The 144,179-nt window shown below is 48.1% G+C and overlaps 2 protein-coding genes across 3 annotated transcripts; both read right to left on the bottom strand.

The window, feature by feature from the left end:
- Positions 1-26,143: 26,143 nt before the first annotated feature.
- MTFR1L (mitochondrial fission regulator 1 like) lies at positions 26,144-50,238 on the bottom strand. 2 transcript variants are annotated; one of them, XM_061568997.1, is made up of 6 exons: positions 50,118-50,238; positions 43,447-43,545; positions 37,811-37,935; positions 35,739-35,968; positions 32,916-33,039; positions 26,144-28,141 (listed from the first exon to the last, which is right to left on the bottom strand). In XM_061568997.1, exons 1-6 carry the CDS (start codon positions 50,133-50,135, stop codon positions 28,132-28,134), a joined length of 606 nt encoding a protein of 201 aa, XP_061424981.1. In that variant the 5' UTR covers positions 50,136-50,238; the 3' UTR covers positions 26,144-28,131. The 2 variants fall into 2 exon arrangements, with proteins under 2 accessions (XP_061424981.1, XP_061424980.1); XM_061568996.1 differs by having other exon boundaries at positions 26,144-28,086.
- A 5,238-nt stretch (positions 50,239-55,476) lies between these two features.
- LOC133352992 (R-spondin-2-like) lies at positions 55,477-86,690 on the bottom strand. The gene is made up of 5 exons (XM_061569050.1): positions 85,992-86,690; positions 77,661-77,870; positions 61,830-61,979; positions 58,723-58,929; positions 55,477-57,784 (listed from the first exon to the last, which is right to left on the bottom strand). The coding sequence occupies exons 1-5, from the start codon at positions 86,119-86,121 to the stop codon at positions 57,651-57,653; spliced, it is 831 nt and encodes a 276-aa protein (XP_061425034.1). The 5' UTR covers positions 86,122-86,690; the 3' UTR covers positions 55,477-57,650.
- Positions 86,691-144,179: the final 57,489 nt, after the last annotated feature.

Below are 144,179 nucleotides of genomic sequence, written 5' to 3'. Positions count from 1 at the left end.
TATTCGTGAACGGTCCATTGAATCGGGTATCAGAACTACTTCAGAGATTTCAAGTGATTGTTTATCCACACCAGGGGGGGGGGGAGGTGGAGGGGGGTTGGGGGACAGCCCTTTCACATAGATCCTGATACAGAGTAATGTTTGCCGCTTAAAATGAAAACTGCAATTTTTTGTTTCTTTGAGATGGAATTTAGCCTAGTGAAGTGCAAATACAACTTTAATATAATGGTCTTTGGTGACCAGCCTGAGACCATCAGCTCCCTTGTGAGCCCGGTTTATCCAAACAGAATCTCAGGAGTGCCAACTCCGCACTGACCTCTGACCTCTGAGCCACCTGGACAGCTCCGAGACCTACATTATTATATTTTGGGTGAACTGCAAATTACTCAGCTTCGAATTATGTAGCAGAAACATTTTAACCATAGCTATTTGTTTATTATCCCAGACTGACTGGAGTTTTAAATTTCAATGTTTAAACAAAAACGACATTTTAAAATGGAAAAGCTATTTATAAACTGATTTAGTTTGGTTCAAGTTTTTCAGTGCAATGTCACTAAAGGTGTTAACAAAAATGGTTAAATAAATCCCCTGTTTAAGTGATGAAGATGCGTTTGTCGTTCGTGTGCACGCCTTTTGTTCATGTGTCGCTAAACCTGCCACCAGCCGACGCAGCCAACTAGTAAGGTTTGTCACCTGTACAGCACGCCGGTGTGTTGGAAAGCAAACCACAAAATTTACAATTCGAGTATTAGTGGTTAATTTTATGCAAATACTGCAGTATGAATGTTTTAGGAGACGTAATTTTGATCTGAGGGAAACTTTTTTTTTATTTTAGTTTATCCTTTAAACATGTTTCTGCACCGTTATTTTTAGAGTCAACATTTCTCTGGTTGTATAAGCCAAGAGACATTTAACCCGTCCAAAACTCCCAATGCATCTGTGCCACAATTTACTGTTGCACGTTTTTAAGGCCTAATGGACATCAGGCTTCGCAGAAGAATCGGACATTTGTTTGCATCACTAACAGCAGCCTTGGTTTTATTATCCCGATATTTAGTTAACTGTTACCCAGAGTAACTGCCAACGTTAGAACAACATTGCCACACGCATTTTTTTAAGTCACATAAGTTGTGGTTGCCGGCCACACAAAAGGGCGAAATGGTGTGCTAAACAGATCCTCCGTGGAACGTCGGATGGCCCAAAAAAATGCAACCCTTGGAATTCTTAGCTCAAAGCAAACCGAGGCATCTTGCCAATTCGCACGCCTGTGGTACATCAAACAACATGAGTTCAATACGTGCACCAGTTTGTTTCAGTGCGTGAAGATGGCGGCGCGTATACATGCAGCGGCTCCTCTCTCTCCCATCAGATCGGTGTTTTTATGTTTTTTGGTGTTTTTATGTTTTTTGTGTTATCCATCTACGTGCATTTGTTCGTCATCAAATATCTTATTTCTTTAAATACTTTATTTAAATAATATTTTACATTTTAAAAATGCTTGACTGTTGTTTATTTTAAGTTTATTACATTTTTGATTATTTATCTTGTGTTGATCGCCGATTGTTTATTGTTTATTTATGTCTGTTAATTGTGATACATTTTTTAATTGCTTGGTTGCACCGTGGGACCAAGAGAGAGGACTGTATTTCATCTGTGTTGTATGTCATGCATGTAACACACTTGACAATAAAGTGACTTTAAGAACTTTTTTTTTGCGCCAGGGAAAGTTGAGAGAGGGGAAATTAGCCCACGTTCATCTTTCTCGAGAATCAAAATAACGTCTCATTTTTTCGGTGAAATGTCACGCCACAGAACAGGCGTGAATGCCACGTTGTTGTGTTGGCTTCCCAGCAAGGCAACCGTTTTAAACTCTCTCACCAAATTACCTCCATCTGAGTGTCTGCTCAACGTTAGTGGCCGTTCACGTGCGCGTCTCCGTAACGCAACAACAGCCTTGCCACAGGTGATGGTGGCGGCGGAGGGGGTTGGCCTCGTTTCGCTTGAGGCTGCGGTTGCCGCGTCGAGAGCAGTCTCTGGAGTAACCCTCTAGAGCTGGCAGGACAGAAGAACGGTCAAAGTGCTTTCCAGTGGCCACTCAGCGTCACCAGCGAGCCACAAGACGCAGGAACATCATTAACCGTTGCTCGCAGTGAATTGGATACAAATGTGTCTGTGGTTATACAGAGGATGCCGTGGTGGCGAGATGTTAACTACCTCGCCTGGTTTGCAGGAGGTCGTGAGTTCGATCCTGACCCTGACGCCTGCTGTATAAGTGGAATTTGCAATGTGCTCCCCTTGGTTGTGTTCGTTTTTGTTTCTCCAGGTCTTCCCGTGTTTCCCTCCACTTTTAGAATCAACATCACTCGTTCAGAGCATTTGCCTGCAATAAATTCCCACATGATGATAAGACACTTCGTTGAGTTATCATTTGTGGCCAGGTCGCTTCTGCAAAAAAGAGAAACCCAGCGGAATGCTCACGCAGCACAAGCAATGAGCGAAACGTACAAACTCTACACGCAGAGATGCGCGCTCCAGTTGGGGGATCGAACCCAGGTCCTTCTCGGCGCGAGACACGAAGCGTTCGGTAGCTACCACTTGCCCTCCACACAGCCGCGTGACTTTAACCAGCTCGACTAAGTAACGAACACGCTGGCACGTGACAGTGTCGTGGGACGCATTTGAGGATTTTTGCTTTCCATGACCGTATCACCTCCCCCTACTATTATGAAAAGCCAAACTCTGTGCATTGCGAGTCTGCGTGCCATTCGCCAGCGCCATATCGCTGGCTAATGGGAAAGGCACATTGTATCGACCTTGTGTGAAGTTAACGGGCATTGATATGTATTTGTGTTAGTATATCACGTCGGCTTTCACGACTAATATTATCCATTATATCGGTCTTTTTTTGGTTAGATCGTGTACATATATAAAACCCGCCACCACCCGACACAGCCAACTAGTAAGGGTTGTCACGTAAACAGAACGTGGCCAATTCGTCACTAGTACAGTACACCGGTGTGTTGGAAAGCCAAGCCACAACATTTACAATCTGAGTTCGACGTTTTGCCAGTAATTACAACCAGCTTCATCAGGCGACAGCCAGATTTGTGGAGAAGTCCACCTGTTTCGTTCCTTATAAGAGGCGTAGATGTGGTGACTACATTTCTGCACTCTTTCGCATGTTTTGGCATGTTCTGTTTACGTGACAACCCTTACTAGTTGGTCGTGGCGGGTTTTAACGACACATTTATATACTTACGCGATCTAACCCAAAACAACTCTATTATGGATGTATTTGTGTTGTTTGAAAATTAAGGTCCCGTGCCTTTATCTTTTTGAGGCCCTTGTGTACATATATTTCAGAGTGCTATTTGTTCTCTGAAAATGCATCATACATGAATAGTTATCATAACTCATGGGACCTCCTTTGCCAGTACCAAAATATGAGAATGTTTTCCCTTTTTTTCTGGCAACAAAACAGGTGTTAAGATGTTAAAACACCAAACTGAAACCTTTTACAAGGAATCATGTCTGCATTAACCACAATACTTGTGGTCAGAATGCAAACCAAAAACACACTGATAATATATGCATTGTCTTTGAAACTGATTGGTCCACACCAGAGACAGCTTTCTTTTGAGCCGAGTCTCAAACGGTGTTAGACCAGCGGACACGTCTTTTGGCGTTCTCTGGTCAGAGTATGTTTTATGTTTGCATTCTGACCACAAGTATTGTGGTTAATGCAGACGTGATTCCTTGTAAAAGGTTGCAGTTTGGTGTTTTAACATCTTAACACCTGTTTTGTTGCCAGAAAAAAGGGGAAAACCTATTCTCAGTTATCATACCTGTCAACCCATACTGTTTACCCGTATTCTTGTGCAGGGAAATTGAGTTTTCAGGTCCATACCATGTACAGCCGTTTCAATACGGGCACATTGAGGCCTGCATTGGTCTGTAATAAGGTAGGCCCTGATAAGGGGTTGACAGCAGCACGTAGTGGTGGTGACAAAGTAGACCACGTGTGAGGAAATTACCCAACTGCTGAATGAGCGCATGAACAACATCGTCATGGGTGACTCCAGTGCAACCTCCCCTTTTAACATGTTTTGTTGAAATCAACGCATTACTTTAAGAGATAAACTTTCCAACTGAGATTTAACGAGGCATAATTGTTCTGCAGTATATCGTTTATCTCTCTCACATGCGAACTACGTAACTCAGAGTATTGACACTGCGTAAAGTTTGCTCCGTTCAAAATAATTGCAAATATCTCATCCACCGCTCTGTGTTCTGTTTCGTTTCTATATATATGTAATGCGAGCGTAAATGGGGTTGTTGCTGGGCTCGGGTCCAATCACACAGCCCGGGGTATTGGGGGGCGGAGCCTGGTCTGCGGGGCGTGTGGGAGGGGCCACCGTTCACCTCGGCTCCAATGGGAGGCGAGGTGAATGGGGGCGGAGCCAGCGGGGTAGTATGGGAAGGCCGAATCTGACGATCCGGAAGGGGAGGAGTGAGGGTCACGTGGGGGGAATGGATATAAGTGGGAGCCCGGAAGAGATCGGGGCAGTCGGGGAAGTTAAGAGGCTGAGCCACGTTGGGTGGTGAGGAAAGAGCCGCGCCATCGGCCACATGGCCGAAGGACCTCTGCACGCCGTCGGCCAGCGGTGTGCGGAGTGCGGGAATAGAGGAGCTAACGGAGGAGCGTGCGTGGCACGCGCGAGAGAGCGTGCGTGGCACGCGCGAGAGAGAGAGAGTGTGCGTGGCACGCGAGAGGGAGCGTGCGCGGCGCGCGCGAGACGACACTGGTCCGAGAGGAGGCCAGTGGGGGGTGCGGAGAAGAACCTAAATAAAAGACAAACGGAGACCAGCATCGCCTGTTGGAGTCTTTTATTACATATATAACACATTCCTGCGGAGGGAGCTGGCAGGAACATTGGGTTGCTCGGTCAATGGCCAGGGTCAACGGAGGCGTGGTGTATTCCGCAAATATGCCCGACTGTGAGGGCGGGTACAAGCCGGCGTGAGTAGGTTAAACGTTGAGTTTTATAAGGGCACCACGGGGGTGACCAGCCCCTCACCACCCAGCCCCACCACTCCTACCCCCCACCCAACCCCTCCCCACCCAGCCCCTCCCCACCCTCCGCACCCAGCCCCTCCCCACCCAGCCCCACCCTCCCCACCCAGCCCCACCCTCCCCACCCAGCCCCTCCCTACCCTCCCCTCCCCACCGAGCCCCTCCCTCCCCACCCAGTCCCTCCCTGCAAGACGGACGGACACAATAATCCCCTGTGGGCTGGTGGAACCAGTGGGTTCCTACCAGCATAAAAACATGTTATAAAAAAATAATTATCTCGGACACTTTTGCAGCCAATATCATGAGTAATAATTGGACTGTTGGGTTAGATAACCTGTCCCAGGCACGTTAGAATGAGGCACGTATAATTAATCAATTAATTGGTCATGGCCAATATTGAATTTAAACCTCGTGTTTCTGTGGTGCCGGTGATGTTGTGATGCCGACGTAAGAAGTCTCCGTGTCACGCGATATGCGGCTGCTCTTTCTGCATCTGGATGTCACCGAGGCAGTGTGAATATCTCATGGCCACATCTGGTTCTCAGATTAATTATTCAATTTACCGAAGAGCCGAAACAATCAATCGACCATTAGTAGCAATAATACCGCAAAACGGGTGCGCTAAACGCCTGTACGTACACGTGGCAATTTGTTGGGTTTTTGTTTTTGCTGTGTCGGGTCGTGGAGGGTCTTGACGACACACATTTTGTGTCAGATCGTTATCACGTGGCCTTAACACAAACGGTCCAGCAAACACAGCAAAGTGTTGCACCACCGCCCACTCGCGAAGCTCACCTCCGATTAGCACCCGTTGGTTACCTAATGTTGCGAAAGAAGTCCAGCATACACACACCACGCCGCAAAGCCCGTAGAGCACCCCGAGGGTGGTGAAGCCTTTGTCTATCTCTCTCTCGCTGTGCCCTTGGGCCCCCGGCTGTGCGGAGGTGGCGCTTGGCACGGAACGGCGAGCCCCGTTCCTTTTTCGTCCTCCCCCCGCACCGGTGGGCCACGTCACGGTGCGAGAGAAGTTGGTCCATATGTCCTGTGATCCCCCCCCCTTCCAAATTAATTGACCCCTGTTTAACACGTAGGCTTTCACGACCAATATCATCCATAATACAGGTGTTTTTTTGGGCTAGATCGTGATCTAACCCAAAAAAAACACCTGTATTATTGGGTTGTATCGCGATATAACCCAAACAAATCTGTATTATCGATAATTCCTAGCGTTTCCCATGCCCGGTGCAAACCCCACACCGTCTGAGCCCCCACCCCGCCGCCATCGCCTTCAAACTAAACCATCTGACACCGTAACGCGCAACCCCCCCCCCCCCCACACACACAAAGTGCGGGGCCCGGGGCAGTCTCTACCGGCTGCTGTTGATATCTTTATGGGCTGTACCATAAAGACGACACGGTCGGCTACAACATACATACGCAACTGCTATCATAGGATCTTGGGTTGTCTTGTATTATATTCCCGAGCGGGGTAATCGTATTGCCAGTGCCGGATGAAGCTTGTGCAGGGCTTGTAGTAGATGTGATAAAGGGGCCCTAAATTATAAATAAAAACACAGAAATATGAAAACACAACTTTGCAACTTGCATAGTAAAGTAATTGTATTTTTTCATTTGCTATGCAGCCAGATAATACAACACATGGCTAACCTTAAACACCCAGTCGTTCATAAAAGTTTAAGGCAGTATAGTACTCTAGTAATAGAGCAAGTGCAGAATCACTGAACCGGAATTGATAGCTTGAAAGGATTTAGCGCGGGGCCCCTGAAAGTGCGGGGCCCGTAGCATATGTCGCTACTTTTACTACTACTACGATCATCCGGCGCTGCTTATTGCGCGTGGTTAATAAATATGTCGGACACGGAATCCTGTATCTTTGGAGAGATCCTAGATGGGAGTATGGCGGTGGCTGTAGTTGAAATCTAGATCTGTACACATTCCCATCTGTGAGCTCCTCCAGCAGGCAAGACAGCGTTGGCTGGGTCATGTAGCCCGCATGCCCAGCTACTGCATGCCCAAGCAGATTCTGTTTGGCCGGATAGAGGGGGCTAAACGGGCATGACACGAGCTGGAGAAGAGATGGACCAGAGGATGTGGAGCTGAGTGGACTTGCCGAAGACTGGTACGAGCAGTGTCAAGAGCGGCCTCTGTGAAGGAAGCTTGTGAAGTCGCCCTCCAACAAGAACGGAGGGCGGAGGAGCGACGCTCACACCAACGGGTGGAACACCGGGCGGCTAAAATACAGCAAGTTGGCACAGTAGGGGACACAGCTGTTGCATCTGCCAGCCATCTCAGTCAGTCAACCCAAGGCACCTAGGCCTGTTCCGTGACCTCCTGTCACCAGCGAGTCTTCGTTACGCTTCACGTGGCCTCAAAGTGCGCCTGGCCTGGCACAGTCGCCGTGGTCACGTCCCTGCCGCTGAGTGGCGGATGGATGCTGTTTTTGTTGTTGATATGCCCATTGCGTGCGGTCACAGCCACGCTGCACCACCAAGCACTTGTAAAGCAGCTCAGTCTGAGATGACGTCACTGTTGTCTGACAATTGTGCTGCTCCGTAAAAAAACCGCGACAAGTTATTTTTTTTATATCAATAATACTCCCATAATGTATTATCTCTAAGACTTAAACCCATAAAAAGGTACCGCATGGACCCGCATGGAACTTAACCCGTGTTTAGGGTTTAAATTTTATAGAGGTCAAGAGTTCATCAAAGCGCATTCCATTGATGCCATGACGCACCTGCGCATAGCTTCTGCAGGGTCCCACGAATTGTTACAGTCGGCATAGAACCGTCAAGGTCAGCTCGTGAGTGCGAGTGTCTCTGTGACCTTTGATGTCCAATCTTGCTGACGGATCAGCTGTGTTCTGTAAACAAACGCGGGCTCCAATAGGGGCTGCACCCTTGGCAATAGGACGAATCCTACGAAAACAGGTACAGGTGGCATCCCCTCAGGTGACCTCAAAAACACCTTGAGCGAGCCGTCGTCGGTGTCTGGGAGGTCGCCACGGTGCCCGTGCCAGGCTGGGTGGCCACGGGGTGGGCTTCGAGCGTTGTTCCGGAGAACCGACGACGTCTGCAATGTCGTCGTCTTCTGCTTTGTAGGACTGTTGACGTGCTGAGCGTTGTGTTACTTGTCGTGGGGCTATCGTGGACAGAGTGACCTTGTCCAACCAAACTGACTACACAGAGTGGCCTTGTCAACCCAAACTGACTACACAGAGTGGCCTTGTCCAACCAAACTGACTACACAGAGTGAGTGACCTTGTCCACCCAAACTGACTACACAGAGTGGCCTTGTCCACCCAAACTGACTACACAGAGTGGCCTTGTCCACCCAAACTGACTGCACAGAGTGGCCTTGTCCATCCAAACTGACTACACAGATTGGCCTTGTCCACCCAAACTGACTACACAGAGTGGCCTTGTCCAACCAAACTGACTACACAGAGTGGCCTTGTCCACCCAAACTGACTACACAGAGTGGCCTTGTCCAACCAAACTGACTACACAGAGTGGCCTTGTCCACCCAAACTGGCTACACAGAGTGGCCTTGTCCAACCCAACTGACTACACAGAGTGGCATTGTCCAACCAAACTGACTACACAGAGTGGCCTTGTCCAACCAAACTGACTACACAGAGTGGCATTGTCCAACCCAACTGACTACACAGAGTGGCCTTGTCCAACCCAACTGACTACACAGAGTGGCATTGTCCAACCAAACTGGCTACACAGAGTGGCCTTGTCCAACCAAACTGACTACACAGAGTGGCATTGTCCAACCAAACTGACTGCACAGAGTGGCCTTGTCCACCCAAACTGGCTACACAGAGTGGCCTTGTCCAACCAAACTGACTACACAGAGTGGCCTTGTCCAACCAAACTGACTACACAGAGTGGCCTTGTCCACCCAAACTGACTACACAGAGTGGCCTTGTTCAACCAAACTGACTACACAGAGTGGCCTTGTCCACCCAAACTGACTACACAGAGTGGCCTTGTCCACCCAAACTGACTACACAGAGTGGCCTCCCCCCCATTTCCCCAGACCCACCCCATGAGCTCCACGAATGTGCATGACTTCAGGGACGCACAATTCAAATCACGTATGGCAAGCGGAGTCCATTATCTATATATATAAAATCGTTCATGTCTGTCTGTCTGTGTGTGTGTGTGTGGACTTTGGCCCATACGCACTTTCATTGGACGGCGGTTGCCCCTGGCAACGGCTAGCCACGCCTTCGCCGCTTTCATTGGACCTGGCAACGGCTAGCCACGCCTTCGCCAAGGGCTGCAGTTTCATTGGACGGCGGTTGCCCCTGCCAACGGCTAGCCACGCCTTCGCCACTTTCATAAGCTCCGTATTTAATTAAATAATAGCCATTACACAGTATTGTTGGAGCGCTAGGGGGGGGGAAGGAACGCCACCCGTACCCTGCCTCTTCCAAGCCGACAATTTTAGGCGAGGCCGCAGGCTTTGCACGCTACTAGGCCTCGACACCCACCACGCCACTCTGAGGTAAATTCATCAAAGTTTTTCCTACTCTTCACTACACCCCCACCACAATGTGTGCTATTAATATTACTTTTAAACCCAACGCGCCAACAATCGATTACTTTAATGTTCACTGTACAAATACTCATTAAGCTGGGTGAGCGTACTGCCAGTCTATCATGTACACTGTAGCCTGCTTATTAAGCTCGGTGAGCGTACTGCCACTCTATCATGTACACTCTAGCCTGCTTATGAAGCTGAGTGCGTGTACTGGCAGTCTATAATGTGGACTCTTGCCTGGTTATTATAATCGATTCTTTATATGTTCTTTGTACAAACAGTCATTAAGCTGCTTGAGCGACCCCAGTTCGATTCCAACTCACGCCCACCACCGCTGACGATTCTTTGAAACGGACCTGGCCCTCCCCTAGGTCCACTCAGCCTCAAAAGCGTAACTGCTGTCGTGTGTGAACATCGTCACTGGGAAGACAAAGGCGGCGGGGCATCGTGGATCCAAGTCCCGGGCGAAGCCGGGTCATGTGTATGTGTGTTTGTGTTTATGTGTATGTCTGTGTGTCTCTATGTATGTGTGTATGTATGTGTATGTATGTTTGTGTGTATGTGTGTGTGTATGTATGTGGTTTTTTATGTCTTTATGTGTATGTCTGCGTGTCTCTATGTATGTGTGTATGTACGTGTGTGCATGTGTTTGTGTGTATGTATGTGTGTGTCTATGTATGTGTGTGTCTATGTATGTGTGTGTATGTGTGTGTATGTATGTGTGTTATGTGTCTGTCTGTGTCTGCATGTATGTGTGTGTGTATTGTGTATGTGTTTGTGTGCATGTGTAATGCGGGCGTAAATGGGCGGGGCGGATATGACGATCCGAGAGGGAGGAGTCAGGGTGACGTGGGGGAGAAGTTATAGCGGGGAGACAGGAAGCTATCTGGGGCAGTCGGGGGAGTGAAGGGTGGTGAACACGTTGGGTGGTCGCCGTGCCTCAGCCTGGTGGCTGAGGGGCTCATGACGGCGCCAGCCAGCGGGGTGGAAGAGAGAGTGGAGGATTGAGGTAGGAAGTGGCGAGATAGCCACAGAGGCCACGAAGGGCTGAGGTAGGAAATGGCGAGATAGCCACAGAGGCCACGAAGGGCTGAGGTAGGAAATGGCGAGATAGCCATAGAGGCCACGAAGGGCTGACATTGGGAGGTGGCGAGATCGCCACGCACGGAGGAACAGGGAGCAGAGATGGAGCTGCTGGGGGAGCAGCCAGAGGGCTGTACCAAGAGCCTGCAGCAGAGCTGCAGGAGCGTGGAAGGCTACGGGAGCGAAGGCAGATGTGGGGCTGCCAGGGAGAGAGTCTCAGGAGGAGTGCCGTGTGGGAAGGAGAACGCGAACCCCAAATAAAGGACACGGAGTCAGCAAGAAGTGTCTGAGTCCTTTTATTACACTGGAGTCAGAAGTGAAACGGCATCTCAAAACAACTGAGAGAAAGAAGAAAAAAAATATTCCTGCTACATCATCCGACGACGACGACCTTCCTCAGACAGTGGACCTGCCTGCGATGGAAGAGGAGATCCGTTCTGGAACGAGTACGGGTCCGGGTGAGCAAGGTGTCGCCGCGTCGGTGGACCTGTCTGTGCCGGAGGATGCCAACTTACGATGGAGACAGATGGTGATGCAGATGGGGACCTTGAAAATCGTGCTGGCGCGACTGTGTGAGTTCACCACGCCGAGGACGACGTCGGGGAGGCCCGGTGGTGATCCGCAGGCCTCTGCCTTTCCTGCGCTGCCAGCGCCATTGCCACGTGGCACGAAGACGTCATCTTGGGCGTGGCAGGGGAGAAACGGCGGGAAGCCGCCATCTTGTCTTCACCGCGGCGGGAGGACGCCGCCATCTTCAACATCGCGGCGGAGAGGCAGCCTTGCGCTGCCATCTGGAGGTGCCGCGGGGTGAGCAGCCTGCTGTGAGCTGCTGTTTTTCGAGGGGGTGCTGCGAGGAGAAGACGCCGATGCTGCAGCTGCTGGGGCGGGAGCTTCCCGTCCTGGTTCGGGTGCGTGACAACGGAGCCGTCAAGTCGCCGAACGAGTTCTGCGAGGCGTCTCAAGTTGCCACCCTGCCGTCCTCTTCTTGCTGCAGCCCCGGGCGAGTCATAACGATACGCACCCGGCCTTAACACACACCTCACTCATCTTTCGAGGGCCGGGGGGGGGCTATTTTGGTTTTCTCTTATGACTCGATTGTGCGGAGCGCGGTTCGGACTGTCTGTATGTGTGTGTAATAACGATGAACGCGCTATCTGCTTGTTGCTTGGTGTCAATATAAGTGTGTGCGTGTGTTGAGAATGGACGGAGAGTCTGCTGTATTTGCTGAGTGTCAAATTGTGTGTGTGCGCTGCTGCGTGGAGTTGTTATCTTGATGGTGAAGTTAATTATTAACTTGGGAGCGTCGGGTATCTTGCGCTGTATTATTTGTGGGTTACCTTGTGTGATGGGCTTAATTGGAAAAAAATATATATATTTTTTGGTGTATTGTGCTGCGAGGTGCTGTGTGCGATGCGATTGTTGCAAGAGAGAGAATAATTGTGTTGTTGCTGCAAAGTTACGACAGGATTAATGGTGTGTTGGTTGCCTGCAGATCTGCTTGCTATTGTGCTTAAATGTGCGCGTGTGATCTCGATATGCTGATTGCATGTGCTGTTATACCGTTCTGTATGGTTATGGGGTGCGATGCAGTGGTTGATTATTGGAATTGGGATTGTTATTATATTGTGCGTACCTGTTGGAAATTGGTAACAAATTCGAGGGGGACCCTAAAATTCGGTTGTATTGGTGTTGTGCACACGAGATTGCGTGTATATTATAGAGGGGGACCCTAAAATTCGGTTGTATTGGTGTTGTGCACACGAGATTTCGTGTATATTATGGGTAATTGCGCTTTTTGAGAGAGAGAGCGCGCTTTGAGGGTGCGTGATGACGCCGTTGTGGGTGTCTCAAAGGTTAATGCTAATGGGACCGTAAATTGGCGCAAAGTGGCGTCGCGTATTCGGTTGATCGCATGCAACCACGAGTTGCTTGGCGAGTTGGGTTGTGTAACTAATGTGGTTGGTAAAATATTGGTTAAAAATTCCACGATATGACAGCTGTGCGCAGCAAGCTGGGGCTGTGCGTCTATCGTTGGTGGGGTTGTTATAATGTGACGGGAGATGCGTCTTGTGACCCCCAGCTAAGGGAAGCTGGGGTGCACGAATGGAGAAAACTGGCCACGTGTTCGCACGTTGGGCCGCCATTTTGCGCGCACGCGGGGTATGGCGACGATGCGCTTTGCGGGAAGGGCCGCCATTTTGAGTGCGCGCGAGATATTGCGCGAACGCGCTGGGCGAAGGGGGACGCCATTTTGAGCGCGCGGGAAAAACCGGGGTGGGGCAAATATTCCATCTGTTATGCCTGCCATTGTTGATTGGGTGATGCACGAGTTGTGGTCACATCGGGCTATGGCTGATGGCTGACCTGACAGCCCGGAGGCGAAACCTCCGTGGTATGTCTTAAAGTAATGGGCCATGTGCTCATATGGCTCGGGGAGTCATGGTTCAGTTGTGCGGTGGCAGACTGAACCTGGTGTGCCGGGGGCTCACGGGATCTGGGTTAGGGTGTTATTGTCTCTATAAGAGAACATTGCCCCGTGGGGGGAGTACAGGGGGTCTGGCATTGCTGGGGGATGAACCTTCCCTGGGCTATAAAGCATCGGACTATACGAGGCTGGTGTGTGTCCATCTCTGATGGGATAGTAAGGGAGGAGCGTGGCCGAGTTGCTGCTCATCCCCGAAATTGCACTAGCTGAGAGTATGGTCAGTGGATGTTGCTGTGGGTTGACGACCACGGTGGGGGTTAGGGCGAGTTAAACATTACCGCTGGGGAGCGTGGCTCTCTCCACGCGAGGGTGTGCGATTAGGCGTTTTGTTGGGTTGCTGAGAGTGACCGTGGGTACATGCTGTGTACGTGCGATGTCTGTGCTGGTCCTCAAGGGAGGACTGCTGGTGGGTAGGAGCAGAAAATTTTGTTGTTGTTGTTGTCACGTGTAAATAATATTGTTGTTAAAATGTAAATACTGGGGCATCCATTGCGTTATTTTGGGTATTTATGGGGAGTTTTTTTTTTAAGCGGGCTGGATTTACATCATCTCCACTACCCTGAGGCCGGGTGGCTGTCGTGTACGACATGCGGATGTGCGTTGTTGTGCTGTGCCTCAGGGGATTGGATTCTCCTTCTCGTCACAGATTCTTCAGCTCCCGTCGCACTGGGTGTTACCTGGTGTGCTAGCTGGATGAGGACTTGAAGGAGCAATTGAGCGCCGTTCGTCGTTCTGCTCTACCACTTGCTCTTTGACGTTGGACTTAGAGCCGAGCGGATGGAACTGCAACATGGACACGCACTAAAACATCACATTTCTGGGTTGTGCGCGTTGGCCGTTCTTGCGTGTCAGTTGCCTGTTTTTGTTCATTGTGCCATTCTTATTCTTGTTGTTGTTGCGCGGAGGACAGGCCGGTGTTCTGTTCCAGTTCCTGATACCTCCCCTTTCGTTGCTTGTGTTGTTGTTGTTATAATCTCCGTTGTGTCTGGGGGACTCCTGATTGTGATGCCTTCGCCCGCATTATTTTGTTCTGTTTCAGCCGAGGACGGCTGGGATTTTCTCTACGGGGGAGGGTAGTGTAATGCGGGCGTAAATGGGCGGGGCGGATATGACGATCCGAGAGGGAGGAGTCAGGGTGACGTGGGGGAGAAGTTATAGCGGGGAGACAGGAAGCTATCTGGGGCAGTCGGGGGAGTGAAGGGTGGTGAACACGTTGGGTGATCGCCGTGCCTCAGCCTGGTGGCTGAGGGGCTCATGACGGCGCCAGCCAGCGGGGTGGAAGAGAGAGTGGAGGATTGAGGTAGGAAGTGGCGAGATAGCCACAGAGGCCACGAAGGGCTGAGGTAGGAAATGGCGAGATAGCCACAGAGGCCACGAAGGGCTGAGGTAGGAAATGGCGAGATAGCCATAGAGGCCACGAAGGGCTGACATTGGGAGGTGGCGAGATCGCCACGCACGGAGGAACAGGGAGCAGAGATGGAGCTGCTGGGGGAGCAGCCAGAGGGCTGTACCAAGAGCCTGCAGCAGAGCTGCAGGAGCGTGGAAGGCTACGGGAGCGAAGGCAGATGTGGGGCTGCCAGGGAGAGAGTCTCAGGAGGAGTGCCGTGTGGGAAGGAGAACGCGAACCCCAAATAAAGGACACGGAGTCAGCAAGAAGTGTCTGAGTCCTTTTATTACACATGTATGTGTGTGTTTGTGTGTATGTGTATGTCTGTGTGTATGTGTTTGTGTGTATGTGTGTGTATGTATGTGTGTGTATGTGTTTGTATGTGTTTGTGTGTTTACGCTCGCATTACACAAATGTGTTGCTGGTCTAAGGCGTTCCTCGCACAGCATTGCCGCTTTATTATTTCAGTCGTTTACTGCCTTACGCACCCTGAAAGTCGTGTGTGTCTGCAGCAAGCGCGTGTATGTGTACCTATGGATGCGCGCGTGTGTTGTGTAGGGGGAACGGTAGTGTAGTGCTTAGCGTGCTGTCTGTGTCTGTGTGTGTGTGTGTCTGTCTGTGTCTGTCTGTGTGTGTCTGCGTGTGTCTGTGTGTGTGTCTGTGTGTGTGCGTGTGTGGTGTGTGGGGAGCGGTAGTGTAGTGCTTAGCGTGCTGTCTGTGTGTCTGTGTGTGTGTGTGTCTGTCTGTGTCTGTCTGTGTGTCCGGCAAAACAACCTCCTACCTCCTCGCGGTGCCGGACGGGCAACACTGTCGTGGGCAGTGCTGTGGGGGGAGGGCCAATGCCCATTGGCCTCTCCCCTCATGGCGTCTGTGACCACCACAGTGGCTAAACGGGGGCTCTGGACGGGTGCGAGGGGCTGGTAACCCCTCCACCTTCAATTAACCACCACTAAACTACGAATTAAACATAAACCTGAAACAAATAAGCTTGTGCCGGAGGCCCCGGGGGGTCAGGCTTTTATGACGTCTCCTGGCCAAACCCCATTTGGCGGAGCCAGGAGATTGAATTTTCACCCTCGGGGCTCCTCCAGAAACAACAAAAAACCATTGCGGATGGCCACGTGGAATGTTCGAACGCTCACTGCGGAGGAGAGGCTGCCACTTCTCTGTCGGGAGCTGGACCGGTACCGCCTGGATCTCTGTGGCATTCAGGAGGTCCGGTGGACCGGTTCTGGCTCCTGCCACCATGAGGGGTGGACAGTCCTCTACTCGGGGCAGGAGACTGCCAAACAACAGGGTGTGGCTCTTCTTCTGAACAAAAGAATGAAGGGGGCGTGGGAGCGTGGCGGTGAGGTGTGGGAAGCTGTAAGCCCCAGGATACTTTGGGCTCGCCTTCCCATCAACCAGAGGCGAGGAGTGGTGGTCGTGGTTACTTATGCCCCCACCGAAGATGAACATCCGTGGAGGGATGCAGGCAAAGCCGATGAGTCAGACGCTTTTTATGACCTCCTGTCACAGGTGCTGGCTAAAGTGGCCACTCGGGACAGAGTCATCTTGTTGGGTGACTTCAATGCCCGAGTTGGTCATGATGCTGGCACCTGGTCTGGAGTGATTGGAAGGCATGGGCCAGATCAGCTCAATAATAACGGTAGGAGGCTGCTAGATTTTTGTGCAGCCCATGGGCTTGTAATTACCAACACGCTCTTCCGGCATCGGCGCATCCACACAACATCATGGATACATGCCGGGTCCAAGCAAGAACATCTGCTGGACTACATAGTGACGGACCAGCGGATGCGAGCCCATGTCCTTGACACCAGGACCTACCGTGGAGCTGATCTGTCCTCTGACCATCGACTAGTCATCTGTAAGATGCGCCTGCCTTTCTTCCACTCCGGTGGTGGGTGTACACCCAGGATCCCATTCCAACCAAAAGTGGCCTGGTCTCAGTTAGCTGATAAAAGTTGCAAGCGAGAATTTCATCATCGCTTGCAGCTGGGGTTGGCATCGTCCCCCACTCCACCTGATGTCGAGGGGAAATGGGCGAGGTTTAAGACTGTGACTCATGCAGCTGCAATGGCTGCTTTGGGTACGCGGTCCAGACCTCCCCAGAAACCCTGGCTGACAGAGGAGGTGTTCAGGTTAATTGAGAAAAAGCGACAGGCCCACTCTCATCGCCTACAGGATCCCACGTCAGAGAATGAGGAGGTTTACCGCAGCCTTCGCTCGGAAGTTCGGAGAGCCGTAAGGCGCTGTAAGGATGGGTGGTGGTCGCGGGTTGCTGAGGAGATGGAGTCTGCCTCAGTGGCCCGTGATCACAAATCACTATTTAACTCCATCAAAAAAGTAACCTGCAGCGCCACACCTATTACCATCATTAGAGGAAAAAACGGTGATCCAATCTCCGACCCCCAGGAACAGGTTTGCAGATTTGCTGAGCATTTCTGTGAGGTCCTGGGGGAGGGAAATTCTCTCAGCCAGGAAAACATCATGGCAAAAAGTGGTGATAACCCTGCTGAGGCTGCGGTGCCTCAAATATTGGAAGAGGTCACCCCCTGTGAGTGGCTGGCTGAGGTGCCAGCTGTTGAGGAAGTACTGAGGGCGATCCAGAGTCTGAGACCAGGGAAGGCACCGGGCAGAGATGATCTCCCAAGCGAAATGCTGAGGGAGGGTGGCGTTTGTGCACAGACTGCCCTATATGACATCATAACAACAGTCTGGACCACTGGACGGGTTCCGCAGGACTGGAAGGATGCCCTGGTGGTCCCCCTCTTTAAGAAGGGGGACCGTACCGACTGTAACAACTACAGGGGCATCTCACTCCTCAGTGTGCCGGGTAAGGTCCTGGCAAGGATTATTCAACATCGCCTTGCTAGGCACGCTGAGGAGGGGCTTGCGGAGCCCCAATGCGGTTTCAGGAAAGGGCGGTCCTGCACAGATGCCATATTTTCTGTCCGTCTGCTACAGCAGAGGTGTAGGGAATTCCAAAAAGACCTACATCTCTGCTTTATTGACCTGGTCAAGGCCTATGATACCATCAGTAGGACTGGGCTCTGGGTTGTTCTTCGTGCTTTCGGAGTCCCTGACCCTCTGCTCACGATCATTAAGGACCTTCATGATGGTGAGCGGGCCCGGGTAAAACTACGTGGCCGGGAGTTGGAGCCTTTCCCTGTACACCTTGGGGTGCGACAGGGATGTCCTCTGGCTCCCACATTATTTAACATCTATTTTGACCGCGTAGTTCGTGAAGCCTTCAATAGCTGTACCGGGGGAATTTCCATTTGGTACAGATATAATGGGAGGCTGATCGATGCCCGGGTGCAATCAAGGGATGGCTCCCTATTGGTCAACCACGTTATGTATGCCGATGATTTGGTAATAGCTGCTCATTCAGAAGAGGAGTTGGAGACGCTGCTGCTGAGACTGGAGCGTGCCACTAAGAGGTGGGGCCTTACCATCAGCCCCACCAAAACTAAGCACCTGCCTGGGTATTTTGTACCATCGGACACTCCACCCCCACAACTCCCAATTGGTGATGGGGCAGTTGTGGAGAGAGTGGAGAGTTTCCCATACCTGGGCAGTGTGCTTATGACCGGCTCCAGTTTATCAGCAGAGGTCTCACTTCGAATCAGTCGAGCGGCAATATCTTTTCATCGGTTGCGTAACGCTGTGTGGAAGCTACCTGGTCTGTCGCTCCGCACGAAGCTTCAGGTCTTCTCGGCCACGGTCATTCCCTCCCTTCTCTACGCTTGCGAGACGTGGACCCCCCTGGTGGAGCATCTTCGCCGGTTGGAAACATTTAGGCTGGCCTGCCTACGATCCATCCTGGGTTTAACCAGGCTGGATTGTGTGAGGAGCTCACAAATCCTTGAAAGATCTGGGCAAAGTCCCATCAGTGAGCTCCTCCGGCAGGCAAGGCTGCGTTGGCTGGGTCATGTAGCCCGCATGCCCAGCCACCGCATGCCTAAACAGCTTTTGTTCGGCCGGATCGAGGGGGCTAGACGGGCGCGGCACGGGCTGGAGAAGAGATGGAGTGATGTGGTACAGGAGGACGTGGAGCTGAGTGGACTTGCCGATGACTGGTACCAGCGGTGTCAAGATCGGCCTCAGTGGAGGAGGCTCGTGAAGGTCGCTACTGGGCAATTGGAGGCAGTCGCCCTCCAACAACAACGGAGGGCGGAGGAGCGACGCTCACAACAACGAGCGGAGCGCCGGGTGGCTAAAGCACAGCAAGTTGGCACAGTAGGGGGCACAGGTAGTGCATCAGCCAGTCATCTCGGTCATCTCGGTCAGTCGACCCGTGGCACCTGGGTCTGCCCCGTGACCTCCTGCCAGCGGGCGTTCGACACTTCACGTGGCCTCAAGGTGCACTTGGCCTGGCACAAGCATCGTGGTGACGTCACCGCCACTTAGTGGCGAATGGCGGTTGTTGTTGTCTGTGTGTGTCTGCGTGTGTCTGTGCGTGTGTCTGTGCGTGTGTGGTGTGTGAGGAGCGGTGGGTGTAGTGCTTAACGCTACGCTGCGCTACCAACCCGGCGAACCCAGTTCCATTCCCGCTCACGGCCACCACCGGTGACGATTATTTGAACCTCCCCTAGGTCCACTCAGCCTCAAACGAGTAACTGGTGTGGCGTATTAACATCGGCACTTGGGAGACAAAGGCGGCTGGGCGTGGTAGATCCAAGTCCCGGGCGAAGCCGGGTCATGTGTATGTGTTTATGTGTATGTCTGTGTGTCTGTATGCATGTGTGTATGTATGTGTGTGTATGTGTTTGTGTGTATGTCTGTGTGTGTATGTATGTCGGTTTTGCCGCCGTGGTGGATCCAAGTCCCGGGCGAAGCCGGGTCATGTGTATGTGTTTATGTGTATGTCTGTGTGTCTGTATGCATGTGTGTATGTATGTGTGTGTATGTGTTTGTGTGTATGTCTGTGTGTGTATGTATGTCGGTTTTGCCGCCGTGGTGGATCCAAGTCCCGGGCGAAGCCGGGTCATGTGTATGTGTGTATGTGTTTATGTGTATGTCTGTGTGTCTGTATGCATGTGTGTATGTATGTGTGTGCATGTGTTTGTGTGTATGTATGTGTGTGTGTATGTATGTGGGTTTTTTTGTATGTGTTTATGTGTATGTCTGCGTGCCTGTATGTATGTGTGTATGTACGTCTGTGGATGTGTTTGTGTGTATGTATGTGTGTGTCTATGTATGTGTGTGTATGTGTTTCTGTGTTTGTATGTGTGTGTATGTATGTGTGTTATGTGTCTGTCTGTGTGTCTGCATGTATGTGTGTGTGTATTGTGTATGTGTTTGTGTGTGTTTGTGTGTTTACGCTCGCATTACACAAATGTATAATGCGGGTCTAAGGCGTTCCTTACACAGCATTGCCGCTTTATTATTTCAGTCGTTTACTGCCGTATGCACCCTGAAAGTCGTGTGTGTCTGCAGCAAGCGCGTGTATGTGTACCTATGGACGCGCGCGCGTGTGTTGTGTAGGGGGAACGGTAGTGTAGTGCTTAGCGTGCTGCCTGTGTCTGTGTGTGTGTGTCTGTGTGTGTGTGTCTGTGTGTGTGTCTGTGTGTGTGTCTGTGTGTGTGCGTGTGTGGTGTGTGGGGAGCGGTAGTGTAGTGGTTAGCGTGCTGTCTGTGTGTGTGTTTCTGTCTGTGTGTGTCTGCGTGTGTCTGTGTGTGTGTCTGTGTGTGTGTCTGTGCGTGTGTGGTGTGTGAGGAGCGATGGGTGTAGTGCTTAACGCTACGCTGCGCTACCAACCCGGCAAATCCAGTTCGATTCCCGCTCACGGCCACCACCGGTGACGATTATTTGAACCTCCCCTAGGTCGACTCTGCCTCAAACGAGTAACTTAACTACTGTAGCGTATTAACATCGCCACTGGGGAGACAAAGGCGGCCGGCCGTGGTAGATACAAGTCCCGGGCGAAGCCGGGTAGTACAGCTAGTAAATACAGATATATGAATACATCGGATCATCACAAGTTCCATCCTATGATATTCGATGTCAATACATAACGTATTGTGTTGAGGGGCAGCCCTGCAATTTCTCATTCATGCCACTGCTGGCAGAAGGGTCTCTTGTAAGACGTCTTGTAAGAGTTGGAAGTACTCACACCTCAACCCCACCATACGCGACTCGCCAATCAACTGTAGTAACGCATACCCATTCATAGTCCTGGGTGGACAATGACTGGCCATGGGGTTTTAAGAAACTGTGTCCATTGCTGGAGACCTCAGGTGTCATATATTTGACGTAAAACACTAGTTATATATTAACTCCGACCTTTGAAGCAGAATGAATCAATGATGTAAATATACACAAACACTCAATGCATTCTTGAATCATGCACGTCTTACAAAATGTGATCTCTTCCCACGTGACGAGCCATCGTAAATCAGGGCTCGTGTTGACAAAACTGGCACTCACCCACTGGCATGTCGTGGAAATAGAACCAGATGTTCAGGGCGACTCGATGCCTGCGCTCCAGCGAAGGTCGGCTCGTGCTCGAGATGATTGATGTCGTGTTGCCGCAGACTCACAAATGGTCAACATCACCTCTCCATGCTGCACGTGACTCCCGCCCCTCAAGTGCAAACTGCAAAGCCTGCTGCTGCTCCCCTCTGTCCGTGACTGATCGGTCACTCTGCCTGAACTTCGTTTAGTCTGCACACCCCCTCTCCCCCTGCTTGCAATTGCACAGACTTTTTCCATTTGCCAAATAACCTACAAACTTTTGTTTTATTTACCAGGTAAGGCCCAATGCGCTAAATCGCTTTTTTTCTGAAGTGATCCGGCGGCAAACAACGTGTTTTTTTCGTGGAAAACACCTGTTGATTCTAAATGTGGAGTATAAGCCGTGTACAAGATGTGGACATCACCATCCTTTGACCATGGCTCCAAGATGATTTCATGAACACAGCTACATGCAAATACAATTGACAATCAGTGCAACCCAAGAGGTATCTGAAATGGCAAAATACCTCGAAACGCGAAATGTTGATTATAAATGTGGAGGGAAACCCCCGGAGGACCCGGAGAAAACCCCACGCGACCACGGGGAGACAGAGAGACGGAAACGCAAAAAAATACAGGCATCGTCAGGGTCGGGATTGGGATCGAACCAACGACCTCCTGCACACAAGGCGAGGTAATTAACATCTCGCCACCTAAAAACTCTCCCACACTGCTTCCATAATTCAAATGTCCCCTCCTCTTCCAAAGTATCTTAATATACAGTAAATTAATATTGCATTGGACATCTTATACACATAAATCATACATATCATGTCGTGGTTTATAATTAATGTTTGGATTAGGCCAAGGTAATAATCTCGCCAAATAATGAGGCATGCACGCTTCCATGTCCTCAAATCCATGGAAGAAAAAAAAACCTACGCCTCACGTCATGGTCATCATCCCACGTGTGTGGGAATTGATCTTGCGAGCGAGCTGCAGGCATGGATGGGGTTGCAGCTTGCCGGCGTTGCCCGACATAACAAGTGGAACAAGTCAACATAACACCAAGGGGCCACCACTTTGACACGGACAGTTTTACTCCGACACGATAGGGGAGTATTCTTGGTTCTTTCGGTAAAGTCACGTAGAAGGGAAATAATAAAATAAAAAAGGCGCTCTCCTCCTGCCACCCAGCTTAAAATACGCTGCCAAGCTGAGCAGTGTCCATTAGGACGCTGTCTTTCCGACAACTCTGTTTCTTCAACTGAGGACGGCTGCTTGCGTTGTGGCCGAAACGTCGTGAGAATTTTATTTGATTATGTTTATTTTTTATTGTTTTATTAATTCCCTTCTACGTGACTTCACCGAAAGAACCAAGAATATGAATCCCCGCAGTCACGAAAGCTTCAAATCGAAAGATAGGGGAGTAGTTTCCTGGGAGCACGGACAGTTGCACAATACCAACGGTTTAATTCACCGGCCTCTTTAAGTTGTAATTGCTGTAGCAAAAACGTGCATTTGTGGCGTAAGCGCGCACACAACATAACACGCGAGACGCACACACACATTACACATGCGCACACCCACTCTGAACTGTGAATCACAGTTCCTATGATCACTGTTACACATTGTTTTTGTGGCTTTATTTTGGTGATTTTGAGGACGGTTTGGTCTGGCCATGTTTGTTTGTTATGGGACAGACTTGGCCTGATAACTTTAATCTACATTGTCTTATGGTTGATATTGTTTGACTTGCATCCCACTGGGATTTTTGCACACAGCGTTGAAATTCGGTGTTTTTTCTGGAAGACTTTTGCTGTTTTTTCCAGGATTTTTTTTCTGTTGCGTGTAGTCACTTTAAGATGTTTCTTGTTCATGTTTTTGTTTTGTTGCGGTTGCACCCGAGTCAAGAGCCGCATGGCTCACAGGGTTATACCTCATACAGTGAGGGAAAAAAGTATTTGATCCCCTGCTGATTTTGTACGTTTGCCCACTGACAAAGAAATTCTCAGTCTATAATTTTAATGGTAAGTTTATTTAAACAGTGAGAGACAGAATGACAACAACAACATCCAGAAAAACGCATGTCAAAAATGTTATAAATTGATTTGCATTTTAATGAGGGAAAAAAGTATTTGACCCCCTCTCAATCAGAAAGATGTCTGGCTCCCAGGTGTCTTTTATACAGGTAACGAGCTGAGATTAGGAGCACACTCTTAAAGGGAGTGCTCCTAATCTCAGCTCGTTACCTGTATAAAAGACACCTGTTCACAGACGCAATCAATCAATCAATCAGATTTCAAACTCTCCACCATGGCCAAGACCAAAGAGCTCTCCAAGGATGTCAGGGACAAGATTATAGACCTACACAAGGCTCGAATGGGCTACAAGACCATCGCCAAGCAGCTTGGTAAGAAGGTGACAACAGTTGGTGCGATTATTCACAAATGGAAGAAACAATCTCCCTCGGCCTGGGGATCCATGCAAGATCTCACCTCGTGGAGTTGCAATGATCATGAGAACGGTGAGGAATCAGTCCAGAACTACACGGGAGGATCTTGTCAATGATCTCAAGGCAGCTGGGACCATAGTCACCAAGAAAACAGTTGGTAACACACTACACCGTGAAGGACTGAAATCCTACAGCGCCCGCAAGGTCCCCCTGCTCAAGAAAGCACATATACATGCCCGTTGGAAGTTTGCCAATGAACATCTGAATGATTCAGAGGACAACTGGGTGAAAGTGTTGTGGTCAGATGAGACCAAAATGGCGCTCTTTGGCATCAACTCAACTCGCCGTGTTTGGAGGAGGAATGCTGCCTATGACCCCAAGAACACCATCTCCACCGTCAAACATGGAGGTGGAAACATTATGCTTTGGGGGTGTTTTTCTGCTAAGGGGACAGGACAACTTCACCGCATCAAAGGGACGATGGACGGGGCCATGTACCGTCACATCTTGGGTGAGAACCTCCTTCCCTCAGCCAGGGCATTGAAAATGGGTCGTGGATGGGTATTCCAGCATGACAATGACCCAAAACACACGGCCAAGGCAACAAAGGAGTGGCTCAAGAAGAAGCACATTAAGGTCCCTTGAGTGGCCTAGCCAGTCTCCAGACCTTAATCCCATAGAAAATCTGTGGAGGGAGCTGAAGGTTCGAGTTGCCAAACATCAGCCTCGAAACCTTAATGACTTGGAGAAAATTTGCAAAGAGGAGTGGGACAAAATCCCTCCTGAGATGTGTGCAAACCTGGTGGCCAACTACAAGAAACGTCTGACCTCTGTGATTGCCAACAAGGGTTTTGCCACCAAGTACTAAGTCATGTTTTGCAGAGGGGTCAAATACTTATTTCCCTCCTTAAAATGCAAATCAATTCATAACATTTTTGACATGCGTTTTTCTGGATTTTGTTGTTGCTATTCTGTCTCTCACTATTCAAATACACCTACCATTAAAATTATAGACTGATCATTTCTTTGTCAGTGGGCAAACGTACAAAATCAGCAGGGGATCAAATACTTTTTTCCCTCACTATACATGAAACTGAAACATACAAGGACTCATGACACAGACAGCGGTCCCTCATTTGCTGTGACACGTTCGTGCGTCCACCTCTTAAGGTCCTCCGTATGGCAAAGACAGAGATCCCCCGTATAGCCTTAACAGACTGTTGGGGCAAGTGATGTTCGTGAGCACCTTATGAAGGCCGGTGCTGTGACACACGAGGGGGTGGGGTGGCCAGAACCACGCCCGGCCGCCTTTGTTTCCCCAGTGTCGATGTTAACTACACACTGCACACCGATTATTTGAACCGTGTATCAATCATCGCAGTGAGATAATCGCTACACTACCGCTCCCCACACACACGTGAATGTCTACCATGGCTAGGGGCTGTTGGTCTGCGTGTGGTGGCACAAGGGGTAGCTTATGGCTTTAGAGGCAGTTGTTGGTGGATTACACCCATGTCACAGACTCCACAGGTAGCAACGCAGCAAGTGGGTTATTGAACCCATCTATGTGCAGCTTTGATATCTTCCTGTTATTGCATGGGTTTGCCCGGAGTCGTTCAATGTCTTTACCACACGGTGGCGAGATGTGAAATACTTCGCTAGGTATACAGGAGCACACGGGTTCGATCCCGACCCAGACGCCCGTTGTATATTTGGAGTATGCGTGTTCTCCCCGTTGTCGTTGGGATTTTTCTCCAGGTCCTCTGGTGCTTCCCTCCACATTTAGACACATGCGTTTGCAGTATTTGGCTGCTATAAATGTCCACATGATAAGCCACTTCGTTGAGCTATCATTTGTCGTCAGGTCGCTTCTGAAAAAAAGCTAAAAGTTGATAGTTGAGTTGTTAATTACTTCAATAATTGATTACTCTACCGATTATCAGTTTGATCTTGCAACTGTTCAGATAACGCCAAAACAGCTGGGGGAAAAAAAACACATCTCAATTGTTTCCAAGCGTGTCGCTGGACAGGAGGTGAAGGGTGCAGCTTGCTGACATGAGCACCATCATCCGCATGGCGAGTATGTGGAACTTCTTTCGCACGGTACGTAGCCAACCGCGTTCATCGCTGGTGCGACTTGCCGATCCTGTCAGTATTGGTCTCATTTGGCCCACCTGTCATTAATTCTAATTTCATCGTACACCTCATTCAATCCATTCACCTAAATGTACACTTGCATACAACTTACATACATTTTTTACATACATCCTAGGTTATGAACTCTCACGGAATTTTTTTTCATAACGTCTCATTACATGATGAATAATCCTGGCACACTCCCTTGCCACACAACATACATCAGAAACAGGGCTTACATTAGCAGGGATTGTTTATTAATAACATTAAACATCTTGGCAAAATGTTCAATGAAATAAAACACGAGTGATTATTCCCTCGTATGCGTAACTTTCCTCCCACGTTAACTCGTGTTTACAATTGGGTTGGAAGACCCAACCTCAATAAGGCCGAGAGAAACTACATTGCTACTATAATATTGCAAACTTTTCAAATAGTTATGTTATTAACCCGACCTTTATATCGAGATGCCCTTGATGATGTGACGTGAGCTTTTAAACTCGCTTTATTCACACGTTCACCAATAACATAAAACGATCTAAGGATAGTTTTAAAATCACAGCAAGCGAACAAGATATGACAATGCACTATTTTGATTACAATTAATACTGAACATCACACGCGCACAGAGAGGTCCACGAGGCTTAAAAGACACGAGACTGCACGGGTGAACGCGTCACAGTGCAGGTGTTGTGTTCACGAGTGAAAAGCAAACAAGGCAGTCATTGAAGTTCTCACTTGTGACCAATGTACACACGTATAAATTAAATATACTGCGATCTTTTTTGGTAACAAATTAGAAGATAATCTATCTTTTTTATAAACTGTACGTTTGACGAAAATATTAGCTTCACGATTGAACATTTCGGCCATCACAACTTGCCTCGTAGCTGTTGACGGGTGATCTTTGCGATTATATGTGTACGCGCGCACAGCATACACGCCGCCAGCGGTAGACGTATTAATAATAAAAATGCTTGATTTACATGCTTGCAAATCATGGCGCAAGAGAATTCGGCTTATCTGTGACTGTGTCACCTAAGCCCGCTGCTTTCTGCAGAGGTCAGCAGGTCCACCATTCGCCACATTATTGAGGATCCGCTAAGATGCATGAGATAGCAGTGTATCATACATTGTATGACACATCATCATCATCACGCGTGCTAGTGATCATAGATGGAAGTGCAGCCTTGCCCTTGGCTCATGCTGCTGCGGAACCCAGCAGGTGTTAGTCTCCTTCTATTCCGCTCACATATATACCTTGAAGAAATTAGATGAATGATTAACACTATCTGGGTGACAGCAGCCAAGCAAGTGTGGACTTCCTCGACGCTTCAGTTACATGAATGCAGGGATGCCTCTAAGCCACACTATGTGAATCAGACACAGAGGCGCTGGGAAGTCATTCAAACAAACACCTTCCACCATTCACCTGATATAACCTGCCAGGCGACTCGTTTAACATACGAGTTATCTTATGTTATTTACAACATTTTCCATGTACACCGTCACAAACAAGAGTTTTCCCGAGGCTATGTATATGTTTAGCTAGTGCGCTCAATCATAGGTACATTTTGCGAAAGATTCGATAATATTGTTCTCTTATCACCTGTTAGTTTTTATAAACCTGGATAACAATTCACAACTTTCAAATACGTTAAATATAAAACAATGGATGCTTGTTGAAATTAAAGGCCTGCATTGAGCCAGAAAAGGGAAGGCTTCCTCAAGAAAAAACTTAAAAAAGTAAGTTAAAAAGCGAGTATGGTGTATGAATGATGAAAACAGAGATGCCAATGCTTCTTGCTTTCCATCTTCCTCGATTTACCGTGAGGCTTTTTAATAAACATGCCACCCGCCCGAATTAACTGATTTTGTACATTGAAGCCGCATGAAGGCAAGACCCATATTACCAGGACTTTGAACTCCGTTATTTTATAAAGAAGCTTGTGTACACACATTGTAATCTGGTAACTTTCCACAAGTGATTAATAACTGGCACGTAACACGTGGCCGTCTAAAAATAACTTTTTGACGCTATGAGTTCACTCAATTCATGGTGTGAACTGAATCCATCCGAGTGTGCGATACAGATTGGCCATTTTAGGGTTGAGGTCAGAGCGTATGGTGCAGCAGAGGGCAATAAAACACAGGCAAGTAAATGTGCGTTCACGTTGGCAATGCTCAAAGGTGCATGGAGGGGGAAAGGCAACGGGATTATACGCCACGCGGCTCACGTACGCGAATCTCACTCACACTCTCAGTTGGAAAACACTTCCCCACGTGGGCAGTGCCACCTCTTGCCACTCGGGGGGGGAGAGGAAGACGAGAGGCCTCCTCAGGAAGGACTCGAAAACTTGAGCTTGACGGCCTCCGTGATGACGGACGCCGGGTCGGCTGGGTGGCGCCCGTTGTCCGTCAGTGCGGTGCCACTGGAATCAGAATGTTCATTGAGACTGCAGGAGGGATCCGATGGGCTATGAAGCTCTTTGTTTCACAGAGCAAGCAGGGGGCAGGTCAGAACGTTACAACAACAAATACAAAGTAAGCAACAGACAAACCGCGCCGTTAAGCGAGAACTTCTTACGCTCAAGCACCTTTGCAACTCCACGGTTCACTTTGAATGCTTCTAAATCGATGCGTGCCAAAGTATGATCAAACACTCTTTGGTTCTTTCGGTAAAGTCACGTAGAAAATCAAATCAAATAATAACAGAATACGACGTTTCGATTGCAATACAAGCAACCATCATCAGGTAAGACACAGAAACAACATAGGCAGACACACATGCAGAGAGCGACACACACAAAGACACACCGAGCGAGACACACACCGAGACAAACAGAAGGACAACTAATCTGTGTCGAGGCGTTAGATAGAGAGAGGGGGGGGGGAGGGCTCAGGCAAAGAGAGGACTGGGGAGGCGGACAGACGAGAGGGGACCAGTGGACAGACAAGGGGACAAGGAGGGAGCAGTGTGGAATTCCGGACCACAGTGGCCGGAGGAGAGTCAATGGTTTAGAGCAAGAAAATCGAAAGTTTGAGAAAGCAAATTTAGTAAAATTAAGAAGTGTAATGCAATGCAACAGAGGGTCAGTTAACACACAGTTAACGCAGAGCCTGGTTGATTAACGTTCTCCCAAAGATTGCTGAATTAGATTGCTGAAAGCTTTGAATCTAGTTTGAACCACCTCTATGGGGAGGGTTTACTCACAACTCACACTTTACTTATAATTTTGAAATCTTTGGGAGAACGTTAATCAACCAGGCTATGCGTTAACTGTGTTAGCCAACACTCTGCGTTGCATTACATGACTCTCTAATTTTACTAAATTTGTTGTCAAACTTCCAATTTATCTCTCTAAATGTCTCCTTGCTTGTCTGTTCCACACTTAACTTCTAATTTAGCAATCTTTGGAAGAACATCAATCTTGGTGTATCTCACTCAGTGTGTCTTTGTGTGCGTCTCTCTCTACATGTGTGTCTGCCTATGCTGTTCCCGTGTCTGTGTTTTATCATTCATTCTGATCTGACGATGGCTGCTTGTGTTGCAATCGAAACGTCGTATTCTATTATTTTATTTTCTACGTGACTTTACCGAAAGAACCAAAGAGCAATTCTTGCAGTCAGGGAAGCTTCGAATCTAGTCTATAATCAAACGCCTTTCGGAAAACGTATGAAAATGAGACGAACGACTGCGGGATGGCTCTCGGACAGTGGCTCTAACCTGGGTGCACACACCTCCTGGCGGCGCGTGGTGCCCTTCCTGTGAACCAAAGGGCTGGAGAGGCTGCAGTCAAGGCTAAGAACCACTGCCCTAGGATTTGAGATTTAAAACTATGCAACGCTGGCATGAACTTTTATTAAGTGATGGTGTATCAGTTTTTTGTAAGAGCAATATTTATTGGTTTCAAATATAGGTGTGCATGTAATACATGCACAAACATAATCACCTATCATGGCCTCGTTAAAACTGTTGGGACTCAAGCTAGATGCAAAACATCATGAGGATGTTCGTATATGTGCATCCACACACACAAAGACAAAGAACCTCCATTAATCTTCTTGGTTCTTTCGGTAAAGTCACGTAGAAGGGAAATAATAAATAATAAAAATAAAACATAATAAAATACAATTCTCACGACGTTTCGGCCACAACGCAAGCAGCCAGTCCTCAGGTGAAGAAACAGAGCCTGTCGGAAAGACAGCGTATTGAATGAACACCACCAAGCTTGGCAGCGTATATTTAAGCTGGGTTAGAGGAGGAGGGCGCCTTGACAAAGGAATTTGCATATCAACAGACTTTACCGAAAGAACCAAGAAGATGAATCCCTGCAGTCACGAAAGCTTTAAATCGAAACCTCCATTAAGCCTAAAGATAATGTTGGGGCAAGCGTATGAGAGAAGCAGACATGTCCAGCTTCCTGTACCGATGCTGACAAACAGCATCTGCTATCACTCGTGCAGGTTCATGCCAGGTGTAAGACACCAATTACACTGGTGTAAGACACCAATTACACTTTTGTGCACGGTGAACAATTGAAACCTGAGTCACTATAATTATAGCTTAACTACTAAACTGCATCTAGCTAGTGTGTGTGTGTGCTCAGTGGGCCAGCGTTTGTGCACAAACAAGAGCTGTCCTGCCACCTCCAAGTGTAAGAGATGTCAACATGGTGCATGTGTTGTCAGGCGACGGGCACTCTGAATGTATGTTGAACTTCGTTCACACCGTACATCGCCAACCGTGGCTAATACATTACATAAACCAAATCGTTATGGACTTTAAGGGCTGTAAGAAGGTGAATTACGGTAATTGTGGGTTCATCAGGTACCGACTGACGAACACAGGCTCATGCATAGTGCAATCAATTCAACGGTGCAAGTCCCAGCTGATTAATCAAGTCTTGCCGATAAAAGCGGCCACTTTGTATGCAGCATCAGCTGATTGTAATGAGGGACAACTGGTGTGACAACTGGATGGGGGGGGGGGGGAGAACTCAATTGTGTAATCATGCAATCAGAATAACGAGCAGCAGCCTGTAAATCTATCTGGGCAGTAGCAATCTGATAAAAGGTGGCAGTCCGCGTAGACACGTGGGTAGTTTTGTCGGCATGCTCTATTCTGACGCTGCTCACTCGTACAGGCACTGATGTTTGCTGCAGTCCAAGCAAAGAGCTCATGTGGTGTGTGTGTTGCCTTTGTTTAATTGTACGACTTGTTGATTACAGCTCTTGTTTTAATTGAGATTAAAATTTGGATCAGTATTACACAAGATGTGTCGTAGCTTCCTGGCTGTATAGTACAGTCGACAGCAAGAGCAGGCAGGAGCACGTATGGGTGTGTGTGTATATACAATTGCGCAAAAAAATGAGCTTCAAAGAGACCGCAATTTTAAGGGGATGCGTGTAAATAATTCTCAACGCAACCCTGACAATCACTTCATGTGGCTTGTGAGCCATTGCATTGAGCAATCCTGCCCGAGTAACGCTCCGAAGGGGGTCACACAAGCGCATGGACTTGCGTGTGCGAAGAGGAAAACCGAGTGTCCATCTCGGCTTGACCGAACAATTGCACTGGCTTCCTATATTCCATCTGCTGGAGGTGACGGCGAGCCCAGGGGAGCAGAGCTTCACCAGCCTCGCCCCGAAAACGTGATGCTCACTCCACTGCGAACGAACGGTCCCTGCTACATTGTTACACACTTCCATGAGTGAAAAAAAAAGTCTGTACACGTTCCTTGAATTCTTGCCTCATTTTATGGGCTCCCCGCTCGCTGTTTTGTTGACCATTTGGACGTTCTGATTTTTTAACGAGGCATTGAAATGATCTTGGTTGCTTCACTGAGCTCGCATGTTTCTCTTCATTCACAAAACTCTTTAATTATTAGGACATCCCTCGGCTCACAATCTACACTCGGGCTAAGGGAATCAGTTCATGTAATGCTCCTAACCTAGCCTGGGTCAGATCTGCCCATTCATGTCCATTTTTTTTTATCACGCCTGAAGACCTGCACACGTTAAAAAAGGCCTTCACTAACACTTAATTTTGTCAACGATGAAAATGTGTTACTTGATTGTATTTGTCCTGTTCTGTAGCTACTTTACATTGTACTGAGCTGCACTTATATAAATGCAGTGCTGTAACGCAGACTGCCTCTCGGCCTTCATTGAACAAGAGCTGCGACACAGGACATGTATCCATTACGATCAAGCGTAGCTCGGCATGGAGGATGCCCTCAATTGCACAAACATGAATATTACGATGAAGTAAATTCAGATCTCTGTAGTTAAGTGTATCGGTACTTGTTTAAATAAATAAAGCTTTCACTAACACTTGTTTTCATTAAATTGTCATGTTTTAAACGTGGCTAGGTGGGTGCAGGTACCTATTGTCTTATGAGCGATGTGAAATTGCTGTGACAAACGTGACTCCCAACCGCCACCAGTTGTGTTTGGACTGGACAATGTTGCCTCATCGCAGTTGCTATGCCTCCTATTGTTAGACCGTGGCCACTGCAGCTACCGGTTGGTCAACAGCGATACAAGTTTTTGCACGTTCTTAGTGCACCTCAGAGCCGTGGTGAGGAAGATCATGCTGGAATTTTAATGTCTACGAGTTGTGAGTTATTTGCGAAAGTGTGCCATTGGTTTCCGTGAAAATTGGACAAAAGAGCTTTGTGGCATGCCAGCTTCTACACAGCTTAACGCACTCAACGCTCATTGACACCCGAGGTAAGACATCTTCACACAACACAAAGGTGGCCACGGAGACTTCTCGGTTAGTAACCTACCGATGTGAGAACCACATTCACACTGGCAGAGGGCCCCCTCCGCGCCCCCCAAATAAACCACAGGTTAAGGTGTTGGCATCCGTGATGTACCCAGGCAAATTAGTTTGTGGGCGATTTTTGATAAGGACCCACCAGCCCCCCACGTCTGCAGAATATTCTAGAAGTACTTAAAACGAGCCATTTACCAGGTCGTTAGACGGGTGGGCGCACACTGCGAGCAATCACCTAATGAAGGCCGGCACTGCACACGAGGGGGGTGGGTGGCCAGCACCACCTGGTCACCTTCATCTCCCTCGTTGTGATATTTAAAATCTTACCAGATACTCATTTAAGGCCGAGTTGACCTAGGTGAGGGCCAGAACCGGTGCAGATATGTCACCGGTGTTAACCATGAGCGGGAATCGAACTCGGGTCACCGGTTTCATAGCACAGTGTGCTAACCGCTGCACTACCGCTCACACACACACCTGTAAGGCTGAGCGTTGCTCAGGGGACCGAAGTGTTCGTTTGGCGTCTCGTCTTCGTCGTCACTGTGCTCCTCAGAGCCCAGAACCCACGCCAGGCTGGCCGGCACGCTGCACGACTGGTCCTCTGTACAATCACGCACGCACGCACACACACCATCCAGCGAGGGATGGAAAGGCATCCACGCTACAGTTAAGCTTTCGTGTGCATGTACAGTGCTTTTTCCACTGCTGGATGAGGGCCTCCCAGTGTCGTGCACACTACACAGGCACCTATCCTGCTTGACTTCTGATATCTGAGACTGGGAGCTTTCCGGGCGAATTGGTCACAGGCGTTCACACAAGACTTTAGAATTGCAACGGGAAAACGACAGCAGCTTCTCTTGCCTGCGCCTCGGAAATTTTGATGTACATTGAAGATGTCTTGGTGGTTAATACATTGATTGGCTTCCTGGAGTAATAACAAAGTATTGTGGGAATTAACCTTGTTTAAAATGTATTTCAGTCAGTCCATAATGGGCGTAATGTAATTGAGAAATCTTGGTGCAATGCACTTGATTAGCTGTACACCATGGCACCTTTCATCGATGAAATAACACAAAACACAACTAAATAATACATTGTCAGATGCCAAAGTTGGTGTTCGAAGTTTTTTTGTTGAGCCTTGGGGGTGTATACCTCCTTGGAATTTGTTTGTTTTTCGAGGCGAGATTGAGAGATCAACGAGGTGCCATGGTGTAGTCGATGCCCAGCCTGTTTGTTGAACTTAAATCCAGTCGCCAGGAGATGGCAGTAAAGTCAAGTTCGCACATTTGTCAGGGTGCATTTTAAGTGTTCTACACACGGTTTCTCTGGGTACCATAGTTGCCTCCCACATTCCTTCTTTTCAAATGATTCTCGGCGAGGCTTTTATGGATAAAGCATTTGTTTGAAATAGTAGAGTGACACGCAACATTCAAGCAGGAATCCTTTAACATCGCACGTCTTTCCAAGGAGACCTTCACGTGTGATCGGTGGCGATTTCACGTTTTAAGACATTGCTAGGGCTATGATCGACTTAGTCTGAAGGTAGAATAGTGGCTAGCACACATCGTCAGGAAACCCAGCGAGACCAGGGTTTGATTCCTGGCCACGACCAACATCATCAGCAAGTGGTATGGGAACCAGTCCCGCCCCTCCCTTCACCAACCCACAATGACCAGTGTGGTGAAGTAAGGCCAAATTAGCCACGTAATCCACATGCTGTGGGGGGCCTTCATCCAGCAGTGGATTTAAAAAATAACCGTTCTTTTTAATTATAGATTCTGTCTGCATGGAGCTTTGCTTAGGCTGCTTCTATGAGCACTAACACAAGGTTGAGAGTTATCACTGGGGAACAACAGTGCTCACTCTCTCTCGTACACAACAGGTACTAGAACTCACGCATGGTCTGTATAAATGTAAGGCGACTGATACGCAATATGTGGGTTTGTGATATAAACAATGCCAGCAGGCAAGGAGGCACCATACCGATTGGCACGTAGCTGCAAGCTTGCAGATGGGGTGCATCGCCATGGGTATTGGTTAATAATAATATAGTGTGGTGCAAGGGGCAGTGTTTCACTCAGTTTGAACTCCACGTAAAAATATGTTAAATCAGATTAAGAGCTTTGAATGAGGAAAACTGCCCAAAACATGTCATTGCGGTGTCATTTTAGAAGCCGCAATACTGGGGGAATGTTTACCAGTTGCCCAAACTTAGGAATTAACTCTCGCACGAAGTCCTGTTTATGAATTATATGCTGGGATTTAACGCCACTTGGACTGCTTCTGCGGGCAACTGTAATCATGTATTCAATGAGATACTTTATGTATATCTGACAGTGCGTAAATGAGGTTGGCAAATCTGAAATGATTCCTGCCGAGTTTGAAAAAATGTAACAACTCTATGGCCTACATTTAATGAAGAGGCAAGTGGCCTTTTTCAAAGATTCCCCTGATAAGAAATATTGTCTCGAGATTGTCAAAACAGTACGACGGATAACTTGGTAAATTTTTCCAGCAGAAATTGAGGTGGTCAGAAATCATAACCGGAAATGTGAGAAATGGATTCATGGCAAATGTATGGAGCACGAGGCTTCACGATAAAGTGGTCAGGAAACAGGCACTCCTCTACTTACGAACAAGTTATGTTCCATGTCCGTTCGTAAGTCGATTTATTCGTAAGTCCAACTTTACTCCTCTCGATTCCAAACACGTTGTACGGCGTGTACACTAAACATGCCGGAATGGCTTTAAGAGTTGTATAATCCCCTGTAGATGAAGATTCCACTGGTTCTCCATGTTCTGCGGATGTAGATGCCACCACCACCATCTATTGCGCAGGGGTTAAACTTACGATTCTCGATTCGAACAGGCAACTGCACATACGGACGGGTCTGTTGGCATCTCTGAAAGTTCGTGAGTCGAATGTTCGTAAGTAAAGGAGTGCCTGTATCATGGAAACGCCCGATTTCATAACGTGGGCTTTGACTATAATCTGAAGGGTGCATGAAAATAACGTTATCATATTTAAAATGAATCGCCCACATTTCAAGTAACCAGCGGAATGTTAGGAAACTTCAATGGACCTGTTTGTACTCCTGCGCAGGATTGCGTGGTTTTGCTGTGTCTAGCTCTCCGATGTGCCTTGGGCTTGTGCCGTATACTGCCAAACAACACGCAGTACAAGCTAGAAAAGTCAGCTCCATTTTTACGATATCAAGCGCGAGCACGCACGCGCACACAAAGCGGAACCTAGCACCAGAGGCCTCTCAGTGCAAACCCCGGCCCGAGCACGCGACGGACCGGCGCCTGACGAGGCTTGCAGGGTCGGCTTGCAGGCGAGCAGCAGCGCAATCTGCGCGCGCAGGTGGCTCAGCTCTTCCTCCAGACGGGGGTGAGAGGGCGCGTCCTCCTCTGCGAGAGGGGGCTGGGCGCCCGTGGGACGCCCACGCATGCACGGGGAAGAGAAAACCTTGCGCAGCGACGCCAGGGAGTTGGTGCGGCGATTCTGCTTGCCCGGCCTGAGCTCTGACCTGGCAGCAAGAGAAGGTAAATATGATTGTAAATTGTTTTGAGAATAATTATGAATTGCTTATTACCCGGGAAAGTGTGTCGAACTTTGTTATTTTTTTCACGAGGGTCTTTGCGTTGGGATATTTTTGAGCAAGGCACCAATGACCGTGCGTGTGTTTTTGTAGCTATCGAGGAAATGGAGAATAATATAAAAACCCGACACATAAAGGTGTCAGAGTTTGGAATCGACGAACCCAGGCCCTTGGCGTGTGGCACAAGTGTTACCACGGCACCCCCCCCCCCCGTACTGCTCTATCAAATGGTAGAATGTGCTTCAGTTAACACGGTGATCAACCTTTCACATGGGATATATTAATTATTGAATTATGCACACAGAGTAAGTTTACAATTCATTTCGAAATCATTTATGCCACATACTGGCTACTGAATTGCCTCGTGGCCTGCACAGATGTATGTGGAAAATATAATATAGGGGACTGTTTGCTACGCCTGGGGTAATCGATGAATTGTGCAATACTGTATTCTAAGATGCTGTAAAAATGTATTCACATGAGCTCATGGTGTACCAACAACATCCATATCTCAAATGTGAAAGTTGATGACGAGACTTTAATTGCTTGTTCTTAATGGAACTGCGGCGGATCAAAAAATAGTTGACCTCTTCCAACAATTTAGGAGTGAGGGCCTGATTTTAGGCCTTGACATAAGTAACAATCTAACACGTAGGAGGCTTTCGCGACCAATATCATCCATAATAGAGGTTTATGGGTTAGATCGCGTAAATATATAAATGTGTCGTTAAAACCCGCTACCACCCGACACAGCCAACTAGTAATGGTTGTCATGTTAACAGAACATGCCAATTCGTCACTAGTACAGCACACCGGTGTGTTGGAGAGCCAAGCCACAACATTTACAATGTGTGTGCTGTACTAGTGACGAATTGGCACGTTCTGTTTACAGTGACAACCCTTACTAACTGGCTGTGTCGGGTGGTGGCGGGTTTTAACGACACATTTATATTTACGCGATCTAACCAAAAAAACCTCTTATGGATAAGTAACAACCGTAAGAATTGACGAAGAATTGAAATTATCAACTTAGAGTCACGAGCAAAAATAGTAATTTTTTGTGGATTATTATCCATGCCGCTGGCATGCCAACATGAACTTTTCATCACAACAAGGATGGACACTGCCCCATAGCTCGATTAAGATTGATTTATCGAACGCTTTAACACGTTACTTTTACTCAGTTAAGAGCACTGGTGATTTAAAGAAGGGTGACCATGGTATTGGACTTTGTTATATACTGTAACGCAGGTGAAAACTATCGCCATCTCAAAAACCCGCTCCTAAAACGATTGGTCCAAGTAGAACAAAATATACCGGGGGCTATGGTGCAAGATAATCTCAATGGGCACGCTCATTTTCCATACAACCTATTTATAATCTACAAACGCATAGCAGTGCAAATACATGAAATAATAAAAATGCTATACAATATGCTACTTTTATTTTCCGAATAAGGTAGATCATTCTTTAAAGGCAATACATTGGTGTCAAGTTGTTCTCTTATTTGCTTCAAAAGGTGTTTCCATGGCAAACTGTGAAGGATCTCAATGCTCTCATTTTCGTCAAAATTGCAGTTACGTGGAAAACCTACCAGTGGCAAAAAATGCCACGGGGGAAAATTACCGTTCTTCGCTACCAAGAACTTAACTGCCAATGCCGTACAATGCGCCAGATGCGTACACAAGCTGTACAAGGTGGGACAATTTCCACAATGCAAAGGGTTTTCCGATTTGTACCCAAAACCAGATGTTGAACTTAGAGCCTCACCGGAGTCTGCTGAAGGTCTCGCCCTCATCGTCCATTATCCACATGATATCTGCCAGTGAAGGCACGTCCTGGTCTTCCTCTGGGCTGGCATTTAACTGCTGGATGTCTTGATCCTTCCCAGCGGTCTGTGACAGGCATAACAGGCAACAGTTCAACGTGTTATTAAGCAAGGTGGGTTGAACGTTGATGATATTGTTGAGAAACTATAACCTGGGAAATAATAAAGTTTACAATGGCATTTAAATAACGAAAAAAAATAAGTATAGAAATGTCTAATTATTCTGTAGCCTACATCAGTGAAATTTTGTGAAACAATATGAAGTGAATAAATTATAACCCAGATACTTCCACGAGATGATAGACTTATTATTATGAGATATAAAAAAAGATATCCTTGCTACACTAGTTCTGGGCGAGTCTATATTTTTTACCTTAACTCACGAAAGATGGAACAAATTCAGTGTTTGGGTGCTATTTTATTCTCGCAGCGTGAAAGCACTAACTTTTAAATTTCGATTTAAAGCTTTCGTGACTGCAGGGATTCATCTTCTTGGTTCTTTCGGTAAAGTCACGTAGAAGGGAAGTAATAAAATAATAATAATAAAACAATTCTCACGACGTTTCGGCCACAACGCAAGCAGCCGTCCTCAGGTGAAAACCAGGTCCGTCGAGGCGACAGAATCTGAATGTTCAGACTCTGTCGCCTCGACGGACCGTGGCCGAAACGTCGTGAGAATTGTTTTATTATTATTATTTTATTACTTCCCTTCTACGTGACTTTACCGAAAGAACCAAGAACACTAACTTTTATTTCAATGTCAAGGATCTCTGCTCTAAAATAAGAGTTCTGGAAAAAGTTTAACCACATATGGCACGCATTAATTACTCTCCTAACAGTACCAGTATGTCGTAGCTGTTGAGTAAAAGTTAAAGTAAAGATGTAAGTTTAAAGTTATTTGTTTTAAACGTAGCACCGTCCAGTTTTTAGAAAGTTTTGGTTAAGACGGAAATATCGTGCACGCAAATTTGAACGAATGAAATAATCTCGTGATTCATCGCAGGTCACCCAGTTGATCCAAGCTGCACGCGCCCGCTGACTGTTGGACAAGCGACATGCTACGAAATTAACGCCGTCTGCGGCACGGCACGCGGAATACACATACGGCGTGAAATACTTTGCGAGGCATGAATGATGGGTTTAACTCTTTCCCATTCCGATGATGTACGTGTACATCATTAGTTTTCCTTCAGATTCCGTTCCAGAGTGTCGTACTACTACAAAGGTTATGTTCCGAGCATGATCGTCAACGTCATTTCATTGATGTCAGAGAAGCTTGGGCTCTTCATTTGCAAGTTTGAGGAATGCCGCAGCCTGTATTATACGGGCATAAGAGTTGTGTTTTGCCAACAGACCCGATATTTTTTTTACTCTCCCTCTCTGGCACGTGTGCTGTGCATAAGGGTAATTTCCTGAAACGTCACCTCTTATATATTTTTTCTTTTCAAGACCACAGTGTTAATGAATGTGAGTTTGTTGTTGTGTTGGACAGCTCAATTACAATAGGGAAAGAGAGAGGTATTTAGACTACATACCTGTTAACCCAAATTGTTACAGTGAGGGAAAAAGTATTTGATCCCCTGCTGATTTTGTACGTTTGCCCACTGACAAAGAAATGATCAGCCTATAATTTTAATGATAGGTTTATTTGAACAATGAGAGACAGAATAACAACAACAAAATCCAGAAAAATGCATGTCAAAAATGTTATAAATTGATTTGCATTTTAATGAGGGAAATAAGTATTTGCACCCCCTCTCAATCAGAACGATTTCTGGCTCCCAGGTGTCTTTTATACAGGTAACGAGTTGAGATTAGTAGCACACTCTTAAAGGGAGTGCTCCTAATCTCAGCTTGTTACCTGTATAAAAGACACCTGTTCACAGAAGCAATCAATCAATCAGATTCCAAACTCTCCACCATGGCCAAGACCAAAGATCTCTCCAAGTATGTCAGGGACAAGATTGTAGATCTACTCAAGGCTGGGATGGGCTACAAGACCATCGTCAAGCAGCTTGGTGAGAAGGTGACAACAGTTGGTGCGATTATTCGCAAATGGAAGAAACACAAAATAACTTTCAATCTTCCTTGGCCTGAGGCTCCATGAAAGATCTCACCTCGTGGAGTTGCAATGATTATGAGAACGGTGAGGAATCAGCCCAGAGCTACACGGGAGGATCTTGTCAATGATCTCAAGACAGCTGGGACCATAGTCACCAAGAAAACAGTTGGTAACACACTACGCCGTGAAGGACTAAAATCCTGCAGCGCCCGCAAGGTCCCCCTGCTCAAGAAAGCACATATACATGCCCGTCTGAAGTTTGCCAATGAACATCTGAATGATTCAGAGGACAACTGGGTGAAAGCGTTGTGGTCAGATGAGACCAAAATGGAGCCCTTTGGCATCAACTCAACTCGCCGTGTTTGGAGGAGGAGGAATGCTGCCTATGACCCCAAGAACACCATCTCCACCGTCAAACATGGAGGTGGAAACATTATGCTTTGGGGGTGTTTTTCTGCTAAGGGGACAGGACAACTTCACCGCATCAAAGGGACGATGGACAGGGCCATGTACTGTTAAATCTTGGGTGAGAACCTCCTTCCCTCAGCCAGGGCATTGAAAATGAGTCGTGGATGGGTATTCCAGCAAGACAATGACCCAAACAACACGGCCAAGGCAAAAAAGGAGTGGCTCAAGAAGAAGCACCTTAAGGTCTTGGAGTGGCCTAGCCAGTCTCCAGACCTTAATCCCATAGAAAATCTGTGGAGGGAGCTGAAGGTTCGAGTTGCCAAACGTCAGCCTCGAAACCTTAATGACTTGGAGAAGATCTGCAAAGAGGAGTGGACAAAATCCCTCCTGAGATGTGTGCAAACCTGGTGGCCAACTACAAGAGACGTCTGACCTCTGTGATTGCCAACAATGGTTTTGCCACCAAGTACTAAGTCATGTTTTGCAGAGGGGTCAAATACTTATTTCCCTCATTAAAATGCAAATCAATTTATAACATTTTTGACATGCGTTTTTCTGGATTTTTTGTTGTTATTCTGTCTCTCACTGTTCAAAGAAACCTACCATTAAAATATAGACTGACCATTTCTTTGTCAGTGGGCAAACGTACAAAATCAGCAGGGGATCAAATACTTTTTTCATCACTGTATACAGTCCATACAGCGAACAGCCGTTTCAATACGAGCAAAAAAAAATTGGCTGTTGGTTTGTGTTTCTCCCTTGTGATGGGACTTTGTAGGATGAACGGTGAGATTTATAAGGGCACGGGGTGACCAAAAAGATCTGAACTGGTCTGTAATAAGTTAGACACTGATAAGGGGTTGACAAGTATGAGTCTAGGCCAGGGGTCGCCAACCAAAATATCAAGTGCGGCGATTATTTTAAAATTTCAAGAGCCGCACGTGGCACAGGAGCTGCAGGTTGCCAACCCCTGGTCTAGGCTTCGACACAAGGGGAGGGAGCTGGCCGGATAATGCAAGGGATTTCACACGGTGGAGGTGAATAAGTGATCTCTCAACAAATGGGAGTTGATAAGAGTCCTCCTAGGAAAGTGCCAGCCCAAGCAATGTTCTGAAGACAGGCGGACAGACCTCTGTAATCCCCCCCCCCCCCCCACGTGGCGCAAGAGCGCAGAAGTGTGATCACCACATCTACGCCTCTATATAAGGAACGAAACAGACTTCTCCACAAATCTGGCTGTCGCCTGATGAAGCTAGTTGTAATTACTGGCGAAACGTCGTACTCAGATTGTAAATGTTGTGGCTTGGCTCTCCAACACACCAGTGTACTGTACTAGTGACGAATTGGCATGTTGTTTACGTGACAACCCTTACTAGTTGGCTGTGTCGGGTGGTGGCGGGTTTAACGATACATTTATATATTTACGCGATCTAACCCAAAAAACCTCTTATCGATATTGGTCGCGAAAGCCTACATGATAAACAGACCAACTCTGCCATACACGTGTACACTGCATATACGTCAGAGGGATCCGGGACCTGATTGGTTGGCCACCATCTGTGGGCGAGGTTTATTCCCTGGTGTTGTATTTTGTAGCACACCCATGATTTTGTTAAATATATACGGAGCGAACATGGGCTCTGACCATATAACTTGGCAGAATGATACCTTCAACTCATGGTCAACAGGACAGAATGTGCTTTCATCGAAGTTGCTGCCGACAGACGTTTTTATCTCGACTGCATACAAGTTATTTAGATGTACAATTTATAGCACATGGTGCACTTTAGTAATTGCCCACACTACCTGGCAGACAGTTGCAAAAATGCAACAGCTCATTCTGTGCAAATGATTCAGTGGTGAATGCAACCACCACGTAGAATCCATCGGTCACAACTGAGCACATCTAGATCGAGATTAATCATACAATTTCTAATATGTAAATGGGTGTTTCAATGTGTTCATACGACATTGCTGCACGAAAGCCAAAAGCAAGGAAACTTGAATGTGAAATTTTAATGACCAGCCAAGATAAACCAGTCTTGTGTCGTCAAGCAGTGGTAAATGTAAACAAACATCTAGATTAATGCACATTTAGAGGAATTCAGCTCGGGGCTAAATTTTTGTACACCTTAATAAATTATTTTATACAGGTAAAATATGGAAATACAACATTGGTATTATCTGTTACTTGGAAACCTTTCTCCAGCGAACATTTTGTACTTTGTAGGGATATATTTAGCCACACACACGTGTGCATTGCAATTACAAAACCTCTCCTACTTATGCAGACCATCGGCTCAAAAGTGCTGGATGGACATTTGGCTTTTTGTGCATTTAATGCACACCTTTCATTGTGAAATATATTTATTTCCACCCCAATTTTGTTTGTTTCTGTTGCAGATTCGTTTTCTCATTTACAGGTTTGAAGTTTGTAGGGAGTTGTCAACATTACCTTGCAACGAGAATCTGATCCAAATGTTGCTCAAAGGAAACCATTTGTCTGTTATTGATGACCCTAAAATGGAAAATGACTTGGCCAATAACAAGTGTTGATAAATACAATGTATAGTATGTTGTATAAACTTGTATCAAAATAAGACATTTCAAAACGTTTAAAACTAAGACTGCCAAGATTTAAATGTGGTAGAACTTTAACTTTTGAAAATCTGAAGAAAAAAAACGCACCATATTACATAACCATAATGATCTAATGATAACCGGCAAAGGTCTGCAGAAGACTTGCACAAAGTACAAAGGCCCAGTCTATGCAACTATGTTGGCTATCGCTCCACCACTTTTTGGCAGAATAAAGGCCATTTTCAAAAAAATCTAGAAATGTCTCCATTTAGTGATCCCTGTGCCGCCCAATGGAGGATTCTTAGCGTACAGAATTTTGCCGCTGCTCATGCCACCCAGCAAGAGTGCGTGGGATTCAAGTTGGGCTCGGGTGAGGCCAATGATGGCGCAGCGTTGATGTGATACAAGTGTGTATCTTGAAATTCTTTCGCACTGTAGGTGGCCAACCGTCCTATTTAGAGGTGCGGTTAGAGCACAGTGCGAAAGGAATTCAACGTACATACGTAAATACAATAGCAGTGGGGGTACCTGTATGAAGGCTCGGGTGCAGGGCTTGAGAGGTAGGTGCGTGCCGATCATGCGCACCAGGCTCCGCGCTGGCCCACACGCCTTGCCCTGCAACTCTGGCTACAGCGAAGACATGCAAGCCAAAGTATTAACATGGTTATACAGGCAAATTGACAAAAATACAAAGCACTCTTTAGCCCAAATTATTAACAGATGTGGTTAAAATAACCCAAGCTGGCCAATGTTACGATGGTGTAATGGGGTAAATACTTCCCATTGAGATTGGGTCGTAGGTTCGGATCCCAGCTGTTAAATTCCTTGTTGATTTTTAAAAAGAAAAAGAATTCATTTTCGAACGAATCACAATATAAAATATTGTGCAATGTCGCAAAAAAAATGTGTCTATTGATAAAAAGCTGAATGTTAAACTCAGGGTGTTCCCAATTGTATGATTTACTGGGAATATCCTGAAAATAAGGACTAAATACTACATTTTGGATTGTCCAAAACAAATGGTTGTGGATTGACCTGTGGTGTCCTCGTGTAATTTTTATGGTGACATGACTTTTGCTGAAATCAAAACCCAAATATACTTTTGACTTAAGCCTTTAATGACTGCAGAAATTCATTTTCTTTGTTTCTTTCGGTAAAGTCACGTAGATAAAAAAAAAAATCTAAATAAAAACCACGACGTTTCGATCACAACACAAGCGTACGACCGCTTGTGTTGCGATCGAAACGTCGTGGTTTAAATTTGTACACATTTTTTTTCCAAATATACTTGTATGGAGTTTTTTTTTTACCAATGGAACTTTAATTTAAATTTCAAAGTTTTATATTTGGAATTATGCTTTTTATTTCATGCATAAACTCAATTTAAATTGAAAATAAATTCGAAATGGAGCCTAGGAAAAAAATGGGCCCTAGAAAAAGCATGAATCCATAACTACTCTTCATCTCATTGTCTATATATTTTCAATTTGTGGAACACAGTTTGAGTGCAATAACATTGAAACATCTGCATGGCTACATTATGCAGTGACTGTTATGGCCAGCAGCGAAGTGCATTTCCTCATACCTTAGTCCACAGGGCCCTAAAGAGATATTTTCATCGGTAGTACCAATTGCAGTGGTTAAACTTTGAAGGTATTTCTCTTTCAATGGCCCTGAGCACTGCATTATAACCTTGTTAAATGAGATACGGCTCATGGCTCTCTAAAAAAAAGTCAATATAGTACGACTAAAGATTTTATACTTTAGATGGCATTTAGATGGCACATATATGTGCTCGAACCCATGACTTGTAATACTCAAGACTTTTTTGGTAACAAAACAAAATTAAGCTGGTGAAACTGCATGCAATTTACTTTAAATATACTTATTAACGGAAGCTAATCTCTCCAGCGAATCACGCAAGCTGGTCAAACGGCTCCATGCCACTGCGGCAGGCAGTGATGACAGATCCTTGATTGCTCCGTTGACTGCACCTGCCGCAGATTAAAGATGCATTAAGACGCGAGGGTTGTCGTGTGCCCAAGCACAGGAGATGGAGGGAGGGCGGTGGGGTAGACTGGCCTTCGCCTCCACCTCTCCTTGACGCTGATGTGCGGATTCGTACAGTCACCCAGGCTCGAAGTTCGTGTTCCTATGTGCGATGTCCCAGTAGTATCGATCTCGCGCAACCCCATCGAATAATTAGAGTGATACACTCGCATCCTCGCAAGCAAAGGCACGGGTTTTGTATTCCTTATTGGTAACACTCTTCATCTGATTGCAGAGGATAGGCAAAAACTGCGAGTAAGTGGAATTAAAATTTCATGTTTTATTAGTGTTACTGTAATATTACACACAGCATAATGTTATTATGCTGTGTATCATGTGAATACCACTGCACTGCGGTGGCGATATGTTAACTACCTCGCCTGGTCAAGAGTTTGATTCTGACTGACGCCTGTGTAGAGGTATTACGTAACGGGGTGTGGCGAGCTGTTACGTTGGGGGTGTCTACATCAACGTCCACAAACGGTCACTACCCTGGGGGGCTGTGTGGAGGCTGTGGCTGGGATCCCACACAGCCCCGCCCCTCGGGGGGGGGGGGGGGTTGGGTATACAAGGCGGTGAGAGAGAGAGTTCGAGGCAGTCGTTGGAGCCATAAGAGAATGAAGAGCCAGTGAAGATTGAAGAGCGACTAGCCTAGCCCTGGGACTACCCTGTCTCGCAGTTCTTATAAGAGCCGAGAGCAGGGCAAGCCAGGGGCGACCTCAGAGAGCGAGGTCTGGGTCCCTGTGAGGGCCAGACTCGAGTGGCTGAGGGTCGGACCTGAGCCGAAGCTGGGCCAGGTCAGTTAGCCTCCTTTAGGATGGTCTGAGATAGAGGGGTGTAGTAGGAGCTAACGAGGAACGTTAGCTGAGGAACACATCCTCTAATAGAATCGGGTGAAGGGGCCGTTACCCCTTCAAGTGTGAGGGTTTGCTACGTGCTGTATCGTAGCTCTTGTTAATAAATACGTGTTGCCTCCATCGACGTCTCCTGCGCTACTTACACTCACTACACTTGTGTAGTGACATAAGAAGGGAGGGGCTGCTGGGGGCTCTGGGACCCTGGGCGGGCCAGGCGCTTGGGCCCCTTGGTGCCAGGCGCTGGGTTCCCAGGCGGGTCAGACGCTTAAGCCTCTTGGCGCCAGGCGTTAGGTTCCCGGGCGGCCCAGGCGCTTAAGCCGCTTGCCGCCACCAACGGGGGGTGCTGTGTGTGCTCTGTGGGATATCTGGGGGCGCACGCGGCCCCACCCCTCGTTGGGGACTAGGTATAAAAGGGGAGCTCCCTGGACGATCAGGGCCAGTTGTAGCTCAAGACCCAAGACCAGCCATCTGAGGACCCTGGGATGTTGTGAGAGCGAGTGGTGGGACTCTGGAACTCCCGGCTCTACGTCCTTGTGAGGGCGAGTTCCAGAGCGTAGCCAGAGTAGTGTATCTAGGCTGTGTACCTAGGCTGTGTACCTAGGCTGTAACAGAGTAGTTGGACTGTTGGAGTGTTGGAGTGTTGGATCGTAATAAAGAAGTTACCTCTACAAGTGTCTCCGGAACCCGTTACACTTGTATAGTTGCTTGTTCTCCCCGTGGTTGCATAGATTTCTATTCGGGATACTCCGGTTTTTCCCTCCACATTACAATCAAAATCACGCGTTTAAAGTATTTGGATGCTATAAATTTAAACACAATAAGCCATTTTGTTAAGCTATCATTTGTGGCCAGGTGGCTTCTGAAAAAAAGCTATATACCTCAGTGGCCTACAACCGGGTAAAATTAAGAACCAAAGAGTATGGATTTCTGCAGTCACGAAAGCTTCAAATCAAGATTAAAATTACTTTAGTTTAGTCATTCTAGTTACAGAAGTTATCTTCGTTATTGGCAATATTGCCCATGGACGATAATTTCTATGACATTCATGAATGCTCTGTCTTGGGGGGGCACTGATGTAACTAATTGAGTCCTTCAAGCAGGCACTGCACGCGATGGAGTGATGTGATGTGGCCAACATCACGCCTTATGACATGTATCCCTCCGGTGCTGCTGCTGCTGCTTACATACAGCACCAGGCTAAGTTTCCCTTATGGCTCAGTGAGACTCTGAGGGCGCCAAGACAGATGACACACGACGCTGATGTTATTCCTGGCAAGAACGTAACCTTGATCCATCCATGCTGCAGTGCAGGGCACCAACAACTTCACCAGCTCCCCACATTCGATAATAAACAAAAAGGCAAGTGCTAATAGCGAGCACCTATTAAGGGACTACACACAATGCACGAAGAAGTGTTGTAGCCAGAACCAGGCACGGTCATCTTTGACCTTCTTCCTAGTGCTGATTTGTATTTTTACACACTGGGTATTAAGGTCGAGTCAACATAGGAGGAAGCCAAGGAATGGTTTGCATATCATTCACCAATGATGTTAGCTGTGGCCAAGAACTCAACTCTGTTCACTGGTTTTTCACAGTGCAGTGTGCTAAAAAAACACTGTTGCAGCCTTTTGAAAGTTCTATTGACTAATTATATAACAACTATAAGCCAATCTGACATGGTTAATATTTCTTCAAATTCATGTTGGCCTTTCTGCATAATATTTTTTCTGAAACATCTTCTACCTATACTCTCTGGTTCTTTCGGTAAAGTCACGTAGGTATATTTTAACAATGTATGTACAGTATGTTGAACTTCTTTCACACCGTACGTAGCCAACCGCGCTAATCGGAGGTGCGACATCTACATTACCCATCACACTAACACCATCTAAATTATATTTTAAAGCTACGTGACTTTACCGAAAGAACCAAAGAGTATGGATTCCTGCAGTCACGAAAGCTTCAAATCTACATCTTCTACCATTAACTTTGGCTGGAGTATCTCCAAAGTGGCTGTCCTTGTTAGTGTATCTCATTATTGGATGGCATCGTGTTCCACTCTTGCGTTTCGTTTCAATCGATTATGAATTGCGTGCGAGCGCGTTAAAATGCTTTTTGGTAAAAGTAAACTTGATCATGCAAAGAACCATAAGGATGTGGGTCAGGAGACATTGATCAGTCACAAGGTTATTTACAAAAAGTTTAATCCGAATGTTACGCCGTGGACAAAGTGGGATGCTTTCCTGGAAATTTGCGTTGAGACTCGGAGGGAACACTTGCATGGGATAATCCTTTATTTTAAGTGAGCTTGGGCAGGTAGTATCATGACGAGGAGGGGATGGTGATCAAGACTGCCCATGGAATATCAGCCAAAGGGGAAGAGAACGCGCGAGAGGATAGAAGGCTTAGACGGTGTTCGTATGGATGGTGGGTGTTAGTTTAGATGGTGTTAGTGTGATGGGTCATGTAGATGTCGCACCTCCGATTAGCACGGTTGGCTACGTACGGTGTGAAATAAGTTCAACATACTGTACATACATTGTTAGTGTAGATGATTAGTCTGTTAGTGAAGTTGCTCGTGCTTCGTACAGGTTATAAGTGTTGCACAAAGCAGTGGTTATAATAAACTATAGGTAATGTATAATTTAGCGTCATAATAACCCATTTGCTGTTCACCATTGGAACCTCATTTGCCAGTAAAAATATAATTGTTTTTTTACCCTTCTATCTGGCAACAAAACTGACACCTTTTTTACAAGGAGTCATGGGTTGGTCCAACCCATGTGAGAGTAGGCTCTAAGGAAAGCTGTCTCGGGTGTGGACCAATCAACTTCAAGGACAGTGCACGTTATCAGAGTTATGTTTTTTGTTTGCATTATGACTGCAGGTATTGTGGTTTATGTAAACATGACTCCTTGTAGAAAAGGTGTCAGTTTTGTTGCCAGATATGTCAGTTTTGTTGCCAGATAGAAGGGTAAAAAAAACAATTATCATTTGCTGTTGTTAAACGGTTGTGTGTGGTTATAATGAACTGTGGTGTGTATGTACATCATGATTTGTGTTTGACGGTAACACAAATACTTCACACGGTGTACTGTTAATACCTGTTAACCCACACGGGTTAACCCCACCGAATTATTGTACAGGGAAATAGAGTTTTATAAAGTCCATACGGCGTTTCAATAGAGGCAACAACAACTGTGTCTATTTGTTTGTGTTTCTCCCTTGCGATGGGACTGTGCAGGATGAACGTTGAGATCTACAAAGGGCAACGGGGTGACCAATAAGTCTGAATTGGTCTGCAATAAGGTAGGGCACTGATAAGGGGTTCACAGGTAATGAGTGTCTGTGAGTTGTGTGTGTACAGAGTACTCACACTAACGTTGTTTTGACGTTACTATAATGGCTTTCGGCGCTACACCGCCGTGTGTACAGTTGCGGTGATAGGGCGGCCCTGGTCGTAACCCATTCCCTTTTCAACTCCAGCCATAAACCATCAAAGACAACGATCCCTGCCCCCGTGTCGCACATTGAGAGAACTGTGGGGGGCTCTTAAGAGAACCGTGGGGGGCGAGTCGCAACCTACGAAGGCCGGCACGGGGTGGCCAGCACCACGCCCGGCCGCCTTTGTCTCCCCAGTGGCGACTGTTTACGACACTGTTCACACCGCACCCCGGGGGTACAGTGCTCGTGTGAGGATGAGTCGACGTCAGAGGTTCACATGATAATGGTCGCGGCAGAGCGATTCGCCTGGTTCGAAGCGCGGCGCGCGAACCACCATCACCAACATCACCAACATCACCAACATCACTATCATCACCAACATCACTATCATCACCAACATCACCATCATCATCACTATCACCAACAACATCACTATCACCAACAACATCACCACCATCACCAACATCACTATCACCAACAACATCACCACCAACATCACCACCACCACCAACATCACCATCATCACCAACATCACTATCACCATCACCACCAACAACATCACCACCACCATCACCACCACCAACATCACCATCACTACCATCACCACCACCAACATCACCATTATCACCATCATCACCACCATCACCACCAACATCACCATTATCACCATCATCACCACCATCACCACCAACATCACCACCACCAACATCACCACCACCAAACATCACCAACATCACCATCATCACCACCACCACCATTATCACCACCACCTTCACCACCATCACCACCACCATCACCACCACCAAACAGTAAACACGCGAGCTCGCTCCGCCTCATCCCCTCTCTCACCTTCCCCGGCGCCTCCATCTCCGCCTCCGCCTCCTGCTGCTGCTGCTGCCGGGGTCACCCCGGTGACGTCACCCTGCGCCGCCGTGACGTCACCACTGACGGTGCTCAGTGACGTCACGGCCTTTTGTGTTCGCGGTGAAGTTTTCGCTTCTTTCGCGTCTTACGAAAAGCGAATCCGCGCCAAGCTTGTGTTGCTTCCGAAACGTCGTGATTTAAGTTAGTTGTTTCTATTTTATTCCTTATTTTTATTCTTATTCATTTTCACCTACGTGACTTTACCAAAAGAACCAATGAGTGTGTAAGAGTCGCAAACAAAAACACACGCGGATCAAAAACAATTCAAATGTGAGAGCAAAAGGCGCCATATAAAAGTTAGGTGCGGGTGCAAGTAAGCCCCGTGTTTTAGTTTAGATCTTAAACACGCGCATTGAAAAGGGGGCAGTGCAAACATGGAAAGAGACGTCAGGAGAAACATTTCAACCTTCACAAATTTGCGTGCCATGGGCAGCAGAGGGCAGTGCAGCTAAATATTGATTTAGATTTTTTGTGATTTCCGCGAGCGTTTGAACCCGTTGCTCTTCAACAGAAAATAAGAGACAGCTGTCGATGGTCATGCTCTTCTCACAATCCTGTATTCGGAGCACTAAAACATATTTTTTACGTAATACAATGCCAAGATGTATATATATTATTAGTTTATTTTTATTTTCCAGAATTTAAAGAATATGCTGGTGAAAGAATTCCATTCCATGAATACAAATTTAAAATGTTGAGCAATTTTAAACGAACACTCGTTCTTCTGTATTCGATACTCCCACCGCTTCGGTGTCGTTACATATTAAATGTCTTGTTGCACCGTTTCAACTCAACGTTTATTTGTTACACGGGAAACACCGTTTAGCCAGTCACCCAGCTAGTTTCGGTGGCAACGGCCCTCATCAGCCACTCACAACAGAATTGTTGTTGGGGAGGAGAGGAGCCCAGCCAGCAGCCAGCCAGGAAACTCGAGGCATTATTTTTAACAGCATATTTTTTAAAGTGTGATTCATCACAAATGCACAAGTTATTATTTAGAGTTGTATATTGCTATCATTTTGCATCAAATTAGGACTTATCTTAAAGAGGTGGTGCTTTCCATAACATCTGGCAGTTCAGCATTTATACGAGCCTGACTGCTGCTGATGAGACACTGCTGCCGAAATTGCACACTCCCAGAAGGCTGTGGGGCCTATGGGTTTGTGAAAAAATACTGGTAGTTTTTATGTGGAGAGACATATATGAAGGTGTCATTGTATGTCTATCTATTTAGAAAAATATAGCTCGAATGAACATGTTTTTTGTTCAATCAGCTTTCGTGGTTCTGAGCCGGTCAAAGTCTCATATCACACGAGGATTACCTGGGCTTGTATGCCTTGGAAACTCAAAGCACCTTGCGCCAGATCTTATCTCAACTACTCCAATGCACTGTTGCAGTTTAGCCAAGGGGACCCCCAGTGGCAGTTGTGCCTATGCAGACAGGATGAGCGCAGCATCGGCCTGCAAATATGCATTGGTTGTCCAATAGGAAACAACGTTGCTCCGTATTTATTTCTTCTCTCCCAATTAAATAATGTATCACATTTGCACCATGATATTGGCACACATGGCCTGCTCTTTTTATGTCACGTGATCTTTAACGTCCAGTCTGTGAAGCAGATGGCTCGTATTAATGGTTAAAACACCCGCCAGTATTAACCAAGGTGGTCACCAGGCTCGAACGCAACGAGTGACATTTTTTACCACTCGGCCATGTTCTCCAGCCCGCCCCTTGACTTCACAAAGTAATATGAATTTTATCTATCGCTGTAGGATGATGAGCTCATTTTACCTTTAGTAAAATGTCTAATTGTGCAAGTTGTTTTAACCATTTTTTTATTCCATAACCACAATGAATCTGGAAGATAAGGTGGAGGGTTTTTTTTAATACAAAATTGCGAGGTCAAGAGCATTTAGCACATTTGAATACAGAGGGCTCTGTCAGAATGTAGCATTCAAAATTAAAATGTCTTTCTTAAACATCTATGTGACTTGCAGTATTAAAATAAACTCTTTTGTACATCCATGTGAAAAATAATGACTAAAGTTCTTAATATTCTGCCATTTTAGCTGATGCCTTTATGATCCGCCTATAGAACACAACTCATTATTTTGATTTTGTCTTCAGTGAAACTTATCTACGTTGATGTGGGAGCTGTGGTTAGCAGATGACCACAGTTGTGGATTGGAGGAATTACCCAATTCGACACAAAAATACTGCCTCTTATCCACAATCATCCCCCCAAAAATGTAAATGTAGCACCTATGACGAACACTTCCTGGTAACTCCGGAAAAATAATCCGTAGAATCCTTCCCCAGATAATCCAAGTTTCACTGTTTTAGTTACGCCTGCTGTGGTCATACCGTACTAATTACACGGAACGGAATCCTCTCATTTACCCGCCACGAAGCACTGTTCAGTAACATGGTATGTCATCATTGAGTAAGGTACAATATGTCCTTAGAACACAAACGCTCCACAAGCATGTACAGCTGATATACAATCTCTGGTTTATTAACACCCTGGCTTTACTCACAGAAGAATTGTTAAATTTTTTTTATCTCCATTGCTTCTCGCCTGATTCCGAGCCAATGCATGTTTGAGGCGCTGAAATATTATTTTAAATATGAAAAGTAGTGTTGTGAAAATGTAGTAATTAAGCAACCCCACCAAATACCGCAAGATTAAACTGTAATTGCCAGCTGCATTTTAACACCATGAAATATACGGGTACGCGTTTCTCGAGGGAATTTTTGGGACAAAAACAAACGGCTTTTATTGTTGAAGCACATAAACCATATTAATCTTCCGCGAGCAGAGATGGGTTTCGCGCCTAGATTGTAAGTGAGTGGACCGTTCATGCTTCATTCTCGCTTCTGCAGCCAGTACAGCGTGCATGACAGGTGCCACTTAACAAAGTTCATTTCACGAGTTCACAAAACTCAAGTTTAATCATCTATGGGACTTGTACTTTGCTGGGACCCTAATTCCATTGTTTTCCCTTCAGATCCTTGAACAACCAAGATTCTGTCTGTTCCTTTGCGCTAATTACAGAAGCATCGGTGCAAGTCAGATGTGAAGTTCACTGATGTTAAAACGTAGGTTTTCACGGCCAATATTATTCATGATAAAGGCAAAATCGCCCGATGAAGCTGGTTGTAATTACCAGCAGAACGTTGAAACTCAAATTATAAATGTGGTGGGTTTACCCTCCAACACTGAAATAGTAACTAATTGGCATGTTTTGTTTTCGTGACAAACCTTACTAATTGGCTGTCGGGTGGCGGTGGCTTAACGACACGTTTATATTTACCCGATCAAACCCAAAAAACAACATTTATTACGATGATTGTAAAAGGCCGCAGACTCGATCTTACTCTGTCTTTGATACTACTGAGCATACAGTTACACGGTGTACAGATACAACTGCAATCTATTTCCATTGCTGGATAATACAATTAATGGTTGTCATCTATCAAATCAAGCAATTTACACGCAGTACAATGTAAGTCTTATTCTAAAATTCGACCCATAGGCGTGTGTAAAATGGTAATTGTGCAGTGCGGTGTAGCATTTAAGGGTTTAGCCGTTAAAATGAAACGAACACGGCAAACTCTATCTAATTTACCCTCCTCCCCAGCTGTGCCCTGCTCAGAAACCTACAATAATGCGGTACAGTACAGGTTTTAATGTGTCCTTAGAACACATACGCTCACGAGCATTTTGTTGGTATAATCCTCGATTATTAATTTTATCCCGGCCTGTCTCGCAGATGATAGATTACATCTTCATCTTTCACGGGCTCTCACCTAAGGCCATGCCAAGGAATGTTTGATGCGCTCAAATATTGCTGCTGCACTCTTTGCAATACCATCTGCAATCTTGTGCCAAGTGTGTATATTCCCCAGACTGTACATATTCGTGGAATTAAGCGGCTCAAGCATTGTGTGAATCTTAACAAGCAAGTATGAACAATCTGTATGGTATTAACGAGGACAGCATGTACCGAGCATTGCATTATGTTATTTAACGCTGGATGGGAAGTTCGCAAAGCATAATAACAGCTTTTAAAACGAGGGTATATGAACCTGCTGCCCATCCGGTAACACGTGCGTCTTAACATGGGGTTGAGTTCATAAGGCACAGTGAGCATTACAACTGAGAAGCATGTGGCATGTGAGTTGCTGCCATCTGTAACGGAGGGTGTTGCACTGGATCTCCGTACGACGAGCCGCAGTTGAGACCGTACACAAGCTAGGGACTTCCTTTGGACCGTGAAGGGACGTCGGATTGAGCAGGGCATGTTGCTTGAACTCGATGACGGCTCGTGGTCAGGGACTTTAACGATCGAAGTGGCAGGAAAAGGAGGGAACATGCCGGATAGCACGTCCGCCATGGAGATGGAGTGATGGAATCGGCTATATCAGGGGTTAGCAACGTGCGGCTCCGGAGCCGCATGGGGCTCTTTGAGCACTGCTTCATGATGTTATTAATGAAGGACCACCGTATTCACCACGCGCAGTGCGGCTCTTGAAATATTGGAGTTTTTAGCGCGTTCGAAAAAATTGGCTCTTCTTGTTATTTTGGTCGCCGACCCCTGAGCCAGATGGATTGTTGCATTGCAGGACCTTAAGATATGGTGGTTATCTCAGAGAACTTCATCCAGCAATGGATATACCATGGCTGCTGATGATGATGGTGAACATATAACTGTTACATTTTGTCTAACACGTGTTTTTATTTGTTTGTTAGATCGCTTCTTGACCAGGTGGCTGGGTGGAGGTCAGAGCGCTGAGCTGGCACTGTTGAGATCCTGGGTTTAAGTCTGGGCGGCTGCCCACGATTAAAATCAACTTGTGAGTTGATGGTCGAAATCCAGTCGCCATTGGCAGCGCAAAAATGCACGTAATTAAATTTGGGTCTGCGCGAAATGAAATGTTGGTCTGACCGTCGCGTAATGCAAACTTTTCTCGGTATCAGGGTGGGTCAAAGTCCACCCAAGTGTGCAGTGGAGGTCCCTTCAGATTTCAGAGCAGTTCCGTGATACTATCTCCTTCAGTGGGCGTGTGTCCAACATGGAGTCATCCACTGCCCCCCTGCAAGAGTGCCAGATGTCTCCTAACACGACGTCGATGGCACAGCTAGAATTAATTTGGGGGGTGGAAGAGAAACGTGTCGCGCCGCAGTGGCAAGATCTCCCTCGCCTAGTATACAGGAGGTCGTGGGTTCAAATCGGACCCTGACGCCTGTATATTTGGAGTTTGCGTGTTCTCCCCGTTGGTAGCGTGGATTTTTCTCTTGGTCCTCCGGTTTTTCCGTCCACGTTTGGAAACATACAATTCCACGCGATAAAGCCACGTTGTTGAGCTATCCTACGTGGCCAGGTCGCTTCTAAAAAAGAGCTACATAACTCAGGGCGCCTTACCTGTTAAAATAACAATGATTAATAGTTAAAACAAATATATATCCTGACAACGCGAGCCGTGGGGAAGTGGTGTAGTGGGGAGCGAGGAGTACAGGAAGTGGGAGAGCTGGATGAGGGCCACAGGGTTCGTGGGGACACAACTACCTCGTGTTCTCCACTGTACAACCGAGCCACCCTGGGGCCCAGCCAGCCTGGCGCGGCTCGGGAGGCGCCGGTTTGTTTTGCACCGCAGAAGCCGAGCCGTGCGTTGACGTCATCAGCGATTTGAATGTGTAATTAGCCCCGCCCCCTGATCCTGCTTGGCCCGGATCCATTCTTTGGAGTCTTGCAAAGGTTTCGAGTTTCATGGTTTGATTCTGCTGGCTCTGCTCGATAACAAGCCGGTAAGTAACCACCTGTGCCGTGGGGGTCACGTGCTGGCTCTGCTCGAATATGCCAGTGGGGAAAAGGGGTCAACTTGGCCTGGCTTGGCTGCATGTCGTCTGAAACTGAAAACTAAGCTGAAGGTAAGGCCCACTGAGCTATATAACTATTTTTCAGAAGAGACCTGGCTATCACAAATGATAGCTCAATGAAGTGGCTTATCATCAGTGTGGACATTTATAGCAGCCAAATACTCGAAACGCGTGATGTTGATTCTAAATGTTGAGGACCCGGAGAAAAATCCACACGACCACGAGGAGAGAGACATGCAAACTCCAAATATACGTCAGGGTCAGGATCGAACCCACGAGCTCCCGCATACCAGGCGAGGTAGTTAACATCTCGCCACCACGGCACCCTTTGGACTCGATATGGACACCAGCGCAGCCGACGCGGGTGACACCCAAGGATGCCACGTCCAGTTTTCTGGAGGAACGCTCAAACGGATCACCTACGCAGCCACGTTGCAATACCATCCCAGGAGAGGGGGGGGGGAGAAGAGGAAACTGCCAGGATGTGGTCAGCTGCTGCAACACGCCCCAACGTGTGTCCACCATTGTGACGTCCATCAGCACTTGGCAGTTGGTGGAGTGTGTTTTGTTAAAACGAATGCAATGGAGAGCACTTTTGAGCACAGCTATTAAGAGGCCGGTGTACAAGCACTGCCCAACAGAAACCCACCACGTTGTTCTGCCAGTAACACGGCCGTGAAAGAGCCTTCGCCAACCCCGGCACTGACAAGCGTGGTGAAGCATGATCAAGCAGCCGCCATGACATGCGTGGCACGGGGAGGCTTTTATCCAGCAGTGGATTGACACAACTGACTGTAAATTATTATTATATTACTATGAAGGAAGCAGTGACTAATGCTTCAGGCTGTTTAAATAACGGCAGTTTTTTTTCCGTGGCAAAGTAAAAACTAGGTTTTTTTTAACATTAAAATGCGAAACGTCAAAATGAACAGGGATGGCACTCCTCTTTCTGCTCGTCCCTCCGCCCGTAGAATCGCTTCACGCGTTGTCCTCTTGCCGGCGCTCGCGATCGTCCCTCAGATGTCCACGCGGCGCCGCCACTCACAAAGCTCGCACCGTCCTCGTCGGAAGGATACAAAAAAGTGCGCTGATCGACATGCGGCGCCGGTCCATTTCTTGGCCACGGTCTCGCGTGGTCGGCATCTCGCGCTCTGCCGACTCTGTTGTTTACGTTGCCGGTGATTTCGCCATTGTTCAGGAATTCGCACCCAAGCGATTGTGGCAAATGTGACCCATACATCAGTGGACCCTGTCAAGACTATTGGCTGTTGCATGACAGTCGTGGCTTGCGATGACGAAGCTGGCAACAACAACAAAAAGAGTAATAGATTTCGTATCTTTGTCAAACATTAACTTTTTTTACGGAATGTAATGCCGACAAGTTGGCGAGGGTTGATGTTGAAGGTAACCTTGTAGGAGTTCGATTCAATTACCGTCAAAGTTTCTGGTGTGCATCGTTCGCGATGATTACAACGTCAGTTATAAATACAAAGGCGCAGATCTCTCTTGACTTCTTGGTGGATCTGCAACGGTTTTGGAATCTTGGCTTTGTTGCAGCTGGACTCCAGGAGGCGTCTTAGGTCTCCTTGCTTGTGGCAGGCGGTCTTGCAGTTACCGCCTTCCTGTTTTTTTTACGCTGTCCATTTTTTTTCTTCCCCCGTCCTTTGTGGCCTACCTCTTTCCTTTCTTGGGGTTTTTCTGAAGCCGTTTCTTTAACACAGGACAACAGCACACGTAGTCCGTAGTTAGATATACATTCGTAATACAGTTTTTTTTGGGTTAGATCGCTTAAGTATAAATGTGGCGTAACTCACCACCACCCAACAGGGCCAACCAGTAAGGTTTGTTTCTTAAACAAAACGTGCCAATTCGTTACTACTTCAGCCCACCAGTGTGTTGGGAGAGTAATACCACAACATTTTCTATTTGAGTGCTGTGACATCAACCAGCATCATCAGGATTTTGCCAGAACTGTGAAGAGACCCACCTGCTCTGGGTCTTAATTAGAGCAATTACTCTAAAAGCATGGTGATTCATATTGTGGAGGAAAAAACTGGACAGACCCGGAGAAAAATCTACGTGACCATGGGGAGAAAGACATAAACTCCAAATATATAGGCATAGTCAGGACGGGGATCGAACCCACGACCTCCTGTATACTTGTTGAGGCAGTTAACATCTCCCCACCGCGGCACCCTCTATAAATGACCACGCCACAGTTGATCGGCAGGTTGCATTCGGTGGGGTAAAGTGTGGAAACTTCCACCTCCCAAATCGTCTGGCCGACGTGGAGGCGTAGGCGAAAGTACCCTTTGGAGGGCCTCTCTGGAGGCTCCCTCTGTTGGAGGTCATTTTACCAGCAGTGGCCTGGGCAGGTCAAATCAATCAAACTTTTTTTGTGCCTCGTGCCATTCTCATGCACACGCCGTACAATGGGCGATCCAAATGAAGTGCCCGTTGTGAATTCTGTTTTTTAATAACCCTCGTGAAACCAGACGATACGAGGGCCGGCCCAAAACGTTTTTCACGAACGCCGAGCTCCCTTGGACCCCCAGGGAGTTACCGGACAGAGGAGCCCCCTTTATGTATCCTCCGCTGCGCTGGGGACACGTGGCGCTCCCGTACGGTGCCTGGCGCGGTGAACTCACCCGAGGCGGCCCCCTCCTTCTTTGCGCACTGGCGGCGCTGGAGCCTGCAGCGCTTGCTCTCCCGCACGGCCGGGCACGGGCGGCCGTGGAGGGAGGGCTCCCGTGCGATGGTCCGCTCGCGGTGGTGGGTGCCCCGCTTGCCGCCGCACGGCTTGCCGTTCTTCGTGCAGGGCCCCCACTCACTCCAGGGCCCCACCTCACACTCGACTGTCGGCAACACGGGTGCGGCGTTAATTTCATTGAGGCGTAGTAGCGCCGTCGTTTTTAAAGACGTCGTTGCTCACCGCAGAGAACTGTAGCGACACGATCGCACTCTAATGATGGCTGGTGCCCAACTGTGCCACACGCCTTCCAGCATGTCCTTGTGGGAGCCTCGGTACCAGTATAGTTTTTATTTCGGGTTAGTTCCGATGGCGTACATGTTTAGTATTATTTGTATATATTTTTTCGTGATTTGCTTACCTTTACAAAACTCTGCACTCCTATTGTGTTTTTGGATTGTTTGTTGTCGTAACGTTCTGACCTGCTCCTACTGGACATCTGTGAAAAGAGCTTCAGGCCAAACTGGGACACGTTTCTCCATTGGCCGAGGTCCATCAGAGCCGGGCAGTCGGCCGTAAACCTGAACATTACGGCGGCCGGGATTGTTCCTGTCACTCAAAACACAGATGCCACTTCCTGGACTGCCCGGGTCAAGCCCTGTTGCCACCTGTTCAGGTCAAACCCGGATAGGTTAGGCCCTACGCTGTTGCTTGGTGTGCTTCAACTACTGATGATGGGATCTGTTCTGACTTTAATTGTTCATCTCTAAATGACGAGTGGGTGCCGCGTTGGTTCGATGTTAACTACCTCAACTGGTATACAGGAGGTCGTGGGTTCGATCCCGACCCTAACGTTTGTTGTATCTCTGGAGTATGCGTATTCTCCCCTTGGTCGCGTGGATTTTTCTCCGGGTCCTCCGGTTTTTCCCTCTACATTTAGAAACATGCTTTTGGAGTATTTGACTGCAATACATTTCCACGTGATAATCCACTTTGTTAAGATTTAATTTGTGGCCAGATCGCTTCTGAAAAAAATCCATATATCTCTGAGGATCTTATCTAGTAAAATATAAAAAATAGTTCAAATAGTTTAATAGACTGCTCGATTGAACTTCGTGGCAGCACTCGCCTGCTGTGTTGGTGGCAGCGCCTAAGCCAGTGGTGGCCATCCCTCCATTGCGTGAGGGACCGCACGCAATCAGTGTTCACAACTGAGCCTGGCTCACCATCGAACAAAGACGGTCGCCGCAGCGGGCGTTTTCAGATGTGCTTCTGCGGCCGTCTGGAACGCTCTCCCTTCCGACATTGGGAAGCCACTGGGAAGCTATGCACTTTGAAATAATTTCTTTAGAACTGCTTGTTGTGTTCAGTTTGTTGTCCTTCTCACCCCCTCACCCCCCCCCCCCCCCGTACGTCCGATTTTAGCGCGATTGGTTATGTAGGGTGCGAAAGAAGTTCAACATACGTACTTGAGAGAAAACTGAGTTGACCCCTTGACCAGAATTTGAACCCTCCTGATGACAGCTGTCGCTGCCACGGCCATGTTGTACAGTGCGAGATCAACGACAATCTCGTCGTCGCTTTCACGAATTATCATCATCTCACGAATGTTGTTGTTGTTGCCGATTTAATTTTATTATTTTTTTCGTTGCTCTACAATTGAAGTCGTGATAAATAGCCATCATCTATGAAATGTGTTCTTTGCGAAATATTTTCTGGCGTAATTAATTGTGTGGCGATTATATGACGTCATTATTGTGATTACATTTTAATCATTTAATTTTAAATATACATTGTAATAACTTAAGGCAGTCTTATATTGAGTGAACTGTAGTTGAAGAACTTTGAAGTAATCTTCATAAAATTTCGACATACGTCAAAATACAGAAATAATACAATATAATGTGAAGTACAATTATAAAGTGACGAGAAGCCTATATTGCGATACATGAGGGAAAGTTACATCGTTGCACTGACCTTTGACCCAATTATTTGGTGACCCAAAAATGTGCCCCTTCATACCGAGTGTGCCTGCTGTGATTTAGTGAAGGACCTTTGGGATCAACATGTTTGATCCTGTTGATGAGGCAAATATTTAAGCACGCAATCGTTTGGGGAGGCTGTTGCTCCAAAAAAACCTGTTTCTGTAAAGATTGTGCTCACATTTAGTATTTGATCTTTTGAGAAAATGTCCCAAAAAAAATCTACTCGGCAATTCCAAAAACCTCTCAATCCAAATGTTTTGAACATGTGTTGAAAACGATGATTTGACCTTTCAGTTGACACTGTATTGAACCCTAAAATTAGGGTTACATTTCAAAAGTGGATTTGATTTTTTGCCTCACTGAAAATTGTTTCGTGGGTCTGTGCAGATGTGAAATGTATACTGTACACACACGTAGATCGCTCTGCCGTGCCACGTTTCACTCACTTGAGTCGAGAAGGCTCAAAATGGCTTGTCGCAATGCGATCACAGCTCACGGCTTTGCCAATTCATCGCAAGCAATAAAAAGTTGACTCTATATGTACGCATGTTGAACCTCTTTCACGACGTACGTAGCCAACCGTGCCCTAAACGAACACAGCGGGCTCAACCCTTGTAAGCGACACCAAAGCGCGTTGTACGCAAATCGCCCACAGTTGCTCGTCAAATTACGGCTGCTAGCAACTTCAAATGAGTACATTTCACAGTTTCGACTGACATGGTTTTAAAATGAGGGATGGCGCCCGGGGGGAGGACTGCACGGGCAGTACGACGAGGGCAGGTGTAAATCATCAGCGCAAGGTGAGAGCCAAATACCGACCGCTGCAAGGCCTTGTTATCCGCACGAAATTTGGCCTCCGCGATACGAAGGGGATTAATCCCAAAGACTAATAAATATGCTCCTGTACACGGCGACACATCGTGCTGCGTTGCTCCATTCTGAGGTCACAAGCGTGCGAGTCATTAAGCGTGATGGCCGCGGCGCTAAAGTTTGTCATGCTCGTTGCCCGAAACATTCCCGCAGCCTGTCACCGAGGGGGGGTGGGGGGGGTGCTGCCAATGCTGGTGGCATGGAGACGTACCGACATTTATGCATTCCATGCTTTGGCTGTCCACAGCGAAACCTTCTGGGCAGGTGCTTGAACATTTTCCCAGGTGCAAATAATATCCAGATGTACATTTTGTACAAAAACTTCTGGCGAAGCAGCTGCTGCAGTGGTCCACTTTGCATTCTGTTGGAGATAAACAGGTGCTCTCTTTAAAGAAGTAGAAGCAAAAACAAAGCGATTGCACAAAAAATTACACAGCGTGTTGCGGCAAAGGCTTTAAAGCACCCGAAAGTTGAACGTCACGTGGAATTTAAGGTGCACACCAGCGGCGCAAATGTGGTTAACAACTTCAGCGTCAAGTCAGCGATACCACCGTTGCTCATTCAGCGAAAATATCGCCGTGAGTTACTCCACATCTCCCAAATCTCTTGTCTGGATGTCAAATTGACATCATATTCTAAACTTTTGCTCTTCTTCAACACGATGTCGTCACCAAATGTCCAACGCTCTATGATGTAAACGAAACACAACTGTCAAATAAGACCCGGTCAGGAGCCACTGTCGCTGGAGCTTTCAAACTCGCAATCTGAAATTTCTGCAAACCCAAAAACCTTGATTGAGGACAAACTCCTCATTCTGCGTGGGATGACTAAAACTCTGTCATTCTGCGAAGAGACTGCCCCCCCCCCCCGCCACCAAAATGTGGAACTTCCACCATCGTGGACAGACGTTTCCGGTGAACGAAGCACTTGGAATAGGCTCTCGAATGCTCAAAACCGCAAGCAACTTTCATAGAGACTCCCAAGATAATGTTATTTTTGGTTTGCTTCAGACAGTAGCAAGGCTGGTGTGGGTTAGCGGCTATGCAAGGAGCACGTTGTGGTTTGCTAGCTCTTTTCCATGAGACAGCTGGATTTAAGTTGGCAGGTCACCACACTTGCTCACTATAATGTGTTTTAAAAAAATGCACTTTAAAATAAACAAGATGATCAATTAAATTCCACCGCACTCCCTCATCCCCCTCACCCTCTCCGTTTTTTTTTTAGATCTGCCTCCAATCTGGATCTCAACTGCAGCATAGCTCTGCAGTGTCCTCAAATCGCTGGGCTAATGCTGAGGTGGGGTGCCAGTCGACCCACTGTGGTGTACTTATTTATATATTTATATACGGTTGGGTTGGACAAGCAACAGAATCTGCGTCTCAGAATCTGTCAAAAATTTGGTCGGATAATTTCGTGGCCAGACCCAAAAAGAGCAATTATGGCCTCTTATGTGTTACGCAAATGACATCATTACGATTTAAATCTGTTCTCTGATTTTACTGGAGACTCGGTGTGGAGAGGGCTGTATTTAAACAAAGTAACCATCTTTTCCCATTTTGTTGTCGGCATCGTGCCAAGAAGAGAAACCTCTGAGCACTATTGCATCACACAAAGGAACGACCCTTGGATAAGGTCCAGGGGACACGGTGTCGAGATGTTAACTACCTCGCCTGGTATACAGGAGGTCGCCTGTATATTTAGAGTTTGCGTGTTCTCCCCATGGTTGCGTGGATTTTTCTCCGGGTCCTCCGGTTTTTCCCTCCACATCTGGAATCAACGTGCGTTTAGATTATTTGGCTGCTATGCATTTCCACACGATCAGCCACTTCGTTGAGCTATAATGTGTGGCCAAGTCGCTTCTGAAAAGAACCTAGGTAGCTCAGTGGGTCTTACCTGGTAAAATAAAAAATCGTTTAGTCGTTTAGTTAGGTCCCAGAAGCTGTGTCGAGTCGCTTTCAAGTATGTGTCCGATCCTATACCGAACGGCACACCCTGAACGGCCTGCAGTGAGATTGCTCATTGCATGTTTAGCCGTCAGAACTAAAATTATCTGAATTAAATTAAAAATAAATTTGAAATTTGACCGTTTGGATTTCAACACAGAATTCAATGTTGGCTCAGTCCGTTGAGTGTGAACAATTTGGGCTCATTGCTCATCGGATTCTTTCCAATCGTGGGGCAGAACACAAATCCGGTGCCGTTTTTGTTGTTTTATTTTTACAATTGGAAGGAGGTTCTAGTTTTCTGTCAAGAGTCATAGCCTCCTCCGTAAAAAATCGCAAGAATCCAGAGACTCTTAAGAATGCTAAGTAGCAGCACATGTCAAAGATTGCGGCCTGTTTTTAATTTTACGTGCCGTTTTCTTGCATCTGAAATGCTGAGCAAACATCTACATCGGAGGGACTACATGCGGTCACGAGGTCATCGGGCCAACCATCGCCACCACCGCTCTTCGCCGTTACTTCCTTCTGCCGGATCCCAAAGATGTTGGACGGTTAAAACAGCCCGACATGCAACGTCTTCCGGACTCACGGCCTTCCCCCATAGTCCCTAGCCTCACTGAGAGCTCTTTCTCACTCAGTAGGTTGCCTGTGTAACCTGCCATCCTCCGTCTTGCATACATGCCCCCCCCCCTCACCCCCCATCCTTCAACCTCCACCTCGTGTTCGATGTCCACGATGGTTTCTCACCCCAGTTTATTATGAACTTCCAAGACGCTCACCTTTCCACTGAACTGTCAGCATCTGGGCCGCTGCGATGCCAAACGCTCTCTCTCTCTCTCTTTCTGCATTGCCATAATCCAGCCACTGCCACCTTGCCCAACGCTACCCTTTTCTCCAGCACTTCTGTATTCTTTTAATTCGCACATTTATTTTTCCCCTTTGCTGCCCGGTGTGTCTCAAATTCTCGAGTAATGGGGAGGGAGACACCCCCCCCCCCCCACATTTAGCACAAACCACAAAATAAATACCAATATTAAACACGCCAAGTTCGCTTCTGAAAAAATAGCTATGTGGCTCAGTGAACCTTACCTGGTAAAATAAAATAAAAAGTTCAGTTTAAGATTCAGGAGCCGGAGAAAAATCCATGCGACCATGGGGGAAACATGCAAACTCCAAATATACAGGCGTCGCCAGGGTCGGAATCAAATCCACCACCTCCTGCATATCAGGCAAGGTAGTTAACATCTCGCCACCACGGCGTGTTAAAAAGCCCTCGGCCTTATCCAGACCAGCAGCTCAAAAGAACTGAATGTGTGGCCGATTTGTTTCGTGGCCATCACAACAGGACCCGTTGTGCGTCTGCAACTGTTGCCCTACACCACGTGACCGTGGTGATGACATCTTCAATCTTTTGTGCATTGTGATTTAACTCTTTTTTAATGATATCCCTCTCCTCCTATTGTTTGACAGAGTTGTGTTTATTCTTTTGCCATTTTCATCCCTTGTCATATCTGTCCTTCCCATCATGTCTTTTGTGGCATCAGATTACTTATTCTTTGTTCGCCTTTTGCCTCGCTCTCATCACCTTTCATGACATCGTTTTGCCTTTCTAGACATTTGAATCTGTTGCTTGCTTTAATTTTGCTTGCTCCTGAACTACATTTTCGACTTCAACTGACACTTGCTTGTAATTAGTGCTGAAGTGTCACTTGCCAGAGCCTATAATCAATTGTAAGTACGTTGAACTTCTCCCGCACCGAACGTAGCCAACCGTGATAATTGGAGGTGCGGAGGAAGGACTAAGCACAAAAATCCGTTTTAAAAAAATGAGTTTAAATCTAAAATTTAAAGTGCATAGCTGCAGTAGCTTCCTAATATCTGAAGGAAGAGCGTTCCAGACGGCCACAGAAGCGCATTTGAAAGCACCTGATGTGGTGAACGTCTTTGGCGAGATCAGCAAGGTATTGTGGTTGATTTGTGGCAAGCACTTTGTGTCTCATGAGTGCGACAGTTTTATGTATTCGTTCGGCAACTGAAAGCCAATTCAGCTGGGTGAGCACTGGACGGACACGTTTGGATCTTGCAGTACCCGTCCCACACCTTGCCAGGTCAATCCCCCCCCCACCTCCATTCTGCCTTCCGATTACATCTCCAGGCCCGTGGTTGTCAAAAGAAAAAAAAATAGGTGCAAATCTCCTGGGCATATTTTGCATCTCTGACCCAGGTGAATTGTAAGCCAGAGAGGGGGGGGGGGGGGTCACTGTTCTGAGAGCCAAATGCATGCATGTGCATCAGAGCAGAATGCTCGTGCAGTGCAATTTTCTGTAACTACTACTGAAGGAAACATTTTTGTTCCAATCGCTTGCATCTAAAATTCCATATTTTGGATGGTGCATTGCCAAGAGCATATGTAATCCATCTTGAGTACCAGCAAGGACATTTACTTGTAATTACAGGAAGTACGTTTTTATTCAAACGTAACCATGTGATCACGTTTTATTGAAACAGTGCGGAATCAGAATAGATGTATTGGGTGTCAATAAAACGTGATCTCATTGTATGTTTGAAGAAAAAACTACTATCTGCAATTGTGTGCATAACGTTTTCACATTGAAATATTTTCTGCAGAAAGATTAAATTATGGATTGGCAGCTGCTAAAATACAAGTTCACCTCGCACATTTACTTTAACTTGAATGCTAGTTTGAGTGTAGATGTCTCGTGAAATGACGTGACGGTAAATGTTGAGGTAGCATTGTCAAACTGGGAAATAAAACTGCATAAATCATAAAACCACACGTGCTTTTTATGTCATGGAAAAGCCCAAGATATTACGTAATGAATATATGCATCAGAGACACTGGTAAATCTGGAAATGAAATTTGAAGTTGATACGCTTATTTAATAAGATGGAAGATAAGTCTTGCAGAAATTATTTTCTTTCTTTAATTGGAATCATCTCTATGATGTAATGACATTTTTTGGCAAGGAAGCCAAGCCTTGAGTAGCGAAAACTCAGAGAATCCACAAAGTTTCCTCTCCTCCGTTTCATAATCCAGCGAAACCAGCTCCCCAAACACTTCTTCTTAGGCATATATTTCTGTCACAACCACCCATAACCGGTTTTAAACTTATACATGTTATTGTGTGTTTAGTTTGTTGTCCGATAAGCACAGCTGGCTACCTACGATGCGAAATAAGTTCAAACTATTCATACATATTAAATCTTGACTTAAAGCTTTCGTGACTGCAGGAATTCATATTCTTTGGGTCTTTCGGTAAAGCCACGTAGATAGATCAAATAATAAAAAAAAATCACTACGTTTCGATCGCAACACAAGCAATCGTCATCAGGTGAGAAATATCGCGGGAGAGCTGTTGTATATATTCTCAGCAGCTCTCCCGATGATGTTCACGGGTGTTGTGTTGCGCTGCACAGCGCTCCGCTGTGCGTGTGCGCGCTGTAGATCGGCACTGAGTGGAGCAGCTCACGTCTCACTTCCCCTCCCTCCTTCCTTCACTCAACCAAGAAAAAGTGAGAAATGAGCAGCTCAATTCGGTCTCTGAAGCTCCGAACATCTGGAGTGAAACGTCAGACATTCTGCCGGACGACGCTGGGGCAAGTCCCAAAAAAGGTATCGGAGAACCGACCTGGATCCTCTCTCGCCATTCCAAGCGTGTGTTCCTTTTCTCCACTTTAACTCCGCTTTTTTGTGAGCCCTCATTCATTTGCTTTATTTTTCATCATCAGAGCCAGTGCCTCTGCTCCCTTGTCAAGCGCCAGCTGCTTGAAAATCCTGCCCTCATATTTCTCGTGCTGATTCATCGTCTTTCGTGCTGTTTGCAAGCGTTCCAAACCCGTGTTTGCATGAAGTCGGCCAAATTATTTTGCCGCACTACCTCACTCGTACTTTTAAAAGTAAAAACGATCAAGTAGAATACAGGCGCCAGCTGCGATTTCAACTGGCCTCTCAAGTGTAGCGAGCTAATAGTCTCAACCTGGCCACGAGTCAATACTGAAACAAAACTGGCATTACATTTAGTTTTGCACTTTGGCTGTAAGAATGAAACGTTCAGATGTTACTAGCGTATGACAAGCATTACTCTGTAGCAGCACAAGGTGACTGCTGCCCTTTGGTGTGGGTAAGAGTAGTTCTGTGACCTCCGTTTCCACGGGCTGTCTTTTATAACAAGGGCTATTAAACTACTCTGAAAAAGTTCGGAAAAAATTATTCATCTCAATGACGTGATGCCGACAGCACGGTCGTTGCAAAAATTTGTAGAACAAAACAAAGCGAACAACAAAAATAGAAGTATTCCTGCGTGAACTCATTCTCACAGTGTATTTCATGTGTAGAGATTCCTTTTCAGCTCCAATTGGAACTCCATTTGATATATGTTACTTGGAAGCAGATGCCTCCGCATTTTCACCACGTCTTAATCACATCGCACACATGGATTTGATGTTACATCGAGAAGCAGAGGGTATTCTTCTGGTTTGACATTGCAGACTAATATTTGAACACTTGGCAAAACTATATTTTTATTTTGCCAGGTAAGGGCCGCTGGGCGATACAAATATTTTTCACAAGTCACCTGGCCACAAATGAATGCTCAACGGAGTGGCTTATCACGTGGAATTTTTGCAGCAGCCAAGTAATCTAAACGCACGTTTCTAAACGTGGAGGGAAAAACCGGAAGACCCAGAGATAAATTCAGGCGACCACGAGGAGAGAACAAGGAACTCCAAATATACAGCAGGCGTTATCAGGGTTGAGGATCGAACCCACGACCTCCTGCATACCAGGCGAGGGAGATATAATCTCCTAGCCACCACGATGCCTACGGGGGGAGCATGGTGGCGCTAGTCGTAAGAGTTGCGCTTCAGCCAGACACACCTGGGTTCAATTCCTCCTGACTCTGGGCGTCTTTGCTCATTGTGGAGTTTGCATGTCCCCCCCCTGTTGTTCGTGGCTTTCTCTGGGTTCTCTGGTGCCCCCCCATCCCACCCCCCCTCCCCCCAAAAAACTGAATAAAACCGTACAATGGAACTGATCATAGGCCAACATCCCAATCCTAAACGTTTGCCGGCAGTTTACTCAATTGGTATTACGCATAGAAATCATTGCCTCCTATTGCAAGGACTTGGTGGGACCTTCCTGAAGAGTATTCTTGAACTCGTATGTATGTATCTCAGTTCAGCTACTTGGGGTGCGTCATCTAGTCTGATGCCAAGATCGACAACGAAGTCGACAACAGGCTGGCCAAGGCAAACAGTGCATTTGGCAGACTATACAAACGTGTCTGGAACAACAGAAACCTTAAAAGAGCCACAAAGGTCAACGTCTACAAAGCTGTTGTGCTGACCACTCTCCTGTATGGCGCTGAGTCATGGGTCACGTACCGTCGTCACCTGAGTCTCCTCGAGCGTTTCCATCAGCGCTGCCTCCGCACAATCTTCAATATTCACTGGAGTGACTTCGTCACCAACACTGAAGTCCTCAAGTCAGCGAAGGTCATCAGCATCGAGGCCATGGTCCTCAAGACACAGCTTCGTTGGGCAGGGCACATCGCCAGGATGGAGAACCACCGCTTGCCTAAGATTGTGCGGTATGGGGAACTGTCCTCTGGCCATCGCGACATAGGGGCACCACGAAAGCGATACAAAGACTCCCTGAAGAAGTCCCTCACTGCTTGCTGCATCGATCACCGTCAGTGGGCAACACAAGCAGCTGATCGCAACTCCTGGCGGCACACAGTCCACCAGGCCAACTCCTTCTTCGAAGATACCCGCAGGGCCCGTATGGAGGACAAAAGGAGAAGGAGGAAGAACCGTGATCCCTCAGCACCCATCCCAGATGAGACCTTCACTTGCAGCTGTTGTGGCAGGACCTGCCTGTCCCGCATAGGCCTCTTCAGCCACCAGCGTGCCTGCAGAAGACGTGGATGTCCTTCCTAGATCTTCGTTCGCGAAGCCAAGCCATGATGTATGTATCGCATGTGAAACTTCTTTCGCACCGTACATAGCCAACCGTGCTGACTTTGTGGGGCTTTCCCGGGTGAACAAACGTCATAGCAGCAGTAGTATTGTGATACCTCCTGCAGGTGACACAGCCTAACGAGTCCTCCGTGCCCTGGCAGTTTTGACCTCAGGACAAACTCGTCTCCCGAGTGATGACAATCGGAAACCCCGGATAAATGTTTCGTTTCGTTCGGCGTCGTTCACGTACACCGCATTTTGCGTCTCTTTGACGATTTGTCAAGCGCGGACACGCGAATGAACCGCAGGCGAGGTGGCATCGAAGTTGAGAAATTCGTTCCTGACCATTTTCATGTTATCCGATTTTAGCGGAGTAACGGAACCCATACATCAGTCACATCATGAGGTTTTATTTTGTTTTGCCAGGTAAGGCCCACTGAGCTTTACAACTCTTATTTAGAAGCGACCTGGCTTATCACGTGGAAATGTAGAGTAGCCAAATACTCTAAACGCGTGTTTAAAAATGTGGATGGAAAAACTGGAGGACCCAGAGAAAAATCCACACGATCACAGGGAGAGAGACATGCAAACTCCAAATATAGATGCGTCAGGGCAGCATCGAACCCATGTCCTCCTGTATACCAGGCAAGGTAGTTAACATCTCGCCACCGTGGCGCCCCCGATACTTAAGTAATCAATAGCCCAGCTCTACTGTAGAGAAATTACTGCCCATCCTCATACATTCCGCTACCTGAGGGTCAAACTTGTAACCTCCTATATTACTTTATTTTAACTGAACCTAGCCCCTTTTGCATCACATTCCATTGTCACGTAAATGTAACAATGTTTTACGTACTTGTATTGCTTCCAAAGATTTTTTTTTCACTCCGACTGCTAAGGTCACAAGTGTCTTGAAGTTTGAGGCCATGACTCTACCAACATACCAAGCCCATATTTGAAAGAAACACGTGCTCACTACAGTGCAGATATGGATCACGTTTTATGTTTATATTTTTAAAATGACACTTTTTTCACTTCACAAGTATAACAATCTTGAGATGTAATTATGGTGCACATTATAATTGCATTCCTCAAATTTTGGTTTCAAGTTTTATATCACTAAATATATCTACTGGCTTTCCCAGACCACACACTGTAAACGTTTACCATTTGCCAACTCTATGATGGATTCAAAGTGTTGGTCCAAATTCGTGGAAGCACCCCTATAAAACATGGTACAGCCCGCAGCTAATTACAAACAGGTGTCTGGCACAATAAAGGACACTGTGGGCAAACAATGGCCGGACTGCACCATGTCTTTTGAGGGTTGCGCCATCTTGTTTTGATCTCGCACTGCGTATTCGTACCGCATATGAACGGGAGTTTACTAATCATGGGCAGAAAGTCAGAAGATGGCATGAACCGCTGCTGATGTCCACTTTTTGGTATTGTCTGCCCTTCGCTGGGAAAGCCCTGCATTTTCCACGGGAATGTTTTTTCTTTCAGAATGCTCTTCACCATTGTCCCCTGCCGCATAGATTATTGAGGTCCTCTTTCCACAAACATCTTACGGGCGCAACGGTGGCACAATGTTCACGACCTCGCCTGGTCTACATGAAGTCTTGGGGGCTCGATCCCATATGCTGCACCGGTGGCGAGATGTTAACTACCTCGCCTGGTATGCAGGAGGTTGTGGGTTCAATCTTGACCCTGCTGCTGTATATTTACAGTTTGCATGTTAAATTTCGATTTAAAGCTTTCGTGACTGCAGGGATCCATCTTCTTGGTTCTTTCGGTAAAGTCACGTAGAAGGGAAGTAATAAAATAATAAAAGTAAAACATAATAAAATAATATAATATAATAAAATAATATAATAATATAATATTATTATATTATTATGTTTTACTTTTATTATTTTATTACTTCCCTTCTACGTGACTTTACCGAAAGAACCAAGAAGATGGCAGTTTGCATGTTCTCCCCGTGGTCGTGTGGATTTTTCTCTGAATCCTCCGTTTTTTTCCCTCCACATTTAAGAAAAAAAATGCGTTCAGAGTATTTGGCTGCTGTACAGTTCCACGCGACAAGCCACTTGGTCGAGCTATAATTTGTGGCCAGGTTGCTTCTTGAACAAGAGCCGCATAGCTCAGTGGGCCTTACCTGGTAAAATAGAAATAGTTGCAGTTTTTTTTTCTTGGGGTGAGAGATTCATCTCTGTTCGTGGCTCTGAGCATGAATGAGTGTGCGAATTGTGTCAATGAACGTGAGAATCCATGGACGGAGCATACCGACAATCCTTATCCGTGATGCCGTGAGGGCGGTTGCTGCAGATAAGCAAATGTGCTTTATCTGCACAGCTCGGTTTGCGTGGGAAGAGCTCCCGAGCGATGGCACAAGACCATGAGAAGTGGAAGCGGTGGATGTCCGTGATAGGGGACAGACTAATTAACAAAGTCTGCTGCCTCCCAAGTAGCCAAGTATGGAGCGCATGGCTTTTATTTCTCACTCGGTGCTTTCCCGTGAACGCAGATCGTCTGGCTTGGAGTCGGAATTATCGGCATGAGGCACTACCACTAGAGTACAATGTACGCCTATCCATAATAATCCGATATTAATGTGTCGTATGTTTTTTTAAACAAAAATACGACGAAATAAGGTGACATGGATGTGGTTGCCATTCTAATTCTCGTAACAGCGTTTCGGAGCTCTGAAATGGAGCTCTACTGGTACCCCTGGGCACAGGAGCGACCGTGATGTCCGAACCCCATTTGGTGTCCCCCACTGTGGCACAGACGCCTTACTATTTTGACTGCAAGTATTGTGGTTAATCCAGACATGAATCCTTGTAAAAAGATTTCAGTTTTGTTGCCAGAAAAAAGGGGAAAACCCTTTTTATTATATTTTGGTACTGGCAAAGGAGGTATAATGATGTAGATGCTCACCCCGAGCCCTCAATACTTTGATAGTGGTATTGTCTTTGAGCTGTACGCCTTTTGGCGTCCTCTGGTCGAGCACCAATTGGGTCGAGGCTCAAAAGAAAGCCGTCCCTTGGTGTGGACCAATCAGTTTCAAGGACAATGCATATATTACGATAGTGTGTTTTTGTTTGCATTTTGACTGCAAGTATTGTGGTTAATGCAGACATGAATCCTTGCAAAAAGTTTTCAGTTTTGTTGCCAGAAAAAAAGGGGAAAACCCCTATTATTATTGGAGCCGATATCGTTCATGGTCAGACTGATGCCAACCCACTAAAGACAAAGATTCGCCCCCTGTGTAGCCTTAACATATTGTTGGGGCAAGTGCTGTTAGCGAGCAGCACCCGTGAAGGCCGTCACGGCACACGAGGGGGTGGGTGGCCAACACCAAACCCGGCCGTGTCTGTGTCTCCCCACTGGCGATGTTTACTACACACACCGCACCAGCCACTCATTTATGAAGCTGAGTCGACCTAGGAGAGGCCCAAGACAGGTTCAGATAGCATCATCGTCACTGGTGTTAGCCGTGAGCGGGAATCGAACTTGTGTCGCTGGGTTCGTGGTACAGCGAGATAACCGCTACACTACTGCTCCCCATCCCACCACACGCACCCACGGTGTCCCATGTTTAATGTATGCTGCCCCATCTCTCGGGAGTTGCGAAGGGTAGCAAGAAACAGCTCCGTCGGCAATATTGCACGCCGGCCTTCCCGTATGCTGGCGTCTGCATCGCGACGGGAGGTGCGCTGTGGTGCACACCGCGTTTGCCGTTCCGCATTTAACGATGGGTGCCTTGGTGGGGGGGGGGGATACAGGGCAAGCTACGCGTAACATCCGCATTGTTACGGAATTGCAGGTAGGATAAGCTGACTGCCCTTTAGGTCTCTTATGAAGAAAATTGTGTGCATGTGTGTGTGTGGTTTAGATGGAAAGATCGGCGTATACGAGTGTTTTTTTTTATCACCCGCGTGTGTTCTGCGGTGAACTTGGCTATGCTCACGAAACACCAGCGACCACTCGTGCTTCGCACCAAAAAGCGCCGAGGATGGATTCCCGATTCGGGTGGCATTTTCTCTATGAAGTGTATATGTTCTCCCCCTGTTCTACATGGGGTTTCCTCCGGGTGGGGGGGGGGGGGTCGATTCCCAACCGTAGCTCAAGAAACCGTTACTATGTAACAGGTGTTACCCAAACATCACAAATGCTGCAAATATTTCGTGCCAAAAAAAAGCACGAGGCAACATCGCCACCGACTGCGTGATACATAAAAAAACAACACACTTGGCAGGACAATATTGTGTAAAACTCCTGGCACTCCGCATCCATACTGTGACCACGTTTCTATAGAGCTACGTTTTTAATACATCTGTTCACAGTTTCCCACGGTGAAGAAAACATGGGCCCGTGGATTGTTTAAAAGATGGTCCTCCTGTGTTCCGTTTCATTCACCCACGACCACCATGACCTTTACCGTGGCATTGCAGATAAAAGTTTTTCCTGTAATTAGCGCTGTATTAACAAAAACCGTACCCATCATTTGCGATATAAGTAATCTCTCCGAACAAGACCAGGCAGCCAAAAAATGCCTGGCCTTCACAACGATTATCACCACAAGAGTGACCGAAAAATGTACTGTTTGTTTTAATTAAAATGTTTCAATTGACGATTGAGAAAACGGACCAGGTGGCCGAGGACACATAGGGGGGGGGGGGGTTTGTGAATCTCTGGCAACTCCTTCTACAAGAATGACTGTGTAGCCACAGACGACGATGGTCGTGATGCTTTGTTAATTGCAATTTACTGTCAAGTAAGTTAATGAGAAGAGAGAACACTGAAAAAAAAGCGGAGTCAATTGGAAATCACTGATTCCATGGAAGAAAAGTGAATTCTCAATGTAATCTCACAAGTGGAGGTCGTGCATTCTCGTCCACCTTTTCAAGAAATATGAACGGTTACTTGAAATTCAATTGAAAGTCCTTTTCAAGTGACTTTAATTTCGATGTGGACTTTCTCAGGAAAGTGAATTACCCATTACATCACAAGGCAAAGGCAATAGGTACTCACTACGAAGCAAATCGAACGCAGTGTCTTTGGGTGATTTAATTACAGCAAAGTGAATTGAAAGTGATCTCAGACAGGAAAGATATATAAAAGGGACGCCTAAGATGTGAGAAAATATTACCTGAAACAAATCGATTTTAAATGCATCTCAAACGTGAAAAGTTGACCCGTGGGTAATTTATTGACAGAAATATGAGATTGAAACGGATCTTTCAAAAAGGCAATTGAAAGTCACCGAAAATAAAGAAAGCTATATCAACGGATAAAAATAAAATGCCAGTTTATAGTTTCCATCGGTGATTTCATGACAAAGTCAACATAAAGTTGACAATAAAATGTTCTTAAAAAGATTTCCGTTTAACTCCCACGTCATGCTGCTGCTGATACTGCATAGGCTTTCTCTGCTGTGATGTCCCGCTGCCCCAATGGGATTTATGTCAAACAACCGCGTGTCGTCCGGCACCGTTGTCCAACGTTTTTTGCTCCGCTTTGCTGGGAACTTCTTCAGGCACTGAATTCAGGGAAGTGATTTTGGGTTTGGGAAAATCTGAATCAGACGTCCAGTAGGGGTGGGTCGGCAAGTTACAACAAACAATTGAAAAACACGATAGGAGTACAAAATAGAGAAAAATGTAAGCAAGTCTATAGTTAAAAGTAATTAAAGAATAACTTAGAGACTGTCCAAATTTCCAACACTAAATGCAAGCTTGGTCGAGGCAGCGAAAACAACAAAAACAGTCTCAGAGCACACCAAGTCAATTGGGGGAGGGGGGGTTATACGGAACGTTGGACAACTTTGCCTATCAACATGTGGTGCAGCCCGACCAGAGGTCAGCCGTTCCATCTCCCGGCGCGGCAGCGGCGGTTGAAGCGACAGCGAACCAGTCGCCGAAATCCCCACTCCCATTAAAACTAAAAACATTTTATATAACCAGGTAAGGCCCACTGAGCTATGAAGCCCTTTTTCAGTAGCGTGACCTGGTTATCACAAATGATAGCTCAACGAAGTGGCTTATCATCGTGTGGACATTTATAGCGGGCCAAATACTCTAAACGTGTGATGTTGATTCTAAATGTTGAGGGAAAAACCGGAGGACTCGGAGAAAAATCCACGCGACCACGGGGAGAGAGACACGCAAACTCCAAATATATAGCAGGCGTCAGGATCGCGATTGAACCCACAACCTCTTGCATACCAGGCGAGGTAGTTGATATCTCGCCACCGGTGCAGCATGTATATTTTTTCGTCATGTATTTATGCAAATATTTCTGAACTGACAATCCCCAAGACGGAACGTCGAACATATATGGAACACGTGAGAACTGTTCTTTCATATCTTGTGTAAGATGCTTGCGGCTTGAACCCAAGATATCAGAGATCCTGAGATGAACGATTTGACACAGGCCTTCGCTGTGAGCCCCTACCGCTAGCTGCTGTTCTGCTTGACTCGTCGCCATCGTCCAGTTTATGTTTGTGCAATGGCAGGTGCGGTGCAAAGCAAATCGGATTGCGAAGTGGGCAAAGGCTGCTGGAGACATTTTAAAAATCAATTTAATTATTTCCACGTTTTAATTGAAACCAAATATGGCCATGTAAACTCGGTAAGCGCGGCACCAGGGGTTTCTGTCCAGTGTCAATCTCACGTCACCTCGCACGTCCCATAGCAGCATTGCCACTTGCACCCTTGTTAAGTCCACCAAACGTTCCAGTGTGGCTCGGTAAAGAAAGGCTGTCCCGGTGTCGCCTCCAAAGCATTTGTGAAAAAAAAAATCGATTTTTGTTGTTGGGTTTTAACGTTTTCTTTCTGGCTTGAAGCTCAAAATCGTTATACGAGGGCAGGGCTACCTGGGCCGTGGGCAGAGTTGGCAGAGAAGTGGGTGGGGCCAATGGGCAGGATTGTGGAGCCAACGTTGCAGTGAAGCCACTGTGTGGGTGGGGCTAGTGGCTGAATAGGCGTGACCATGTAAAAGTGGGCGAGAATAATGGAGGGAGGGGTTGCCAGCTCTCCATGCGTCCCTGTTGAGCCGCCCAGAAATATATCAGCATGAATTTATTGCATCTCACCACGTGATATCTCCTGTTTCATGACGTTCCTCATTTCTGTCTCACCACTGTAAGTATATGTATGTTGAACTTCTTTCACACCGTATATAGCCAACCGTGCTAATCGGGGGTGCAGGGGAAGGGCAATAAACTAAACACAAAAAGCAGTTTTAAATAAATGAGTTATCAATCTAGATGAGTTAAAAGTGCATATCTTCATTGACTTCCTAATATCGGAAGGAAGAGCATTCCAGACGGCCGCGATGCAAACTATACTACTTTGTTTCCTTGTCGGTATCTACTTGCATCCTGTGTGGTGTTTATTCTCACGTAATCTTCCTGTACCGCGTCACATTGCCATCGCATCATCTCTGCCACGCTCGCATTTTTTTTCTCCATCTGTGCAATTCCTCTGCCTATCACTTGTCCACCACTGCTGTACCCTAATTTGCAATGAAACTAAGACTTACACAGATGTGACAATACGGAAAGGAAAAAAAAACTGAACGGCCACATTCTGAGCCACCACTCCCAAGTCGGACTGTGGACTTTTCAATCGCCCCACGAACATGTAGAATCAACACTCGGTTCGACTCCCTCCTTGCCACTGGGTGGCACGTGAAACACAAGAAAACACTTGACAATCACTGTGCTTCTTTTAAAAATTGAATTGTCAAGAATTGCCACGTGTCCCTCCTGTGTCGCACTCAATCCCCTGTAGCATGCAACCTTACGCGGATAAACCAAACACGCAGACAAAGAAATAAATCTGGCCCCTTCGTCTATCCACTGCTGGCTTCAAGGCCTCCCCATGCTGCGTCGGCCACGGGAGTTCGTCGACCGTACTTCACCAGCATGGCCGTGACATCCACGTGGCTAAGTTCTGGACTAAAACCTACCAAAGTTTACCGTCGACTCGCCTAACCTAACGACCACGAGTCAGGCCGGGTGACCACGCGGGGGACCATGCCCAGCCCGGTGGTGTCCTTTCGTGCGGTGGGGGTGGGCAGGTGGGGCAGGTGGGGCAGGGGTTACTCACTTGCACACCTGTTGATGGAGGGCTCTCGCTGCTCGTAGTGCCCCTGGGGACACGCGGCAGTGCACCGGCCCTGCTGCCGCATGCCCTTGCGCTCCAGGAAGAAGAAGTAACGCTGCTCGCAGCTCAGGCAGCCGTTCACCTCCGAGCAGCTGCGGCAGCCCCTGGGACAGGACGCGCTCACCACGGCCGCCGCTGCCCCAGCCGCCGCTGCTGATGGGACAGAAAGCGCAAGCGACCAGGTAAGGCCCACTGCTATTGACGCCATGGTGGCGAGATGTTAAATCCCTTGACTGGTATGCAGGAGGTCGTAGGTTTGATCGCGACCATGTCCTCTGTATATTTGGAGATTGTGTGTCTCTCTCCCCGTGGTCGCGTGGATTTTTCTCTGGGTCCTCTGGTTTTCCCCTCCACATTTACAATCAACATCACGCGTTTAGAGTATTTGGCTGCTAAACATTTCCACGTGATGATAAGTCGCTTCGTTGAGCTATGTGGCCAGGTTGCTTCTGAAAAAGAGCCATATCGCTCCGTGGGCCGTTCCTGGTAAAATAAAAAAAAAAAGTTTCGTTTTTTTATAAAGATAACTCTTTAGAGCAGCCAAATACTCTGAAACTTGTTCGCTTGGTGCAGCCCGGGTCGCCCACCACCTGCCTGGCCTGGTTCGACCCTAGTACACGGTGAGAATTGGCACCCGCGTTTTCTGGCGCCAGGAATTGATTTTCAGCGAGAATCTGGTGCCGGTGTTGAGTTTGGATTTTTTTTTATTCCTGTCTTTAACTGCGTGGTTTTGATAACGGACGTTGGATGAGAAAAACATACTAAAACGTGTCTGGGGTTGTTCTGGGGGGGGGGGCGGGGGCAACCTATTTTGGTGCAGCTCTGCAATTGCTTTATGAGGCCACTGCTCAGCAGAAGGGCCTCCACTAGAGGGAGCTCGAGAGCCCCTCTACACTGGTAATTGGCCTACTCCTCCACACTGGCTAGACGAGTTGGAAAGGGTGGGATTACCAAAACTTTACCCCCTACCCAGAGTTGAGCTCGCGACTGTTTGACCGTGAGCTGGGCCCTTTAACCACCACGGCCTCGTAGTTACATCATAGACATGGGCACAATTGTGGTTGAACTGTGGTGTGTTATTTCTCCTGCGCCCGCAGTCTTCAACAAATCCCCCCCCCCCCCCCATTCAAGTCCGGGCTCAAGACTTCCCCCCCCCCCCCGTTCACTCTAACTGACCACCTGTCCCTATAAAACGCCGAAGCCCACGACTTCTGTGCAGCATCTCATTGAAACGTAGTCTCAATTAGGCGCTGCTTATGTCCACCGGAGAGCATCCGAGTGGACGCTGACTGCGGAGATGGAGCGATGAAATAAGCTTGCATCGCGGCATGGTGAGTGATGGCGGCGGCTTGGAGAGGCCCTCCATCTAGCAGCGGATTGACCATGGATGCTGCTGATGATGAAGATGCCTTTATGAACAATGATGGAGAAGTCCCTCCGGAAATATTTATGCACACCACATTCAGTATATGTCTCGCTATGAAACGAAACTATTTATTTAAACTATAAACATTATTTTCCAGGCAAGGCCCACTGAGCTATATATAGCCACAAATGTGGAGGGAAAACCCGGAGGACCCAGGACAAATCCACGCGGCCACAGGAACAGCGAGATGCAAACTCCAAATATACAGCAGGCGTCAGGGTCGGGATCGAACCCACACCCCCCGGCATACCAGGCGAGGTTGTTAACATCTTGCCACCGTGGCGCCCACTACGTCTGTGACTACCAAAACGTGTACCTACCCCAGTCAACCAGGGACCTGCAGAAAAATTCGGGAAAGAAATGAATAGCTGCTTTTGGCTGATATAGGAGTGGTGTGAAAAGCACATTACATTGAAGATGGATTACCAAATGCCATGACAATCGATGAACTGTTATAGTGTTCAGGTGTGTAAAATTACCTTATTTATGGACATGGGCAAGTACAAGCTTTTGCCAATCCTCTGCAAAATGATGGTGGCTGGATGTTAACTACTTCGCCCGGTATACAGGAGGTCTTGAGTTCGACCTCGATCCTGACGCCTGCTGTATATTTGGAATCATGCACGTTCTCTCTCTTTCCCCGTGGCCGCGTGGATTTTTCTCCAGGCCCTCCGGTGTTTCCCTCCACATTTAGAAACACGCGTTTTTGAGTATTTTTGGCTGCTATACATTTCCACGTGATAAGCCGCTTCGTTGAGCTATCGTTTGTGGCCACGTCATTCTGAAAAAGATCTATGTAGCTCAGTGGGTCTTACCTGGTAAAATAAAAAAGTGTTTAGTATAGTTTTATCTGTATGCTTGGGAGAGCGTTGGGGTTATTTTAACCATACTTCACCAGTCTGGTTATTGTGGGCTGGCGAAGGTGGAGAGCATAGACGTGGAGCACAGTAGACAGAGTTAATTTCCCTGCTTTGCCCCTTCCTGCCCACTACATATCCCCGCAGCAGCAGCCTATAGCACCCTGCTGTACATGGAGGTCGCCCATCAGAGCGCTATCCAGGCTCAACGTTGCTTGTTTTACGATATCTGTTGATAACTTAAAGATGGACAAATGTTTGGCTGATAGCAGTCGTGAAATATCTCCAAAAAACAAGGGCTTCGCACGGCAACATCTCATCGACATGGGAGACTCATTATGATATTCTTCTTTGTTCTAAGTCCACCAAGTCGTGCTCTGTGTTGTCAGGCGTGGGCTGTCAGGGTGCCTTCCACATTTTACTACTCACGGAAAAAGTCAACCCGTTCATGATATAATCGTGGAAAAACCATAAAACTATATTCATGACCCAACTGGACATACTTTGGAACAAAGAAAGTCAGAATTCCACTATATTTTTTCACCGCATTTCGTAACAATGGATCTACATGGGCCGGCGTCGGCTACCTGCAGTGCCGGAGCCGCACGTGACTCATTCAGGAACTACCACCGTCTCGTATTCACCCACAGTGCATTGCGGCTATGGAAATATTGAGGATTTGTTTTTACCTGGATTCGAACAAAAAGTATCTCCTTGTTATGTTGGTTTTCAACCCCTGTGCATGGGTCCTTAATGTTTTATCCTGGATATTGAGGCCCAAATCTTTCACTGAAAACCATGAATCACTCACTCACACCATTTACTGGCTTCCTGACATTTATCCTCCCGTTCATTGCATTTACTGATATCACTTTCACAAACCGAACACTCATTCATGGCAAGGACAAATATTCCAGTGCAGGACCCTCCTGAAAACGAGCCTTGATACAAAAATGACTCAATTACGATACAATGTATGTTGCACTTTTTTCGCACCGTACATAGACAACTGTGCTTATCAGAGGTGCGAGGGAAGGACAACGAAATAAACACAAACATCAGTTGTGAAGAAATGCGATTTCAACACAGATGATTTAAAAGCGCATAGCTTACTAATGCCGGAAGAGCGTTCCAGACGGCTGCAGAAGCGCATCTGAAAGCGCGCGATGCGGTGACCACCGTCTTTGTTAGATGGCCAGCAGCCAAAAGCTGCTGCTGCGAGGATGATCAGAGTTGGCGTGGTGGTTTACACTCCTTGACGAGATCAGCAAGTTACTGTGGTTCGTTTGTGACCGTTAACTTCAGATTATCCGGGACCGTTAACTTCAGATTATCCGGGACCGTTAACTTCAGATTATCCGGGACCGTTAACTTCAGATTATCCGGGGTAACGGAGGGGAGCCACGGCCCGGATAAAACGAAAACAGATGTTCATGAAGTTCAAGTTGAAGTTCATTTAGTTTGACCGGGCGAGAACTCAAGAGCAGAATCGTCTCGTGTGCAAGAGTGATGCCGGGTCAGTGACAAAACCAATAGCTCGTTAAATGTATTTAATTTAAACAATCCAATAGCATTATGCAATCACCAATGTGAAGAACAACCAAACACATCCTTGTACACGAGCTCAAATACATTACGCTCTCATCTGGCAATACTCAAAAAGCCAAAGTCAGTCCGGTAGAAGATGTTTGAATGCTGTCTAGATTTTTTGCTGTGGTTTACAATGGACGGTGCATTTATATACTCGCTGTGATAAAACCAAATGTGAGGTCACCTTTCATCGGCACATGCAACGCTTGGTGTTCAAATGCACCGCGCCGGATTTGGGACATCTTCTGCTTTGAAAAATCATTGCACCGAACCTAATCGGCCCAGGCATGTTTGAGTTAGCGCCTCGTCTCCCACGATGGGACTGCCTTTAACAATCGACTTCACAATGTATACCTGCCAACCGCGTTTCATAGATCACCCCCACAGCGCGGGAGCCGATGCAGTTTGAGCTTGGTGCCAGTGGGCTCTGTGCCAGAGGTGTTGGAGCATTCCAAAGGGAAGATGATCAAATGGACGCATTGGCGGCACACCGGTGCAGCGTAACAACAACACCGGTTTCAGCGTAACAAGACGCCGGTCCTCATCAAATAGTCTGACGAAGTCGCTGTTTGCCCCTGAGTGAGGTGCAGGACTCTCCATCAGATATTGCACTTTGATGCCGCAGCAGCAGCTGCTTCACCATTCGAACTCGGGGCGGTGACGCCACCACGAGTCGTAATCTTGTGATGCCACCATCCGCCAAGGAATGGTTCCGGAAATGAATCGAGGAACCGATTCGTTCCGAGTCTAGGGCACGAATCAAATGTTGCCTTTGGAACACGGAGCAGGCAATGGTCATCAGGCTGGGTGCTGCCATACGGCGACAGACTGCGACGCTTCGCGTTCAGCCGCTCGTATAAACGTTCCGCCTTCGACATCACCAGAACATATTTTGACGTAGGACCACCCCACAATATTTTCTGACGGTAGTTTGCGAATAATAATTATTGCGACAATTTCGCTTTTTTGTTTTCAATACGGTGCACCGATGTACCGCCAATACGTTCAAATGTAGTTCGTGTGCAGCTTAACGCTGTGTGGGTAAACGGTCTTTCCAGCCCTCGAATCCCCCACTCGGGGCGACTGCTGGCGGAAGGGCCTTCACTAAAGGTGGTCTCTTAGACAGCCCCTTTCGATGGTATTTGGCCTACTCTTCCACGCTAGCCTGACGTGTGAAAAGAAAAGGGAGCTACCCCACCACACTTTACCCCCCCCCCCCACGCCACCACATGCGACCTGACTGTGAAGAGTTCAATGTTTTGTTGCTCAAATCCCTGTTCAGAGTCGTGGACCAGTGGTGTGAATGTCACATTGCTATGACAGGAGACGAGTCTATCCATAGGACAACCACTGGTGACTTGCCCACAAAGTGGTACTCATGAGAAATGAGAATAGTTTTCACCCTTTCTGGAAATACAACGTGAAGTGTTCAGATGTTCAAACACCAAATATAAACCTTTTGCAAGGAATCAAGTCTGCACTAACCACACGTGCTTGTGGTGAATATGAAAACATGTTCTGGTAAGATATGCAATGTATTTTAAACTGATTGGCCTACACCAGAAAGAGCCTTCTTTGTGGCCTAGTCTCACCACCAGTGTCAGACCAGAGAACGCCAATAGGCGAACAGTACAAAGACAATTCCACACGTATTAGAGCATTGACAGCTCGGGGCGAGCAGCCTTTTTATCAATACCAGAGGGATGATGACGAGGGGAGGTAATCCCCAAACAGGACTCGAACTCTCAACCTTGTCATTGCGAGCATTGCTCGCTGCTACCGTAGACACAGCTGGACAGATGACAACCCTGGGTCGCATATCTCACGTGGCCCAACATTTTTACATCGGGACAACATCCAGAACGCTGTATAGAGTTCGATATTAATTAATTGTCGTCATCATCACCACCACCATTATGGTCATCGTTATCAAATTCCCCTTCTATTGCTTCGTGAAAGCGAATCCATGATTATAAGTCCTCCTATAGCTACCTTTGAATTGAGATGCGTTTTTAAAACGTGAAGGCATTTCGGCCACTGCTATTTCGATAATTATATTATGTGGGCAATTGTAGCAATGCATGAAGGTACTTCTACTGTACCGTTATTCTCCTGATTACAAGGGACACTTGTTCCACTCGATCCTAAAGCAAAAGTTAGGGGTTTCGTCTTATACAATCTGGTGGGTGTGTGTGTGTGCGTGACTTAATTTGTGTTGGGAGCGGCAGTGTAGCGGTTAGCACTACGCTGCGCTAAGAACCCGGCCACCCGAGTTCGATTCCAGCTCACGGCCACCAATACCAGTGACGATTATCTGAACTGGTCCTGGGCCTCCCCTAGGTCGACTCAGCCTCAAATGAGTACCTGGTGTGGTGTGTAAACATCGCCATTGGGGAGACAAAGGCGGCCGGGCGTACTGTAAGCCATCCACCCCCTCGTGTGCCGTTTCTCGCCTTCAAAGGTGCTCGCTAACAGCACTTGCCCCAACAGTCTGTTACAGGCTACACGGGCGGATCTTTGTCTAGATTTGTGACATCGCGGACACACGTTAGGGAAGTGCGTGACGGCACGTCTGTGAAGACGGACGCTCTTAACTGCCGTTTGTTGTTGTTGTGCCTGAGTCTCACCTGAACGTCCGTGACACATCTGCCGTGTGTGAGCGTGTCGTGCTGCTGCTGTAGGCGGCGCGGGAGTTCGGTGTGGAACGACCTTGAAATTGCGTCGCCACGAAATGTCGAGGCGCTGCGCGTCGGCGTCGAGTTTGCGACATCCCATCCGTGACAAAACAACGAGGAACCACTTAGGCGAGGGGGAGGGAGAGGTGTGGGGGGCGACGAAGCGAAGGTTGAATTCTCTCCCTCTCTCTAAAACAAAAAAAAACCCATCGACCATTAAAATTCCACTAGCGCAAAGTTGAGACGTTTTCTCCAGCGGGGACGACGCGTGCTGTCATCGATGCCCTCGGTGGGTCAAAGCGGAGGCAGAATCGGCAAACACATCCTTAAATCCCCCTCCACCCCCCGTTCTCTCTCCCCCCAGCAGTGTCAGATATCTCCATGAATAAGTGGTCGATCAGGAGTAAGTGGGTACCGTTGTCGGTCGCGCGTGAGGTGGGGATAATAGAACCTCTTCCAAGACGGTCTGGCTTGTATGGAAGAGTAGGCCAAATACCCTACCGAGGAGCGGAAAGGCCGGACTCGGGTCTGGCGGGGCAGGCGCGCTCACGGTCACCTCGCTCCTCCTCCGCGGGCAGAGATGCCTTCTCCCGGCACCAAGTCGCGTTGTCACCACCATCACCACCCCATCACAATCATCACCACCATTACCATCGTTATCGCTATTACCATCATCACCACCATCACCACCCCATCACAATCATCATCACCATTACCATCGTTATCGCTATTACCATCATCACCACCATCATCACCACCACCATAATCACCACCATCATCACCACCATTACCATCATCACCATTACCATCATCACCACCGTCACCACCACCATCACCACCATTACCATCATTACCATCATCACCACCATCACCACCACCATTACCATCATCACCACCATTACCATCATCATCACCACCACCACCACCATCATCACCACCATTACCACCATTACCATCATTACCATCATCACCACCACCATCATCACCATTACCATCATTACCACGGTTACCATCATCACCACAATCATCACTACCATTACCATCATCACCACCATTACCATCATCACCATCACCACCACCATCATCACCACCATCACCACCATTACCATCATCACCACCACCACTATCATCACCACCATTACCACCATTACCATCGTTACCATCATCACCACCACCACCATCATCACCACAATTACCACCATCACCACCACCAAGAGGAGACGACGAGGTGACGGACACGTGCACGCGTCAACTCGCGCACCGCGGCGTTTGCCACCGGCCGTGGCCACCTTCACGTCGCTCTCCCGCGATGTTTGTCGGCTCGTACCGCGTGTCTTTGAGGCGCGACGTCCCGACGTTTCGCCGCTCCACGTGCTGCGGGAAGCTTCTTCGGCAAATTAATTCCCCCCTTGAAGAAACCGCCGAGCAGGTGGAGGCAGCCGGCGAAACGTCGGAACATCGCGCCGAAACAACACGCGGCACCAGTGACAAGCCCGACAAACTACTCATCGTCATCGCCGCTCGAGAGAGAGCGAGCGAGCGAAAGCTGCAGTCAAATTTTAACCGAGAGCTGCAGTCCAATTTTCGCTCGAGAGAGAGAGCGAGAGCTGCGGTCCATCGCAGCAAGCAGCAGCACATCGCCCGTGCGTGCCTGCCGATGTTGGCATCCGCCACGCGTGTGTTTGGTGTCTGCGTGAGTGCCGTGCCGCGCCTCCCCACTACTCACCTCGCCCGCGCCGTCCTCCCCGCGCCGGGATGATGCCGTGAGCGCGTTGCGCACGAGCGGCGGCGGTGGCGGCGGCGCATTGCGCGCAGTCCCACGCCAGCAGAACGAGCGACACGAAGCTCAGCCTCATGGTGCAGCCTCCCCCAGCCCCCTTCCCCCACCCCCCCGCTCCACGTCGCGGAGCCCACCACGGTTCCTCTTCCCAGCTCGGCGTGGGTTTAAAACAACAACAATAACAACAAAAAAACAACAAAAAACCCCGGACGCGCACTGCAACTAACTAACACATGGCAACAGCGTTCGTCGCGTGAAGTAGTCCCTAATGCTTTCACTTGCTGCTGCGCGATTGATTGTTTGAACGGCCGGGGTATTGCGAGGTGACCCGGAGCGGTGGCATCTTTCTCGCGTGCTGACAACTGCTGGGAAATCTCCCTCCTCCCGTCGCGCGCGTCCTCTGCGGGTAGCCTCACCACCACCACCATCAGCCACCTGCTGTTGCTGCTGATGCTGCTGCTGTCAACCGGGACAGTTTCTCGGCGGGTGGGACCACTTTATACGAGTCCACGCTCAGCGGGCTCCTCCTGACGTTCCAATATCGTGCACGCGGACCACTTCCCGTGCACACCACGCTGCGTCCGCGCGACGAGTCCCGCCTTCGCTCGCGAGACGTCCAGCACCAGGGAACGCCTTCAGCTCACCCCACCGGGGGAACTGAAGTGAGTGGGATGAGGTATGGAGGGACCCGCGTGGTTCACCCCCCCCCCCCAATTCTCAGTGTCCCCCCCCCCCACCATGCCTACCGCCCGCCGTGCCGGCAAAGCTCGCATCGTGTTTGTGGGTTGTCGATCATCCGCACGAGGGGGACGAGGAAGACGAATCCGTGCACACGCGTGGATCGTGTCGAACGCTTTGTGACCGTGCGGTTTGAGTCCTCGGCAAGTGACCCTGAGTTGTTGCTGGTGGTGTTTGTGAACGCGAACTGCTGTAACCCGCTGTGTCGTTTGAACAGAAGCGTGGACACATTAACGATGGATATGACAAGGATGAATATGGGAAGGGGGCGGGGGGAGTGTGCAGAGTATGGAACGTGTGCGAAACCTGAAAAGCGTTCAAAGTAGCATCTTATCCTGCTGAGATTTATATAGCGCCTTCATGAAGGTGCTTTAACAGCAATACGAACGATTGTGCACAGCGTGATGATACTTTGAACGTGAGAAATGCGGGGTTATTGTAAGTGGTGGTGTAGTTTTGATGCAGTAGAACAAGAGGTGATAGGTGATAGATAAGGAGGGGGATCGTGAAAGCGCCTGGTCGTAGTTGGGGGAGGGGGGGGGGTGATTCTGTCAAAGAGCCGGGAGGCTGAGAAGTAATCGGGTATCGTTGCATTAGGAAGACGAAGGAGGCGTCGAGGTGCAGGAGCCAAGCGGGGGAAGGGGCCCAACCGCGATCGAGAGGGCGACGCTTGAATTTAGAACTGAGACGGCGACGAGAGACGCGGGCACTGTGGGGCAACGCGCGCAGTTTGAATGGCATCGATCACGCCGCCTGTTTGGTGGAGTGCCGGGCGAGGCCACGTCGCTCCAAGGGGGTGAATCGCCCGTGCCCGGTTAAGGACGAGGACAGGAGTGGCAGCCAAGGAATAGGTCCGCAGCCGAGAAAGAGCGAAACTTCCACCGGGGGGAGATGGAGCGATTTAAATCAATCAGTGAGCAGGTTTATGTTGTTTAACATCGCATGACGGGGAGGAAATTGCGGCGGCTTGGGAAAGGCCTTCATCCAGCAGTGGATTTACAGAGGGTTGCGATATCGCCGCTCTATGTGGTGCCCGAATCACTGCGAGATCGCTGCAACTCCCACGACACTTCGGCAATGCTATGCTGCGCTTTGTTCGCCCCATACGTAGCCAACCGTGCTCATCGAAGGTGCGATAAATTGGACGAGATCAGAAAAAAAAGTTTGGCTGGCTGGAGGGACGGACGGTGAGTGTCCAAAGAACGTGCGCCGCTGCTCGCACTGTATGTATTACATTCAAGTATTTTAACGCGATTTATAGTTTGTGTACAGACAGCTCTTTTAACAACACCAAACCAAAAAAAAATAACGCGACGTGCGTTGACTTTAAACGTTGGAGTCGGTGACCTTAACAAATGCCGCCTCCTCTCTGCCGTATGACGGAGCTTGCTTTGCACAGTGGTCAAGCCGACGGTGGGCAGCCGGGCCACGTGCAAGCGGAGCCGGCTGACAGGCGGCATCGTCGTCATTGATCGTCGTCGTCGTGATGGGGGGCGGCTCGCGCGTGGGACGAGGGAACCGGCGTTCGTGCACCGCCCGCGAATGACGCAGCGCGTGGGAGGGATGCGTGCCCTGCCACCAACCCCCTCCCTCCTCCTCCCGTCCGCACATCTCCACCACTCACTCTAAGACAAAGATTCCGCCCCCCCCTCCCCTGTGTAGCCTTAACAGTCTGTTGGGGCAAGTGCTGTTAGCGAGCAGCACCCTTGAAGGCCGTCACGGCACACGAGGGGGTGGGTGGCCAGCACCAAGCCCGGCCGTGTCTGTGTCTCCCCTGGCGATGTTTACTACACACACCGCACCAGCCACTCATTTTTTTAAGCTGAGTCGACCGAGGGGAGGCCCAAGACCGCTTTCAGATAACATCATCGTCACTGGTATTGGACGTGAGCGTGAATCGAACTCGGAGTGCGCCGGGTTTGTAGCTCATCGCGCTAACCCGCTGCACGAGCGCTCCCCACTCTAAAGACATCGGGACACAAGCGAGGTGCATCCACACGGCCGGAATCCAGGCGCCCACGGTCGTCTCGTTCAGAACTGGTGAAGCTAAGCAGGCGTGAACCTGGGCAGTGGGGGATGGGTCACCACTGCCACGAACAACTATATCGGCTGCTGCGGGACTACGCCCAATCAATTGCTGTTGCACACACAATTCGCACCGACCAGCGAGGTGAAGTATGGTCAAATTTATTTGAGTGCGGTCAAATGGATTGCAATGCTAATTTTTTTTTAACCCCCCCCCCACCACACAGCTCCGTTGGAAACATGATGGCGCCTTCCACGTGGCCCTCGTCAAAGTTGCCCGCGTGAGAGTCGCTCGGTCGGGTTCGTGTGTGGTCGGTGAAAGTCCGCGTTAGACGGCGGGGACGAGGGTAATAGGAAGACGTGAGCTGTCGTCTAACATTCACACCTGAGCTGTCGTCTAACATTCACACCTGAGCTGTCGTCTCACGTTCACACCTGAGCTGTCGTCTTACATTCACACCTGAGCTGTCGTCTTACATTCACACCTGAGCTGTCGTCTCACATTCACACCTGAGCTGTCGTTTCACATTCACACCTGAGCTGTCGTTTCACATTCACACCTGAGCTGTCGTCTCACATTCACACCTGAGCTGTCGTTTCACATTTACACCTGAGCTGTCGTTTCACATTCACACCTGAGCTGTCGTCTCACATTCACACCTGAGCTGTCGTCTTACATTCACACCTGAGCTGTCGTCTTACATTCACACCTGAGCTGTCGTCTCACATTCACACCTGAGCTGTCGTTTCACATTCACATCTGAGCTGTCGTCTCACATTCACATCTGAGCTGTCGTTTAACTGTCACTCGGTCAAACATGGCAGCTTTCTATTGTCCCATTCATTCTTCCAAGGGGAATTCCCGAATGCAATTGGGCTTGATAAAAAATAATGTTCATCCCTTTGTGATATGGATCCTGTTTGAGGAAGGGGGGATGGGTGGATGGGATTCCAGTCGTCACTCACTTTAGCCGTGGTCTGGAAATCAGCATCAGAATCTGTATTTATACTGGTCTGGAAATCAGAATCAGAATCTGTATTTATACTGTTCTGGAAATCAGAATCAGAATCTGTATTTATACTGGTCTGGAAATGAGAATCAGAATCTGTATTTAGACTGGTCTGGAAATGAGAATCAGAATCTGTATTTATACTGGTCTGGAAATCAGAATCAGAATCTGTATTTAGACTGCAGCAGGAATCCGATGAGCTATAAAGCGATGTTCCACAGATGTCCAGTAGGGACAGGTCAGATCGTCACAGCAGTAAACAAAAGACGAAAACAGTGCCAAGTATAGGAATGCAATTGGTAGTTCGGTGTGTGGATTCATAATAACGGGAGGATTTAGAGCTGAGTCGACGTGCCAACGACTGGCACCGGTGATGTCGACATGAAACTTTGTAAGGGAAGCTCACGAAGGATGCGACTGGGCAGTGCCAGCAGACCACCTCCCAGTAGGCAGCCTTCCCCACTGGTCAATCTTGTAATCCACACCACGTGGGTATGTCCTGCGACTTCCTGCCAGAATGGTTTTGACACTTGACTTGGCATAAAAGTGCACCCAGCCTGGCACAGCGTGCCAAATGACAGCTGGTGTGTGTATAACCCTGCCTGGGTATTCTGCCATCAAACACTCGCCACCACAACTCCCAATTGGCAATGGGGCAGTTGTGGAGAGAGTGGAAGGTTTTCCATACCTGGGCAGTGTGCTCATGACCCAAGGCCGTAATTCAAATATATATTGGGGGGGACACATCCCCCCCCCAATATTCACATATGCTCAAAATGTCCTCCCCCCCAATATATTGCTATTAAGAAAATAATTGCTATGCAATGTAAATAAAAATAACAATTTGCTAAACCTTGGCCACAATATCTGGACTTGTCTTCATATAAATCAATGCATAGATTTATGTTTATATTATTGTGGTTATGGTGGTACTATTATTAATCCATAATCTCTGCCATTACATACAATGAAACAAGAAATGGTAAAAAAGTAAAAACAGAGCAATGTAATACAATACACTATTAGACATCGTTGTAAAACATAAAAAAAAATGTCCATCCCATGTGTTAGTGCATTTTTTTATATTTTAGGCAGGAAATTATTTTTCAAATTTAGATATTTTTCTGGGTTGGGACCCCCGGACACCCTGGAAGATTTGGTCGCCCCCAATGTTGACTCCATGGCTATGGCCTTGTCATGACCGGCTCCGTTTTGACAGCAGAGGTCTCACTCCAGGCAGGCGGCATTATCTTTCATCGGCTGCATAACGCTGTGTGGAGGCTACCTGGTCTGTCGCTCCATACGAAGCTTCAGGTCTTCTCAGTCACGGTTATGCCCTCCCTTCTCTGTGCTTGCGAAACGTGGACCCCCCCTAATGGAAAATCTTTGCCGGTTAGAAACATTTAGGCTGGCCTGCCTGCGATCCATCCTGGGTTCAACCAGGCTAGATTGTGTGAGGAGCTCACAAATCGGTGAGCTCCTCCGGCAGGCAAGGCTGCATTAGTTGGGTCATGCAGCCCTCATGCCCGGCCACCGCATGTCTAATAGGGGGGGGGGGGGGGGCTAACGGGCGCGGCACGGGCTAGTGAAGAGATGGAGTGATGTGGTACAAGAGGATGTCGAACTGAGTGGACTTGCCGATGACTGGTACCAGCGGTGTCAAGATCGGCCTCTGTGGAGGAGGCTCATGAAGGATGCTGCTACTGGGCAGTGGGAGGCAGTCGCCCTCCAACAATAACAGAGGGCAGATGAGTGATGCTCACAACAACCTTGTGGAGCACCCGTTGGCTAAAGCTAAAAAAGTTGACACAATAGGGGCACAGCTGGGGCATCATCCAGTCATCTCCGTCAGTCAACCCATGGCACCTGGGTCTCTACCGTGAACTCCTGCCAGCGAGCCTTCGACACTTCACGTGGCCTTAACGTGCACGTAGCCTGGCACAAGCGCAGCGGTGATGTCACCGCCACTTAGTTGCGAATGGTGGTTGTTGTTGTTGTAGTGTATTTCTCTTTGATGCCGAGGAGTATTACAGAACCAGACGGAGACCAGATTCTTACTCAGGGCTGCTTGTCGTTTATCCACTCGCACTCTCCTCTCCATTCACACTCTCTCCACTCGACACTTCGAACCCGTGGTGGGTGCACGCTACACCCCGTCCCTTCACGCCTTCCTCAACTACCCTGCCAAGGCTACCCCCAGGTCTCCACACTCGTCTTCTCCAGGCGGGGGGTCAGCCAACACCGCCCGAGAGCGAGGTCAGACCTCCTCCACACTGGAACCCCCCTTCTCGGCCGGCACGGGACGTCTTCCCTCAGGCTTTTCCTCTCTCTCTACCCTGCCCCCTCACGAGGTCCCCCTGTTATCCCCTCTGCCCGGGGTTCCTCCCTTCCACCAGGCTCCCCCCTTAGCGGACGTCTTACTCAACCTTCCATCATACCTTGATCTTCCGTGACTCCTCCCTTGGCTTGCACCTCTTCCCGCGCTCGCCCCTCGTTGGGTCCTCGCGGAACTCCTGTACATTGTTTCTAACCCTCTCCTGTTGTTGGTCCCACTCATTATCTCTCAAATCCAGAAAAGATGCTTTGAGTTGTCCAACAGAATAATCACAGTCACCCGTGAGCTATCCACTGATGGGATGAAAACCTCAAATGGTGGTCACCGTCCCTCCAATTTTGATATTGCGACAGCAGCGATCCATCTCCTGCATGTGACCTCATCTTATCACTCCGTCTCCGCGGTGGTTACCCTCTCGGCCGAGTACCTCTCCTTTGAATGTCACCACGTCATGAGTCCTCGCCCTCGGCCATCGTCGCTTCTCGCGATGCGTCTCATTTTGGGCCAATGCGGTGTTGCCACTGCACATCTGCTCTGCCACGCACGTGCTCCTTCGGTGTTATTCCCGGCATGCACCTCCCCTGTGCTTCGCTGTGACGTCATTAGGTTTCAATTGCTGTCTTGTCACGACGCTTAAACCTCACTGTAACCAGAATGATCACTCGGATCTACACCACGTGACCGTGTTGCCAAAGAGAATACCAATACCTGTTTTGGGTTTCTGTCCATTTCACCCACCATAGCAAAGCGTGCAATCCTCTATTAAAATTGCATTCTATGCCACTAAACGGCAAATATTTTCCCATCTGAACTCGCCAGCTAGCATAACTATCATTTGCTAACTAGTATTCTGGCCTTGTCAGATTGGCGGAACATTTTCTCACTCAGGTGCCAAAATATGTGAATGTCCTCACCGTAGGCCTCGATGCAGTGGCAAGATTTTAACGACCTCGCCTGGCATATTAGGTGATCGTGGGATTGATCACCACCCTGACGTCTGTATATGTGGAATTTGTCTGTTTTCCCCGTGGTCGCGTGGATTTTTCTCCGGGTCCTCCAGTTTGTCCCTCCACATGTAGAAACATGCGTTAAGAGTATTTGGCTGCTATACATTTTCATTTGTGATAGCCAGGTCGCTTATTAAAAAAATAGCTATATTGCTTAGTGAGCCTTACCTGGTAAAATAAAAAGAAAGAAAAAATACTAAATGGTTCGCACCAGCGCGGTTTTCTGCGGAGTATTGGAAATAATGCGCATTGCAAAAATAAATCAACCTTAATCCGCTAGCTGTTCACGGATTATGGCAGAAGGGTGGGGTACAATAACATAATAATACAAATTAAGTTGGTTTAATATGTAACTTGTTTGATTGCAATGTCAAATCACTTAACATTGATTCTTGAGAAATGTCACTACTTTACACTCGATATAAAGTTAAGCTGTAGATGATTGCCAAAAGAGAAAAAGCGGAATGCTAAAAGGAATCGGCAATTTTTTGTCTATCTTGCACGTTCACAATTTTTGGAATTCTTTTTGAACATTAAATTACATGCTTACATGCAAACAAGCTTCCTAACTACATCTGGACATTCCCACATATTAATGCTGGGCCTATCTCTGGTGAAATCATCAAATCTGGTAGCTGTAAATAAGAAGGGGATGATGATAGATTAAAAAAAAACATATTTAAAGTGCGTGCATTTTTTTAAAATGAGATAAAATGAAGTCAACTTGTGACCGAGCATCACCGTTCAGTGTGATGGCTTGACGCCACATTTGAGCAGCTGGCGTGTTAGAGTAGCAGACCCAATTCCAAGCTCCCCCCTCCTACCGATCTATCTGATAGCGCCGCAATTCGCGGTTAAAGAGCCATGAAGGGCAGCCAGTCCAAAGTGGGGGACCAAACATTTATTTGTCCAAGACCTGAATGTTCAATATTTTTTGTAAGAAATATTTTCTTTCGCAGAGCTAATGTACCTTGCAGATATTGCAAGGGATTCGCTAATCGCACGAATTTAAACAACCGACTTTAAAGGTACTGCTTTAACACAACACTCATTAGCCGGGCATTACCGCGTCAATGCACACTTTCGCCCTTCTCTTCTGGAACTAACTGTGCGTTACTGCAAAACCCAACCCATCGCGTTCCTTTACAATTCTCTCATTCCATGCTGGCTTCGCACGCGGCCCCCACTGCCCCGTGCCTGCTTGCGCTTCAAGTGTCCTCAAAGCCCCGGAGGACATGATGCTCGGGCAACACGTTGCTGGTAATGCGTTGCCTCCCATCAAGATGTGCCCTTCACCGCCAGCTTGTGCAGCTTCAGTTGTTGCATAGGACGCCACGGTGGCGAGATGTTAACTCGCCCGGTATAGAGGATCCCGTGGGTTCGATTCCCGACCCTGAGAATTTAAAGTATCTGGTTGCTATAAATTTCCACGTGATGAGCCACTTCGTTGAGCCATTATCTGTGGCCAGGTCGCTTCTGATAAAGAACATAGCTCAGTGGGCCTTACCTGGTAAAATAAAAAAAAGTTCAAATAGTAACTACTGGCTTGTCACATCGCTCGGTGTTAATATCATGCTAATTATAATGAATCCTGCCATTCATATATACTCCTTGAAACTGCCATCTCATTTGTCACATGGTGCCAAAGCGCTGAAATAATAAAAAGATCCGAAGTGACCTCCGCACTTTTCCCGCCAAACGTGGTATCTGGCGATGTCACCTTTGGTATCGCGACATCGTGTCCATGATCCGGTTCACCCAGGGCCGTCTTACCCAACAGGCCACAGTAGACACTGTGCATAAAAGCCTACACAAACTAAAGGGCCTCTGAAAAAAATGTGACCATGTTTTTTGTTTGTATGATGAAAAATGTAACCAAGATATGATATTGAATAAATAAATTTAGATAACAAGGATAGGCACAGTGTAGATACAAAGAGGCAGAGTCATGCCAACGTCAATCGTTTTTTCTTTTCTTCATAACACCGGAGATTAACTTTTTGAGAATGTTTTTCATTGCAAAATTAGCAATAACATCTTCAAATGGTGTTTTTCGCACAATCTCATTCTCAATGGAGAGTAGTAGTGCAAGGCAAGACGAGGCGTTGCTGTGCTACACGCGGAGTAACAGCGGCGGCGGTAGTTACACGGGCAGCAGCAGTAGCTACTGTAGAAAGTTATCACTGTTGGCCTACGAAACAGAAGTTCCCTAGGGCCTACAAGAACCTTCATCCGCCCCTGGATACATTGCGTATATTTTCCGAAAAACTGACACAAATCCGAAACCGTCCTTAAAAATCCAACAGGATTTGTTTTTACATCATGGGATCTCCTTTGCCAGAACCAACATATGATAATAGCTTTTTCCCCTTTTTTCTGGCAACAAAACAGGTGTTAAGATGTTAAAACACCAAACTGAAACCTTTTACAAGGAGTCATGTCTGCATTAACCACAATGCTTGTGGGCAGAATGCAAACAAAAAACACACTCTGATAATATATGCGTTGTCCTTGAAACTGATTTGTCCACACCTTCTTTTTCAACGCGAAACTCACCCCTAAAATACTTCGCCGTTTAAAAAGGGCGTTCTAAACTGAAGCTACGACGCAAGCCAGACGCTCGCCCATCGGAGTGGCGGGGGAGCACGCGTTTCTGCTCTCACAATTTTCAGGTCGTTTCACTTGGGGCTCTAAAACCAAATAGGCGCCGCTTGTGGTGCGCCGCTCAAACCTGCGCCGGTCCAAACAAAATAACTCGGGGCTTGAACAAATAAGCCGAGAAGCCGCATAAACTCATGACTGTAAAAAAAAGCGAGGAAACTCTGTTGCTCGTGTAAAAAGAAAGGTGGGCCCAAAAAGAGGTGATACAATAATTGTTCACCATCGTCATCATCCTTAGCCATGATATATCCACTGCTGGATGAAGGCCTGTCTAAGCCATCACAACTTTCCACGGTATTGCAAAGTATCGATCCATTTAGTCTCCTGCACCAAAGCTGATCTCATTTTCTCCATCTCCTTGGTGAATGTAATCTTGGGCGTGATCTGTCCCCCGCCCTCCCCCCTGTGACCAATGGGTTCATTGCGTACCATATTTTTACAGCGTTGTATTGATTGTGGCCCATTGTTGGGCTCGTTAACTACATCGTGAAAGGATTGGGATGAGTAGAGAAGTACACTTTTTTGTTAAGTCGTGGGTGCTTGAGACGAAGAGTTACGTCTGTGTCTCTGTGTGTAAATACGATTTGGGTCTCCCCGATTAATTTCGGAGAATTCTGGGAATTTCACGGAAGGAAACGCTGAGCAACTTGGAAACGTGGGAGTTTAATATCGCAAGAAAGTGTTGCAAATACAATCGGGAAACGGAGGTTGTGATGGGTAGGACACATCTGTGGGATGGAGGATGGCAGCTTACTTTGAGTGCAGGTGCTCATTGAAAGACCTTAAAGCCAGATGGTGAGACACTGTTAAAGGGAGGGCCTTACAATGATGGGTTCAAGCGCAAGGAAGGAAATGAAGGTGAGGCGTGGTGGTAGCAGCCATAATGGTGAAGGTGATCTCTTAAGTGGAATTAAGAGCTGGGATATTTCTGATTGGAAATAATTCCTAAGTGTGTTGTTTTTGTTAAAGATTGACTCAATTTGCTAGTGGGTTTTATTCTGCTGTAACATTCTCTAAAATAATTTTGATGATTAATTTACAGAATGTAAAACACATCTTTAGCGATCGGATTAATGATTTTTTTTTAATAATGGTGCAGCAATGGTAATCCTGTTTCAGAGGTGACCAGGAATGAACTTGCCAATTTGGTGCGGTACGTGTGGTAGGTTTCGCTGTCAAAAGCCATCGGCAGTAATATTCCAGTTGTAAAATATTGTGCGTTGGACCTGGCGATTGGAAAACTCCCGTGGAAGACGTTTCCTCCTCAAACACTCTGTGGCTCATGTAACAGTCGGGTGCATTGTGAGGCACACAGCTTTTGTAGGAAAACTGAGCAAGACTTTGTTGAAAAGTTCCAGCATTGGCGTCGTTTCATCGTCGTTCTTACGTCAATGGTTCCCACCGCAGCGTTCCCCGGGAAATGCACGTTGCTCCCTAAAGTGGAAAAATCCAAGCGGACTTTATCGTGCATGCAGGGAAAATTTACATTTCCAATGCGTTCGTGCGTATTCCACAGCAGCAGTGGTCGGGCTAAAGGGTACATGTTCACGGTTGTCTTCCCCAGTTTTGTTTTCCACTGGGCCGAGATGAGAGACTCGTATTTATTTCCAATGTAGCGACATTCAAACATCTCCATCGTAGTTATGCAACGTGCGCAGTCTCACACCGCATTCGTGTTTAGTCGCTGTGTTGTACGCCTCGCCGATGCCACTTTGGGGTGCCAAGGTGGCGAGATGTTAACTACCTCGCCTGGTATACAAGATGGTCGTGGGATCGATCCCGACCCTGACGCCTGTATATTTGAAGTTTGCATGTCTCTCTGTCTCCTCGTGGTCACGTGGCTTTTCCCCTGGGTCCTCAGGTTTTTTCCCTCCACATTTAGAAAAGTGCATTTAGAGTATTTGGCTGCTATAAATTTCCATGTGATAAGCCACTTCATTGGGCTATCATTTGTGGCCAGGTAACTTCTGAAAAAGAGTTCTAAAGCTTAGTGGGCCTTACCTAGTTAAGAAAATAAATATTGTATATTTTTATTTTATGCGTTTTCGGGTTCTGCCGCGCAGTGTCCGGCACAATGTCTGACGTTTCGCTCCACGTCCTTGCAGTGCAACACGAAAGCACGTTGGGCAACATGAACGATTTCCCTGCCAACCGCTCCTCGTGTCTGCATCGTGAGTTGAGAACGAGGCCAGATTTTATTTTTTAACTGGGATCAAATCCATCCACCTCTTTCAGTTTTGCGCCTATCATCCGCTAACGGTGGAAGCAGAAAACGTGGCCGACGTCAGTGGTTCAATGCAGGTGTAAGCACATATGAAATCCACACTCACTCAGTAAATCTCTCACCACAGTCTATTAAGAACATGTGCACAACATTTAGTTTCAGTATTACCAATGAAACGGCTGCTTTGTGCTTTTTCTTGGCATTTTTTTCTTTACTTCTATTTAAGTTTTGTTGCATTTATACAAGAGAGTTCATTATAAAGTTCCTTGCCTATTTGGTCTCGACCAAGAGTGCAGAAAATTCCACTAAGATGGGCCAGAACACAACCCTCACAGAAACATCTTCTGTGCACAATTGACCTTTCCATCAAAACATGAAACATCAATTTGCAGGTCCTCTTGACACTTCCAGCATGGAAAGTAAAATGGCGCAACGAGCCGTTTGCCCCGTGCACAAATTTGCTTCTCTCTCGCTGCCCAAATGTAATCAAAAGCCGGCACGATCGGTGAACCCACCGGCGGCGTAAGATGCCACGCGGGTCAGACGCGCGGCCAAAGCGATCTGTTATGCAGTTTTCAGAAGTCCTCAGAGCCCGCTTCGGGCCAATTGATGGCGCCACTCGAGTGAAGTGCGCGCGCTCGTGTTGATGCGTAGGGGTTGATGCCCCGCTGGCCTTGCTCGACCGAGTTGAATGCTGAGCAGGGTGGATGGCAGTGAGAGACAGAGCGGAGGGATGCCAGGTGGGGGTGGGGGGAGGGGCGAAGGTGTGAGGTGTGCGCAGATTTCCCGGATGAGGTTCGATGATTTTGATTGAGCTTGATCATCTTCATCATCGGTCATCATCAATCCACTGCGAGATGAAAGCCTCCGCCACCCAAAGCTGTCGTCATCTCTCATGGACTTGCGATGTAACGATCCATTGAGCACCCCTGTACATGAGCTAACGTCACCGCTCTGTCTCCACATTAGACGTCTTCTTTGGATTGAGCTTGTTAGTCTCGCCCACTGGCCATCATCCACTCCTTCCAGTGACTTGTCCTGCCCAAGCGCCCTCTTACCGTTCTTAACGGTCCGTCTGGTGTCTCTAACTTTCATGTCTTCACTAAACCGAGTGTGTTCCTCTTTCTGTCTCCCAATGTTATTGCGAGCACGGCATCTCTCCAGACTTCTCGGCGCACTTTTTAGCATTTCTTTACATTGCATCTCTGCCAATGCTGCAAGTTTTTAATTCACAATACGCGCAACTTGTTAAAAAAAATCTCATTTCGGTACATTGCTGATCTCTCATCAAATCCAGCTTGCTCCAAAAACACACTCCACTCTAAGTCCACAAATACAGCAGCAGCAGCAGCAGCAGCAGCAGCAGCAGCAGCAGCAGCAGCAGCAGCAGCAGCAGCAGCAGCAGCAGCAGCAGCAGCAGCAGCAGCAGCAGCAGCAGCAGCAGCAGCAGCAGCAGCAGCAGCAGCAGCAGCAGCAGCAGCAGCAGCAGCAGCAGCAGCAATCTCCTCGTCGAGCGACCATCCAGCATAGCACGGCCTACACTAGGACGACATCGCCATGCCACGTGCAGCTGCCGTGGACCTTCTGGGGCTGCCGTGCTCATGTCTGGCCCACGCCCGGTGGATGCGAGGGCAGCGTGGCCAGCTCGGTCCGTCCCCTGGCACCGTGTTGGTGTGTGCGGTGCGGTGCGGTCGGGGAGAAGACTGCCGTGGACGGTGGATAGCAACGGCTGTGTCTGGGCTCTCTCTGAAAGTATCGGTGGTGCGTTTGGCTTTTGGAGAACCCTTGCGCCCCTGCGGGTTTTGCGTGAGGTAAAAGCGTGAGGTAAAATTTTGACTTTAAACTTTCGTGACTGCAGGAATTAATGTTATTTGGTTCTTTCGGTAAAGTCACGTAGATAGAAAAAAAATTAACCCGTAAAAACAAAGTTTTTCACTATAAATCCTTTATATGCGTGGCATCGGGGTGGCTAGAGTCCTCTCGTCCTCTGGCTTGAGATGGCTGCCACCTATGGGTCAGATGATCGTCTGGCAGCATTAAACAATTGGCAATTAAATTTTTTTTCCCCCTAAACAGTGTAAAATTTTACCAGGTAAGACCCGCTGAGCTATATAGCTCTTTTTCAGAAGCGAGTTGGTCACAAATGATAGCTCAGTGGTATATCACGTGGACATTTATAGCTACCAAATACTCGAAACACATGTTACTAAATGTGGAGGGAAATCCGTATGACCCGGAGAAAAATCCACGTGATCACGGGGAGAGAGACACGCAAACTCAAAATCTGTATACAGTAGGCGTCAGGGTCTGGATCGAATCCACGACCTCCTGTACACGAGACAAGGTAATTAACATCTCGCCATTGCGGCGCTCATTTACATGTTAACCAACCTGTTGCATCCAAATGGAAAGCGTAGATTGTGGTGGTCGCGGTGATGTGGTGTAACTAGTCGCGACGCATCGGAGTCCTGAACGCACTCGGATTCTTATAGCGGGAATTGTTATCTTTTTTTTCCCCCTAAAAGTATTTTTTTATCAAACGATTCAGTTACACAGCGAAGACATATGCGGGAATTGCTACCAGCATAGATATAATGCAAAGTACAATGATTAATTATTGCTCACGTTTTATATTGTGAACCCTTCTATGCCGCGTGTTGCAATAAGCTCGACATCCCTGGTGTCTACTTCGTTACATCTGCAGTGGTTTCCACGGAAGCACAGACTTTAACTTGGAGACAACACATTTATTACTACACCCCAACAGGGTACTACACAACACATAACGATATAGGTGGTAACTACCACGGTTAACTCAGACTCCAACGGGATAACTACTCATCTGAGTCAGGTCAGTAACGTACTGCCTGACTCATGATGCCATACGTGATGACTGAAGACCGAAGAGCGAGGAGACGGAGCACCGCGGGTTGATTCCTGAAGACAGCACGGATGGGCTCTCGGGACCTCCCTTACATGCCCCTGAGCGTGGCCTGGCTCTGCCCCCAGCCACGCCTCCTTCTGGGTCCTTCTAGAAGGTTCTGGGCCACATGTCACATGTCCCTCTCGCCACCCCTTGGCCCCCCTCGCTACCATCACCTCGTCACGTGCCCTCTCGGGTTCACCCATACTGTCACGTGCTTACTTGCCCTCTCTCTGACCGTCACCAGAGAGAGACTCAACACACCATTTCTTCAGTAGCTGGCGCTAGACGACGTAGTGGCTCAATATACGCCACTACACATCTGTAAGCAGAGTCTCATCACATCACGGGATCTAAGCAAGGTCGAGCCTGGACAGTGCTTGGATGGGTGACCACCGTGCTTAAGTGGGCAGTAGAGGGCAGAGTATCAAAATCCATCTACACTCCCCCACCTTCAACCTCCACTGAGCAGCGTGGTGAAGTATGTGTGGCACATGAGGAATGGCCCACTTTTAATTATTTCTTCGTGCAGCTAGAGAGTAAAGTGTGGTTTTGTGAAAGTCCCTATGTGCTGTGCAGCACATCAATGCACGTGTGTACACCAGCATGCGATAACTGAGTTGGGCCTGTTGGTGGCTGGCAGAGTTATTGATTAACTTGTACACCAGTCACTTGACTAATGGCGACTCGGTTGAGGATTGCTGTGCGTGACACACGTGCTGTTGCATCTTACAGATTGACGACAATAAATGTGTTTACCCACGATTTCGAGTACCTGCCCACGTCCTTCATGTGGAGCGTGCAATATATTTTGGCGAGCCTGGCTGGAGAGTTTCCCAGAGTTCACTGACAGGGATCAACTCTTCAAACAAGACGGACCAAGCAATTGTACAGGCAGCATATGTAAAGACAGTCGTGCGAGGCTCTGAATGGTCTTCATATCATGGCACTGGAACAGCTGAAGGACAAGGCCAGTACTGCTTTGAATCAGTTGCAGAGAGCCCAGTTCATGGAAACATGCAGATGTTTGAAGTGTTCCCTATATGATGAGACTGGTGAAGTTAAAGCAGACAGGCTTTTATTCATATGACAGAAATAGTACTCGATGAAGTTGAAGACCAAGAATAAGATGATGAGGTCTGTGTATATATTCAAAATATGCTGCATTTCGTTGAAACAATACAGCAGAAAGACAAAGACAGCAAGGGAACAGGCCAAACACTGCCACCATCAAAACTATCTGAAGATATGGATGGTGAAATACAAGAGTCACAAGAAGAATCCAGAAAACCCCGTGAGGAAAGGAAAACCTCAAGTGAAGGTGGAACAAACACCACAGCAGCATATGATCCCATACGAATGGTCAGACGAGGAAATGTGCCTGAAGTCACAATACGGACAGAATTCAGGATCTGCGGGCAGATTTGGTGAAAGAGTGCAGAAAGATAAGTTATCTTACACCAATCTGATGCACCAAATCGACGCAAGCTGATTTGAAGGGTAGCAGGGAAGGCTGTCAGCAGGACTCACAGGGATCATTTAAAGTGGTTACATCACCAATACAACCATCCAACAATGGAAATGCCAGGACCAAACCAGAGAAGGGCAACAAGACATCAGCAACTGAAAGGCCATCTCGAGATGGGATTGAAAAATTGTAAGAGAGTTAAGCGCTGAAGTTGCAGAGATCAGGAGGAGGTGGCAGGATGATGTCACCCCAGACACCAAGCGAGGACACTGGAAACAACCAGCCCAAGATATAGAAAAGCGACCAAGAGGCTGTAGGATTTACCAAGAGGCTGGATCAGGTGGTACATGTGTAATAAAAGGACTCGGACACTTCCTTCTGTCTTCGTGTCTTTTATTGGGTTTTCGTCTTCACCCACACGGCACTCTGTTATAACTCTGTATTTGTAGCCCCCGGCTATTCACTGCTATTATAGCTTCTTCTTCCCTCTGACTCTCTGCTTCATCTACTGTAACCTCCTCCCTGCAGACTCGCTGCTACCTCTATGCAGACTCCCGCTGCTACCCCTATGTGCAGACCCTCTGGCTGCTACCGTATGCAGACCCGCTGCTGACTCTGTATGCAGCCCCGCTGCTGACTCTCTGTGCAGCCCCGCTGCTGACTGCAGCCTCCTCGCTGCTTCGGGTTGGTCACCGCTGGCCAACGGTGCCGATCCTCGCTCCCCCGTGTTCGTGGCGATCTCGCCACCCTCCGCTTCGCCCTTCGTGGCCTCTCTCTGTTCCTGGTTCCCCGTCACTCCCGTCCTCTTCCGGTTCCCCTCCTTCTATAGCCTAACCCCTCACCCCCCCACGTGACCTAACTCCTCCCCTCCTGACGTCACCTCCGGAGGGCCGTTTACGCCCGCATTACATCACCCTCCCCCATAAAGAAAATCCAGCCGACCTCGGCTGAATTGCAACCTGACAAGAAATGCGGGTGTAAAGGGCCAACACGTAAAAAGACACGAAGCATGCAACAACAATATAACCAGAACACAACACAATACAATTTTAACGAAACGTGAGGGATTTCGAGCGAGTACGGGCAGCCGGGCCGTCCCGGACGGTCGGCAGACCACCCGCCGAGCGGGAACGTGGAAGGGTTTTAGGGGCGACGGGCGCAAGTTCTTCCGTCGCCATTGGAGGCCCGCCACTGTCCCGCTCGCGTCCAGAGTCATCCCGTACTCGCGTCCGCGGAGGGATAGGAAGAGCTGCAGGTCCCGTGGGTTCTGCGGCTCCAGTCGACGTCCCACGAGCGGAACGTCCTCCTCCCTGCGCTGTCACGGCCGGCTTGTCTGTGAAGGGTACGACAGGCGCTCTCGCAAGGTCAGCAGACACAGGCAAGGGCGAGTCGGCAGCAACAGACCCCGGCAAGGCAACTTCGGGAGATGACGCATCCGGCCGCGGGGCAATGTATGGCTTCAACCGGGATGTATGCACAAACCAGCGCCGTGAACCAACCTGAACACGCGCCGACTGTGGGTTGGGAACCTCAATGAGGCAGACCGGACCCTGCCAAGGTCTATGTAATTTAGGAGAGGTACCTGGCCGCACCTGTGGGCAATGAAGCCAGGCCAGGTCCCCCTTTTTCCAGGGGCACTCCCCCTTTGATCGTCGGGCACACCGCTCATTCCTGGCCTGAGCCTTGGCAGTAGCCATGCGGGCACTTTCCCTCGCCTCAGCGACATGCCAAACGTTGTCCTTAATATACTCAGGAAGAGGCTTAACAGGCCCCCTCGCGCCGGTTCCCAACTGTTCATTAATCGGCGGCACATTCTCACGGCCGTACATAAGGAAGAACGGCGAGTATCCAGTAGCCGCGTGCGGCGTCATGCGATACGCCGAAAGCACCCCAGGGATATGCAAATCCCAATCAGATTGATTTTCCCCGACTGTATGGCACAGCATGGCGGACAGAGTCCGATTCAACCGTTCCACCATACCATCCGTTTGCGGGTGGTAGGGGGACGTCCGTATCTTTTTAGTTCCAAGAGCCGCACACACCTCCCCCAACAATTTGGACGAAAAGTTACGTCCTTGATCCGTAAGGAGCCTCTCCGGCGCCCCTTTGTCCATTACATACCCAAATAGAAAGGCGTCAGTGATAGACGCCGCTGACTGGTCAGGCAAAGGCCAGGCCATCGGCCAGCGAGAGAGGTACTCAACCCCCACCAGTAAATACTTATTTCCCTTAGCGGATGGCGGAAAGGGTCCCAAAATATCTAACGCCACCAGCTCATTAACCCGAGATACTTTAATCGATTGTATCGGCGGAACATATGGATGTTTAGGTGGTTTACGGCGGGCGCAATCGGGACACGCGCGAACGTGACCGACGACATCCGTCGTCATGCCGTGCCAATAATAGTCTCGTTGCAGCGTCAATAGGGTTTTCTGCACCCCCAGGTGTAAAAGTGTGTCACAGTGCAAAGATCTAATCAACTCATACCGCAATGACGCTGGCACAACGAGACGCCAGTGTTCCTGTATCCCTTCCCTCCACATCAGTAACCCATCTCGGAGAGCAGTTTCCGAAATACCACCCGCACCGACTTCCTTACCCGCCTTCTCCGTTCGTTTTCGCAACGACACCAAAGATTCGTCCAACATTTGCTCCCGAATCCACACAGACCTTGGAAGACGCAAAATCCCGTCAGCCGGTCCCCCATCAACCGGTCCCGGTGTAAGCGGAGTTTCGAGAACATCCACTGCCAGCGCGACAGGCTGAGGGGGGGGCTGAGTCGGTCCACACCTATGCGTCCCCGACGCACACGCACAAGGGGATCGTTGCGGCAACCTGGACAGTGCATCCGCGTTAGCGTGACGCACACCCTTCCGATGGTGAATTTGGAAGGAGAATTCTTGCAACGTGTCCAGCCATCTCGCCAATTGTCCGGATGGCTGGTCCATCTTAAGAGCGTACTGCAAGGCCGCATGGTCCGTGCGGACAATAAACGACCGACCGTACAGATACGGTCGAAATTGTCGGAGAAAAAACACAATAGCCAAAAGTTCCCTGCGAGTGACGCAGTAACGGGTTTCCGCGGGAGATAAAACCCGACTCCCATACGCCACCACACGCTCAACACCACCTTTTGACTGGGACAACACCGCCCCAATACCAGTGTCACTCGCATCAGTATCCAGAATGAAGGGATGTTCAAAATCCGGATAATCCAACGTCGGCGCAGTAGCCAGTAAATCGCGCAGGCTCCGAAACGCCGCCTCCTCCGGCGGTCCCCACACAAATTTATGCCCCTTCCCAGTAAGGAGATGCAAAGGCCTGGCGATAGTAGCGAAATTCGGAACAAACCTCCGATAATATGAGGCGAACCCCAAAAACCGACGCACATCACCCACCGTGGCCGGGGTTGCCCAATCCCGGACACAAGCAGTTTTCTCAGGATCCGTGGCCACCCCGTCCGCACTAACAATATGTCCCAAGTATCGAACGGAGCGTTGCAGTAAATGACATTTCTTAGGCTTGAATTTCAAATTAGCAGAACGCATTCTGGCGAATACAGCCTCCAACCGCAGTAAATGCTCATCAAATGTGCGGCTGAAGACAATAATATCATCTAAATAAATGAGACATGTCTCCCACTGCAACCCCGTCAATACCAACTCCATCAACCTCTGAAAAGTGGCAGGGGCAGCATTCAACCCCATCGGAAGACAGTTAAATTGGAATAACCCCTGCGGCGTACGGAAAGCTGTCTTTTCTCGCGAGGGCTCGTCAAGGGGGAGCTGCCAGAAGCCCGAAGAGAGATCTAGCGTTGAAAAAAACTTAGCCCCTGACAAGGCGTCGAGAGAATCGTCCATACGCGGCAGGGGATACGCATCTGCCACCGACACTTTATTCAACTTCCGAAAATCCACACAAAATCGCAATTTACCATCCTTCTTTTTAACCAACACAACAGGCGCGCCCCATGGGCTATTAGACGGAGATATAATATCCGCTTTCAACATGTCTTCCACTGCCCCTCGAACATGCTCACGCTCAGCCGGACTCATCCGACGCGAGTTCAAACGGATAGGGGCAGCGTCCCCCGTCTCGATATGATGAGAGAGAAGCGAGGTGCATCCCAAGTCCAAATCGTCCGAGCTAAACACATCGGAATAGCTCGATAATAATTTATGAATTGCACAACGCTGCTCGGTGGAAAGGGCCGAATTTTCCCCACATAATTCGGCGATCCAACGATCATCAACCCCTCCATCGTGTGAAACACCACCCACAAGCCCCCCGTCCGGCAGGTCACTCTGAGCCGTAAACGCCGTAGTGGCATGTGCCACAACGGTACCAGCCGGCACACACACGCTTTCAGCACTCGCATTTAACACCTGCAAAAACGGGCGCTGATCTGGACGGACAATAGTTTGCGCCCCTACCAGCGCTAAGCCGCCCGTATCCGCGGCGGACGGCGACAGCAAAATCCCAAAAGCACCCTGCCGACCCGGAACCGGCTTCCGGTATCGTAAGGGAATGAGCATCTGAGAGCCAGGTGGAATATCAACCGAAACTTCCGATAGCGCCTGCACCTGGGCGACAGGAGCCGGTCGCCCCCAGGCGGACTGTAAAAATTCCAATTTCCGGCCCCCCGGTAGTTCTATGCAATTTTCATTGATTCTAATTAGAATGGGCATCTTAGCCAAAAAATCCGTACCCAACAGGCAAGGAACCGCCAGGGACCTCGAAATTAATACAACGCCCGAGGCCGAGACACCCCCGATAGAAATGTTAGCGTCCACCTGTCCCACGATGCCCATACTACCCCCGTTCGCAGCGATGCAGGAAGCGTAAGCCGGCCTCACGGCCCCCGGTGGGATGTTCAAAAGATGGAATATCACATCCGAAATAATGGTCGCGGACGCACCGGAATCCACCAAAATACGTACGTCCACCCCTTGGATGGACCCAGGTACAGTGGACGAACCGGTAGCGGCCGCGACAACCCGCCGAGCCAGCTTACGCCACTGCGTTATCGAGCGACAAGGCTCAGATACTGGCCTCCCGTATTTTACAACATCCGCGTCGCATAACAACGGCGATGAGTGAGGTGTCAGGCCTTGCCGGGTGTCTGGTGCGCACCGACTTGCCTGTGCCGGAGGGTCTTTCTTTGGGGCGTCCGCTGTCGAGGCCTCCTGCTGGGGCGGCCCCGGAACCCGGGCCCAGCAGTCCCTGGCATAGTGGCCCCGACGGCCGCAGCGGAAGCAGTCGACGTCGGGGCGGCGCGCAGCGGGCACCCCGTCCCGACGCGGCCGCGCCGGCGGCGGAGCCCGCGGCCCTGGCCCGCTTCGAGCCGGCCACGGAGTGGAGGCGGCCGACAACTCCTTTGGGCCGGTCGCATCCGGCACGTACACGGCCTTCGTAGGGTCCCACCCTACGGCCCCCCCATCGACGACAGCACCGCCCGTCCACGCCGTCACCTGTTTCCAGCGGCGGAGATTGAACTGGGCGTCCAAACACTTGGCCGCGGTCCGGGACGTGAGTTTTTCGTGACTGCACGCCGGCATAGGAATGCCGAGATCTCGGGACAACTCCAACATCTTCCCCAAGATGAGTGGTTCCAGCAGGTCAGGCTCCGTCTCCGGGTAAGCGGCCATAGCGAGTTCCAACACGGCGCCCCTGTATGCTACAGGTGACTCCTCAGGTGCGCGTTGCCGCTGCACGAATCGGCGATGGGCGTCATCCGGTGGCTCGTACGCGTCCGCCATTTCCTCGAACACCCCTCGCAGAGTTTTCTTCTTCGCAGCTTTTATAGAGCGAAAAAAACGAACGGACTCATCATCAAGAAGAGTCGGGAGCACCTCCAGTGCCTCAGCGTCCGTCCACCTTGCCGTACGTACCGCCGCCAAAAATCTGCAGGCGAACGCACTCCAATCGCCCCCGATGGAGAACTCTTTGACGGTTGTAAGGTGACGACTGCGACTCCTTGGCTTGCTTCCGTCCGTCGCTGACTCTTCCGGCGGTAAGTTCAGCAAGGCGTCGCAACGCTGTGTCGCCAAAATGGCGGACGATCCTCGCGGCGGCCCCAAAATGGCGGCTTCCCGCCTTCTGTGGTGCGCCACGCCCAAGATGGCGTCTTCACGCCGCGTGGCCGATGGCGGCGCCATCGAAGACGACCCGGGCTCCTGCCGATCACCACCATCACCTTCCAACGCCGCCCTTGGCGTGACAAGGTCACACAACTCTGTGATGACGGTTTTTAGGGTTGCCAGTTGCTCCGCCATCCGGGTCCATCTTAAATCTTCGTCCTTCAACGCAGATGGGTCGGACGAAGGGGCCACCTCCTCGACGCCCGGGCCCCCACGGATCTCTCCCTCCGCCGAAGTGAAACCGACCGCAGGAGGAAGATCGTCGTCGTCCGAAGATGAAGCCGACGCCGGGGATGGAATATTCTTTTTCCTCAGTTGTTTCGCCATGCCGTTTCACTTCTGACTCCAGTGTAATAAAAGGACTCGGACACTTCCTTCTGTCTTCGTGTCTTTTATTGGGTTCTCGTCTTCACCCACACGGCACTCTGTTATAACTCTGTATTTGTAGCCCCCGGCTATTCACTGCTATTATAGCTTCTTCTTCCCTCTGACTCTCTGCTTAATCTACTGTAACCTCCTCCCTGCAGACTCGCTGCTACCTCTATGCAGACTCCCGCTGCTACCCCTATGTGCAGACCCTCTGGCTGCTACCGTATGCAGACCCGCTGCTGACTCTGTATGCAGCCCCGCTGCTGACTCTCTGTGCAGCCCCGCTGCTGACTGCAGCCTCCTCGCTGCTTCGGGTCGGTCACCGCTGGCCAACGGTGCCGATCCTCGCTCCCCCGTGTTCGTGGCGATCTCGCCACCCTCCGCTTCGCCCTTCGTGGCCTCTCTCTGTTCCTGGTTCCCCGTCACTCCCGTCCTCTTCCGGTTCCCCTCCTTCTATAGCCTAACCCCTCACCCCCCCACGTGACCTAACTCCTCCCCTCCTGACGTCACCTCCGGAGGGCCGTTTACGCCCGCATTACACATGTGACCATTGTTTCAAATGTGGCCAGCCGATACACCTGGCCCGTGGATGTCGAGCCTCTCAATAGCAGCAGGGAGACTGGCGAGGGTTGCTTCAGGGGGACCAGCAGTAACCTACACGCCAGAGTCCCAAGGGTGTCATTACTGTTTATGTGAAGAGAATGATGTTGTAAGACTGCAGAAGTGCCAGGGTTGTCACGCAGTACAGTACTGCTCGAATACTTGCCAAAAACAACACTGGCCAGAGCACAAGGTACTCTGCAGAGCAATCAACACATTACAGAAGAAAACAGAATGTGAAAAGACACCAGAGTGGAGGAACCCTAATATGGGCAAGGTTAGCTTTCTCAGGCCTAAATGCAACAACATACTGTTAAAGTTAATTGGGAAAAGATGCATGAAGTGTTCACTGAACCACGTATCAACCTCTGCCCTCTGGGATACAGGAGCTCAAGCCAGTGTTATAATTTAAGTTTGGCGAAATGAGCATCTACCTAAGTCAAGAGTCAGACCAGTTGAAGAGCTCTTGGGGACTGGTACAATTACTTGAATGGCAGTTCACCAAACAGAAATACCATTCACAGGCTAAATAAAGGTGGCATTAAGATTGAACAGTAATATTGGGACCAGTCAATGTTTTCTCATTCCAATGCTGGTATCCAGTGACCCCAGGGTTGCAGAACATCCGATTATTGGTTTAATGTCATCGAGGAGGTCATCAATGGGTTGGTGGAAGGAGGAGAGCCAATTGCGGACCCCATTATGTGGTGGTTGGGGGTGCGGCTTTCTCCATCACTCCGGGAGACACAAACGTCCTCATCCACCTGTTGTCTTCTGGCAGTGATGGTGGGGTAGTCAAGACAGGCAAACAGAGAGTGATGCTACCACCAGCTCAAGCCACAATGGTTCATTTGGGACAGCTGGAGGGAGATGAAGTGATGCTGTTTGTCCCTGAAGAGAAGCCCCAATGGCCAGAGGGTTTACAGATCAATGATCAGCGGGTCACCCTAGGACACTTACAGCCAGTGAAATCTGTATATCCAGCAGCAGTAAGACCTGTAGCGTATCACCAAGGCACCTCTATTCAGGATCAGACATGCCAACAAACACAGGGTGACCACACAACTGGTGGAGCAAAAGCCAAGGGGCTGCAGCTGAGGTCAACATTCAAGAGCAAAGTGAAAAATGGGACCCATTGGTAAAACTGGACCACCTAACAAAGGAGCAGCAAATTGCCACAAAGATGATGCCCGGAGAGGAATGCCATTTTTTTTCTAGGGATGACATTCATTGAAATGCATATCACACTCAAGGATAGGACTCCAGTGCATAAGATGTACATTTCAGTCCCAAAACCATTGCATAATGAAGTTAAGCAGTATCTGCAAGACTTGATCAATCGAGGCTGGGTGACAAAATCAAAATAATATAATTCTTCACCCATTGTCTGCATAAGGAAGAAACCTGAGACTATGTTGTGATTACCGAGAGCTGAACCGGAAGTCTCTTCCTAACAGACATCCCATTTTAAGGATCCAATACAAGCTTGACAGTTTGAGTGGGAGTTCTTGGTTTTCTGTTTTAGACCAAGGGAAAGCCTACTATCAAGGCTTCCTCGATGAAGAAAGTCGCTCCCTCACAGCTTTTATCACACCATGGGGATTATATGCACCAGCAGAATTCCAGAGGAGCATGGAGGACTGCCTGTCTGGCCTTCGGGATGAAATCTATCAGCCTTACCTGGATGGCAATCTTGTTCACAGCAAGTCCTTTGAAGATCATGTGTGGCATGTACAAATGGTCTTGCGTCGGTAAGTATCGTGCAATACTTAGGGAAAATTGTATCGAAAGATAGCTATACTATGGACTTCCTTGCACTTAAAGCAAGGAAGCCTGCAACAATGGGATCACTAAAGATGATGCTGGGATGCATCTCTTACTACAGGTCGTATATACAGAACTTTTAAAGTATTGCCAGGCCACTGTATGACTTTCTTTTAACAACACCTAGGCAATTTCCAAACAACAAAACAATACAGGGAATAAAATCAGGCCAACTGCTTAGCAGAACACCAATAACATGGACAGATTCCCACCAAAGTGTCTGATACAGTTGGTTAATCACCTATCCAGTCCACCGATATTGACATACCCAAACTTTGATCAACCATTCGTCTTACATTGCGATGCCTCACAAGAAGGTCTGGGAGCTATCCTTTACCAGAGGCAAGATGGAATAATGAGAGTCATAGCCTATGGGTCCAGAACTCTCTCTCCACCAGAGAAAAATTCCCACCTTCACTCAGGCAAGCTGGAATTTCTGGCACTGAAGTGGGCAGTTTGTGAACGTTTCTGGGATTATCTGTATGGCAGCCCTTCATTTGTGGTATACACAGACAATAATCCCCTCACCTATGTCCTCACCACTGCCAAACTCAATGCAACTGGACAAAGATGGGTTGCCGAATTGGCCGACTTTTATTTCACAATCAAGTACCGCACGGGTATAACCAATGCAGATGCTGATGGACTGTCAAGGATGCCATTGGACATTGATGGACTCATAGCTCAGTGCACTGAAAAAGTCAGCCCAGAGGTGATTAGTGCCACAATGCAGGGAGTCACCATTCAGCATGAGGAATCAACAGCCTGGCCCAGATTGATACCACTCCATGCCATTTAAATATAGGATTGTGGCTCACTAGCTTGCTCAGTGCAACCGATCCCAAGGGATGAACTCAGACAAGCCCAGCAAAGAGACCCAGTCATTGGCAAAGTATTGGAGTACAAAGGCAAACATCAAAGGCCCACGGTAAAAGCAAGCCATACAGAAAACCGTGATGTGAGGTCATTATTAAGAGAATGGGCAAAGCTTCACATCAGTAAGGAGAGAAGTCTGTACCGGAAAACCAATACCAGGTCCCAGCTGATATTGCCTAAACAGTATCACCCATTGGTCTATGAAGAAATGCATCAAGAAATGGGCTATCTTGGCGTGGAAAGGCCATTGACTTGATCAGAGATCGATTTTATTGACCCAGGATGCAGAACGACGTCGAGCATTCTGTCACAAAGGTATGTGACTGCCTAAAGAAAAGAAAGTTAAACACACCAACACGGGCACCTTTGTCTAACATCAAAACCACATACCCTTTTGAGATGGTTTCCATTGATTTCCTGCACCTAGAAACATGTAAGCAGGGATATGAATATATCCTGGTTGTAATGGATCATTTAACACGGTTTGCTCAAGCCTATGCTACAACCATCAAAACAGCAAAAACCGTGGCTGACAAGCTGTTTAATGACTACGCCCTTAAATTTGGTTTCCTCACAAAAATACACCATGATCAGGGAAGAGAATTTGATAATCAGCTGATGGCCCAATTAAATAAAAATTGTGGAATAAGAGGCGCCCACACTACCCCATACCACCCACAGCGTAATGGACATTTAGAGGGTAGAGGGATTCAACAGGACATTGCTGTCAATGCTAAGGACTGTGAAGAGCAGAAGGCAGATTGGAAGAGCTCCCTGGCCAAGGTAGTGCATGCCTATAACTGTATTCGTAGTGAAACCACAGAAATCTCACATCTTATCTCCTGTTTGGGAGGTCTCCAAAACTACCAGTGGATCTTATATTTGGTTTTGAACACCAGGGAGAGGAAGGATCCTATAAGCAATATTGGAGAAGTGGAGACAGCGGATTGTGGAAGCCTACAGAATAGCATCCGACTGTGCAACAAAAGAAGCCACTAATGGGAAGGGCCAGTATGACACGAACATTCATGGGGCAGAGTTACAGCCAGGCAATCGTGTCCTGGTGAGAAACATGAGTGAGAAAGGGGGACCAGGCCAAATTCGCTCCTACTGGGAGGACAGGGTGTATGTTGTCATTGGGAGAAAAAGTAATGACATCCCAGTTTATGAGGTGAAACCTGAGAACCGTGAAGGGAGAACCAAGGTGATTCATCGGAATTTGCTGCTACCTTGTGACTTCCTCCCAATTTAGCAGCCATCACAAAGCAACGGAGTAAGAAGGAAACAAATAGAACTCACACAACAAGGATAAGAGGCCCATTGAAAGACACACAGGAACCAACAGACAGTGAGTTGGAAACGGAGGAAGGATTTGACAGAGGTTACTTCAGTTGGCCAAAAACTGTTCAGCAAGCTAGAGTAATACAAGACACGGAGTCACCATTGAACCCAGAAGCAGAAGAATTCCATCCACATAAGACAGAAGGTGAACAACAGTTATCGGCAGCGGCCAAGGTACATTTATCACCAACTGGTACAGAGAGCAAAGAGACAGATTCAGAGAGTGAATATCAGTTAACTGAAGCAACTGAGGAACAGATATTGCCGAAGGGATCAGAATACGGTGAGACCGATTTAGCTATAAATAATGGAGAGCAGTTGAGTCCAGCAAGTGAATCTGCAAGGGACTTGAACAGAGTGATGAAGAGAATGAGAGTAGTCATCACAACAGGGGACTCCACCCTCAAAGAGAGAGGAGACAGCCAAAGACACTCACCTATTACAAGTTGGGCGAACCTACCATCGTGAGGGAGCCCGATAGCAAGAGGAATAACAGTTATGAAATAAGGGACTTTTGACTACAAAATTGGTGATCAAGACAAGCTATAAGCTGGTTATATGATTGTTAATTTGTTTGAGATGTTTTTTTGTAAGTGTTGTGTTTAATATGTTAACCAAGGGGTTATTGCTTAAGATGAAAAAAATGGTGAGGAAAAGGTTTCAAGTATGTTGGTAGGCCGATAAGTAAGTACCTAAGAGCTAAATGCCACACGGCCTTAACAAGCTGCAAAGGATGATAATTGTTTTTTTACCCTTCTATCTGGCAACAAAACTGACACCTTTTTACAAGGAGTCATGTTTGTGTAGTAAGTAGCGGAGGAGACGATGTCGAAGTTGAGACACACTGTTTATTAACTCCGGGACAGATACAATAGTTGAAGGGGTATCGGCCCCTTCACCCGTACTATGGGAAACCCACCCTAGTACTAAGCCCTCTGTCCTGTCCCCCAGTCCTCCTCTACTGGGCTACGGGAGGCTGACTGATCTGGCCCTGGCAAGCACAGATCTCGGCACCAGCTAACCAGCCTTGCCCTGACAAGGGCAGCGGTCTGGAAGCTCCTGGGCCGCGCCACTGGCTTACCCGGCTCGGCCCTTATAAGGACGGCGAGACCGGGGAGTCCCAGGGCCTAATCTCCGAGTCTTGGATCTTCACTGGTCAGCTTCGTGTCGAACTGCCTCGAGCTCTTTGGGTTCCACCTTTTATAGGGATCGCCTCCAAGGGCTGGGGGCGTGGGCAATAACTGATGCGGACGTCGGTGTGACCACCCGTGTATGTGAGTGCCGACAGCCCTGTGTTTGTTGTCCGCTGTTTCTCCCGTAATAACCCCTACATCACCCCCCCCCTGTACAGCTCGCAGCCGTCCCGGCTGCAACAATCCCTCAACCCCCAAGAATAAAGATTAACACCGTCAATACACGTGTGCCTCGTAACAGTAACAATAACAAGAACAAGCGTAACATCAACCGATGGTTCCCTATATAACAAAAAAAAACCCCCACGCAGAACCGCAATACATATACAGAACGGTATAACAGCACATGCAATCAGCATATCGCGATCACACGCGTACATTGAAGCACAATAGCAAGCAAATCTGCAGGCGACCAACACACCATCAATCCCGTCGCAACTTTGCAACCACAACACAATTATTCTCTGTCATGCAACGACCGCATCGCACACCGCACCTCGCAACACAATACAGCCCAAAAAAAACATTTTTTTTTCTCTTTTTTTTTTTCAATTAAGCCCATCGCGCACGGTAACCCACGAGATGGTACAGCACAGGGTACCCGACGCTCCCACGTTAATAATTAACTATACCATCAAGATAACAACTCCACGCAGCAGCGCACACACTCCCTTTGAAACTCAGCAACCACAGCAGACTCTCCGTCCATTCCCAACACACGCACACACTTACATGGACAGCAAGCAACAAGCAGATAGCGTGGTCATCGTTATTACACACACATACAACCAAAAAAACATATATACAATGAGCGGGTTCCGCAGCAACGGAACACGCGCGGAAAGCGAATCATAACAACCGGCGCGTTTTGGCGCGAGTCCGTGCAGCGGGCCCGTCACAAGGGGCCGGCTTGGTAGAGTCGGTGGCAGGTGTCGCATCAGCAGGTGCCTGGTCGTCCGGTTTCCCGGACGTGCCAGCGCCGCCCCCCACGGGGGAGGCTGGCAGCCCAGAGGGCTTCAGTCCTGGGGCTCCTGAAGACGGGACAGTCATTAGTGGATCAGAGGCTGGCATCGATCCCGCCCCCCCGGAGTCAGAGGACTCCCCACATGTTCGGCCATTTTCGTGGGAGGAAGCATGCGGAGCAAAAAATGGCTTTAACCGTGAAGGGTGTACAAACCACCGACGCTTCCCCCACTTAATGCGCACACATTGAGGCCGTACAACCTGCACAATTTCAACGGGGCCCCTCCATGGTCGCAACAACTTAGCCGAGGTGGCCAATGGCACCTGGGGGCAGTGCAACCATGCTCGGTCGCCCGGGTGCCATTCGTGCGTGTGAGTCCGGCGCGACCGCAACCTCTCGTTTTGTTTCTGGCGGGAGTCAGAGTTTTGCATGGCCGCCTGCCGTGCCTCCGCCAAGCGAAGGATGTTGAATTTAACATGGTCGGCGATTTTCGACTTAGCATGAGGCGCGGCAATCGCCAGCTGAGTCGCGACAGGCGGGTCAACCTCGCGACCATACATAAAAAAAAATGGCGAGAAACCGGTCGCCGCGTGAGGAGCCATCCTGTATGCCGCCAGGACTCCCCCGATCCGTAGATCCCAATCGTTTTGGGACTCAGATACCTGGTGGGATAGCATGGACGTAAGAGTCCTATGCAAGCGTTCCACCATCCCATCCGTCTGTGGATGGTAAGGCGAGGTACGAACTTTCTTTGTACCCAGAAGGCCACATACCTCATGTAAGAGGGTACTAGTGAAATTCTTTCCCTGATCGGTCAACAACCGTTCCAGAGCGCCCTTGTCGAGGACGTAGCCCTGAACAAAAGCCTCCGCAACGGCCGCTGCGGACTGGTTGGCGAGGGGCCAAGCCATAGGCCATCGCGTGAAATATTCCACGCCAACCAGCAGGTACTTATTACCCCTCGGCGTGGAAGGAAACGGTCCCAAAATATCAAGGGCGACCAGCTCGTTAACCCGGGTGACCGAAATGGACTGGATCGGTGGACTGGCTCCCTTCGCCGGCGGCTTCCGTTGTGCACACTGGGTACAGGACCGCAGCAGATCGTCCACGTCTCTTGCCATGCCCGGCCAAAAGTAATTAAGCTGGAGCGTGGCAAGTGTTTTGAGGGTACCCAGGTGCAGGAGCCGTTCATGAGCAGCCCATACAGCCCTACCCCTCAACGTGGAAGGCACCACCAGCCTGTGACGGCGGATCGTCCCGTCCCAATGCATGAGTACGCCCTGGCACCACCCCCATGAGTCAACGCCCGACTTCCCTGGACCCGATCCTTCCGCGCGACGTCGTAGTGCCAGGAGGGTCGCATCCTCCATTTGGAGGCGGCCCCACTCAGCACTCGACAAGCCAAGTAGGGAATCACTCCCACCCTCCGAAATAGGACCAGCGTCCGAAGGAGTATCAACTGCGGCCGCAAGAACCCGATCCTGACCGTCACTTGCCGATTTGCAACGGCCCGAACCCAAGAAACAAGTGCAATCCGGGGCGATCGGCAGGCGTGATAGGGCATCGGCATTGGTGTGGCGAATCCCCTTCCGGTAAGTTGTTTCAAAATCGAAATCCTGCATGATCTCGAGCCATCGGGACAACTGCCCCGATGGCTGGTTAATTCGTAGGGCATACTGCAATGCCGCATGATCTGTACGGACGGTGAAATGCCGGCCGTACAGATATGGCCGGTACTGTTGGATAAAGAACACGATAGCCAACAGTTCGCAGCGGGTGACGCAGTACCGCTGCTCGGCCGGGGACAGTACTCTACTACCATAAGCCACAACGCGCTCCACGCCACCCACAATTTGTGACAGCACGCCTCCAATCCCGGTATTGCTCGCGTCCGTGTCGAGCACGAACGGCATGGAAAAATCGGGGTAGCTTAACGGCGGGGCCCCCACCAGGGCATCCCGAAGAGAGACAAAAGCGGCGTTCTCCACCGGCCCCCAATGAAATTTGACCCCTTTTGACGTCAAGGCATGTAGTGGCTTAGCGATGGAAGCAAAGTCCGCAACAAACCGACGGTAATATGAAGCAAAGCCGATGAAGCTTCTAACCTCCCCCACCGAGGTTGGGGTAGGCCAGGAGCTGACACAACGCGTTTTGGCGGGATCGGTTGAGATACCTGACCGGCCGACGATGTGACCCAAATATTTAACAGATTCGCGCAGCAAATGGCACTTTTGTGGCTTGAATTTCAAATTTGCAGCGCGCATCTTGAGAAAGACGGCCCGAAGCCTATCAAGGTGTTCCTCGAACGTCTTACTGAATACGATAACGTCATCCAGGTAAATCAAACACACCTCCCATTGCAAGCCAGCGAGGACCAATTCCATCAGGCGCTGGAACGTCACGGGAGCAGAGTGTAATCCCATGGGTAAGCGATTGAATTGGAAGAGGCCGTGCGGCGTTCGGAAAGCAGTTTTGGGTCTAGATTCGTCGTCCAAGGGAAGTTGCCAAAATCCTGAGAGCAAATCCAAAGTGGAAAAGAATCGCGATCCCGCGAGGGCATCCAGCGATTCGTCCATTCGAGGAAGCGGATAGGCATCGGCCACCGAGATCTTATTTAATCGCCGGAAATCAACGCAGAACCTTAGGGACCCGTCGTGCTTTTTAACCAACACTTTGGGTGCACCCCAAGGGCTGGTTGAGGGAGAAATGATGTCCGATTTCAACATGTCATCTACAGCCGATTTGACATGATCCTTTTCGGCGGGACTTAACCGAAAAGGATTCTGGCGGATAGGAGCGTTGTCACCGGTGTCAATATGGTGGCGTAGCAATTCGGTACATCCGATATCGTATTTATGTTTACTGAAAACGTCGGAAAATTCTCGCAATAAGGCGCGTAATTTAGCACGTTGTGCGTCGGACAGGTCAGGTGACTCAGCACACAACGCATCCAGCCAACCCTCGTCAGCGTCTGAGGCTAATCGCGTATGAGAATCGGTGGCCACCTGGCCAACGATTGGCGTTTCCGCAGGTACCGGAACCGCATGTGCGAACACGGTACCTTGCGAAACCACTGCCGTCCGTGTCCCGACATTGAGGACCGCGATAAACGGGTCCCCATCCCCTTTAACAATAGTCTGGGCCGTTACCAGATCTGGCCCACTCACCCCGGCTCTAGATGGTCCCAAAATGACGCCTCGGTCAGAGACCCCTTTATCGAACGGACGACGCAAGAGCAGGGGTACCAACATCTGTGCCCCTGGGGGTACACGCACCGTCCGAGCAACAAGCGCCTGTACCGTAGCACAGGCAACACGCACGGCAGGGGTGGCAGGTAGGAACGTCATACGTCGGCCTGATGGAAGCTCGATGCATTGCTGGTCAATCAGAATTTTGATGGGCAATTTGGCCAAAAAGTCTGTCCCCAACAGGCACGGAATAGCCAGCGAGGAAGAGACGAACACCGGCCCAGATAGTTTAATGTCCCCTATGGAAATTTGCGCTCGAATTTGACCGATAATACCCAACGAGCCCCCATTTGCAGCGTAAAACGGTATATCGACAGGGAGCAACGGGCGACTCTGAACGGGCAGAATATTATAAATCAAATCCGAAATGATAGTTGCCGAAGCTCCCGTATCGACCAATAACCGTACCTCCACCCCGTCAATATGTCCCGCGACAACGGACGACCCCGCCGATGCAGCCACAACTCGGTGAGCCAACTCGGACCATTGGCCCGGTTGGAGCGCCCTCCCCGACATGCCGCGACCCGACGCACCAGCACCCAACCCCCGAGAATTGTGTGTCGGACCATGTGATAGGAAAGTGGGTGTGTGTGCAGGCCGAACATGTGGGGTGCCATGACTTGCCCGAGGATGTTGCGAAGGCTTGTGAGGAGGGCCGTCCGCAGCTCCAAGTCTCGCACCGCGCTGTCGAGGAGCCCGGCATCCGGACGCCACGTGACCCCGGAGGCCACAATTATAGCAGACGACGAGCGTTCCAGAGGACTTGGGCTGGTCTCGGTGGCTTGGGACGTCCCGAGCTGGACGCTCGGCAGATCGCCATCCTGCAGAACGATCCGCAGCGAAGGCTCCCTCCATTCCGGAAGAGGTCGCCGCCACGGTGTGTCGTGCAGCAGCTTTGTTCGCCTTCCTCCGCTGGGAGATGAGATTGGCGTGAATGTGCCTTGCAGCCCGCAGTGATGACATATCCGCATCGTCCTGCGCTAAGATGGTGAAGTCCAGATCGTCAGCCAGCAGCAAAATTTTCTCGGCCACCATCGCATCGATCCCCTCTTCATCCATACGCGGGAAAGCGTCTTTCGCCAATGACAGCAGGGCCGTGCGATAAGCGAGTGGCGATTCCTTGTCACCCTTCTGCCGCTCATAGAAGAGCTGGCGACAATCAGAAGGCGGCCCATAAACGGTGGCCAGCAGCTGCAGCGCCGACTGAATGGTGGAGCGTGCCGACTTGGGTGCAGCAGTGAGGGTGCCCAGGGCGTCGCCGTCCAATAACGCCGGGAGAGCACACAGCGCCTCGTTATCCGACCAGCCTGCCATCTCTTGGTGGGCCAAGAACCGGCGCTGGAACCCTCCCCAATCGCCGTCGCTTGCAACAAATACCTGCAGGGCCGGCAGACGTTGTTGGAATGTCGGCTCCGTCTCCGATCCTCTTGCAGCATCCGTAGCGCGTCCCCGTACAGTATGAGTAATGGCGGACTCTAATGGGTGTCGCGCCGTCAGTGACGTGTTGGTCGGGGCTTGGTCGGTGCTGGCGTCCGCTGGTGGTGACGTCGCAACCCCTGACAGGCCGCCACCGCGACCCGCCTCCGCCGATGACGTGGCGGCTGCTGGCTGGGCACCGTCCCCCGCGTGACGAGCTGGGACTCCTCCCTCCGCCCCTACTGTCTGTGAGGCGGGAATTTCGAGTCGCCCCGCTGTTGTAAAGGCGGGAGTTTCTGGCGGGCGTTGTCCATCTTCCCGCCGCGTCGCTCCTCCCGGCCCCAGGCGAGTTATTTGTTCGAGCATAGCGGCCGCTGCATACAAGAGCTCCGCCAGCCGCGAGTGAGCCAACGCCAACTCGTCAGTCGACGTCCCGGCCCTCTCCGACGACCCCGCCGATGTCGGAGCCGGCAGCAGTTGTGCAGGTACGTCGGCGGCGATGTCTTGCACTGCCCCTCCCTCGTCGTCATCCTCTCCTGGGTCTTGGGCACGAGTCTTCCGTCTCGTATCCATGCTTGGACCACTTCTAACACCAGATGTAGTAAGTAGCGGAGGAGACGATTTCGAAGTTGAGACACACTGTTTATTAACTCCGGGACAGATACAATAGTTGAAGGGGTATCGGCCCCTCCACCCGTACTATGGGAAACCCACCCTAGTACTAAGCCCTCTGTCCTGTCCCCCAGTCCTCCTCTACTGGGCTACGGGAGGCTGACTGATCTGGCCCTGGCAAGCACAGATCTCGGCACCAGCTAACCAGCCTTGCCCTGACAAGGGCAGCGGTCTGGAAGCTCCTGGGCCGCGCCACTGGCTTACCCGGCTCGGCCCTTATAAGGACGGCGAGACCGGGGAGTCCCAGGGCCTAATCTCCGAGTCTTGGATCTTCACTGGTCAGCTTTGTGTCGAACTGCCTCGAGCTCTTTGGGTTCCACCTTTTATAGGGATCGCCTCCAAGGGCTGGGGGCGTGGGCAATAACTGATGCGGACGTCGGTGTGACCACCCGTGTATGTGAGTGCCGACAGCCCTGTGTTTGTTGTCCGCTGTTTCTCCCGTAATAACCCCTACATTTGCATAGACCGCAATACCTGCAGACTCTAAGGAAAGCTGTCTCGGGTGTGGACCAATCAACTTCAAGGACAGTGCACATTATCAGAGTTATGTCTTTTGTTTGTATTATGACTGCAGGTATTGCGGTCTATGCAAACATGACTCCTTGTAAAAAAGGTGTCAGTTTTGTTGCCAGATAGAAGGGTAAAAAACCAATTATCATATTTATACTGGCAAATGAGGTTCCCATAGTGTAGATGCTTGCCCCGAGCTCTCAAACTCTGATGGTGCATTGTCTTTGAGTTGTGCGCCTTTTGGCGTCATCTGGTCCAACCCATGTGAGACTAGGCTCTAAGGAAAGCTGTCTCGGGTGTGGACCAATCAACTTCAAGGACAGTGCACATTATCAGAGTTATGTCTTTTGTTTGTATTATGACTGCAGGTATTGCGGTCTATGCAAACATGACTCCTTGTAAAAAGGTGTCAGTTTTGTTGCCAGATAGAAGGGTAAAAAAACAATTATCATATTTTTACTGGCAAATGAGGTTCTCATAGTAAAGCTGCAAAGGATTTTATCTTGACAGGTACTAGGAAAAGAATCATAACCATTTCTGGTCAGTAAAATGCGAAGCATGGTTTAATAATACCAGAGTGTTCGGTAATTCCAAAAGCATAATACAATACTTGGGCTCCTGTCTCTTCGTGCACAAAGAGTTGGAGCTCACCCAAAATAGAGAGATTATGGAGTGGTGCTATCTTGGAAGGGATATGATCCCTAGAGAATTTTTTTTACCATTTCATAACTCCTTTCATGACCAGTTTAAGAATAAAGACTGCAAAAGATTTGCAAGGGGAAAACGGAGTGTAGAGACGACACACATTCTGCGGGGGAGAGTGTGGCACATTAGGAATGAACCACTATTTTAATTACTTATTTCTTCATGCAGCAAGAGAGTAAAGTGTGGTTTTGTGAAAGTCTTTATGTGTTGTGCAGTACACCAATGCGCGTGTGTACAGCAGCATGCGATAATTGAGTTGGGCCTGTGGGTGGCTGGCAGGATTATTGATGCACACCAGTCACGTGGTTTAATGGCGACTCGGTTGAGGATTGCTGTAACACAAGTGCTGTTGCATTTTACACATTTATCACAACAAATGTGTTTGCCCTCGATTTGGAGCACCTGCCCACGTCCTTCAATTCGAATGTGCAACATGTGGTCAAATATTACTCGTGTGCCGCAAGCCACGGGAGGCCCTCATCCACAGTGGATTGACAAACGGGCTGTATGTGCACTGCATGTACAGTATTCCGTCGATATCCACGAACTTGATATCCGTGATTTTGCCTATTCGCTTATCGACTGCATCGAGAGAGAGAGAGATAGAGACAGTGATGAGACAAAATGTGATGCGAGAAGTTATGAGATAAAGAGATGCTAGAGAGAGAGATTTAACTTCTCAAAGCTTTAGAAACATCTTGAAACTATCCGCGCACAGTATCAGTAGGAAAAAATCATTAAACGCGAACTGTTCCATTCACGAGCATCTCCGGAACATATCCCTGGCAAATAACGAGGGAATGCTGTACACAAACACACCTGCCCACGCCTGCAAGAACACTGTTGTCACTGTCAGCAAGGTGACTTGTGCACCGCTCTCATTTTGTCCTTCGCCCATTTACAAATGAATTGTCACCAAGTTCATGCCGCGTGGTGGTCACATGATATGCCCGCAAGGCATGGTGGGGGAAGTTGCCACCTCCCTGTCGTTTGGGAACACACCTTGTGAAAGTGGTACAGTTGACAGATTTAGTTTTAATAGCAGTAGTTTTTTTTGCATATAAAACATTATTAAGGGTAGCAGTTGTACGCAATGTTCAGATGACGAATATCTTAGAATAGCCAGGGTTTGAACATGCTGTAGCCACATGACTTTTTCATGACTCCGGCATATGGCAGAAGGAGCTGATGGTAAGGTGTGGTGGCATTACTGGCATTGGTCATAATGATCTCTTCATCTTGACTCACCTCTGTTATACAGATCTTAATTGACATTTACAAACAATAGACAGTAGATCTCTTCACAATTCGTGCAAAATCGCCCGATGATGCTGGTTGATGTAATTACCAGCGAAACGTCACAGTACTCAAATTTAAAATGTTGTGGATTTATTCTCCAACACACCGGGAGGGCTCAAGAAGTAACCAATTGGCACGTTTTGTTTACGTGATAAACTTTACTAATTGGCTGTGTCGGGTGGTGGCGGGTTAATGACACATTTCTACTATGTGATCTAACCCAACAAAACCCTTTATTGTGAATAAATATTGTTTTTTGTCATTTATATTTAACGAAATATTTCTGAGTGTCCTTTCTCAATGCAATAAATAATCGTTATAAGGCAAGTATGTAACTTCGTAAATTTAGAAACCTTCCAACTTTTAGCACTCTTTCACCAAAGCTCAAATTTACCTCCGAATGCCAGGTGTGCTTGTTTACGACTCTTGTCTCGAAGCCTTTACGACCCGTGCATAACTGAGATTTTTGGTAATTTACAGGTCACACACACCAACTTTTACAATTCTCTGACACACATTTTCACAAAATTGGGATATCTGAGCTTGGATAATGAGTATATATTGTGTTATGCATCTATAATTAGACACAGTTCGCAACATACGCACTATGTATTAGTCACAGCAGAGAACAAGCAAGCAATTATAACATCCTTCAATTCTCACGATAAGTCTCTCAGTGGGCTCTGCTGAGAACATGTAGTCCGTTTAAATAGCTCTCCTTTGTGTCTTGGCATTTGCTGAATATGCTACGTTTATGAAACTTGGATGTATTCATTGAAGAAACCAGACCACCTAAAGAGCACCTTCATGCGCGAGATTTATTAAATTGCGTCGAAGTAGATCAGCAACATACCTGTCATGCGTTTGTGCACGTACATCCCCCCCCCCTTTCATTGTTCCACTGCTGGATGAGTACCTCCCCACGTGGTGTGGGTTGGTTATTTTACCATACCTCACCACGCCGGTCAGTGTGAATTGGTAAGGGCGGGGGGGGGGGGCACATAGGCTGGACCGGAGTACAGTACAACAACGAAGTTTTCTATGCAACGTGTGCATGGACGAAGCCCATCCAATCACTATCCAGGCACAACCCTGCTTGGTTTCTGAGATTTGCTTGCCACAAACAATCCACAGTACCTTGCTAATCTCGTCAAGGAGCATAAACCATCACGTGAGTTATGGTAGGCTTCGCAGAAGCAGCTTTTGGCTGGCCATCGAACAAAGACAGTCGCTGCATCGTGTGCTTTCAAATGAGCTTCGACGGCCGCCTGGAACGCTCGTCGTTCCGCTGTTAGGAAGCCAATGGAGCGATGTACTTTTAAATCATAAAGATTGAATACTCATTTCTTTAGAACTGATTGTTGTGTTAAATTTGCTGTCCTTCGACCACACCTCCGATTAGCTCGGTGTGAAATCAGTTCTACACACATTGGACGCATTGCGATTTGGTCATAAGTGAATCTGCACAGGTTTTACTCGTATTATGTGCTTCAGAGGGGACGATTGCTCGGCTGAATTTACTGCTCACTGGGATTTGAGCCCAAAAACTCAAAGTTGCGAGTATACTGAAGGAGGGGATCATTGACGTGGTTGCATAGAAGCACAGTGCAGTATCGTAAATTGATGTTTGTGCACTTCCCTCTGCAACCTGCAACGTAGTACCAGCCCCGTAGCCACCTATGGCGGCAACCTGGTGTGGGTGGCGATCGACCATACAAGCACCATCTCGCCTCGACCGCGCTTGGCTTCTGAAATGTTGCGTTATCGGGTACATTCTGAGAGGTCATTTGCAGACGGGGCTCGGATTCCCATATTCCGCCTGTGCAGGTCGCGAGAACCTCTCATGGTTGCGCAAGAGCCAACGACCCTATGTCCATCGCGTGGGACCGCAGGCGTGTGTGCATGTGTGAACCTATTAAACTACTATAAAAAGTAGTATTTTATCAGGAAAGACTCACTGAGCTTCATAGCTCTTTTTCAGAAGCGACCTGGCTATTATATATGATAGATGAATTAAGTGGTTCATCATGTGAAAATATATAGCAGCCAAACACCAAAAACGCGTGATATTGATTCTAAGTGTGGAGGGAAAAACCGGAGGTTTATGAGAGTCTCATTGTGCTAATTTTCACTTCTTGTTCTAAGCCAGCAGTTCTTCTCTACAGACCAGGGTTTGAGCCGCAGGTGAAACGATTTAAAACTAAAACTCACATTAACCCCCGTCTCTGGTCAAAGGCGCATTATCGTGCGGAGAGTTTTGGTCATCTCAGATGAGGCAGGTGAGAAATGTCAAATGATCGCCAAAACTGTACTGTATTCCAAATGCAGCGGTGGCTTCTGATGGTATCTTGGGTCACTTCACCAGGAAGAAACTGACAGCATAAACAAACGAACTTGATCATGCAACTTGGACAAGCGTGGTCCTTCCGGAGCCTTTTGACTAGCCATCAAACATTTTGGGTAGCCATCGAACTTATTGGCTAGCCATGAAATAAAGATGGCCACTGCATCGCGCGTTTTCAGATTCGCTTCTGCGGCTATCTGGAATGCTCTTCCCTCCCGATATTAGGAAGCCAATGGAGCTATGCACTTTTGAATCCACATTGAAACCTCATTTCTTCAAAACTGCTTTTTGTGTTTAGTTTGTTGCCCTTTCCTGCACCTCTGATTAACATGGTTGGCTGGGTACAGTGCAAAAGAAGTTCAACATACATACGTAATGCACAGCTCCAAGCAGAGGAGTAGGTCTCACGTAGGGACGTTGGTGAGGAATCAGGGGTGGGTGGGATTGGGATCGTTTCTTTATACGGTTAATGACTTGCACTTCCTGTGGGCCCACTATCCACAGGACGAAGGGTGAGGGGCAGGTGCGATGCCAGTATGACAGGGAGAGGGATGGTCTGAGATGGTCTAGACCTTGGCAATGGACACTCGCTATTGGGGCATGGAATGTCACGTCACTGGGGGGGGGAGGTGCCGGAGCTGGTAGATGAGGCGGCAGAGTACTGACGACATAGAGTTGGTCTCACTTTCACACACAGCATTGGCACTGGAACCACACTTCTCGATTTTGGGTGGTCTCTCTCCTATTCCGGAGTAACCCCTGGTAAAAGGCCCTGGGTGGGTGTGGGGATACTCACAATCCCCCGGCTGGGTGCTGTTCAGTCGGAGTTTGTCCCAGTGAATGAGAGGTCACCGCGATGAGACTTCAGGTTTCAGAGAGGAAAACTCTGACTGTTGTCTGTGCTTATGCATCAAACAGCAGTTCCGATTATTCGACCTTCTTGGAGACAGTGGATGCAGTGCTCGACAAAATGCCACCTACCGACTTGACAGTCTTACTGGGCAATTTCGATGCTCATGTCGGAAATTATGGAGATACCTGGAGAGGCGTGATTGGGAGGAATGGCCCCCCTGATCTGAACCCAAATGGTGAGATGTTATTGGTATTCTTCACTAGTTATGGAATATCAATAACAAACACCATGTTTGAACACAAGGATGCTCATAAGTGTACTTGGTACCAGAGCACCTTGGGCCAAAGGTCAATGATTGCCTTTATAGTTGTATCATCGGACCTAAGGCCATATGTTCTAGACACTCGGGTGAAGAAAGGGACAGAGCTATCAACCGATCACTACCTGGTGGTAAGTTGGATCCGACGCTTAGGGCACCAATCAGATCGATGTGGAAGGCCCAAACGAATAGTGCGAGTTTTCTGGGAACGTCTGGCGGAAGACCCAGTGCAATGTTTTTTCAATTTACACCTCTGAGAAAACTTATCTTACACTCCAGGCTAGGTCGTGGATATTGAGTCAAAGTGGACGCTGTTCAGGACCTCGATTGTGGATGCAGCTGAGAGACTAGCCCAGGGGCATGAGGCTGCAAGCCTCTCCTGCGACTAGCCCAGGGTATGAGACTGCAAACCCCTCGTGGGACTAGCCCAGGGGTCTGAGGCTACAAGCCTCTGCTGAGACTAGCCCAGGGCATGAGGCTGCAAACCCCTCCTGAGACGAGCCCAGGTGTCTGGGGCTACAAACCCCGCCTTTAACTAGCCCATGGGTCTGAGTTTGCAAGCCACTCCTGAGACTAGCTTAGGGGTCTGAGGCTGCACACGGCTCCTACATCAGAGCCCAGGATTCTGACTAAGCCTGCAAGCTGTGCTGACACAAGGGCCGGAAGAGTTTCCAGAGTCAAGACCCCAACGTGCAATTGGGTGACATGTCGGGGAGAGACGTGAGTGGGTTGATTGTTTAGTTGCGTTTTGTTCTCATTAAAAGTTGTATTGGTAACAGTCAGTGGTTCTTAGCTTCAGTTGACCTTTGCTGAGGAGTGGCTCTGTGCTAAGAACTCGGATGGAGTGGACTGCTGCTTTAAGAGGGGTTGAAAAAAAAGTTTTTATTTTACTAGGTAAGGCCCATTAAGCTAGCTTTTTTCAGAAGCGACCTGGCCACAAATGATAGCTCAATGAAGTGCCTATTTACGCATGTTTCTAAATGTGGAGGGAAAAACCTGAGGACCCGGAGAAAAATCTATGCGACCACGGGGAGAGAGACACGCAAAATCCAAATATACCCATCACCTGTATATCAGCTGAAGGAATTCACATCTCGCCACCCTGGCGAGGTCCTGAGGGATCCCGACACACACCCTCAAGCATTCCTCGCCCCAGGGCAGTGTACTCGCAGCCTGAGGGTCTGGAGATGGAAATGGCAAAACGTCAGACACAAAGCAGCAATGGCTTCGTAGATGTTGGTGTGATGTAGCAAATTATGGCATTGGGCTCACGCTCTCCGACCATTGGTTTGCTGCAGCTTGCGGGTGGATTGGCGGCGGTGGTGGTGTTGGTTCGAACTGAGAGCTCTGGCACCGGAAACGAGCCTCGTGGTGTTGTTGTTCTGCCGAGTGCTGGCTGGTCGTGCCCACACAGTGGGCACCGTTCCCTGCCGCAGAGTAACTCTGAGCGAGGAAAGCCACGTGCTTGGTGTTTGGGGACAAGCAACTCGTGTCTCGGCGGTCGTCGCGTCCCCGTTCATGATGTTCGTGAGGTTGACAAAGTGGCAGACCTGGGTTGCAAGAACAATGTCCTCCGTAGGCACAAAGCAAAGGTACTCTCCATGGCAGAGAAACATGCCAATCAGTACCATATACAGAGACTCAGAAGGTTTGGAGATGCATTGACGTGACCTGGGTGCCTTGCCAGGTGTCAAATAGTGGAGTGCTGTGAGCCCATTATCATGGGCGGCTATGGACGTGGCAAACAAAAACATCATTCACGATCCGACAGTGGGAGTACCGGGATTCTCTCTTCCATGACGACTATGGACCACACTGAACCACGCTCGAACACAACACGGCAGATGCGCATACACGTTCCATAAATGGAATATCAAAGAATCGCCCAACTGCGACTGTGGAGAAGTCCAAACCATCAAGCACATCACCGATGAATGCTTCGTCCACGCACATCCTAGCGGTATCGCTGAAATCCACACTGTGTCAACCACATCATTGGACTGGATGATGAACCTTTTCATTCATTTATGAGGGTCATTAATAAAAAGTGTAAAACTGTTGCTTTTCACAATGCCATACGAAGGAAGAAGATTATCAGGATAGGCTTGCCACAGAGGCACATCTGCAATTGCTCACATTTTCACTCATATTTATGTTAATTTACTTAATTTTGCAATGTTCACCTTCATGTCACATCTGCTGATGCCCTCTCACCATGCCAATTAGGGGTTCTTTCCGAACTAGGGCTGCCTTACTTTTGGAGGTTGCATGTTCTCCTCATCTGCATAGGACCTCTGATTTCCCTCCCGTGGCTAGACACACAGAGGGTCATCGGTGTTGGCCAAACATTCCAATGTAGCGGGACCCTCCAGAAAAAAAGAGTCTTTGGCCCCGGTTATTTCAAAGCCGCTACATGTTTCCTAGAAACGTTACTGTCTCCAGTGTAAACTGAAACTAAACTTCTGAACGACTATCTTACAGCATACAGACCACCGACCTATATAACAATTTTTTTCAGAAGCAACCTGGTCTCAAATGATAGCTCAACGAAGTGGCTTATCATCGTATGGAAATGTATAGCAGCCAAATGCTGTAAACGCGTGATGTTGATTCTAAATGTGGAGAGAAAAACTGTAAGACCTGGAGCAATATCCACGTAAGCATGGGGAGAACATGCAGTGTCAGGATTGGACCCACCACCTCCCGTATAACAGGCGAGGGAGTTAATATTTTGCTACCACGGTATGGTAGGGAGCCGCTAGAAGAGAGTAAAGGGGGTCATTAGGGATGAGTGGGGTGTCTATAACTAGATAACCCTGTATATTGTACTTCCGTGGATTGTTCCTGACCACACCTCGGACTTGTTGCAAGGGACAAGCTTAATTTCTACACTTCCTTAGTGGCAGGAAATTTTTCATATTTACGGTGTAGTGAGCTGCAGGTGGGAAGAAAAATACAAATTTTATTTAAAAAAATATCATTTGGACTGCCCAGTGTCACCCACGTTCCAGGTGCCCGCTGATGTACCGGCTGACATATTTGATTTATTAAGCCCTCTTCATTGGGTTATGGGAAAATGTGATACAAGACCAGCATTGGACAATGGAAGTATGTATAACCTCTCATCTGTGCCGCGTACAAGCAGTGTGGAGCTTGTCAGTGGCTTTCATAATAAAACTAGGACGTGAGTAATTCACATTTCCGATGGAGATGGAGCGTGGGAGGTTTGTCACTGCCATTTGGAAACGTTGATGTTAAGGAACTCATCGAGTCTCGGGCAGCTACAGCCTGCTGCCTAGAACTCGTGAAAGAATGTGCACACGAAATTACACGCACTAGCCATACCTATAAAACTGTTTAAAAATACAGGTAATACCCACTGAGCTATATAGCTCTTTTTTCAAAAGCGACCTAGTCACGAATGATAGCTCAACGAAGTGGCTTATCACGTGGAAATTTATAGCAGCCAAATACTATAAACGCACATCGATTCTAAATGTGGAGGGAGAAACCGGAGGACTCGGAGAAAAATCTGCGGAGAGAGAGAAAACGCAAACTCCAAATATGCAGCAGGCGTCAGGGTCGGAATCAATCCCACGACCTCCTTGTTAACCAGATGAGGTGGTTAACATCTCATCACCACTGCACCCTTACCCCCTGCGACTGAACCTTCAACAAACTCGAAATGGCAAACATTCCAGTTCACTTCATTCCGTTTGAGGAAGCACCAGGCCAACGGTGCGCCTCGAGCTGGTTGCCCACAGTGCGGAGGTGTAATTGCTTGCAGTCACTGAGCACGCTGGGGAAGATTTCTGGCAGTTGTCGCGGTACGCGCATAGATCACAGGATGAGATGTTACTATCCTTTGTGCAAGCACTTCCAAGAGTTCATGAACAGTGAGCCTGGTGAAATTTGGGGAGCGTATCGTCAGTAGTATACCTTTGGTTCCTAGGGTGTTTCAGCCTTTCACACTATACACCCTCCCCAAAGGCGGCCAGCGACAGGGTGATGCATCCTACGCTTGCATCCCATGCCCATACTGACGTCTACCTAAAACCTGATTCCCACCACTATCCATCCCAGAAGAATTCTCTCATCAAAACGCGACACCAGAGAGCTCAATGTATCTCCGACCATGAACACCTGACCAGTGAACTCAAACACGTACACCAGGCTTTTAAGGCGAATGGATATTCTGACTACACAATCAGCAAAGCCATTACCCCAACCATGAGGAAGGAGTCATCTAAAGATCCAATCAAAACCATCACCTTACCTTACATAGCAGGGATAACCAAAAAGATTTTCAAAATCTTGAACAAACACAAGATCCAGGTCCGATTTAACACAGTGCATAAGATTCATGACCTGATCCCATCTGTGAAGGACAAGATTCCTGACATGCAATAACCCGGCGTCAACAAACTAAGCTGTATCTGCGGCAGCAGTTACATTGGGGAAACCAAATGACATGTCTCTGACCGTGTTCGTGAACATAAGGCAGCTCTGAAATATGGCAGGACGAATACTTCTGCCATGGCTGATCATTACTTTAATGCGGCTGGCTCACATGAAATTGCTTTTTCTAAGACGATGGTACTTTGCAAGCCTCATGGCTTTCAACAAAGAATCGTTCTCAAAGCCATCCATATATACAGACACAATTTAAATTGAGACGATGATTTTAAACTCAGCAATCATTGGAAAGATGTCATCAACCACTTTGGGTCATGACTTGATTTGTGTTTTCTTGTCCACCTCCACCGTCAGCAGTGTGGGTGTGTGGAGCAAGGTGCAATGATTTGATTGGTGTAAACCTACTGCCGGTGTCGAAGCCCTCTCCTACATTACCATTAGCTGCCCCACCCATCTCTAAACATTTATAAACAGCTTGCCCTCAGAGGCTAACCTCCCTGTTCCTGATGACGACCGCTTGTGTTGCGATCGAAACGTCGTGATATTTTTCTTATGTCTCGGCCTCGCTGTGCGCTGCGTTGCACCGCTATCCGAGTAGTTAACCTCGCATCCAATAAACCCTCAGAGCCAGGGTGAACATTCGACTCCAAATGTAATTTATTGAATTGAACGAGGTAAAACTGATGAAAAAAACAGCACATATACACCATTTGTTAATACTTGGAAACATCAACACAATGAATGAACACTACAGCATCACAACATTGTCCTAGATAGCATGTTTCTCAACAATGGATCATGGATGGACCAGGCACCTACATTAGTACTGGATAGCTATACAAGAGAATAAGCTACTGTGTTAAATAAAGTCACATCATGTAATCATCACACTGCACCCCAGATGTACAGTACTACACATAACACTAAATTGTGGATGAGATATTTCGTCATCCTTGCTCTCAAGATCGCAATATAGTTACTTGAATACAAGTCTGACTCGACTTATTCAAATACAAGTAACATTCACAATAAGGAAAGTTGCAGGCTTCGTTGTTAACTAGGCCTCATATTTATCATAACAATTTAACAGCATTATAAAGGCATTTATAGCATTATAACGGTCATTCTAATATTATAACAGCATTCCCAGTATTACAAAAACATAAACGAACTTATAGACAATGCTTCTTAAAGTCCCACAATGTACATTTACAGCTGGCTTCACTGGGACGCGATGTGTGCCGCCATCTTGAACTCTGTGTGTAATGGCTGATGCCTGCGTGGTTGAGCGGGAATCTCAAATCGTAAATTCCTGGTCACGTGACCAAACTCAGCATCAAAAATAGGAATTTATTGTGTACATACGCCCCCACTCCTCCCACAGAGCAAAATACCTGCCGTGAGGCAGAACATGTTATTTTGTATTAACTTTATTTTCAAATTTTATTTTTTTATTTGTATTATTTTTTCTATCTACGTGACTTAGCCGAAAGAACCATAGAATATGAATTTAGTTTATATATTTTCATAAGTACTTCATAAGATATATTTTTAAGAAGCGTATAGCACTGAAGCACAAATGTATCCCTTTCTGGAACACTCTAAACATCTTAACATGTGTGTTTATTCCTTAAAGCTATTACACAACCTTTGTAATATCACAAAGTACATAGCAGCCTTAATCTTATTTGTTGTCCAGGTATCTCCAATCTTAGTCTTACTTTTTCAATTTAAAGCTTACTCTCGGCAGTTTCCCCCTTCCTACGCCACCCCGACGAGGTCAACATTCATCCCACTGACCTTTTATGCCTCACCCACTCACCAAACCGCTCGCTCACCACACACCCACACACCACACTGCAGGTAACAACGTCTCTCTTCATGATTCTTCCCGAGCACTGCTCTACTTATTAATTCCCTCCTCCATTGCATTTTTTGCCGCCCCCCCTCCCCCCACACAGAGCACGAATAATAACCTCGCTTTATTCATGAAAACATGTGACACTCATATGCATTACAGCTTTGCTGTGATGTTCGTTGTTGGCAACTTCACATGTTTGGGCCGTTTGGCCTGTTGTGCTCTGTAAGTGTGATATAAAAAGCTTCATAGCTCATCGAATTCCTCCAGTATATCATCAGGAATAATCGAATTCTACCAGTAAATAAATATTCAGATTCTGACCCGTGTTAAATAACACAACGGTCCAAATTAACTAAATTTTACTTGGTAAGGCCCACTGAGTTATGTAGCTCTTTTTCAGAAGCGACTTGATCACAAACAATAGCTCAATGAAAGTGGCTTATCATGTGGACATTTATAGCAGCGAAATACCGTGTGTTTCTAGAGGAAAAAACCACGTGACCATGGGAAGAGACACGCAAACTCCAAATATATAGGCATCAGGATCCGGATTGAACATACGCACTCTTGAAAGCAGGCGAGATAGTTAACATATCGCCACTGTGGCACCGCAATGCACACGGTGTGCCACTGGAGCTGTCGCGGGTCCTGCCCGCACTCGAACGTGGCAGCCATGGGCCTTCGGTTGCCACCTACAGGTTTTGATCCGTCACCTGAGTGGACCCGCGGTGGATGCAAAAGGAGTGGGTTACCTCGGAGCCTTTCAACGCCGTCACCCGATTTGCCTGCCACAAAGTCCCCATTGCTTTGTGTACGCAGATAGCATCTGTCTTGCAACCAAAGACCTTGCTGAACAGCGATGCTATCTTTGAGGTGACACTGAACAATGACCCGATTACCATCAAGGATTGCTACCGCAAGGGGTGTCTCTGGCCAGGCGTAAGTACGATGTGTGTGTGCATGTGCGTCTAAGCTGCATTTTACTTGCAGTGTCCGATCACAGCACATGATCGGGTACGGTTGAAGGACCATCGAGTCGTCCACGATCTTGAGCCAGCTTTCGCACGGTTCAGTGGCGTGGCTTTTGAGTGCGAATGCAGTGCAGCTGCGCAGAGGCCCACGGGCTGGAGGGATCCAGGCACCGAGTAACAGAGAGAGGAGGAAAATTGTACAGGGGGACCTCATTTCATTCCTTGCCGCGGGGCCACGTGCCATTCACACGGCGACGCTGCTCTGTGTGACGCCGGATTGGAGCCTCTCCAAAATCACCCTCCACAAGGAGGTGGCCATGAGAGTTATTGTCTGTCGACTTGCTCAGCTGGTTGGCTACAGTTGCCGCCTCTCTGGGTTTGATCCGGACAGTCTGCTGGGAATTGGCACCTGTTTTGTAGTTGTTGTTGTCATGAATTTGTTTTGTGCCATGACCTGGTACCGGTGTAGTGTTGAACCTTATTGCAGGATACTGAGCAGTGTTGATCGACCGAGTGCTGACTGAGAAACGTTTCTGGGTTTGGTCTATAGTGGAAGAAAAGGATTGGCGACCTTGTGGGGTGTTGTTGTTGCCCACACGCTGCGCTAAAACGCCTCCATGTGTATCGTTTCTGCTGGACTCAACAAAAACGTTACCTCTGCAGTGCCAATGGATGACCAGGATCAACTCATGAGGTGTGTTGAGGCTATACAGGGATCTATGTCTTTGTAGCTCCACACTTGCTGCTTCCCATTGGTGTCGTCAAATCCCTGTGCCTCCTTGCTAACGCTGCCACGCGGCTTCACGATCTTCACAATGGGTCGTTTATGTGCTCGCTCGTTTGCTCATTCGTCTCTTCTCGTGCTCGTGCCTCGTAAGTTTCCGCATGTCACACGTAAAGCAGCAGATACATAAAGTACCGGAATTTGCATGTAAAACGAATTCAACCTTCTGACAATTTGTGACTCATGCCAACTGCCCGAGCAAACCCAGAGAGAAAATAACCTACATTATAACGGAGCAGCAGTGGCGAGATGTTTACTACCTTGCCTGGTATACAGAGAGGTCGTGGGTTCGATCCCAACCCTGACACCTGTATATTTGAGTTTGCATGTTCTCCCCGTGATCGTGTGGATTTTTCTCCGGTTTTTCCCTCCACATTTAAAAACGTGCGTTTAGAGTATTTGGCTGGTATAAATGTCAACATGATTAAGCCTCTTCGTTGAGCTATCATTCGTGGAATCCAGGTCGCTTCTTGGAAATAGCCAAATAGCTTAGTGTGCCTTACTTGGTAAAATAAAAACATGGTTTAGTTTTAGTTTATTTCCATGCATCCTTTTCAACCACAATCCTCCATGTTTGCCAGAGCGATAAACACATTCCTGCGGAGGCAGCTGGTAGGAACTTTTGGTTGCTCGGTCAATGGCCAGGGTCAACGGCGGCGTGGTGAATTCCGCAAATATGCCCGACTGTGAGGGCGGGCACAAGCCGGCGTGAGTAGTTTAAACGTTGAGTTTTATAAGGGCACCACGGGGTGACCAGCCCCTTCCCACCCAGCCCACCTTCTCACACCCCACCCAGCCCCACCCTCCCCACCCAGCCCCTCCCCACCCTCCCTTCCCCACCCAGCCCCACCCTCCCCACCCAGCCCCTCCCCTCCCCACCCAGCCCCTCCCTCCCCACCCAGCCCCTCCCTGCACGACGGACGGACGGACACAATAATTCCCTGTGGGCTGGTGTAACCAGGAGGTTCCTACCAGTATTACATTGCATTTTGATTTCCACTGCTCTGTCACCGTGTGAGTGGATCACCTGATCATCACTGAAAATTTAACATTTCATCTCTAGGGATTTTCCACGTGAAATATGATAAAGTGGTGACCCTGCCTCGGGCACATTCACAAGTGATTTAAACGGCTGAAGATGCACACTCGGAGTGAAGTTCAGAGGATGACATGTGCACTGGTAACGTTTGTAACACTGGTGAAACACTTCTGGAAGTGACAGGTACCCCGGTGGTCCATATAACAGGTCAATAATTTTGATATTTACAACTTCACCTTTTTACAAATCTTACTTGCGAGTGTGGTGTGCTGTTACTGAGCATGGTTGGCTACGTATGGTGCGAAATAAATTCAACATAGATACACATACATAGATGTATGCAATGCCGTGTCATTGTTTTTGATGATTATTTGTTTTATCTACCTCTTTCGCCAACTATATTTGACATATGCCACCGGAGTTATGTCATAAGGCTACTTTTTTTTGTCGAGCATTATGACTCCGGCCATTCTAAAAATGGTGGCCGATCCCGCAGCCTGCCGACAGAAGGCAGGAAACCCCCCACAAGCCAAGCCCAGCATCACGTGGGTGACGATATCGACGACATCACAGAGCGCCACTCATCACCTCCCATCCAGATCCGTGGCACACGTGTGAACACAGTTTGACGCTTAGAGAGCACTTCCCACAGGTGGAAAGTGTTCTCAGGCCAGACGTTGGTTGTGAGGCATCAATCCACATCAATGGCGACAATGTAATTTGCTGCGTTTTGGCTGACCAGCCTGTCACCCCATTGCGTTTTGGCTGACCAGCCTGTCACTTCGCACACAACTCCATTGCGTTTTGGCCACTGCCGTGCCCTCTATAATTGAGGAACGTGGACAACCCTTATAAAAACACCCGTGTTGACTTACAACAACTGTTTAAGCTGGCCTGACTACAATACATTTTAAGTTTATCCAGAATGGATTATGCAATGTAAAATATGAATACTCTTTTGATAAAATCTCATCAGTAGTCAGTGTTGGCTGATCATATGTCCTGCATGCCCAGCCACTGCATACCCAAGCAGATTAACTTTGGCCAAATATAGAACGATAAAAGCATCGCGTGGAATTATGTTGGACTAATGTGATCTAGGGGAACCTGGTACTAAGTTGTAGGCATGTGTGTTTGTATTGGATGTGTAAACACTGCCTCTGTGGTGGGGGAGATTCAAGAACAACGGCACGTGCCAACTGGCAGCGACTCCCCCACACATCAACAGTGTGACACAGCAACAACAAGCCGAACATTTTGGTAGTCCGAACAGGGCGCTGGCACAATCATGGCTGTCGTGGTCGGTGCACATTCTAGTCGTCTGTTGATGGTAAACATATGGGCCCTGTCTCTTAACAGCCCGTTATGATCCTTCACCAGTCCACATGCCCTCGGAGTGTCCCTGGCCTGGCACGCACAGCGCGCGGTGACATCGCCACGATTGTAATGGAAAATTTCCATGCTGTTGTGGAGAATAGGCGGTGCGTTGTTTTAATGTTATGGGGGTTAAATATATATATTTCAACAGGAGCCCGCTAAAGAGCACGAACCGTGACACAGGTAGGAGGGGCGGGGCGGGGGGGTACAGCAGTACGTCCGCGGATCTTAGTCCCGAACGCTGTGCACATGGAGCTGGGAGGAGGAGGAGGGAGGAGAGATTGGGCTCGCTGCTGCTCCACTCGAGTGTTGGGGGGGGGGGGGGCACGGCAGGCGAGGGGGGAGAACGAAGTTTAATACAGAATGTGGAGGGAGCGGGTGGAAGAAGGGGGGAGGGGGTGGGAGGCGGTGCGTTGTGTAATGTCCCCCTCCCACGGTTGTATGACCCGCATGTTAAACTTCTTTCACACCGTACGTAGGCAACCGTGATAATCGGAGGTCCGGGGGGTGGGGGGGGGGGCAGCAACCAGAACACGATTCTCTCCAATTTGGCTCAGGTCAAAACTGAGCACCTGGTGCAGCGTATGAACGTCCTGGATTCTGCACCGCACCGGTGGTATTGTCGGGATCGTGTTCCAGGACTCATGGGGAGGGGGGGGGGGGCTGCTCGCGAGTCCCGTAGGAACGACGCCAAGGCCGCTGCTGATGTCACGCGAGGTGGGTTATCGACCAGCAGCAGGTGACTTGGGCAGGCTATGGACAACATTTTGGATATATTTGTTGAGCACACGGTCAAGAAATATGATAGACACCACACAAGTGAATCTCATTTCACGTGATTCATGTTTTAAATATTTATATCATCAAAATGAATTGCACTGTTAGGATGGCCGAAAGTACAACATTGCAATGAGTGGCAACGCATCCTCCCAATGCCCTATTTTCAAAACGTAACCCCTTTGCACAACTACCGTCTAGGAAATGGGATTGACACGCGTACGTGCGCGTATCCCCCCCCCCGCCGCCCGCGTAAGCGTTGTCCAAAGGGAGAGAGAGGGAGAGAGTGGCAGCAACGTAACGGTTTCGAACAAATCATTTTCAAATCACGACGAATGTTACGTATAAACACGTATTGCTTTACACGTACGTGTGTGTGTGATCTAGCATAGGGGATGGGGGAGGGGGTGATGGCGGTAGACTCATCTCAAAGGCCGCGGCGTATGCGTGAGGCCCCCATCCTGGCTGATACTGCAGCCACCGTATATCGTAAACACGACGGCGCATTCCTGCGAGGGGGACTGTGTACCAGCCATTCCGGCAATGCGCGTGGACGTTGTCTTCTCCAAAAGCGCTTCATCGCACAGCTGCTCATTGTTGCCTTTCTGGGCGGGAGGCAATTGAGCATCTAGAAGTAATTCATGAATTCCTTCCGGAACGAGCGCGCACACTTTGATGGTTTAGGAAAATAAATGTTCGAATTAAACTAATGAGAATTGTGTTATGAAATAAAGTAACATTTTCGCATTTGTTATTCATACCACTTTCAGATTATTTTGGTGTTAAACGCCGTAGTGACAATATACGTCACTACAGTAGCAATAACGTATGTTATCCCTGTATGGTGTTTACTGTTGAGCTGTACAGCTATCTGTGGTTTGTATTTATGTGCAGTGAGGGAAAAAAGTATTTGATCCCCTGATTTTGTATGTTTACCCACTGACAAAGAAATGATCAGTTTATTCTTTTAATGTTAGGTTTATTTGAACAGTGAGAGACAGAATAACAACAACAACAATCCAGAAAAACGCATGTCAATAATGTTATAAATTGATTTGCATTTTAATGAGGGAAATAAGTATTTGACCCCTCTGCAAAACATGACTTAGTACTTGGTGGCAAAACCCTTGTTGGCAATCACAGAGGTCAGACGTTTCTTGTAGTTGGCCACCAGGTTTGCACACATCTCAGGAGGAATTTTGTCCCACTCCTCTTTGCAGATCTTCTCTAAGTCATTAAGGTATCGAGGCTGACGTTTGGCAACTCGAACATTCAGCTCCCTCCACCGATTTTCTATGGGATTAAGATCTGGAGACTGGCTAGGCCACTCCAGGACCTTAGTGTGCTTCTTCTTGAGCCACTCATTTGTTGCCTTGGCCGTGTGTTTTGGGTCATTGTCTTGCTGGAATACCCATCCACGACCCATTTTCAATGCCCTGGCTAAGGGAAGGAGGTTTTCACCCAAGATTTGATGGTACATGGCCCCGTCCATCGTCCCTTTGATGCGGTGAAGTTGTCCTGTCCCCATAGCAGAAAAACACCCCCAAAGCATAATGTTTCCACCTATATGTTTGACGGTGGGGATGGTGTTCTTGGGGTCATAGGCAGCATTCCTCCTCCTCCAAACACGGCGAGTTGAGTTGATGCTAAAGAGCTCCATTTTGGTCTCATTTGACCACAACACTTTCACCCAGTTGTCCTCTGAATCATTCAGATGTTCATTGGCAAACTTCAGACGGGCATGTATATGTGCTTTCTTGAGCAGGGGGACCTTGCGGGCGCTGCAGGATTTCAGTCCTTCACGGCGTAGTGTGTTACCAACTGTTTTCTTGGTGACTATGGTCCCAGCTGCCTTGAGATCATTGACAAGACCCTCCCGTGTAGTTATGGGCTGATTCCTCACCGTTCTCATCATCATTGCAACTCCACGAGGTGAGATCTTGCATGGAGCCCCAGGCCAAGGGAGATTGACAGTTATTTTGTGTTTCTTCCATTTGCGAATAATCGCACCAACTGTTGTCACCTTCTCACCAAGGTGCTTGGCGATGGTCTTGTAGCCCATTCCAGCCTTGTGTAGGTCTACAATCTTGTCCCTGGCATCCTTGGAGAGCTCTTTGGTCTTGGTCATGGTGGAGAGTTTGGAATCTGATTGATTGCTTCTTTGAACAGGTGTCTTTTATACAGGTAACACAACTGAGATTAGGATGCACTCCCTTTAAGAGTGTGCTCCTAATCTCAGCTCGTTACCTGTATAAAAGACACCTGGGAGCCAGAAATCTTTCTGATTGAGAGGGGGTCAAGTACTTATTTCCCTCATTAAAATGCAAATCAATTTATACAATTTTGACATGCGTTTTTCTGTATTTTGTTGTTGTTATTCTGTCTCTCACATGTTCAAATAAACCTACCATTAAAATTATAGACTGATCATTTCCTTTGTCAGTGGGCTAACGTACAAAATCAGCAGGGGATCAAATACTTTTTTCCCTCACTGTACCTTAGGTACGTATGATAATCTCGGAAAGATGATCTTGTGTAAATTAAGCAACAAAATAAATAAGCAGACAAGACACCTCCTTCCCATATATATCTACATAAAATATCTGCCGCTCTACAAGTAGTAGTTTTCACAAATCCCATCAGCGGCATGGACTCCTGTTCTACCATGCTGATGAACGACCTTGCCATTCGCAACATGAGCATATAAAGTTAGTTTTGTATTGTTCACTCTTTTTTTGCTATCCTAACCAGGTATTCTGTGGTGTATCCGGGTCCCCATCAAAATTGAGCATTTACTGCCCAAATGAGCATTTACTGTGCCTAATACAGTGGTTTTAACATCATGAATCACATGACATGCATGCAAGGTGTGATGGCAATCATCTCCTCCTGCTGTTTGTGAGTAGTCCACATCAGTAGAATGCCCTGCACACATTTTCCTGATGTCTGATGGGTTTTCTCAAAACCTCTGATTAGCACGGTTGGCTGCGTATGGTGCAAAATAAATTCAACAGGCATAACTCAGAGAAATTACTAGGTTTGAATTTGTGTAGATGTCAAACGGATGTAGAACTGAGTTCTAGTCACACAACGATGCTTCAGTTCTCATTCTGTCAGGATGTTTTTTTTTCCCACGAGCTCAGATGACTAAAAGAGTGTGTGTGTGCACTCCAGCCAGATAGTGGGAGACTGGAAAAGCCACTGTTGGAGGTCGAGTGTGAGTTGTTCTGCAGGATCGGGCAGAGGGAAGGAGGCGATGGCAATGTGTGGTGCTGATTGCATCAGTACAGGCGATGCCCCCTCGACCTTGCAAATTATTTTCACTCCTCGCAGTGCGATGCCTTGTCACAACTGAGGATCACAATTTCATTCATGAATACAACATCATGGTTAAATATATAGCAGCCTCTAGTGGCAGCAGGGGAACACGGTAATTGCTTATAAAATAAGTTATTATTAAAAAACTTTTTTTTTAAACACGCTTTTATGAAATGTACTAGTAATGGAAGATGTTCTGCCTCACGGCAGGGGTTTTGCCTCACGGCAGATGGGGAGGGGGGGGTACACAGGAATTTCTTGTTTTTGATGCTAAGTTTGGTCACGTGACCAGGAAGTTGCGATTTAAGATTCCCGCTCACCACGTGGGCGCCGGCCATTACACGCATAATTCAAGATGGCGGCACACATCGCGTCCCAGTGAAGCCAGCCGCAATTGTCAATTGTGGGACCTTAAGAAGCATTGTCTGTAAGTTTGTTTATATTCTTATAATATTGGCAATGCTGTCATAATGTTAGAATGACCGTTATAATGATGTAAATGCCTTTATAATGCTGTTAAATTGTTTTGATAAATACGAGGCCTAGTTAACAACGAAGCCTGCAATTTTCCTTATTGTGAATGTTACTTGTAATTTAATAAGTCGAGTCAAACTTTTACCCAAGTAACTATATTGCGATCCTGAGAGCAAGAATGACGAAATATCTCATCCACAATTTAGTGTTATGTGTAATACTGTACATTTGGGGTGCAGTGTGATGAATACACGATGTGCCTTTATGTAACACAGCAGCTTATGCTCTTGTATAGTTATTCAGTGGTAATGTAGGGGCCTGGTCCATCCAGGATCTATTGTTTAGAGACATATTATCTAAGAAAATGTTATGATGCTGTGGTGTTCATTCATTGTGTTGGTGTTTCCGGGTATTAACAGATGTTGTATCTGTGCTGTTTTCTCACCAGTTTTACCTCGTTAAAATCAATAAATGACGTTTGGAGTCGGATGTTCACCCTGGCTCTGAGGGTTTATTGGACGCGAGGTTATCTACTCAGCTAGCGGTGCAACGCAGCGCACAGCGAGGCCGAGACAGTAAAAAGACATTCTTCTTGAAGCTCCCAACTAGTGCTGCAGCCAACTCTGCAGCAAGTAAAAAAATTAACCCGTAAAACAAAGTTTTTCACTATAAATCCTTTATATGCGTGGCATCGGTTTTATTTTATTATTCATTTCTGTTTTTCTTGAGTAAGAGTTTCATTTTTATCACATTGGTATTTTAAATTAATATTAATTTTTTTTGTTCCTATAAAGTGGAAAATTTTGGAATTTTTTTTCACGAAAATAAATTGTCACGCACAACGAGTCTGTGTACAAAATGACATCTCGATTGGATCACGGGAAGTGGGTTAAAAAACGACCGAAAGATTTGCACGGTCGTAAGCGCGCAAGCAAGCAAGCAAATGAACTTAATATAAAGTATTTAAAAAGACAGTCTTCTCGAAGCTCCCAACCAGCTCTGCAGCCAGCTCTGCAGCCAGCCCTGCAGCCAGCTCTGCAGCAAGCAAAGGAGCTCTCAAGCAGTCAGCTTGCAGCAAGCAAAGGAGCTCTCAAGCAGTCAGCTTGCAGCAAGCAAAGGAGCTCTCAAGCAGTCAGCTTGCAGCAAGCAAAGGAGCTCTCAAGCAGTCAGCCTGCAGCAAGCAACCAGCTCTGCAAAAAGTCTACATTAAAATCGTGTTGCAAGCATCGCAGCATGGAAAGCCACAGTTCAGCAGGGAGAGATGCTGAAGAAGGTGATATAAGCAATCCAGGACCTCCCATCCTGCCTCAAGAGGACCAAGGGAGTTCAAGGCCCCAAAGAGAGGTCAGGTTGACACATGACACAAGGGGCCTTGGAAAGCTATGATGCTGAGAAGCAGGACCTTGATGCCAGGATACAAAGGGCATGGGACCGGGTTGAAGCAGATATAGCCGAAGCTTCAAACGCCTCAGACACAGTGGCCTCAATTCAGTGGGCCATCCAGCGAGTGAAGGTGAGCAGCTCAAGCTACAAGCTGCTGGCAAATACATATATCTCCCTCCTGATGAAGGTGAAAACAGATGAGGGCATTGAGGGAGTGCGCACGCAAGAGCACTTCCTTGAACTGCTCGATGATAATGTGCAGGCAGTGATACAAGATGCAATGGACCGTGTGGAGGGCTTAAGAGAAACACGATCTCAGAACTCTGTCTCATCCAGGTCCACCACAAGATCTAAAGCCTCAGCACACTCAAAGACATAATCTACTAGTATGGCAGCAGCTCAGGCATGCGCAGCAGCAGAAGCAGCAAACACCCGTATTGCCTACATGGCTGAAGAGGAAGCTATGCTGATTGAAAAGGCTCGTATACAAGAAGAAGCAAGTATCGATTTAAAGCTTTTGTGACTGCAGGGATTCATCTTCTTGGTTCTTTCGGTAAAGTCACGTAGAAGGGAAGTAATAAAATAATAAAAATAAAACATAATAAAATAATTCTCACGATGTTTCGGCCACAACGCAAGCAGCCGTCCTCAGGTGAAGATCAGGTCTGTC

This window comes from Lethenteron reissneri, chromosome 42 (genome assembly GCF_015708825.2).
Source record: "Lethenteron reissneri isolate LAM-NWPU_2019-01 chromosome 42, ASM1570882v1, whole genome shotgun sequence".
Taxonomy (NCBI): Eukaryota; Metazoa; Chordata; class Hyperoartia; order Petromyzontiformes; family Petromyzontidae; genus Lethenteron; species Lethenteron reissneri.
Note: the sequence above shows the minus strand (reverse complement) of the source record. Positions and strands in the feature narration are given on the sequence as shown.

Excerpts from the sequence above, each read along its gene's own strand:
- MTFR1L (XM_061568996.1), bottom strand. Across the intron at positions 35,969-37,810 it reads GAGACCTTCAGCAGACTCCG|GTCAGAGCTCAGGCCGGGCA; the intron begins GTGAGGCTCTAA and ends TCTTGCTGCCAG. Across the intron at positions 33,040-35,738 it reads GCAAGCCTCGTCAGGCGCCG|AGGACCAGTCGTGCAGCGTG; the intron begins GTCCGTCGCGTG and ends GTGATTGTACAG.
- LOC133352992 (XM_061569050.1), bottom strand. The coding sequence starts at position 86,121 with ATGAGGCTGAGCTTCGTGTCGCTCGTTCTGCTGGCGTGGGACTGCGCG. Across the intron at positions 77,871-85,991 it reads GGGAGGACGGCGCGGGCGAG|CAGCGGCGGCTGGGGCAGCG; the intron begins GTGAGTAGTGGG and ends CTGTCCCATCAG. Across the intron at positions 61,980-77,660 it reads CTCCATCAACAGGTGTGCAA|AATGCAAAGTGGACCACTGC; the intron begins GTGAGTAACCCC and ends TATCTCCAACAG.